The following is a 144179-nucleotide window of genomic DNA, read 5'->3' as shown; positions in this document are numbered from 1 at the left end:
GCAAATATGCCAACAGCCCAGTGCAGGTTGGTAATGGTAACAATCATTCACAAAACAAAGGGTTATTTGGAGCTGAAATACGATTGATGTCATTGTTTTCTAGGCTTTTGAAAATTAATGAAGAATAAGCTAATCAGCCTGCTCTGTCTTTATATTTATTGAAGAGAAATATGTCCAGTTGGGAAAAGATTCATGTGAGTGTGGGCATGTTGCTCAATGGAGTAAGGGACTGAGTGACAACAGGCATGAAAAGGGCAGAGGTTCTCCATCTCTTTTTTTCTCCTCATTTTTCACTGGGCAGATATGTCCCAGGCATTGCAGCCCCTGAAGGCTGCCAGCAGAGTCCACGGGAATGATGTGGAATCTGCAGTAGAGGAAGGCAGGGTCAGGGACAACTTCTGCAAACTGAGCACCTGCAGCCCAGGGGAGCAGATCAGCTGCATCAAAGGGTGCTGAGGGAGCTGTCTGACATCATTCTAGAAAAAGATGTCATCTTTGAAAGGTCACTGCACTCAGGGGAAGTTCCTGATGACAGAACAAAAGGTCAACATCACACCCATCTTCAGAAGGAGCAAGCAGGATGACTCAAGTCAAATAGCCTCACCTAAATTCCTGGGCACATCATGGAGCAAATCCTCTGGGAAGCCATTTCTAGTCACACAAAAAGCAAGATGAAGGAGATCTAGCAAGGGCAAATCATGCCCAACCAATCCCACCAACTTCTGTGATGAACTGACGAGTGCCATGGACAATGGAAGAACAAAAAATGCTTTACATCTTGACTTCAGCAAGGCTGATACTGTTCAGTCTTTACTAGTACCTGAAGACACTCAGACTCCTTGCAGGTAATACCAGACAATATGCAGGGGCACAGGCTGCAGTTCAGAGGGACCTGGACAAGCTGAAGGAATTGTACTGATAGGAACCTGATGAGGACTAAGGCAAAGTCCTGTACCTGTGACAGAATAGCTCCAGGCAGCAATAAGGGGTGGGGCTCAAGCATGTGGAAAAGCTTGGCAGAAAAGGACTGGGGCACCCTGATGGACAATATGCTGAATGCAGATTGGCAGTGTCCCTTTGCAGCAAAGAAGGCCAACTGAACTCTCTTGGCAAGAATTATTACTGTTTCTGCAAGTCAAAATGTTTGCCTCTATTTGCCCTTGTGAAACTGCACCTGGAGCAGGGCATGTAGTTTTAGGCTGCTCAGTACCACAAAGACATGGACATGCTGGGGCGATCCCAGTGGAGGGCCAGAAGGATGACCAGGACACCAATGCCCAGGATGCACAAAAAGAGGCTGCCTGAGCTGGGTTTGTTCAGTTTTCAGAACAGAAGGCTTAGGTGGACCTTACTGTTGCCTGTAACTAGCTCAGGAAAGGGAATAAGAAAGACAGAGGAAGCCTCACTTCAGAGGTGGACAGGTACAAAATAAGAAGTAAGAGAAGTCACTTGAAGCTCAGTTGAATCAGAAATTCTGATCACATAAAAGGAGGAAACTTTTTACCACAGGCTGATCAAACACTGGTTTCCCAGAAGATTTTCAAAAACCAGGCTGGATAAGCCCTGAGCAACTGGCCTGGTTTTGAGCCAAGAACTGGATTAGATGAACTCTAGAGTTTGCTTCTAACCTGCACCACTCTGTGGTTCTATTTTAGGAAAAGACAGGGACAGATGACTTTGCTCCCTGGGGATGTCCATTTCTTTTTCATTGAATATAAATGGAGATGAAGCTGACGAGGTTAGGCATTCACTACCCACATTTAGATAGGGTCAGTTAGAAGAGAGAAATATTACTTTTAGAACAGAAAACTTCACTAAAATTGAGACTCTGTAGAGCACTATTGTTCAGTAAAGTACATACTGCTAGATATGTTTACCCTTGAAAAAGTTCCTAGTTGAAGGTTTCCAGGCTTTAACTCTTAGTTACACTCAAGTTAGGAGAATTCAGTGGTGGCATGGGCTTACAAAACCAGATACGTGTTTGAAAAATATAATAGATTATTATATACTTTATATGTTCATATAAAATCCACAATATAGAGAAACATACATCCTTAGTTGTGGGTTTCAAACAATTTGAGTAGTATAAAACAATTTTCTAGACAGTTCTAAGTGTCACCCTTAAAAACCAGGAATACCATCTAACATTACTAGATTCCAGTTTGAATAAGAAAGGATCATATTAGATACAGGACACTTAAATAAGAAAATATCTATTCTGAAATTTTCTTTCCTCACTTTTTCCCCAAAGTCTAATTTTATAGCTTTCTTTATCTGTTGTACATCAGTCTCCCTTTCTCCAAAGTATCCTGCAGGGAGGCTGACCGGGAAAGGGCTGTGGGAAAGTTGCAAGTAAGCGTGATTAAAACAGACTGCTACTATTTTAGTTTAGTTGGTAAATTGAATTATTTTTTCTAATTTAAATATATATTCAGGTTTGATCTGGGGAAGAAAGCAGAATTTTTGTCTACCAACACTGCAGTTTAGACTTGAAGACTTACTGCCTTCTACTGGTGTCCATTACTGTCCACTGACTGTAGATAACTTCCTGAAGAACTTTTCTCATTATTCAAGCATTTCATTTCAGCTGAGTGCTTAAAGTGAGGTTGTGTAAACCAAGCCCTACGAGTTTATGTGGCAGTGAATTGTGATTTTCAGTTATGCAGTTGTGCAATGGGGCCATTTTATTGGATTTCCTTTGTTGTTATTTTTAAAAGGAGCATCAGAGGGGATATTGGGTCACACTCTTAATATTTAATGACCTTATTCCTACTTGATAGGGGCAAATTCCAAAGAATTACTCTTACCTATTGCATCCTTCTGTGAAGCATGAAGCATTTCTTGTATGTTTTCTGGGAACAAAATCTGGAAAAAAAAAATCCCAGGCTCATCCACAGAGAGGATATTAAAACTAGTTCATTTCTGAGCAGCAAAGGGCAACAGAGAATGGCATGGGATTATCTGAACATCTGATTTCTACAACAACCACACCTCAAAACTGAGAAATTGAGCACCTACTTTAAAACTGTGTTTATTTATTCATCAAATGAGTCTGGTTTTGGATAAGAATGACCCATGTGTATATCTGTATTACATTTCCTGTAAATGGTAATACTTACATGGAAACTGGAATACTTCTGAGACTTTTAAAAGATGTGCTATATTTTGCTTTGAATATCTAATTTGGCCCATTTCCCAGACCACTAAACACTCTCTAGACTTGGGTACCATTTTCTCCATAATGTCTCCCTGCATTTCCTGACACCAGCTAGAATGTGGAATTGAATTATCAATAAAGCTACAAATCACTTGCAATGTACTTAACCGCCATCTGTCCCAAATAATTTAGTATTCCAAATATAACTTAAATAGAAAGAGATTCTTACAGTACTTCCAGAGTAGTTCTGCAGACTTTGCATCTTGTCCTGATATTTTTATCTGTTAGAACTGTTTTTATTTGATAGTATTTTGCAAGTGAAGTTCAGTTAGTTCAGAGGAAACTTGCGGTACACATGTAAGGAACCGAAGCAAAAATTATATCATAATTTTATATTTTTCAAACAAACTCAGTCTACATAAATCACAGACCTTTGGATGCAGCAAATCAGCACAGCACTACTGCAATCTGCTTTATCAGCAGCTGGTCTCTGGCATGGGTAAAGCCTTTCTTGTTGAATTAATAGCACTTCTCCTTGTCATCTCCCTCCCAGACAGTCATTCTCAAGAGCACTGGTTATGGCTGCTCAAATATTTTATGACTAGAGAAGTAGATTAATAATGATAGGCCAACAGTAATGATATTTCTTTTATGTCTTTCTTTTTTTTTTTTGTTGCAAGGAACAGGTGGACTCAGGTCCCAGCCCCATATTTCATCAACTCTGTCATTTCAAGTAGAAAAAAGGCAACTTTTAATCAAACACCAGGATTATGCAGGTTGGGAAATAGAAAAAAGCCTTCTAGTGGGATTACTTTGTAAATACTGGAATAGATTTTCTGTAGGAATTAGAGCCTCTTTAGTAGATGTGCATAATAATAGGAAAGATAAACTCTGCAGGAGCAACAGAGCTATACTGCATCTTACCTCTAGACAGGATAATGCACAATGTGATGTCTTAGATCTTTACAGACTTATTTTCCTGATTCATTAATACTTACAATTATGCTTCAGTGTATGTGAATACCACATCTCTTTCCTACGTGCCATGTCAAAACATTTGTTCCATTTACATCTCCTTCTCTGACATTGCATAAATTTATTAATTCATTAATTTATTTATTTTATAATTCCTTTCAAACTGGCCAAAATGCTGTTCTCATTTAACCAGAATTAAAGACATGTTACAAAGCACCAAATTATCAGATGCCAGAGAGCAGCCCAAACTGAAGTTCACAGCTAGCTGTGTATGTGGTCACAGATACTGTACCAGTGAATGTGAATGACTCAGCCTCCCTCTGGGGGATTATATGCAGGAATCACTGCACAATTCTGGATATTTTAATACTAGAAAAAGGCAGTGGAAAGATGGACATGTGGGAAAAAGAACCAACATAAAAATAATTGAACAGCTGGGGGGTTTGACTTATGAAGAGACATTAAAGAAATGATGCTTGATTGCACAATGTTCAAAAGCCATATGTTAAACATTTCAAGTACCTGAAGAGTGTAAACAGCAAACAAGGGAATAATTAACTAGACTACAACAAGAAGGTGTAACTAAAAATACAGAAAATAAATATATTAGGGGAAATTTTTAACAATGAGCTTTGTTAATTACAGATAAGTATCTGAAGAAAAGCAGCAGGAGTCTCATTTTTCCTTGTAACTGGACAAATCACTGAAAAAAAATTAAATATCTATTTGGGGCTTGTTGGCAAAAGAGCTTGACAGCTATTATTGTTTGATAATATCTTCCTTTGTGGTATTTATAAATCAAAATGCAAAACACAAGTGGTCACTCAATGAATTGAAATAGCCACTTACCTCAGTTAACCCTACTTTCCCAAAATGTCAGAGCAAACAAAATAACACCCTTATGCAAACTATACTCATGAACACTTCCTGAAGGTATTTTCTGTCAGATATTTTTCAAAATAATAAAACCAATAACACTGCACATTTAAAATAAACCAACAAACAAAATTGTTCCTACACAATTGTTTAAGACACAAAGTTGGAACCATTACCAGAAAACCAGCATCTTCTGCATTTGTAATCCAGAATTCAGGGAGTCTTCTTTTCTTCTGCAGCTTCAGAAATGTTCTCTTGTACTTCTCCTTTGCTACTCAGCCCATCTGTTGTAAGAAGAAAAGTTTGTTCCTTGTCAAAATGCTGGAATTCCCATTTATTTGCAAAAGAGGAACTTGATATTCCCACTCCTCTTACACAAAGCCATATCATTATTTACTAATTCCCTCTTAGTCCTGCTTCTGTGTTTTAAATATGGATTAGAAGGTGCAAAAGATAAAAATGTACTCTAGGTGAACTGCAGGGAAAATTCGTCTCAAAAAAAAAAATCTGCTTTGGAAATAATTAGACTCAAGCTCAGCCAAATAAAGGTCATAAGAAACAGAATGGGTTGGAAGGAACCGTTTGGGTTGGAAGGGACATTTGAAGGTCATCTAGCTCCAACTCCTCTGCAATAAGCTGGGAAACCTTTACTAGAACCAGGTTGCTCAGAGCTCCATCCAGCCTGGCCTTGAAAATATTCAGGGTTAGAGCAAGTACCAGTAACTCTGGGCAACTTCTTCCAGTGCATCACTGCTCTCACTGTAAAAAAAAAATCTTCCTTATAGCTAGTCTAAATTGACCCTTGTTCAATTTAAAGCAATTGTGCCTTGTGCTATTATAACAGGCCCTTGTAAACAGTCCCTCTCCAGCTCTATTGTAAGCCCCCTTTAGGTACTGGAAGGGGCTATAAGGTCTCCCCAAAGAGAAGGGAGATCAAAGGTCATACAGAAGTCTTTTGAGAGATTGACTTCCATGCTTCCATGCTTCTGATTGTAATAGCATGAATTATAACATCTGTATTGTCTCACCCTTCACATGAGACTGAAAATAGAATAAAAGTTTTTTAAATGCCTCTCAGCTGCCCCATCTCTGGGTCAAAAAAGACCTTAATCTGACAACAATCCACTACTCAACAATGCAGGAAAAGAGATTATACCAAGAGCTGTCTCATTTGAGAAAATTAAATTCCAGTAGTAAACAAGTGCCTCTTCAGCTAGGAACCAGGATCCACAGCCAAAAGAGGGAACAAGCCAAAGGAACTTTGCTGACATGCTGGTACAGCCTAGAGTACACAGAGCTTCAGCTAAGGGGGACAGACACCAAAATGCAAAATGGTTTTTTTTTTTTCCTGGAAATCCACCAAAACTACTCATGGAAATCCACCAAAAACATTGGCAGAGCAATTAGTAAACAAAGGAGCAAACAGGTGGAAATCCATGACTGAGAAAGAGAATCCATTCTGCCAAGCTGGTATCACAGCCATGACCTGCTGGCTCCAGCTCTCTGCAAGGTTTAATGCCCACATCCTTAAAACCAGTTAGTGCATTTAACAGAGGTCAGTGGAAATGAAGCACCTACATAATGGTTAGTCACCTAAATATCTTTGCAGATCCAGGTCTTATTTCAGCAAAGGGCACAATAGGGCACTATTTGTCATGGAACTTGAGATTCACCACATTACCAGTGACAGAAATGTCTAAAGGTCCTAAGCTGAGCAGCTTTCTTTGGAAATGACCATGTGTACAGCAGCAGCTACTTTTCTGAGCAAATGTGCACATTTACACTTGGTTCCCAGGGAAACAGTTACAAGAGCACTGAAATATGGAAAGAGTTTTGCTGTGTCAGGTGTTTTCATAATAGAAAGTTTGTCTGTAAACACAGTCCTCCAAGAAGAAAATAAAAAGGAAAAAAAAAGAAAAAAATGAAGAAAATATGACTCAAGGAAAAAAAGCATCCAGGGCAGAAGAGAAAGTAAGCTGACAGCCCTGTGAACCCAAAACACCCCCAAAGAAGATGTGTCTGCCAGCAGAGCCAGCCACAGCGTCAGCCAAAGAACTCAGCCACAAAGCCAGACACAGCTGCTGGAAAAACACATTCCAGGTCCTACACACTGCTGCCAAGTCCACCCCACAATTATAGCCATGGATTTTGGAGAACCCAGAGGAAGAAGGTGAAAAGGAATAGGATCAACACGGCCTACAGGGAGAAGAGGCAGTGCCAAGGCAACGCAAGAATTACTGGTTTGTCCAATTTTACTTTGTTCTTGCCCTACTTTAATGGAGAGTCTAGCTACGGACTTTCAAAGTTTAAAGGAGACTTTGTCATTTTTGGCAACAAATCCAGCTTTCATAGCAAACATGATAATGGCCTTACATTACGTGGACTTATGGCCCAATGGATTCCAAAGTGTTTTACAAACTTCAGCTGATATATGGCCAGTGTATACAGGGACCTCTTCATCCACCACTGAAATGTGCTCAGCCTCTAAGACAACCTGTCACAAATGCCTAGCAAAGCACAGAAGCTCTTCACAGTATTTAAGGCCAGGATATGGTGAATGCTTTGTGCTACTGAATTTGAACAGGAAGGAGGAATATAATTATGTGAGCAGATATTCAGTTGCACTCGCACTCCTTCTGCTCTACACCTGCTCTTAAACTCTTACTACAGTGCCTTTAAGTGTCACAGTTTGATGACCTTTCTTTTCCAAAGTCTCTTTGGGTAATGTTGGATTCAGCTACATAGCTGGATTCTCCGTCCATTCTGACTGGTGTATCTACTGGGCTCACAGTGGGTGGCTGGAGTGCTTGCCTCTCCACTGGGCTGGAGTGGTTACCCCTCTACATATGTGTCCCAGTACAGTTCCCAGCCAGATTCAACTTCTTCTGGGACAGAAATATATAAAGGCCAACAAAATTCTGGGTGAAGCCTTGTAGATCTCTTCCCCTTTGGTTATTTACTGCACAGTGGTAATTTACCATATATGATGCTTTCTTTCATTTCATAAGCACTGATGTATTTTAACTCTCTCTTCCAAAAAAAAAGCAAAACAAACAAAAAATCAACCCAAACCACCATTTCACAAGCAGCACAAAGTTTTTCAGGCCCAATGTCTACCTGTCAACATGAACATTCATCTTAGCCACAATTTGATTCCTTCCCCTAATTCTATAACAAAATGATAATTTTTACTCTAAATCTCTATGAAGCATGTAGATCTTGTGGCCTTTCCAAAGTAAAGATAATGACAAATTATTTAATCCTGTAAAAAAAAGCTTTGTATAGCTAAGCAGATTTGTACGACATCTAGAATGTTTGATGAATTTTGAAACGTGACAAAATATGTAATGCAGATTTTCAGACACAAAAACAACAAATCACAGATATTCTAAATAAAATAAAATCAAGCACACTTTTAAACTTTACCGCCAAGACAGGGGTATAGACACTTATTTCTCTTCAAGGGATGTTAGGGAAAAAATATTTCTAATTCCATTTGTTTTCAACTTTCTTTTTCTTCTCTCATAAAGTATTTTCTCTGGTAAAAGGGCTGATTTTTACACCTGTCACGCACACTACATCTAAATCTGGCCCATCCAGTGCCACCATGGACTCATGTCAGGATAATCATTGTAAGAACATCAAACTCTGATTTTTTTATTTTTAGGTTTTGAAAACAGATGGTATTTTCCAAAGGTAAAATATTTCTGGTCATGTGTGAGAAAGAAATATTAGCTGTCATTGACTGAAAATTTCATCCTAATACTGAGCAGATGGTCCCACCCCTTTCAGTTCACCTGAGTGTGTCACACAGTCCTACATTGTGCATCCAAGAACAGACTCAGGCCTTCTTCATATGGTATATGTACTATCACTTCACAATGACCAGGTAGGAAATCTGTAACAGTCTACAAGAGGTGATAAAAATATGACAAAATTGACTACATTTGCCTCAGGAAACTTCTTCAAATCATGTGCATGCTAGCCTTGGAAAACTGCTTTCAGAAGCTCATACACATTAGAGGACCTGAAATATAACTATTTATTATACCTCAAAACTCTGCCATTACACATCTAGTAAAAACAAGCAGATGTAAAAGTCAAGCCTGCCAATCTCAAGCTGGGTTGTATCTCAATGTTCTTATTTTCCTTATAAAGCTTCTTATACCCAAAAAGTGAGGACAATGTGCTAGATCTGGATCCCACGGTCTGACTTCACAGGTCTTTAACTCACACCCAGTTACTCCTGTGCTGGGCTCAGCAGGTTGAGCTTGGCTGACTCCTGCAAATGCAGCACACCCGTCAGGCACCGGGGCTCTGGTTTGATTTGCAGATATCCAGAGATGGAGACACCAACATTCCCCACAGTGGTATTTTCCAAAGGTTAGTCTTTTCCCTGTTAAAACTTGTGTCTCATTTCCAATATGATTTTGTCTGGCTTCAGTTTCAGGCTATTGGTTTTCACTATTCCTTGGGCAAATAAACCTGTTCATAATCATATACATAGATATACAGCTCCTATCCTGCTTGCTCTGCAGCTCCCAGAGACCTGAACAGATGGAAAAGGCAGACTGGGTCGTGTGTTAAAAAGGGGAAAGCCCAGCTAGGGAAAATACTGCACTTAAGAAAGTTGTTTTGTTGCCTTTTTTTTTTTTTTTTTTTTAAAAAAGACAACAGCACCCACAAAGACTTGCAGCATTTTGAGACCACAGTCTTTTGTTGAACTTCTCACCACCAGCTCCTTGCTAGAGAGCTGTCTCCACAGAATCCCTCCCCACAGCAGCTAGTGATGAAAATACTTTTCCTGCTCCAATTTTTCTTGATGGGGGACCCAAATTTATTCCTCGGTTTGCCACATTTCAAAGGGAATTGTACAATGCCAATCTCTTCCAGTGCTTCTTTGTTGGACTGCTACTCTTAGCTGAGGTGGCTGCAGAAAATCACACCAGCAATTTAATGAGGAATTCAGAGAAGTTAAAAGGCCTTTCCATTGGTGTTTAAATCTCACACAAACACCAGGCTGCAGCTGTAGCCTTTGCTGCTTATGGATAAATGTATTATTTTAGAACATGGCCAAGACCTCCTTCTAGGAGGTCCTGCAGGAGTGGAGCCAACAAGTGATTATGAAAGGCAGCCTAAAGAACATTTGACACTGCTTTCTGCCTACGCTTAACAAGCACCTCGTAGTTCGGGCTGCAGTTTGCACGATTTTGGCTTTTAGAAAATATGAAACACCTTAGTAGATGGATTTTACGTCTAGGAGATTCCATCTGAGGCACTGAACCCACCCAGTTTTATTACTTTCAAAAGGTTGGGAAAAGCTTCAAAGTCGCATCTGACAACTTCATGAACTTATTCTAAAAAAATATCTGGAACTTTGGCATCCATGCACTTTTTTAAAAAATAAACACATACAAAAAAAATCTACACTTCAAATAAATCTCACTAGACTTATTTTCTTAAGCTAAAATCAATGAATTTGTTCATTATTATGTATTTCATTTCCTTTGAATAAATAAGCCTTTGTTTACTACCTTTTGAAATACTACTCAGTATGTCACTCAGGCCTAGTCTGCCTTGTGATCCAGTGACTGGGATGGGACAACCAGCTGGCGACTGAGAACATTTGAGTGAAATAAAAGCAAAGAGCAGAGGCTGCAGACTGAGCAGAGTTACAAAGGTGAAGAGAAGGGCATCATCCATTTCTGGGAGAGAAGCTGGGAGCACTGTTAGAGCAAACTTCTGAGGACTGCATATGTATTTCCTCCCTCTCCTTGTCTTTTCTAATTATTTTAATAATTCACACTGGGCTTGACCCACAAAGAGACTCAGGTAAATGATGACAATCTTATATAGTGCATGATCATTAGTGTCAATTCCACAGCACTGAACAGCCACTGGTGCTCTCCACAATCTGCTCAGGGCTATCAGGCAGGTGAAGATAGGACTGAGAATTGGGACCACACTGGAAAACTAACAGAAAATGCTACAGAGAAGAAGCATGCACATTTGGGATTTTAATTTCAGGTAAAATAGTGTAGAGCCTTAAAAGACTTCATTAGAGCTCAGCTCTGGTCTCCCCCAAGTAACACTCACTTACTCGGACACAAAGACACCTATCAAGTTACATGAAATTTGCATTTATTTATACAGAGCACCCAAGCTCCAAAAGGAAGATTGAAAACTGCCTCTTACAATGTTAAGTTGGTCAATATTCTTTTCCTTCAAAACTCTTCAGAGAGAAGAACTCACCTAGGTTTCCCACTCTTTAGCAGAGTTATTTGTCCTCGGTTATCTGTCCTGACCACGCTAGTTTGTGCTGGAGGTGTCCATCAGAGGACCACGGCCAAATCTGAGTATGCCCAAGTGATGGAGGTGGTGTACCCAGATAAGAAAGGCAGGGAGTTTGCTAATTTTGACCACTGCAACTGCAGGTACTCTGCTGATGTGCTGTCTTATCAACTGCTTTTAAATATCTTGTAGTTGTTTGCGAAGGTGTTTTCTGCAGCATTGCCTGCTGCTCATGACTTTAGCCCAGAGGGACGAAATTGAAGGAATAGGAAGGAAACAAAAGTCTTTTGCAACATCTGACCTTGGCATGTCAGAAAAGCAGGTGTTCATCCACAGGATGAGATCAATAGAACTATGGGGGCAAGGGACAAAAGAGAAAGAGCAAGCAGAGGAAGGCAGTACAAAGTAATAAGAAAAGGGAAAAAGTGAACAAATGACAAAAGGATCATGACAAATTTCCACATAAGCCTGAATTCAAAATGAGAAAAGAAGAAATTAGAAGCTCCAAATGAGAAAAGAGGAAATTAGAAGCTCCAAATGAGAAAAAAAGAAATCAGAAGCTCCCTTTGAGACCATTAAGGAAGACAGAGTCTGGACAAGCAATCTCATATAGGAGAGGCAAGGCTAGACTTGGGCAGTCCTTCAGTATTTAATTAGGAATGGAGCAGGCTGGGTCTACCCAAGAAGGAGCTCAGAGGCTAAAAAAAAGAATGGAGGACAACATATACCAAGGAATCGTGTAGGGTTACTAGCCCACTATTCAGAGATTTGAGCCTGGCAGCTCAGACATCAAATGACTGAAACACTTCAAAGAGATGCACAAGAGAGCAAGGGAGGACTATTACTAAGCAGAACTCCAGAGTGAGAAAAGTCAGCAGGCCAGACAATGATGTGAGGAAAGAGCTCAACCTCACCCACACAATAAAGAAAGAAGTAACATCACATTTTGTTGGGCCAGTCAGCTTTCCAGCATTCCAACCCTTCTCGTCCTCTGGAATGTGGTATCAGAAAATATGACTAATTCAAGAATTTCAGATAGAGAGCAATTGCAGTTGGCACTGCTGCATTTCTAAAAATATGAGTTATTAAACCAAAAGTGCACAAAGTCTCAACAAAGTCGCTATCCTACTCTACCTTCAAAATTAATTGTTATTAATTGTTATTAATTGTTACCTGCAGGAACCAGACAGTGATTTCCACCATCATACTCCAAAGCCTGCGGTTTTCTAGGCCTAGCTTAATTATCCCAGTTAGTCTAGGAACAGGATGGCTCTGGACTGTTTTAAATCCTAGTTCTTGAATTCAAATATGAGATTCAGCAATTTACCATCACATTGCTTGAGCTTTCACCCTTCTACTCTGCTACCCCTGGATGTGTAACTTAACATATTACAGCTGAAAATAAACTAAAATCATTGATAGACTGTGGCAGTAAAATTAGAAGTATCTGAGCATGTCTTGCAAGAAAAGGTGAATAACATATGAAGCAAGTTAGGACAAGTATGCTTGAAGATTCTCAGTTGAGGTGCTAAGACCTCATTTATTTATTCAACAGTTCACAACTAGTTGCTGGCTTACCTTGTTTTCTCTTCTTTATTTACTTTTTCCATTTGATGTGGAATATGAGGACAGGTACTCTTTTCAAGTTTGGAGGGGAGGATGAAAGTGTTGTTTAGCTAAAATGTTCTGTCCTTTTTGTTCATGTACATAATGCCTAAAGCAGGACTGTAATGGAAATTATGGTTAAAGTGTTTTCTAGAGGAAAAGGTCAGTCTAAGCAAGAAAGAAGGATGATCTCATATTTCTGACAGCTCAGATACAAGCATATCTTAGCACCAATAAGTTATGTCATCTGTTAAATTCACATAAGCAGAATGCTAATGTAGATTTTGCACTGTTATGACAAGGCTGTAGGGAACAGGGGTAAATATTCCATATGAAATAGCTATCTATACAGGGTTACTTGTATCTATTATTATCTTTAAATAAATCAACTGAGAGTTAAGGCCCATAGTTTTTTGTTCTGTCTTCAGAGACCTAAGCTGTGCCACATTAAAAAACATAGAAAGCATAAATTTATATTTGGCCAGAATAACACAGAAAGCCATACCTTAGTATCTTACTCACTGAGATACCGTCCATCCTGACCTTGGCTGTAGCTCCATATTTTACACACTATTACTGTCATAGTAACAGACAGAGCCAACAATAATTTGCTTATACAATTTACAATACATTGTCTCCCAGCCACACTGAGGTCTCTTTAACCATCAGCAGATGTGTTGCTTGCATTAGCTGTATTTGAACAAAGCAGAATCTATTCATCCCTTAAGTCCCTATGGCTGGTTGGCTGTGTTTTGAGCTTAGTGCATAGCTAATTTGGTGTTCATACCACTGTAAGTAATCACAGCACAGCTGAGGAGGTCCAGAAGTTCTAGCCCACAACCTGCTGACTAAATTTCATGTGTTTCTCCCCTTGCTGGCATCTGAATTTAAGGACTCCATGCTCAGAAAGGTTAATTGGCTATTAATACTGTAGATGTTCTGTGACGTTCAGTTCTTAAACTTCTTTCTACGTGAATAATGTCTAAAGCTTCTTTCACCATTACCTTAAAATATTAAATGTCACTTATTAAATTCTCAGTATTCATGCTTCATAATTGAGCCACAAAATCCTGTAGAAAAATCTATATATTCACATTAATAATCCTGAAAAATAAACTAATGCAAAGAAGAAAAACACCACCACTGTTTTCCCACATAAAAGACAGAAGGGCTGTGGTTTTTTTAATGCATAGGTATGGACCTACTTCTGTAAGCAAAGGCACTAAAGAAAGAAAAAAGCAGCTCCCCCCCTAAAAAAGCAAGTCTTTTGTTCCAAATTTGGGTTCCTGATACAGCAACACAATTGTATCTAGCACAGTGCAATAAAGAATGCAGCTATAATTAAATTTTTTTCTGGATATAAAGTCATTCTGACTGGTGAAAACAGGTTGATCCTACCTTGATTAAGATCAGCAAATAACGTAAACTAGTTGTCCCTGAACTCAAATTCGTTTGGACAGAAAAGCTGTGTGGTTTCAAGGATCAGTAGGGTGGGAGCTATGACTACTGTTTTTAACAGCAGAAGTAGACAAAGAATTGCCTTCCCAGAAGGTTCTCCAGAAAAATTTTGGTTCCTATTAAAGGAATAAGAAGGAAAGAGAAACAGTTCAGAAAACTGCAATATATTTTACCTTTTTTTGTTAATTTTTGCTCTTTTACTCTTCAGAATTAGAAGACAAGGAATAAGGCAAGTCTGAAATGGATGGGGCTGACTCAAGCAATCTGTGTATTCCTCTGCTTACTTACCCCTTCTTCTATCAGTATTTCCTCACACATTTATCCCAGCATACAGCCTTTTCTTTTTAATACATTTATCCCATCATTTATTTCCCTTCCTGGTATCCAGAATAGCCATCTTTGACATCTGGCTATTAAACCTACCATTATAGCACAACGTAAAACATGGAGTTTGTAAAGCTTGTTGCTTATTTTGATGGTGTGGCTCCACAGCCCAAAGATTTTGCTTTTAAGCCTGACATATCCAGTCTGCAAGGGATTCATACAGCTGTAGAGATGTTCTTATGCCTGCTAGAAAATGAGAAATTTAGGTTCAGAATTTCCCCTTCTTCTTGCTGCCTCCACAGGAGATAGTATTTCTCTAATCTGATCCCCAGCTGCTTTATTGGACCCTTGAGTCCATTGCCAGATAATACATAACCCCAAACAGCCTTAAGTTTGCTGGAAGTTCCTGAAGGATCTGGATGCAGGAATACTGCAATTCAGAAAAAGGCAGCTTTATACTTCCTCCCCTGGGCGTCCTTTTTGCTCTTTGGACATAATAGAGCATCCGGACTTCATATTTCACTTCTTTCTCTCTGCTTCTCTTTCTGGAATGCCAGTGTACATCAGGCCTCATGTCTAAAAAATCTAGGTGAATTTGCTATAAAGTTAGATGTTGGTCTAATTACAGCAGCCTGGATGTTTAATCCTTCTGCTGCTTCTTTCTGAAAAATCACAATGCCTGAACTGTCAAGCACTGGCAGCATTTCTTTAGGATCTTTTGTTCTTATATAATATTATTCATCTTAGCTGAGATGATTATGAAATGGAGGAACCTTATTCCTTTTCCTAAGATGGTTTTGCTTAGTTCAAATACGTCTCCAAATTTTCTGAACTTCAGGGTAGTAATTGTCATCGAAATAGATAATTCTGTTCTTATACAGCTCTTCATTGTTCTTCCCAGCTGCCTGTAAAAAATTATAGCTGAGTTTGATAATTCTGGAACAGAAAACAATGTATCTTGAGGGGTTTTGTGCTTCTGCCCTTTAAGATCTTTACATAAGACTATCAAAATGCAAGGATTGTCTAAGTGACAGAGACAACATTCCCACATTTTAGTTATTTTCTGTGTTTTTAGGAATGCCATAAATCCTGTCATTGCTTCTCCTTTGAGCTGTTTCCTAAATCACCACATTTTACTCTTTGGAGCCTGTTCTGTTTTACCAGGAAAAATGAGATGTGCGTTCCCTGCACAAGGTTAATCGATAAAATCTTTACAGTCTCTTCTCATCTGGCCAGCCTCACTTTAATTTCAGTAACAGTGCTGTCAACTCACTCAGAGAGGCAGTTTAAGCTTTCTGAAGCCTTTGTACTTCATTTCCCCATTCTTTTACTCTTTATTGCCAAGTCTTTTGAATGTACCATCCAAGTTTCTGATAGCCAATAGTTTTCACAAAACCCAAGCTCTTCAAGTCGTGTTACCTCATGAAAATCTGAATTTTTGAGAGTATCTGTTAACCCTCAAAGGTGTGGAAGATTACTCGGAAAACATGTTGTAATGTACGGGAAATATTGAAAAAACAGGGTACAAATATCTACAAATGTGTACTGTTTCTAAAAGTTCTTCTTTTCTTCTTAATCATGTGATTTTTGAGGCCTGATTCATGATTTTCAAATGCCTGAGACTGGCGGTGATATTTTTTACCAAGAGCAGAGTAAATTTTGGTTTTGGCCAGCTGAGTACCTCAGGACAGTTCTGGACAAGAGTCACTCTGTATCTCACCACTTAGACCATTTTCACCAGCAGTTGATTAATACCATACTTCACCTTCCTTTCCAGTGGAAAAGACTCCTACCAGTGTTTCAAGTCCTTTTACATCAACTTTTTCACCATCTAAGTGTTGGAATGGATAAAGTGTGGCAGGCAACATTTATTTTAAAGACATATTTTCCAACACCAGTCACATTTACACATTCATCTCTGCAGCTTATATACACAGAGATATGTCAGAAGACTGGGTGATCAGACACAAGAGCAGCAATGAATGCTCAAGGACTGTCAGGATCTGGTTTTGCCAGACTGTTTGGTGCTTGTGCCAAATACTCCACCACAGACTGAGAGTTGATGGAACTGAATGTTTTGGAGAACATTCTGGAAAGCTGCCAACATTACCGTTAAAATTTAAAAAAGCATGAAATATTGTATTTAATTTTATGATTTTATATTTATTCAGGATAAGCTTTATGACTGAAATAGATTTTTTTAATTGGCAATTTCACTGTACCTTATTTTTTCAGATCCATCTGTCAGAAAAAATAAAAGGAACATGAACTGAAACAGTGCACAGAACTCAAGCAAGGTACCTGGGTTGTTCAAAATTTGTAATATTAATGTACTAAAAATATCTACTCTTTTTCCAGTCGCTCATTGTAGTATTTGAGAACCTGAGATTTTATATTCATAGCATTCTAGTTTTTAATTAAGGAAATTAGGAATAAGATTAAATTATGGCCATTAAAAACAAGGAAACAAGAATAGTGAAAAACAGTTAAACATAATTCAAAGTGAATCTTCCTTCTATCATGGCCTAAAGATTACTGCATAGGCAACAAACTCGAGCTTTTTTTAAATAAAAATTACCCTAGACAGACCTGACAGGAAAGCTGGGAGCTGAGTTGTTAAATACTGAAAGTAGTGCAAACTACTTTCAAACATGAAAGCACAAAAAGGCCTCTTGGGCAAATCTGTAAAATATATTTAAAAATACTACCTGAGGAGATCTGGGAATCACTGAAGAAATTTAAAAGCTAACTTAGGCTGGTTTATACTGTAAATTTAGGTGGGTCTATATCTCTGGATAATGGGAAGAAGGGTTCAAATACACATGGCAGCTTCCACTGCAAAGAGCCACCACATGGCTACCAAAGGGCCATCAAATGCAGGGAGCAAGAGCCACAACTGAAACAAGCAGGATGTGGCTGCAATCTGCAAACTCATGCAGGAGCAAAAGAAATTTCACATTCTGCATCATCACACACCTAAATTTTTATTACAATTAATAATTGTTATTCCTATAGTTATAGATTCCATCTTTAAAAAGAAGGAGTTTTTTTCTCCAAAATATTCCTTTTAGAGATATTTTAAATTAAAACAAGTGAAGATTCTTCTTTAAATAAATAACAAATTTTAAGGAGATTAGAACTATAATGTGTTTTAAAACCTACCAGTTTGGTGTGTTAAATAACCAATACATAATACAAGAATAGATCTTTTTCTGTTCCCAGTTGTCTAGAAGTAATGTCAAAAATGTTTCTAAACAGCAGGATTAAAACACTGCACATTACTTTTTATGCTGCTAGCAGCTGTACTATCCTCTGCAAACTTAGCTTTTCCAAATTATTAGAGCTACATATTACAAAATCATGGTTTGTTTACTTTTCTATCTAATACCTTTAATTTGCACTCTGAATAGAAGTGCTTTAGGTTCCAACTCAAATAACAGTAGGTTTTGAAGTTGTAGCCACAAGCGCTTTAATCATGTGCTATATGGAACAAGTTCTAAATATTAAGGAGAATATGAGCTCCACCAGCTAAATAAAAGGCTGGGATCCAGCAATACTTCTCTGCAAACACAAACTGAATATCACTCTCTGTGTGACCTTGAGCAAGCTACTTGATCTTTTTGTGCCTTGACAAGACAATTATTAAAACTTGGACTTCTCTGACTAACAGATGTTTCTGTACATCAGCATAGAGAATACTAGAGTAAACACATTACTGAAAACATTCATGAAAATAAAACGATGTGGAACCAAATTTCTTTCATTCCCTGTGATTTGCATCTTCATAATTCTTACTGCACTCACTGACAAAGCCACTTAAGCCATGAGATCACTTGTTTTCCAACAAATTAAGTCCCACTACTTGCCAATCATTCTGCTTCAGAGGTCAACGAAGATAAAGTCCTTCTCTTCCTTGCACAGATCCTTAAGACCATCAGAATTACATCTATTTGCAAGAAGTGCTCACAAAGCTAACAAGTTCCAAATGTTTCCTTTTCTTAAATGCATGTTTGTTTCAAATCACATGGTTTTAATCTGCACAAACTGCCCATTTCTTATTTATCTCGAGTATATGCTGTCCAAGAGATAGCATAACTAATACAAGTTGGAAAATACTTTTTTCTTGCTATCACACAAACTGTTGAGCGAGACAAAAAACCATTATCTTCTCATGATCAAATTGTGAAGTCCATAGCATCACTTAGTAAAATACTAGTTGCAGAGAGTATCATTAGCAGAGCTGATTACTTAAAATAGGCCTAGCCATAATTAACACTAAATACATCATGGTAAAAAGTTTCAGTGCCTTGGAGTCACAGTCACATTTACCTAATCCGTGTAGGCTCATTACATGCTATCCCAAGGTGATCATTCAAAGGTTAAGTCCTTATTCAAAGCTCATCCTAAATTCTAGATGTATTTAAGAGAGGGAGGGAAATGCTTCTGACGGTGGTACATCCCACCCTCGACCAGCTGACTAAAGTCACCTGTCTCAGTGTAGAGACAGTCTAGACAAAACTCCTAGTTGAGTTATCAGGTTGAACACCTAAATTCAGGTGAGAAAAATGCCAGCCAAATGCGGGACAGTCTTCTTAACGATGCCGAGCAAAGAATGTAAAATTAACCAAGGTAAATAAGTCTGTTAGATAGCAAAATACTTCTAGGTCTCTACTTCTTTTATGTGTAATGTTTTGCCATTCTTGCTTAGGAGGAAGACCTTTGAAGCATCTTAAAACCATTTGGGTTTTGGATTTTTTAAATTTATATTCAGATGAATATACACTTTATGCAAATAGAGACATAATATGCTTCAACATGTGTCCAACGGTTCTACTGTAAAAAGAACAGTGTTGAAAGAGACAATGCATAAAGCAGGGTGGGGAAAACATTAAAATTCAGACACAGAAGAAGCACTAGTCCATAATTAGTCTGAAGTCTGATGGATTCAGATTATTGCTATTCAGGCTAATGTAAAAGAAAAACCCATTAGATGTTGGAGATTCAAGATGGTTCCCTGAAACTTGCTCTTCCAGTAGATATCATTATAGATTTTGGGCATTTTTTTTTTCATAGCATTGATAAGCTTTTATCACAGGGCAGTTAAAATACCAATGTTTAAACAGGGGGTTGGTTTGGAGAGTTTTGAGGGGATCTTTTTTGCTTTGCTTAATATAAAAACATCCAATAAAAATTATTACTTCAATTTAGGGTTATTATATGTGAATCCATATTTTCCCAAGGATACAAGCTTGTTAAACAACCTTTCTAAGGTTGTTTAATAGTTAGGGTTTGAAAAATGAATTCAGGTATATAATAAAATAGGGATTTACCTCTCTCTGGTGTCTCAGACTGATTCCAGAAGGTCATCCAACAACAGCAATGATGTTGCATGTCATATATGCATCTTGTCATATCACAGCAAGAACCTATTTCATAACAAAAAGAATAATTTTGGCAAGGAAACAAAAGAGATTCATAGGACATGTCAGCCGGTGCTCACGTGCTCTAGTGGTATCCATTCTTCCAACAAATTCATGGGGACTAGAACTAGCTGCAGAGCTGGGAAGGAAAAATAAAAGGGTAATTTAAAAGAATCTGTGAGCAACATTGATGGAATTATGCTGCCCATTTCAGTCTGGTATGAACTCTTATGAGGTTTCTTCCAGACAAGTGGAAATTTCTTTTCTTTGCCACTTTTATCGAAATAGCTCCAGAAATTTGCACTTAACTCTAGCTGCAATTTCATGAGTTTTCTCTCCATTCTTATCTAATTCTTAGAGACATTGAAAATCTAACAATGCCAAGTGCTTGAAAGATGTCTTCACAAGACAGTTTCCAGCACATAACATTGTCAAGGCTCTTGCCCATTTCCATGCAGTGAATGAAATACTGACATATAAAGATATTAATCCAAGAAGCATTTTTTCACTTCTAGGTTAAAAGAGCCTCACAACAAAACCCTGTGGTATCTCAATATCACACAGGCAGTTGTCATTACAACTGGCTCTGTCCAGCTTTCTTTACTGTGATCAGAGTTTGATATGAAACCTGAAGCCTTTTACTATACCTCTCAAGAAAAGAGAAGAAAAAAGACAAAACAGCCAAAAACCTGACTTATGTTTCCCAAAGCTGTAAATGCAAAGTAATGCTAGTTAGCAGGTTTCTAATGAGCTTTATGAGTAATTAATCAGTTTCTTCTGGGACAAAACAAACCTTCAGACATCAATTATGCTGTTAACCAGGGGAAGAGTTAGGTTTTGAGGGATTTTTCTAAGACAGTAAGAGTAGAAAACCATATGGACTCTTCCTATGGATTGCCTTCACCTTGGAAGTTAAACATACACTTCTCTCCCGTGCAGAGAAGTCCCAGCTTAAAAGTAACATTTTTTTTCCTTTGAGAGCCCCACTGCAAGGCAACTTCATCAAGTCTCCTGCACTGTCACCTCCTGGCCCTGGCTAAGCATTCCCCCCCAGGTCTGCAGGAGGAGGATATATGACAGCAAGGCTCACAGCAAATTCAGGGGTGATGTGCATCCCCTCTTTCACTCCTTTTTTTGAGTTGAACTTGGCACACCAGGAAGCTCCCACGATTTCCCTGAGCACTCAGTGTCCCCCACCCTATCCCTTAGCAATCTCTTTCCCAACCTTTATGCCATGTCATTTCAGCTTTCATCAGTCCTCTTCCTGGCTTAATTCCTCTGTTTCCTTCTTCTTGGCCTCCTCCCATTTGGTAAAGACTTGGTTAGGACTGAACATTAGTCCTAAAAGGAAAAGGGCAAAATAACCACAATCTAGGGGTAAAATAACCACAATCTAGTGGTTACAGATGCTCTCCTACCTTTCAGTCTGAATGTATCTGCATCATTTTGCAGCCCTGTGCCTTCCTTCCAGAGTTAGGTAAGACTGAGTAGATCTCAACTGTGTTTATTCTTATTGCCCTAACCCACAAAATACATCTACAAATTATTTACATCCCTTATCAACCTTCATCAACCAGGTCAAATATAGATTATTTTTAGTCTGCCCTCCTGAAGCAGGCTTCTTCTTCCACCCTTCTCTGCACCTGTTTCAATTTGAATAATTTTTGTGTTTTTAACATGAGCAGATAAAAATGTATGAGAATTCAGCTAAGGTCATATTGGCACCACACAAAAAAAAAAATCCTCTTTTGTTTAATGCTTCTGCTAGCAATATTCTGCTTGAGATTTATATTTACTTTTTTCCCAGCTGTGCCACATCCTTGGCTCAGTCAGAAACTTTTGTCTTTCCCTGCTTTCAACTGCAGCTTCCTGCTTCACATAAAATTTAAGAGAAGCTATGGCAATGAATTGAAATGTGTTTAATAATGTCTTGCTTCACTTAATTTAGTCACAATGAAGATTAAATGTTATTTATAGTGCTATTTTACTTGTTTAGACTAGAAGAATTTCTTATTCTTGAAATTCTAATAACTCAAAAATTATACCAACAATTATAAACCAAAGGCAGGGTGAAGAGCAGGCATCTGTGCTGGTCTGGGACTGCAGTTCCAGAAGCTTCAGCTTTGCTACTGTCAGCTTCAAAGCCTGACTACAGTTTCAAAGATGTCATCATCTTGCTGTAAAAATTAAGGCTATTTTAAGAGGTTCCTCAGCTGTTTATAGGAATTCAGCTCTCAGCACAGTCTACTCAAGAGGTGGGAGCACATGTTTGAGGACATCTCTGGGCTTCTCAGATGTGCATTGGACTTTCCCCAGTGCATGTTCAGTATCCTGTAAAGCCTGAGACTTATCATGGAAATTAGCAATGAGTTGAGCACCAAAAGCCACAATCATGCTAAACTAACCCTGGTTGAAACACGAGGTTCTTTGCTTTTTCATATTCCTTGAAAAGGTCATGGCAAAATGACAGATTTACAGATCACATAATCTTTCTCCAGCTGTTTCTGAAGCCATGTCTCCTCCCATCTTGGATGTGGCCAGTCAAGCCAGCATTGTTGCTGTGAAGCATTAGTAGATCAACAAACCCAGGAATCAAGGCCTTTCATAGATTATGATGCCAGATGGATTATCCTTTGTAACAGATAAAATTCCTCAAATCTATTTATCTCACAGCTGAAGTAGCTTTATCAGTGCTGTTTAACTTTTCCAAAAAATGCATAATTTCCTGTATTATTTTAATGGCAAAGTGTTATTTACTTTGGTGATTGCTGGAGTGTGTGCACATTAGGAAGCTGGCCTTCCAGGCCATGCTCTCAATTTTGCTTTTATTTTCCTTCAATGATTTTTCACTGAATAAAACAAAAGAGCCCTGGGAGCATGATCTGAAATCCCAATTCTGCCGTTGGCGCAAGAAAAGTAAAGAACTAGTCAGGCTCCCTTCTACCTCCTGCTCTCCCCCTCCTACTTCTCAACTGAGTGTTTTTAGCACTAGCCCATCATGCAAGAGGCAGATGACAGCATGTCAGATGAGGAAGGTTGCTTCCCTGACCAGATAAAGTATCAGAATGCCTAGAATTTGAATATTAGAACAGCGTTAAGTGGGAAATAAACTCCTCTCTTGAGTGAGAAACAGATTCAAGACTAGACACGAGCGACTAAATGAAAGTGTTCAGGCTGTCTGGGTTGGTGTCCAATAAATCTGCTTTCCTATGGGGCTGTCATGTAAAAAAGTAGGTAGATTGGATGACCACTTGGACTGTTCCAGAATATTTCTGCCTTTTATCACTCCACTGCAAGGGTTAATATGATATGGGCTGTAATGAACTGGCCAGCTCCTGACATGAACAGAATCTGATTGATTATATGCATAGTACACTAACTCTCTGCAGATGATAATGGCCATTCATGTATCATGCATTCAGCAATCACCAACATCTTTAATACAGATGTAAACCTTTGTATTGATGCCAGTTATGCTACAATGAAGAGAGAAAGAATGTCAGAGAACATTCATTTTATTTCAAAGGGTCACTCCCAGCAGTGCAGCATGCCATTTTCTGCTGCCGTTGTTTCTCAGAAACATAATTCCCAGGAATGTACTGTTCCTAGTTTCAGAAGTAAGGACACAATTAAACAGAGAAATACTGCAAACAGATAAAATCCATTGCAGCACAGCTCTCATCCTTTATGCAACAGCATGACAATGCAATGGCGTTTGTGACAAGATGTCCAAGGGGAGAGGGTGACCACTGTTCCCTGCTGGACCATTTAGGATGAGCTGGACACTAAATAAATTCCAGTAGGTTTTTCTTATCTTCAGTTCACAAGAGGTATTTGCAAGTACAATGTCACAGTGTTTTCAGAATAACCTTGAATCCTCCTGGAATCAATGAGAGACACGGGCAGATACCACAAAACAAATCTGCAAAAGAATAACTCAAGGAGAAACTTGTGCAGGGAATGGAAATGAGGTGCACGAGGAAAAGGGGATAACATGCAAAAGAATGGTGATACCACATAAAAACTTGCACAACAGACGAGACAGGCAAGGAACAGACAGCAGGAAAACATGGGATGGGTCATAATAGAAACCTGAAATTGCCAGGACAAGTAAGTTGAGCTGAAAAGAAAGGCGAGATAAATAATAATATCAAAGGATATGTTTCTTTGCAATATAAGCTGAGATGAGTCCTCCTGGGTGCAACTACTACATCATACTGCTAAATCCTAGCTCTGTGTTGAACACAGGCAGGGCTGGAGATGGTGCCCCCAGACCTTGGCTGGGTGTCACCCTGTTTTGCTTTACACTCAGCTCTTCTCTCTCTTGTGCAAGCACAAGCACTGAGGCAGCAACGCACCAAAGAGCTCACCTGAATGAGAAGTAAGAAGGAAAACACAGCCATTCCTCAGCTGCATCAGTTTTCTGATCAAATTCAGTAGGAGCTGTTGCAAATGGTTCTGTCAGCATAAGACAGGAGTCAGCAGACAGAGACTGGCATGAAGAACGAGTGTTCATGGAATGGGGCATGGACACATGCAATGAATTACACCCTTGACATTCGCTCCTTCTGCTTCATATCTGAAAGAGGGCTTGTATGCCTGAAATCTTGTCTGTGTTATTTTATCAGTTAGTCTAGTAAAAACAATAACAGAGAAGGGTCAGAATTAAGATTTGGAGCAAAACCAGCTCTAGTTTGTAAGTAAAATAGTTGCTTCCTTGAATAATTAGATTCACAAAGTTAGCTCTGCTTTGCTTGACTGGTTCAGTACACTATAAAGCCAAGTTTTGCAGCAGTTGGAATTAAATCACAGCAATGGGATTGGTCAGAAAACAGATTATAAAGAGGAGTAGCTTAAAGGGCAAAGTCCCAAAGAGTTAAGTGTTCTTTGAGGAATATTTCCATTCCCTAATGTAGATGGGTGTAACTCTCAGGCTTGAAGTCATTGATAGGAGTGGCTGCTTGCATCAGGTGCATAAGTATGGCTCCTGAGAGGCCAAAATGTCCCTCAACACCAAATTAGATAAATGGGAGGTTTGTTTTCTCTTTCACTCTCTGAGTGGTACTTCTTGCTTACTTCTTCTTCCTCTCTACCCTCCAGCAAACGTGTAAGTCACTTTTCACATCAAAATGTTCAACAGGATTGCTTCTCCTTTTCAAGACAAGTTTAACCTATCTGATGTTCCATACCAAAAACATGACAGATATTCAGCAAATCTACATTTGCCCACACTGTATTTAGGCAATATTTTGACAGAGGTCATTTGACACTGGAACAAATGAGATTGTGTTAGGTGTCTCTACTATATGAAGGAGGAGAAAATATTTAGCACCATTATTTTGTAGGTATGTAATTCTGAGAGACCTATGTATTCTGATAATTAATAATCATATGTCCAGAAGACAAAACAGTCTGCAATTCAGTTTATTCAGCAGTTTTTGATGTATTAAGACACTAAGAAAAAAAGGGAAGCGAAAAAGAGTTCTATGCGCTGGAAAAGAACAGCCTAGGACACCAGAGAGACAAAGGAATGCAAGTCCACTTAATATATAATCAATTCACCTCAGTTTAGAATGAGGTGAATTGATCTCACTTCCTCCCATGCAATAAAAAGTATGCAAACAGAGAAGTGTACCTGATGAAAGTATATAAGAAATGTCAAATATTCCACAGATGCAAGCCAGGAACTCAATTTAATTGGCAAAGTACAATCAATAGAGAAAATAGATCTAAGGACTTACTGTACTTCTCTTTTTGTATAGCTAATTCCCACGTATGTTAATGCCCTGCAAAAATTATTTGGCCTCAACATATTGCCAAAAAAAATCAGTTAGAATTAACTATTTCATTCTGAAGGTGTAATTTTAGGAGACTATGGTTCAGCATTTCAACCACTCAGCAAAAGCATTTAACATCAATTATTTTGTCTGATTTTTTTTCTGGAGGAGATTACCGAAACTAGGATCTGTCTCTTTCTTTCTTTCTTTCTTTCTTTCTTTCTTTCTTTCTTTCTTTCTTTCTTTCTTTCTTTCTTCCTTCCTTCCTTCCTTCCTTCCTTCCTTCCTTCCTTCCTTCCTTCCTTCCTTCCTTCCTTCCTTCCTTCCTTTCTACTATGAGAGTTTCAGACCTCTGTTTCCTCCCAGGAAAGTGTCCCATTTCTGGCATGGATTCAGTCACCTGTAGGTCTGCCCAGACTCTCAGCCCTTCCACTCAAGCAGAGACATATAGAACCTTCCTACAGCCACAAATTCACCCAGAAATAGCTGAACATGGCCACCAGGAAGATGAATAGCTCCTACATATAAGATAACAGTGTTGGTGAACTTCTCTTTTTCTCCTCCAGAATAAATAACGCAGAAACTGATGGCAATACTTCCCCAGATGATGATGATCAAATCATAGAATCATAGAATAGTTTGGGTAAGAAGGGATGATTAAAAAATCATCTAGTTCCTGCTTTGTGCAGGAACACATTCCTCTCGACAGTTTGCTCAAATCCCCATCCAACCTAACCTTGAACACTGTCAGGGATGGGGCATCCACAACTTCTCTGTGTAATCTGTTCCAGTGCCTCACCACTCTCATAGTAAAAGAATTTCTTCCTAATATCTAATCTAAACCTACCCTGTTTCAGCTTAAAGCCATTTTCCCTTGTCACTACAAGCCCTCCTAGAAAGTCCCTCTCCAGCTTTCTTGCCACTCCCTTTTATGAACCGGAAGGTGCTAGGTCTCCCCTGAGCTTCCCTTCTCCAGGCTGAACAATCCCAGCTCTCTCAGCCTGTTTTTCATAGGAGAGGTTCTCCAGTCCTCTGATCATCTTTATAGTCCTCCCCTGGACTTGCTCCAGCAGGTCCACATCCCTCTGATGCTGGCGCCCCAGAGCTGGATGCAGCACCCTGAGTGGGGTCTCACAAGAGCAGAGCCGAGGGGCAGAATCACCTCCCTCAATCTGCTGGTCACACTCCCTTTGACTCAGCCCAGGACGTGGTTGGTTGTCTGGGCTGTGAGGGCATGTTGTGGGTCATGTTGAGTGTCTTATCAACCATCACACCCAAAGCCTTCTCCTCGGGGCTGCTCTCAATCCATTCTTCACCCAGTCTAGGTTTGTGCTTGGGATTGCTCTGGCCCAGGGGCAGGATCTTGCATTGGCTCTGTTGAACTTCATGATGTTCTCTCAGACCCATCTCTCAAGCCTCTCCAGGTCCCTCTGGATAACATCCCTTCCCTCCAGTGTGTTGACTGCTCCTTGTAGCTTGGTACCATCAGCAAACCTGCTGAGGATGCAGTCAGTACCACTGTCCCTGTCACTGACAAAGATGTTTAACAGTCCCCATCCCAACACCAGCCCTTGAGGGACACACCAGTCTTTAAGAATGACCATCTAACCAATTATTTATCCACTGAGTAGTTCATCCATAACATCATGTTTCTGCAGTTTAGAAACACAGATTTTGTAGGATGAACAACTAAAATAGGGAAAGATTTGTGTATCCTTAGTTCTCTGCTTATCTTGATTTTGAGTGACTAGCTGAGATGCAGAAATCCAGAACAACTTCAAAATAAGATGTAAACCCCCTCAGAGCTTAGGATTCCAGCCAGAAGCAGATTTCCTTGCGGGTCACAGTTATTTTTTAGTGTCAATCCTGCTGTCCCCAAAACAGTGAGTAGATGAGGTCTCTAACATTATAGTGTTTGTTACAGAAGTTTGTTCTCCTGCTCTGTCATATCTCACAAGAGGTATTGGAGAGGTCTCTTGCCTACAGCAGGATTTATTGAGCCTCTCTTGTAGATCATTTTCAGAGTTACATGCCAAAACTGCAAGTCCAAATAGAGCCTATGAGCAACAGTATGATATCCTACTATAAGAGTCATCCTCACCACCACAACTTTCTTGGCTAAAAGGAAGGAAGAAGTACCCACAAACAAATGGGACATACAAGAGAATTTAGGACTGATCTCCAAAACTACAGGATGTCCTTCTTCTTGATGTCCCCAAATTACATCTCCCCTGAAGCCCTTCAAAATTCACTTCTGGACCACCACTAAACACCACAGGATGAACTGCATGAGCAGCTCGACACCTACCTGAGGCCTGAACCTTCTTCAGAACCACAAACCAGGCACGCTGTTAATCTCTCCTGAGACGCTCAATCCAGCAAGTGCTTGAAGGAACATGCAAAAGGCAGTGGAGGCTGCCATACTTTTCCAAAGCAGCTCAGTTTAACCCATACTGGATTCACTCCTTTTCTTGCTGCTAGCTATAGAGACCTACCCTTCCCTTTCACCAGCAATTTGACCTCTTGGAAAGTGAATTTAGCTCACTAAACTAAACAAACAAAACAAAACAAATCAAGAAAAAGTGAATACTTTTCACCACTTTAGTGTGCTAATGGATCAGACACATCCCAGGGATGACAGAAGGGAGACAAATGGAGTGTGTGTCCAGGAACAGGCCCGGCCCTTTCACCAGCAGCAAGTTCGCGGGCTGAATCAGCTGCCTCATGAAGCCTCACCCACAGGAGAGGATAAAGCCTGCTGGAGAGGCCAGATACTCTGAAGAGGACTGGGAGAGATAGAACGAGACCTTTTCTAGTCCAGCTGCAGTGCTGGCCCAAGCTGCTAGAAAATCAGGGCTAGGTAAGTCTTCTCAGAGGAGAGTTGTGACACACTCTGGCTTGAAGTTCGATCACACATCAGCTCCAAATGGAAGGAGAGGCAGGAAGGGCGAGGGAGGCTGTCAAAGCCTATCAGTCCCTGGAGCAGGGGTACTGCTGGACTGGTCGTGCCTTTGAAAGGGTAGTGCTACGGTTGGCTGTGAGCACAAAAAATGATGTGTCCTCCAATAAGAAAATAAGGACCAATCGCAACAAAGTTTACCACAGCGACTGAGGACATAAAGGCCTGAGCTGAAATAAAAGCCAATCTAACACAGCAAAATTGGACCACATGTAACATTTTCTGGTCAGTATATACAATTGAGAAACATCAGAGAGCGAGAAGTCTGGGTTGACAAAGCAAGTAAATAATTTGTCAAAGAGAAGAACCTGCCCCGTGTTACATCCATGTATGGATATAATTGACCACATTTCATCTTAGGAGAAAAGAAAAGTTGTGGCCAACTTCAAAGGGAACTGAACAAAAGTATTCTAATGATTAATGAATTAGCATCGTTGAAGTAAACGAGCTATTCTGAATGCCTGCCCAGAGGCAGTCATGGGAAAGTTTCCAGAACTATTGTCATTTTTCCTGGAACTCATTGACTTTAAGGACTCCACAGCTGCAAGAATTGTGTGAGCATTTCAAGACTGTCATTTTCACCACTGATTTTCTGAAAAATTCTTCCTGAACTGATTTTTATTGGTTTCAGCTGGGGAATCCATTGCACCCAGCCAGGAAATGCCACATGCCTCCTAAGCTACTGCTCTATTCTTCTTGCACTGATGCTATCAGAGACTCAAATTCACTGCAGGGAGAATGCTGGGGGCCAAATTTGCCCTCTGATGTATGCACACAGCTCCCATAGAGCTAATGCAGAATTTTTTCGCCTTTGATGCCTCTTATAAAGAAGCCTGGAAGTATTGCATTAGAACAGGGAGTTCACACTATTGGTGGTCCCCATTGTCATTAACACAGTGGCGTTCCAGTGAAAAACACAGAACAACTCTTTTGTTTGTTTGTTTTATAAGCAGATCTTCCAGGGTGGGATCTGGCTTGCTCAAATCCTGCCAAAGATGAAACTTCAGCCTTTAAAATCCACATAAACCAGGAGTGATCCATTCTGGCTTCTTTTGAGAACTGTCTAACCTTTTAGGCACTCAAATAAATCAGGCACTCTCCTCCTCTGCCTGAAAACTCTACAGGCAACTAATTCACAGCTCCATGCTCAGCAAGGCCAACTGAGCACACTCCCAAAAGGAGTTAGGAAGGGTATCTCACTCCTGTTCCCACTCTTATTCCCAGCAACACCAAGCCATCCCTTCTGTTGCGCTAACTGTGATGCTCACGGGACCCTTGCTGTGGCAGTTTAACTCACTGCACAGCAGAAAATCATCCACTTCTTTGCAGGGCTTGTTTTCTGCTACTACACTGAGCTGGATCAGCTCCCAGAGGGTCTCAGTCCCACAGACAGCCTTATGTGGTTGCACATGCAGACAGGAAGTGTGAAGGAGACCACTTTGACAGCATTTTTGGCTCATGAAACTGGTTGCTCGATTGCCAGTTCATGTTCAGAAGGTCCATTTCTGGGGAGAGAGGAACTCTAAGTCATCTGCTGCAACTTGCAATCAGGAAACTACCCCAGATCTACCCCTACTCTCAGCAAAATCTGCATAACTAAGTAAGGCCAAGACTACAGCTACTGTGAATCACTGACTCTTGAAAAAACTACATCAGGCAAATTTGTTCAGTTGACTTGGCTTTTCTTTGATACAGTTTGGACTTTTTCTATGAAGTCGAATAAAGACAGACAAATTAGAGCAAATCGTTAAAGTGAATTAAATACATATAAACATAATTTCACATTGAAGGAAACATAAGTGAAGACATGTAACTTGGAGCAGAACTGAAATCCACGCCCACCAGCTGCAGCCGGTTCACCTCCTCCTTCCCGCATGAGCACACACCCCGGGTGTGCTGCTCAGTGGAACTGCTCTGGTCCTCTGTCCAGACTCCCAGCTTCAGCACAGCTTTGATCACAGCTCCTTCCTGAATGCATTCTTTTGCGCTGGAGCAGCCATGTGAGGGGCCTGGATGGGACTGAGTGCTGAGAGCCGCAACAGAAACTCATTTAGTTTGATGTGACAAAACTGCTCCTCAGACAAATGCTCCGTGGTGGTCCTGTGGTAGGAACATGTGTAGAAGGCCTTGCTGAAGTAATAATACTGAAGTAATTTCATGCCTCCACCCACTTCCAGGCCTTGAAAATTTGTCATCCTCAACTGGTATAAATGGATGCAGCTTCTCTGAATTCAGTGAAGCCATGGTAATTTACTGAGATTTACTGAGGGTCTGGTCTTCACAGTCTTCCAGTAAACTACCATAATCAGCTTTATTCTGAGTCCTATTTATAAATAAAAGCTTGTTCTTCATAAGTTCAACCTTTCTCAAGTCACAAAATGCTCAATTTTTCTAGCTTCTGATTAGAGAATAGACTAAATGTATGTATAAGTATCTAAATACTTAACCTCCCATTTCACAAAACTAAGGACCAAGTTCTGTAGGAGACATCCTATAAAAGAATTCTTTCCCAGGTCTACAAAGATGCTTCAGATGAATCCAATATCCTAAGATTACGAAGAAGAAATGTTAACATCTACAGCAAGTAAATCAATGTGTGAACTTTTACAATACCTTCTGAAGCAGTTATTTGCATGCCTGTATTCAAGTTCTTATGAGCTCATTTGTTAAGCAACTCCATCACTTGCATAACTGCCATCAGTAACATACAGACACATGTCATTTTGGCAGTCTACTGAATCACTGACACCATTTATCCAGCAATTTTTCAAGCACATAGATGGTCTAGATTCCCAGGACTGCCAGTGGTACAAAAGGAAGAGGATACAGCAGAGACTCCTCTGCCGTCAAAAGAAAGCAGCTATTAATCCATCAGGAGTCTTGTGCAGAAGGACTCACAAATGAGCTTAGACCAGATTTGGGTGCAACAGAAAAAGTTCCAGAGAGCTAGATGTGACACATAGGCTGAAATTGCAAATAGTTTTGCCTCTCTGCAAGGATGAGCCAATACAATCCCCTATCTTGCTTGAAAATCTGGTGTTTGAACAACTATCTGAAATTCCAAAATCAATGCAGAATGTTAAAACTGTTAAGCTCTTTAAGTCTGATGGAATGCATTCAGTGGGGCCAGTTCTCTAGTAACTGGATATGAACTGAAATTCATTGAAACTATGGTCTCTTCCAGTCCAAGCCATTCTGTGATTCTATGAAACACTCTTTAACAGCTATTTTATTTAATGAAGTACAATCACAACCAGGTTTTACATTTTCCTAAGGTCAATGGAAAAAATTAGAGCATTAGATAATTTCATTGCCTGCTTAGAACGCAACATTTCACACTGGAGCAGGATGGAAATCACATAGATGACTGCCAGGCATGCAAGTTTGTTCTTACAAGATCTCTCAGACCCAAACTAATTTTAGAATAAAGAAAAACTCTACTTCAAACTACCCTGCAGTGCAAAAGTTCCAGTGACAAACTTCTACTCTCTTCTTTTATGTTTCATATACTCTTTCAAATACTTCTCTACTCCACTGTCAAGTTCTGTTAGCATCACCACACTAAGAGACTGGAAACAAACCACAAGAAAACCTGTCTTGCTAAAATAAACCTGATTTTTCTTTTCATGTGAGATGACTAACTAGCACTAAAAAACTAGCCTTTTACTTTAGTTTAGTGAAGAGGCTTGCCAGAACTGCAAAATTTTGGATAGAAACTTGGATTTAAATTTTGTTTTTCAAATTTCTGCTTATACTTTCAAAATCAAATGGATTTAGGCTTGTGTTTTCACCTCTTCTGCAAGTTTTTTCCTCAGTGACCCACCATTTCACTATCTTTCCTCAGAACCTAAGCTTCCTGTTAACAAAGAACAATATATTTGCACACTGGCTTACTAACACAATGAGCATAGTTTTAAACCAGAACTGCTGAACACTTAAACTTGAAGTTCTCAGGGAATGGTTAAATGAGGGCAGCCACAGGAGGGGCTTAAAATAATTAAAGGTAAATTAGCACTGCAGTTATAGAGGCTAAAGGACAATGGTGGGCAAGGAACCATCTCTTTTCCATGAACCAATTAAGGGGAAAAGATTGTTGAGCCCAAGGTCTTACTGCAATATTTCATTAGCAGTGGATGATATACAGAACTGCCTTATTTAGAGAAGGTTACAGTTTGTTCAGTGGAAAGGAAAAATCTGACATACGAATCATGCATACACTTTCTCTGAAGTCCAAACAGAGAGAGACGTGCTGCTTTAAGATCTATGGACAATATTAAAAGGGCTAGAAGACTATTGGGACTGTCTTGGATTAGAGCACAGCATAATATCACATTGGGAAACTCACACGGCAAAGCTTGTGACAGTTGCCACAAAAATTACCTCAAGTGCATAATTTGGTGTTCTGAATTTCTCAAAATTTAGCTGAAAAAAAGGAATATTACAAGGCCTGTTCAAGTTGGCCAAATATTCAAACACTTTTATAGTCAGTGAACAGAGATAAATATTTGACAAGAACTATTAATCCTAGTCAGATATTCTAAATGGAGTCAAACAACCTTGGGAGTGCTCCTACCCACTATCTGAAGAGACAAGCCTGGACATCTGGTCTAGATATCCAGTGTCTAGATGTGTAGGATGCATGACCTGACTCCCTCCCAGTAAGTTCTTGAAATGTATCTGTCCTGGAGCAAAAAGGACAGTACTTGCCTGGACTCCACTCTAAGGAATAGGGAGGGATGGGGTGGAAAGTGGAAGTGGGTTTGTGACTGTGGATTTTTGGAAGACAAAGTGGCAAAGAGCAAAAAGGACAATGGAATTTAGGAAAACAGCTATCAAGGAATGCCATTTTAACAGGTTAGGGGGAAAAAAAGGAGTCCAGTTCTTTAAAAGAGCAGCAATGAGGGCATTGTCAAAAAGCAGTAATTCTTCCAATCCATGTCTCACTGTCAGATGGTGGCACAGCACTTCACAAAAGATGCCAGTCTCTTGTGGGGAGTCTGAAGAAGGTGTCTAGAAATACAAGGAAAATTAGGAATTTCTGAAGGAACTCAGAATATTTAAGTCTAGGGGGGAAAAAATCCAGACTGATTTATAAAATTGTGATAATACTCTAAAGATAGAGTAGTGCAACATGAAGGAGATTAACCAGTAAGCATGAACATGTCTGATTTTGAATTGGTCAAAAATGCTCTGAACTTACAGCAAAAAAGGTTTAGGTTGACATTAGAGACTTCTTTCTGTAGCAAGACTAGTGAGGTGGTGCAGTGGAAACTCAACAGTCCCAATCTATTAACAGAATTTTATGAACAACTTTCATCAGTGCCTCCAATAAATGTAGATAATTGCCTTGGAGTAAGCAGTGGAGTAGATGAGCTCAGTCATTTCCTAAAGCAGACTCCAGTAAAGCTAATTTTAGCCTAAACATGCTAATTCCTCTTGGCTCTCTCCACAGTTAGTCGAGAGCAGCTCCTACAGATGTAGATACAGAACAGAACTCTCCCCACTGGTCTAACAAGAATAGCCCCGATATTTCCCCAAAGCTAAGTACACCCATCCTGCTCCCCTCCCTCCGCTACTGCCACAAATAGTTTTGTGCTCCTTTCAATACACTCACAGTCTTCTCTCCCTGATATTTTCAAATACCAGACCTCAGCCTGTGAAACCCAAAAAGACTCCCATTCCTTCTCACTGTTATCCTTGTTCCTTATTTCTCAGTTTTGAAGATGCATAATTTATCAAGAATTCTTACAAAACCAATCAGACTGACAGGGTTGTGTATGAGAAATGCCTCGGTCTGAGTTACAGTCAGGTCTGCTTTTCAGGAAGTGCAACTGCGATGTCACAAGTGTCCTTTGTCTCAGGTTTTTTTTAATCAACACTAATTAATCAGCAGATATTGGTGCTTTCTGGAATATTCCCTTAGGTTGGAAAAGTAGTCACAAGTCAGCAATCATTCTTAAATACTTGAACGAGAAAAAAGTGACCTCTTTGCCTTCCAAGAAAACTTCATAGCGCCTTCAAAATTAACTATAGTTTAGTAGGGCATATTGCCCAATAGTGAACACAAAACAGAAACATAATCCCTGACAGACAGAGGTCAACAGCAACAACAGGCTCACAGTCACTCTCAGGTTTCTGCCAGGGGTAGGGTTCAACTTCCACTGTACAGGTTATGTGCAGGTTCAGTGACCACAGAACATGCCCTTGAGCCACCCTCTTTCCTCAGGATAAGCTGGCTGCAGAGTGCTCCACCCAGTCCTGTCCTGTGCAGATGCTTCAGTCTGCATTGCATGGGCAGGACTGACAAGCGACACTGATCATTCAGGGTGACACCACAGCCACTGCCTCAATCTCAGAGGCACATACGCAACCCCTGCTCTGTGCTTCCTTTAGGAACAAGGCAAAAAAACCCTTAGTGGCCAAAAGCATTTTATTAATTGCTTTTGCTTGCCAAGAAACACTTGGGAACACCTAGTTCAAACCCTCAGTTCAGAAATCAAGATTATAGCTAAAGCCTCATGAGATAAAGCATAGTACAAGGTAATCCAGACACATGCAGGTTTCAAAATTATTAGAAGAGTAAACACTTAAATCTCAAGTACTGCTCAGCCCTAAACATTATGGTCTGCTAACCCCAGTGTAATTCAGCTGCAGATCCTCTCTATCACTTGCTTCTGTCTTATAAGCTACCATACTGGGAGTCCCTGGGCGAGTGACAGCAGATGATGTGGCAAGACAAGGCCACAGCCCGCTATTGGCACAGGCAGCATAGCCTCAGCAGTGAATGCACCTAATTCACCCTTACATTCCCACTAGCCAGCTGCAGGATAAGAAGGGCTGTGGATAACTGCTGGGGGCTGTAACAATAGAACCGTAGAATCGTTAGACCTCCACGATCATGAAGTCCAGCCTTTGGCTGAACACCCTCTTGTCAATGAAACCACAGCACTAAATGCCATGTTCAGCCATTTCTTGAGCACTTCCAGGGATGGTGAAGCACTTTCAGGTGATGGCTGTTTCTCCACCACTTCCCTGGGCAGCCAATGCACTGCGTGTGACAGCACTTTCCACAAAGAAACTCATCCTGGTGTCAAAACTAATGGTTTGGAAGGAAGCAAAAATTATGTTTACACTGTCAAAAAGGTCCATAAGTCACAGATTCTTCCTTAGGAGATACTAAGCAGTATGAAGCCAAAGCAGACCCCTGGGCTGAAGTGTTGTTGGCAGGAGAGACTTGAGGCTTGGCAGAAGAACCCAGCTATTCAAGAAATGCAAAGGGAGTAGAGTGAATGAACAGCTACAAACTCATTCACATAAGAACATTGAATCTGAATTAGATACCATGAAAAGGTAAAACCACATTATCTGTTGACAATCAGACAATCCTACTTGGTCATGAGGGTAAAAAAGCCTGAAAATGACAGAGAGAGCACATGCATTGCTCTCTGTGAAAACCAGAATGAGAGACACAAGTGATAGTTTGCTTAAAGTAACCAGACAGTGGTCAGAGAGAAAGAACTTGCTAAGAGAGAAAAGCAGAGCATCACTTGGTGAGAAGGTACCGTCAATGGCCATTTCTGTAATTGAGTACTAAGGCTCAAATAAGGAAGAGGTCAAGATGCAAGAGATTAATTAAAAGGTCCCTCTAGCTGCACCCCCAGGAAAAGGGAGACTGTTCGGGAAAAGAGAGCAATCAGTAAATAGGTACAAAACTTACTAAGAAAAGTAAATAAAAATATCATTCAGGAAATATCATTCAACAGACACACTAGGTTTATTTTTCAGCTCATTGAATTGAACTCACTTAAACAAGTTTGTGATAAATATTAAGACCCACGCTGCCTAAGAAAAGCAACAATGTATTAACATAAGCCATGCCAACTGAATACTGAATGCACCATAGGAATGCTATTGAATAAGAATGAATAAGAAATATTGAATGCCTGGAGATTATTATCTTGATGATGCCTCTATTATTCATGTCATAACCAGAGCTCAGCACTCCTACAGAGTAGCCCTGCATAGCTTACAGCAAACTCCTGTTTCTTTTCTATTCCTAATGGTGAAGTTTTGTCGTGAGGTTTTAAAAAGGTTTGCCGGTAAAGGACAGAAGATCGGTCTTGGTGAGGAGCATGATCGGTCATTGACTCTTCTGACAAATATTCATCATATTTATGATTTTAAAACAAAATTTCTTTGAAGCATTTTCAGGCATTGCTTTACAGTTTTCCACACATAAATTTTGGATACAAATAGCAGGAGATTCAAACACTCTGCTGGCATTTCCAGTAGTCCATAGTCATCAAACTGGCTGCTGTACAGCACTAGCAACACCACCTGCAATTTAAGATGCATACGCAAATAGTCAAGGGTGTAAAAATAGGCTGTCAGCTTTCCTGAATGTGAATGCTAAAGAGCAAAGTGTTGCAGTCCCTTTTCTTAGGTGATTCAGATTTATAATGAACAAATTTCTTATGAATCCTCAGCAAGTATGCAGACAACTGAGTGTTAGCCAAAGATCCAGCACAAAGGTAGGTTGAAACACAGGAAGAGAGGTGTAATAGTAGCAATATATAATTTATTCCAGTATCCCAGTTACACTTGTATCTGCTTTCATCTCCACCCAGATATTTTCCTGCACCCTATAAAGAAATGTCAAGCACATTCCTAATCTGGTGTTGAGTGTAATCCGACATTTGGAAAAGTTTGGTAACTAGAAGGTGAGGTCACATACACCCCTGAGAGAATCTGGATACTTCAAAGGATGAAGTTACCAAGCAAGCAGAAATTATTTTTGCAACTTGCACCACAATACTAAGATTACATCTTTCTCTGTTATTACTGGATGGAAAACAATCCTTATTCAAACACTATTCTTCAAAGACAGCCAGAGGTTCTAGGCAGATAGCAGGGCCCTTTCACTTAAAAAAACACGAAAAATTATTTTTAAATACTGATTACATTTCTAAAAGAGGAGGAGGAAAGGTTCTCCATAAAATACCCCAAATAATGAGCAACATAGGAGAGTGGGAATGGCTGTGTATGATGGCAGAGTAGCCCAGCTTTCAGTGGGATCACAAAAGTTCCAGTAGATCTCCTGGTTCCCCTGTCCCTGGCTGTGCCAGAGCAGCAACAGTGCTGTGGTCCTCACCTCTGACCCACCAGATTGCAGCTGTCCTTTCCCTGTATGCAGACTCCTGTAGCCCCCTGACATGGGGGCTTCTCGTCCCTCAGTTTTCAGTCTGACCAGTACATTTCATATACACCTCATGCTCTTCCTCACCAGGGCCTCACAGCACCATGGGCATTCCTCAGGCCCTTTTCCATCACAAGCCAGCTCCACATATACTCCCTCAGCCTTTTTTACCTTTCCCCGTCTACCAGCCTTTGTGAAAGATCCCCATCCCACTTGATGAGAGTAAATCACTAAGTCATCACCATTTCTAGCCTATCTTTTACTAGAGATCAGATCACCTCCCCCTGCTGTTCCACAGCTTCATTTCCATTCCTGTCTTCCCTGCTCACAATTTCTTTTGTACAGCACACAGATTCAAACCTCATTTTTACCATCTGGAAGACAAGACAGCATGCTTTGAAGAGTTCCCCTCCACCATATTTAATCCAAATCCTTTAGCCTTGTGGGGATGAGTTGGTTTTGTCAGTAATTTGAGTAATAAGAGCACAAACACAATTGCTAACTGAGCCAAGCTGTTTCTGAGCTTTCCTCAGTAAAATTCCTGCCCTAAATCACAGCTCCCTGTGTTTTAAGAAATAATTGCTCTCCCAACTCCATCTGTCTTACAACCAGAATGGAGTCAGTGTCTTTTACCTGACTCCAAATAAGCAAGAGAGATGGAGGAGCCAGAAATTTAGCTAACAAGGGGGATTGAGAAGATCAGCAGTGCCAGCTTGCTACAAAAGTTCTAATAAATGAGAACAGTCTAATTAATAATGGCCTTTTTAATTTTTCTTTCAGTTCTATTTAGTAGATGAGAAATTCTTTTCAAGAAAGATATTCCTAGTTTCTGGTTTGGTATTGGACCCCCTAGCTAATATTTTTCTTTAAACTCTGTGGCCTATTTGTCTTCATTCCTGAAGACCTCTTTTGCTTTTTTTCAAAGCCCATGAAAGCTCTTATTAAGCGTTCATCAGAACACACACATCAGTTCTTGTGTGCTGCCTTCTAGCAGAATGCTTTTAATTGAAAGGAAAACCCGGCCTCCTGCTAGGTTTGGGTGGGCTGCAATTAGTTCCATACTAGTTAGTTTTTCCAAAAAGTCATATAACTCTTCTACACAGGCATTCCCACTCTGGACCAGCTGCAAACAATATGCTGAGTCAGAAAAAAAAAAAAATTGGGGGGTGGGGGAAAGCAACAGAAGGAATTTTTCATTGAATTAAGAATCCATTCTGTCCTCAAATCTTATAAAATATGTGTTGTATTCCATCTGCCTTGGAAGATACCCACTCTGATCATGACAGTTCCTGGCACTCGCATGGGACCTGTGTGCCTGCAGTGATGCTGCAAATTCCCTCACTGCATGGAGGCTTTGGACTCCATCAGCCAGGGACAACACCTTACAAGCTAATGGAGTGGCCCTGTGTGGGAGCAAGATACAAATGTCCCCTTTTGCCTGAACCACGCTGCTCAGTGGGGAAAAAAAAAAAAAAGTGTCTTCCTTATTTGCAAGGAAATCAAAATCCACTGCCCGACTAGTAAGTTGCAGTGACTGAAGCCAGGAGAAAAGTGTGCCGAACATCTGAATTTTGGCAAATTCAGATGCAAATGAAAGTTGGAGGAAACCTTTTTCAGGGTACTCTGGTTTATTTGAAGCTAACAAAGCATGAAATGGTCTTAGCAGTTTGTTATTTTTTGATGTAATATGAGGATCCAGAATCTCTTGACAAGTGGAGTAGGAGCTCGAGTTTCAGTTCGTTGATTGGTGGTTTTCTGGATTTGTCCAAGAAATGTATTCAAACAGCATGTGCAGCAGAAACCGTTGTAGTCATGAATGCTCGATGGCAAACATCTGAAAGTGGACATCAGATAATGAAAACAACAGTCAAGTAAATAATCATTTTCATTTCCAAAGACAACTGTTAGAATTGGGATATGTTTTATCTTTTCACACCACCAAGGTGCATGCTAGGATTTTTCTGTGTTTCAACAGAAAACCATGAGTTGCAGGCACATTCAGAGCCTTTACTAGACCTAAGAAACACTTATGTTAAGACCCATTAATTTTGTGGAGTTTCACATCCATGGCTTGGATCAACACAGTTGGTCCTCTAACACAACAACTACTGCATAAAAATTCAAAATAATCACCCCGCCAATATTTAGCTTATTTTTTCACAAGCTTCTCTTGGTAGTAGTAAAAGACATCAGGTAAATGTTGCATTGTTAACTATAAGTAAAAGGAATATGTCACATTTTATTTCACACGGGAAGTGAAAAAAGGGATCTTTATTTAAACTTTTTCCTTTAAAGTTGCAGTGACTTACTATGAAAAACATGATTTAGTATAAAAAAAAAACTTTTGGAGGCATTTGCTTTAGGAAATTGAAAATTTCCAGTGGAAATTAAGTAACACCATAAAAAAAAGGGCATTAACAAAACAGTATTTTTGGTAAGGAAATCTTCTGCACTAAATACTGTGGCCAAGAGTAATTACAATTTATCCAAAAGCCTGAGAGAGCTACAATGGATTTTTGGAACCTTTTAAATATCCCACCTAGTGCAGTAATAATGTTGCACAGTGAGAGTGTGAAAAGATTATAGTGAAAGGTTTGTATCCCAGCAGCACCTGAATATAAACAACATGTTTGTTTAACTGACAACAGCTTTTTCCATACATGATTTTAAATTTGCAGAAAACTATAAATAGATAGCACTTTCACTGAAAGCATTAAATTAACCAACTGGGTACTTGACTTCGTAATGTGGAGCAATGTGGAGTGATAATGAACACCATGTGTGTGTGATAATGGGGGCTGTAGAAAATAGATCTGGCCAGCTGAGTGAAAAGGAAATGCTAAAAAGGAAAAAATCTGAAGTCCAAGCCAAAACAAGTGACCTAGTGGAGCAAGTAAAGGTTTGTATTTGGGGCAGGCTAGAGGCCTGAGAGAGATCAGCAATTCAGCAGGGTATTTTTAAGCATATGCTCAAGGCCCTCCTTATTCAGCAGGAAACTTAAGCATATGCTCAGAGGTTAAGCATCAGCTAAAGTCTCATTGATGTCAATGGGTCTTAAACACATGCCTAGAGATACATATGTGCTGAAGTGCTTTTACAAATAAGAATGGACTGGGGATCAGGGCCTCAGTCCCCTGATATTCCATAGCAGGCTAACCCTGCAACCTCCTGGCTTTCCAAATTCTTCGGAGTAGATCTCATTTATTATACACACAGGACCAGACTTTAGCGTTAAGAACTTGCATTACTGCACATAACTGCCATTGGCTCTTTGGTACCAAAATAAATAGGAAAGTACAGATACATTTATAAAACACCATTAATTTCTACTGCAATGTGTCCAAAGAATTCTCTGAATGATACCAGCGAAAGCATAAAATTAGCAGAAAGGCAACTTTTGAGCAGGTCATTTAGTCTTTCCAATAATGATGCAAGAAAATTTCCACAATAATGTATTTAAAGATAAAACTGAATCTTAACTGGAAACTGACTTTGAGTAATTTATTTTGAAAGAGCACATGGTGCTCTTAATTTTAGTGCAACCAATGGATCTGTATTTCCTTATGACCTTCTGTGCTTGATTAGTCACAGATAAGCCCACTTATCCACCACAGAGCTGACTGGACATCACTGCAACAACAAAATAGTCACTCTGGCAATTCAACTTCATGTAGGCAAACTGCAAAGCATTAATCTGCCATGATACAAATTTAGAAATCCACAACAATTATTCTCTGAATCCCAGATGGCACGTTAACGTTCTGAAAAAGGTGTCCAAAATTTTTAGGTAAGTTATGTCAGACTCAAGTATGGCTTGTCCTTCTTTAAAACTGCATGAAAATATACCATAAAGTGTCATGGGGAATTCTATGGTCAGGTTACTAATAATATTGAATATTTTTTCCATGAAGTTAGTACAGAATTTGAAATTATCAGTGGAAATCCTTCCTGTGCATTTCAGTGAACCTGAACAACCACTTGGTCTTTGCGTTTTGTAACTCTCCGAGGACAAATATGCGGCAGAGGAAATTGCAATAAAGATGCACTGCAGGGCCAGTTGAGAACTACTTCAGATGGATTCTGTAAATGATGGCCCATTTTAAAACACCCTTAATGCAACAGGGGCAAACTGGGGTGCATTTGAGTATCAGGACACTGCCAGAGTACTGCTGTGTGCAAGCACTGCATTGCTTTTCTCTAGTGATGCCACAGAAATGATTATGGCAAAAAGCTGACTTCAAACCAACTAACCAACCAACCAAACAAACAAAGATAACTTCCATAAAATTTATGAAGAAAATCTATTGTTTACATGTGTGTTTTCCTTCTGTCAGAGGACTCATGTCTTTAACTGGAGAGCATTACAGTTTGGCATTTCCTGCAAATGCACTGAGGAAAAGCCACAGCAATATAGTATTCCTTCCATAGAAGTTAATGCTTAAGGACTCACAGAAGTGGCTAATGTTCAATTTCTGGTTAACATTTGATTACTTTCTTGCTTTGTTTTTCCAGATGAAGACAACTTGGTGAAAGCGTTCCCACATTCCTCTTTGCACTTCTGCTATGACAAAACTTAGCTGATGTAGGCAAATTCAAGTTCCAAAAGCATATATCTTAGTCCAATTTTGTTGCAAGTTTCTGCCTCTTTATTAACTAGGGAAGAGCACCTCTTCCTTCTTGCCCAAGAAAGCTGCTGGTTATCATTCCCATCCCTCCAGTCGGTCGAGTAACACATGATGCTAGCCTAGTATAAATAGGAAACAGGTTCCTATGGAATCTGAAATACTGTTTGTACATCCTACCACTGACCACAGCGGAACAATGGTGTGCCAATGACAGAGAAAAAAAATAGCTCTATTTGCTTGCTCTTTCTGTGCCTCTGTCTGAAGTATACCTAACTCCAAAGCTATTATTTATAGTTATGAGGTGACAGCTGAGAGCTAGCAGTTTGCTGAGTGAAAAAATGTTTGCATTTATCCTTTCTAGAGATATCCTATATATGCACACACATGCATGTGCAGCAGCTATTCATACATACTGGATAGGGAGAAATACCTAATCAACTGCAGTGCTTCTTCAGTGCTATGAAAGAAAAGTAAAGAAAAGTTCTTTATTTTGGGTGAATTAAGTGGCAGAACTTCATTTTTTATGATTATTCAAAATGAAGATAATTTTAATCAAAGCCTACAGCTTCACTGGCATTGTTTAAAACACTGAGAAGCAGTGTTGTAAATTTTCTGTGAACAGTTCTGGGTATCAATTTTATTTTAAAATCACCTCTTCGGTGTTGCAATATGTGGTAACTTGCAAATATGGTTTTTTTTATGTCAATCTTGGGCAAAAGGGTTGGACAGGATAGACATTAGGAGGAATTTCCTCACAGAAAGGATTGTCAAGCATTGCAACAGGCTGCGCAGGGAGGTGATGGAGTCCCCATCCCTGGAATTTTCTAAGAAAAGACTGGACGTAGCACTTAGTTCCATGGTCTAGTTGACATGGGGCTGCTTGGCCAAATATTGGACTCAATGACCTCAGAGGTCTTTTCCAACCTAATCAGAGGTTTTTTACAACCTATTTGATTCTGTGATTTTGTGAAAAAAATTTACATTGTTCACACAATCACCAAAATGCTGACTTCCATTCTAACTTCCGCAGTCACAATTTGATGTTGTGACCCCTTTTTGGCCACCTGAAGCTGTGAAGAAGGGTTTAGCTTCATCATCTCCATAGCTTGCCTTCAAGAAGCTCCAGACTTCCCATAGCTGCTTCCACATCAGGCTCTACAAGAACAGCATCCTTCATATTTCTGTAAAGGGCACGTCCTCCAGGCTTCTGGCCACCTTGGTAGCCCTCCACCTGCCCCTCCCCAGCATCTCTACACTCCCAATGTTTCCGCCAACCTCACACATCCCTTCTGTAGTTATGACAAATAGGATGAGCTCAGCTTCATCAGGATTGTTTGGAAGGCTGTCACTGAACAAGCTCTCTGTTCTGCTTGGGATTTATGGTACAGCCTTTGACAGGCCCAGCTAAGGCAATTTAAGACACCAGTGCCCCAGGCTGTGCCTTTTCCCAATTCCAGAGGTGACCACCCCTAGCTCGGAAATGGCAGAAAATGTTGTGCCCCAGCAGCCCTCTTCTGTTAGCTCTGCTCTGGGGACAGCACAGGGTGGCAGATCATGAGGTCTGTAATGGCTGCTATCACCGCACCTAAATCCCTCACAGGTCATTTCCAGGTGTACTTTACCTATGAATTTCAAACAATGTCTTTAATCCTGGATCATTTTTCTCCATGAATGGGTCATTTCAAGGAAATATAAAAAACAGTTCTATGATCAGATGCAGTCTAAGTCTTATGACCGCTGCCCTTGATTTAAGAGGAGCAGAAATCCCCTGCACAACTCTTTCCAGAAGAAAAGCATTTAATAAATCTTGTGAAAGTGTGAGATAAATATGGGGGGAAAGGAGACACTGATAAGAGAAATACTTTCAAAATAGACAGCAACAACAGACAGTTTAAAGTAATATTCTAGCCAAGTAATTACAACAGCTCTCTGTCATAATGTCCCAAGGAGGAAAAAAGTCAAAAACAAATAGGCAGTAATCTGCTAGTCTGAACCACAGAAAATCTGTTGTCCTGTCCTTCTAAGGGAAGGTTAGAACTTATGTCAAAATATGAGGTCTGTGTTTTTCTAATCACACAGAACATGCAGTCTACATCAGTTCTTGGCCCCCTGACTGCATGGATTATGGTGGATACTCCCCTTCTCAAGAGCAGTGCAACTGACTTTGGCCTCTCCTTCAGCAGTTCAGCTGCATACTTCCCTCCTTCAGGTGGGAGAAACAACTACTGAACAGAAGAACTACATTCTAATAGCTGTGATTTCACTCAAATCTCAGTTTTCAGCATGTCAGGACATTCTGTCCATGTTGCCTACAGAGCAAAGCTAAGTCCACTTCCCTATTCCTTTAGCTATCTCCCTGCTCAGTGCCTTGTTTATGGTCTCTGGGCTGCTTTCCAGAAGCCATCAAAGCTGCCTGGCTCTCCCCACATGCTAGGAAGAGGGGATGAGGTAGGATTTAGGTTATCTGACCATGGCCTGAAGCAGAGAGCCCAAGTATCCCACCAGCAGGTGACAATTGCTTGGCTCTCCTCACCTTAGCCATCATGCATGCTTGATCCAGGCCAAATCCCACCCAGCCCAGGGGCTATCCATTCCTACATGCTTCCAGTCAGCTTTTGGGAGCTCAGTGTATACACACACATGCTCCTCAGGCAGCTCCCTGTGAGTGTGCCAGGCCATTAAAAATGTTTCTTGTTCCCAGCTCGGAAATATTTGACTGGTTGAAGAGAAATTTACTTTTGGCATGTACTCCCAACCCACACTTTGTTTTCATATTCTTTGCTATCAGTAAAGACATTTTAATATGCCACAAAAAAAGCTCTGGATGAATTTGCTCAGTTAAAAGTATTTCTGAATCTACACCATAAACAGAAATAGAGCTGACTCAACAGCAACACTTCCTAAAAGCCCAGAACTCAACAGCAAGTTACATACAGGAAACATAGTCATAAAAAGCAAACTCTAATTTCATATTGGGTATTTCTGTCATCTATGAGAGACACAGTAATAAGTAAACAGACCTCCGTCATGTCATTTTCTCAACGCCTTAGGATGCAAATTAGTTCTAGAGAAGTATTGAGCCTATTATGACAATATGAAGCAGACATCTTTCCCTTTTGCACTCCAGGAAACTTGAAAACCACCTCTGAAGATGCCTACATATACTTGCTCTCCAGCCATCAACTGACACAGAACAGCAGTGGCAAAGGCCAGCAAATTCTCTCCAGAACTGTCCCAGAGACACATGGATGGGATGGGATATGGGATTTTGAGTCAAGCTAGATGTCAGCTCAATTTGCACCATCAGAGCAGCATGGAGCAATTTCAACACTGAAACCAGCGGATCAGCCGTGTGAGCAATGCCTGCTCTGTCAGACCCCTCTATGAAGTCTGGACATGGGTACAAAGGGAACCAGGTATAACCAATCGCATGAAGCTGCATATTCTCAAGGAATAAACCTTCTAACATCCTGGGAGGCTGAGGCTGAAGGTAAAAAAACAAAGTTTGACAGGTTCTTCCCCCCCCTTTTATGCCTGTCTTAGGATTAGAGGTGTCACTGCATAACCCCTTTCTCAATGGACAGGGAAAAAGAAAACTTCTGGTAGTTGATTTGTTGTTTTTGTGAACATGTTCTAAACTCGTGAAATTGCTTTTAAGAAACAGAAACTGTTTTCAAGCTTTTGCTTTGCAAGGAGAAAAAAGTGCTCCCCTTCAAAGAGAAGATAGAAGTGCATTTAAAAAAAAAAAAAAAAAAAAGAGATGCATACTTTAGGAATGTATGTTTCTCACAGGAAAAAAATGGACACTCATACAAAAGGACATGTAAGGCAAAATTCACAGGGGTATAAGATCATAATAAAGGAAACATTAAAGCTTACCAAACTTTTCTGCTAATCTCACAGCTAACCTGTCTGACTCCTCTCACACACAACCAGACAAGCTGCTCCCAGGTGAATGTCAGTAAGAACAGACACCACTACAGCACGCTCAGTATCCTGACCCAGACTAACACTCTTACATGGACACTAAGGACATTGCTAAAGAAACACAGGCCCTATTGTTAATCATTGCTTTTAGCAAACTTCTCTCACAGCCTGAGCTAAGCACCATATTAAATTGTGAAGAAATCACTAGAACTACTATGCTGCAAGTGACTTTTAAATCAAGTGCATCAGTTATATGATATTTAGCACTGTGCTGTAAAGGGTGGTAAATGGAGGTGTCATAAATATCTGACTTTATCATCTGTTGACTCATAATCCAGATGCCAATGGGATATAAATCATGTAAAGCATGTTTCCAGATTAGGAAAGTCTGGCTGTTCACTATTGTTCTAGCAAACCACATTATTTCTTTGTAGGATCAGGAGTGCCCTCTGATGGATAGCAGCTATTACTGGGAAGTAAGAGTTGACTGGAAAGTGACACATCCTAAATTGTGTATGCAATATAAGATATTCTCACTTCCTGCACTATGCATTTACAGTCTTCTGTATGCTTAACTACTATAACAACCTTTTTTTTTCTTGGAAAGAACTTTTTGCATATTTCTCTTTCCATTTCCATTATTTGTATTAGTATTAAGAATGCAATCAGGGCACTGCATATGCATACATCAAGTTGCAAAATAAATAAACTGAAAGAAATTTAAGACATAAACTACAAAATTTATGTAAGAAGCTCTAAGAAAGGTCTTGAAAGGCTCTGACAAATTCAGGCACCTGAAAATTAAAATATTCAGCTGAATATAAAAAATATATAACTGGGGAAACAGGTAAACTCTCTTAAGTGCTTATGTGCATGTAAGAGCCCAAGAGCTAGTATGTATTTTTCTAGCTCTGTAAGGTCTATAACCTAATAAAACATGTCAACTCTCTCTGCAAACTTTGCCTCATTTACATCCTTAGCCAATCACAAAAAAGCTGTGAGAAAACAGGAAATATTTTTTTACTCCCTCATCTGTTACTTTACCTGCGTGTCAGGTACTGAGCATCTTCAGGCTGCTTGTAATTTTAAATTTTATCACCTCTCATATCAACTGTCCTTTCCAAACTGATTTGGAAGCTGGAGAAGAGTCACAGACTTGAAGCTTTTTGTGAAGATGACTGTGCCCAGTACCTAGTAACCTCTCTCCCTTCCACTGGCATAGCAGGACTGGAGCTAACGCCTTCGGTGAAACAAAATCCCCTCAAACCAGTTTCAAACACACACTCCCTATTCTATACCAAAAAAAATACAAATGCAAATTTGAAATATCCAAGCCCTTACCATACTCATGAACAGCACCTTAGGGTTAACAGCAATTAATACTAATACTGACCACTCAAGACCCTTTAAGAAGGCAAAATACTAAGAATTGCACATTATTTAATAAGTTACAAATGCACACACGCACAAGTTTCAGAGCAAAACCCATCTCCTTAGACGTGCAAAGGATGATGGGTGGCATTCCTTGGGTGGCCAAGGAATATAGCAGGGGAACAGGGAGCTGTGTGCATTTCCTCCATGTCTCCATCACTGCTGCTGATGCAGAAAGGCAGCAGCCTTTTTTCCCTAGGTCTGTTGTACTCTGTTGACAGAGACCCACACGAGCTCTGCTCTCTGACTGTTACTTTATTTTATTGTTATTGTTAAGATCTAAACTAAATGTAATTTTTTGATTTTCCCTCTGATGAGCAAAGCAGGAGGAGATAACAGCTTGAATGAAAGAGACCAGCAGAAAGTTTTTTTGTGACAGATTTTACTCGAGTTTTACACATTCTATAGAATCCTAAATACTCTGAAACAGCCAACACCTGGATACTATGATTGTAGCGTCCCCTTTCCACAAGGAATTTCAGCCAGCCGAGACTCAGACTGGGATTACCCAGACACTGCCCTGGATGGGGGATGAGGCATCTTCTCAGCGCACCCGTCTGGGAGAGCTCCCATGTGGAGCTCAGCAGCCCGGCCGGCCCCAGAGGAGCTGGCAGCGCCTCCAGGCTCCTGAGGGTTCTCCCTCGCCAGCGAAGGGCGTTCCTACCGCTCGGTCTGAGGAAGGCCTGCTCAAGCCCTTGTCCCTGAGAGGTTTCTACACCTCGGAGGAGATGCTCTGGGGCGAGAGCGGGAGGAGGCAGGCGCCCTGCTCGGGCCGTGCGGAACCCGAGGGGGGAGAGGGGCTCGGTCCCGGCCCCTCCTGAAGGCACCGGCCCCTCAAGGAGGGCGCAGCAATCCCCCGCTAGCCACGGGGAAGGGGAAACCTGCTGTGTCCCCTCAGCTGCCCGCGGCCCCCAGTAAGCCACATGGCGCCTAACAGAGCCTCACGCAATCGCTGCCGACGGTCATCCCGTCCCAAGGCTCCAGCCTCCGCCGCGATCACCCCTGGCTGCGAGAAGGAGGCAGCGGGGCGAAGACCGAGCCCCTGCAGCTGGGAGCCGGCAGAGCCACGGCCTTTCCCAGCCGGAGGTGGGCCCGCCCGCCGCTGCCAGCATCCCCACGGCGATGGGTGAGCAGGGTGCGCAAGGTGAGCAGGAAGGGCCGCAGGAAGGGCCGCGATCCCGGGCACCGCCGCGCATCCACCCGGTGTGCCTCAGGAACGCAGGGCCGCGGGTGCCCGCAGCGCTCGGAGCCGCTCCCAGGCCGTTTTCCGCCCCGGCAGAAAAACGGCCTGGGAAATCGTTTGGACTTTAAGCTAATTTATGCTGAATTGGTGGAAGAGTGGTAAAGTCGAAATGAAACATCCTTTCCACTTTTTAGTGGGCCCGTTTAATTTTATATTCACAATCGTGAAAATATCTAAAGCGGTGCCTTTTGGCTGGTTTTAGAGCAGGATTTTCGTTTTTATGCTATAACCTTTCCCGCACATTACCACCGCCACCCCCACCACCCTTTTGAAGATGCTGAGGGGTCGGCGCCGAGCCTCGAGGCCGTGCCGCGTCCTTGGCACCTCACGGAGCTTGATCCAAGCCCATCTGAGTCCAGATCCAGCCTTCTTGCCTAAATACTCCTCCATGTTAATTTTGTATTTTCTTGCATTTTCCCATGTGGCGTTGGGGAAGGTCGGGGAGCACAAGTCTTATGAGGAGCAGCTGAAAGAGCTGTGGATGTTTACCCTGGAAAAGAGGAAGCTCAGAGGTGACCTTATTACTCTCTACAGCTCCCTAAAAGAACGGTATAGCCAGATGGGGGTCAGCTTCTTCTCCCAGGCAGCCAGCTGCAGGACAAGAGGACATAGCCTAAAACTGCACCAGGGGAGGTTTAGGTTGGACATTAGGAGGAACTCTTCACAGAAAGGATGATTAGACATTGGAATGGGATGCCCAGTGAGGTAGTGCAGTCACAATCCTTGGAGGCAGTAAAGGAAAGACCAGATGTGGTGCTTAGTGCCACAGTGTAGTTGACAAGGTGGTGTTCAGTCATGGGTTGGACTTGATGATCTCAAAGATCTTTTCCAACATAAGTGATTCTGTGATTTCGTTGCTGTCACCCACAGGCCTGCTGTGATCTGTGAACTTGGTGGGTAACTTGCACATTCCAGGCAAGTGGCATTATAGCTCTGCAGGAAAGATTTGTAGCAGAAAACCGAGTCTTGGCATCACAAATACCATGAGATCCCAGTTCTCTTCTGAAATCCCAGTGTCTCCAGTACCTAGATGTAGCAGTGTGCAATACCTGGCTGTTACTGTTTAGCTATGGCAGTACCATCTACAAAATAAAATCTGTTTTCAAAATGTGAAATGGGTGGTAAAAAAAATTGGACTAAGGGAAAATACTCATAGTTTTCTAAGAGGAACTAAGCCGTATAGGAGTAGCTCAGAAACAGCAGCTGGCTTATGAGTATGCAAAATAATGTGGTAAAAGAAGATGGCTACTGGGTCCTTCCTGTGTTCAGAGTCCTTGGTGAAGTGCTTATGTTATGAACAGTGTCAGAAGGAAAGTACCTGAGCTGGAGCAGGAGAAAAGAGTTACAGGTTTTTGAGGTTGTCCTTCAGTGAAAACAATATAGTTTGAAATTGTCCTGGGTTTCTGTAGAGTAAAATACTGCCTTTTGTGGCTGCATAGCACTGGAGAAGCAAAATTACTGCATTTGTACTCTTAAGTGATCATGGTATTATCAGTTAAGTAGTATGACACCATTCCTGTGTGAGCACATGGTTTAAATTTATTCTCCGGAGTTTGACTGGACTTACTCTTTATAGATCCTGCATACCTGTTTCTGCCATAAATAAGGAGTCAGAAGTGCAGTATTGTACTTTTCATTTTACTTGTCATTCCTCTGATCTGAAATCTTCTTTTGATTTGCTGACAATTCAGGGCAATCATGATTTAAACACAATAGATATGAGAAAGGCAAAATTAAAAGCAGTCCAGAAACAGAACCCTATGGACCAAAAGGCAGAGAATTCCCTAGTCACTGGGATGGATGGACTTTAATTTGTCAATAATTCATCAGTGTTATGGAGAAGTATCAATAATAAAATTATATTAAAATACCAGTCTTGTTGCTTTATGGACAAATCGACCTAGCCAGTCCAACACCTTGAGTGAGGGGAGACTGACATGCAGACCATGGTCTATACATCTTTACCCTTCAGGCATGCTGAGGTGATGGCAAGATCAAAGAGGCTTTTGAAATGCCAAGTTCTGAGAAAGGAAATTGGGAAATATAACTCCAGAGTTAGCTGGAGGGGGCAGGGATGAGGGTCATGTTAGAAGGTGTTAACCACTGTAGAGAGAAGAGAGACTCTTATCCCAGATGGTGCAGACATTTCATTGTTGAAATACAACTGTGACTAGCGCATGTTATAAGGTAATGAAATCTGTCACAACTGGAACATCAAAAGTGGTCACAGGCTATAAAGGAATGGTGTTTGTGGGAGCAGTAGGGGCAAGAAATGTCGGACACTGGAGGCTGTGTCTCTGAGATGCTGTAGTCAGGAGGATCAGAAAGGAGAGGAAGGAAGAGATTGTCTTGCTGACAGCTGCCCGAGGATAGGAGCTGAGGACAAGTAAGATATTGCTTCCTTTGTAATGAATCCAAGATGTACCTCCATAGCCTGACATTTACTGAGTAAACTGAGTTAGTTGCTCACTCAGACAAGTCCTTTCAGTCCACTCTGATTTTCCTACACATTCTTAGTACATTCTGTTTTAATTAGACCAGTTGAGTCCTTGATTGTTTGCAAATTTCATGCAGACCTTTCCTTAGCGGTGCTTCTAAAGAAGAGGAACTACAGAAAGATGCCTGGAGCCTATCATAGTTGGGATGTTTGGTCAAAGGGGCTTGGACTATGGAGAATTCTCACAGGAGATGACACTTGCAGACTGGGGACTGACAAACACAAAGGAAACACCTGGATGGTCGGATGTCTTTTTATCTTCCTCTGATTTTATTATGGCTTAGAATTTGAGAATAATGGAAGCTGAATCAGAAAGAGGGCTGTCAGTCAGCTTTCATGAGAATTGATGCTTCAAAGTAGAAATGTATCGAAAAGTGCAAACTAATTGCAGGAAAATAGGGGAGAGCAGACTAAAAAGTGCAAGTGGCAGAACTAGACACTTCCAGCAGAGTGCAGCATCACCCTGGACGAGCTGTGCATGAGCATGAAGCATGCAATTGAGAACTGCTTGCCTACCGATAAAAGATAAAATAGTAGGTATCTGTTGCAAATAAATCTCTCAGAAAACTAATTGCACCTTTCAGTTTTTGACTTTTGAGTAATACTTAGATGCTCTTAAATGATTGACTGTGTGTGATAAGTGTGTTGGGGATGGAAAGTAGGAGAAAGGGTCTGGGACTGGAATTGGAAGTGGGCGCCAGGAAGATCCCGGCAAGACACATGGGGAGGAGTGGAGAGTCAGCCAAAGAAATAATGAGTTGACTGGTAGCCTGGTGATAGGCAGGACATTGGAAATAAATGAACTCATGGAACTGACAGAGCAAAGAATGAAATTAGAGGAAGTACAGGCAAAGAGAACAGGATTAGTACCTGGAGCCAGAGACAGGAAATAGAAAAGCATACTGGAAGAGATGAGACAGGTGGGATCAAAGAGAGAAGGAATAAGCAGAAAGGATATTCAGTTAATCAGTAAAGCCCATCTCTCTACAGAGGCCTTGGGATGCATATGTGGAGCTATACTGCTTCCTGTGAGTCTCTGTGAAACCCCATGTCTGACATAATATGATATTGACCTATCAAGGATGAAAACATGTTCTTGCTGTCTCTCCTTTTGAAAAAAGTCACCAGGAAGAGGTCAATACTGTGGATTTAGAGGTCCCAAACCAACTCTGGTATCATGGAGATAGTAAGATGCCGCCACATGATAGAACTTATGATTTTTTGTTCTCATTTTCTTTTTTAAAAAAATATGACATTGCAGACAAAATTATTTTTTAAAACCCTCTTAAGTTTGCAGAGTCAAATCTGAAAAAGTCAGGCAGAGGAGTCAGAGGATTTTACCCAATCCTCTGTGAAAAGGCATTCTGATAGGTCCTTGAAGCGCGTGGCCACCTGGGTCTTTTTCCACTGGAATTCTCTTTCATTTTCTGTATGGAAAAAGCTTGTTTTGTACAGTGAAGGAGGGTGGCTTCCCTTCCTTTATACCTCTTTTGCTGCAGAAATACAAGGGACATAAGACATGGAGAGAAGTTTATAGAGAAGGACAATGACATGGTAAGAGTCACTGGACAAAACCTAAAGAACAGCTCTTCAGTGCCATAGCACCTTCCTAGGTTTGTGATATCTGGGAATTCACTTAGTGAAACTAGCAAAGTTTTTGTTTTCTTCTGCTTTTTTCAGCTCAGTTTTGTTTTCTAAGTGGTGATCATGTCATAGGGTGCTTGGCTTGAGGATCAGTGCTGTACAGTGTGTAGGACTACCAAAGGCTACAGCTGAAGCAGTACCATGCTTGAGACAAGGACTACACCCATTTGAGTACTCTGGAAAGCCAGGTATCAGGAGGCTGAAGTTGGGGAAGGTGCCAATTCTAATCTTAATTTCTGTGCATCATAAATTCCTGATTTATAAAATTGTCATGATGATATCACTGCATTACCCCAGAGAAGCAATCTAGAAATTAAATAACATTTTGGTAACACTGAGGGTACAGCAGTGAGGGATAGTCCATCTTGCACATGAATCAGAGGTGCAATTGAAAAGCATATTTTATGATCTTCTAATTAAAACCTGATCATAACACACACGGAGTGAAGTGAAATTAATATTGTGTGGCCAGCATGGGATTCATCTGACCTAGTTTTAGTCATCTAGAATTGCTCCCGTCAGCAGGGATTTTATTCCAAAGGAGGTGTCTGTGACAGGCAGGGCACTTGTCTCTCTGTGTCTACTTGCTAGCTGCTTTCTCAAAATTTATTTAAGAACTAGGTATTTTGCTTCATGGCTTAAAAATTACTGTGCTTTTTCACATTGTTTGTGAAAACCAATGTGTTTTATTAATGGCATGTGCAAAATACACAACTACATCCAGTCAGTCAAGAAGAGACACAGCTATCTGGTGAATTTGATTTCCAAAATTTATTTTCTGACCAAACAATAAAACAGTAAGTAAAACCCAACTTTGATCTCAAAAGTTGTTTTATTTTAGATTCCTACATTATCTTTTCCAGACCCTTTTTTTTCTACCTGATACTTTTCCCTAGACAGTTTTTTGTTTAGCAGCCATTTCAATGTACTCTGAATCTGGACTGTAAACTCTGGGCTAGGGTCTCTTTTTTATGTGCTGTCTGTGTAACACCTAACATCTGAGACACCTCTTGGGTTTGAAACTAAGCACTTCCATAGAACAGGTAATAAATACTCATAATTCCAGTATCATAATGATTTCAGTCAAGCAGAAGTGAAGCAGCATTGGTCAGAGATCCATGGCTGAATCTTGCACTGCATCCAGGAGATCTAAAGAGTACTGGTGAAATTTCTACAGTGAACCATTACATGCAGGTGCCATAGGAATGGAAACAGAGACTGAGGAAGTTAAATCAGCTTTCAGTAGCAGCACAGGGTTCAACCAACCACACATGGTTGCTGTTCTATTCTCAGGGAAGAAGTAGTGACTATCCCATAGCAGCTGGAAGGGATGCTATGAGTCACTGGTACCTTCCCACTCAAATCTACTCCAGTGTGGAAAGGAAGGGGCATTTTTCTAGAGTTTTTTTTGCACATTTCTGACTAGCCAAACTGCCTGAGAAATTTCATTATAGAACTCCCCCAAAAAAATTAGGGGCAACAGACGCTCTCCTTTCCCTATCTCCCCAGTCATATGCACAGAGTAGTGAATTATCCTCAAGGAAAGCAAACTACCTTCTCATTTTATTAAATTAAAATCACTGTACTGGAGATAAAGCACTAGATATTACATCAGTTAGTGCCACAATGCTAACAGCAATTAGTGATATCAGCAGAAACTGATGCACAGAAAATTTCACATGAATCTCAGGGAGAACTTCTTTACCGTGCAGGTGACTGAGCACTGGAACAGATTGCCCAGAGAGGATGTAGAATCCCCCTCACTGGTATTTGAGATCCATCTGGATGCAATCCTGTGCTTGAGCAGGGAAGTTGCACCAAATGAACCACTGTGGTTCCTTCCAGCATGCCCCATTTTGTGATATTGAGAAAGGTAAAAAATACAGCTGCATCAAAAGGAACTGAGTCTGTTTGGACTAAACGTTGCAATGAAAAGTCATACTTCTAAGACACAGAAGGGAGAGACAGTAGATGAGGATCCCCACTTCACCAGGATGGAAGTGAGAATGATGTCCAAAGGATTTACTGAGGGAAAGAACAGTGTGGAGGATTGTCTTGTTTTATAAGACATGCCTATGAACCCATTACCAGAGGCGTGAGAGTGTGCCCAATGAGAGCATGCTCTTGTTCAGCCCTGGAAAAGCAATGTCAGCATGTCTCAGAGATTATGTAAGCCCGGGCAAAATGAAGCCATGCTTGGATGTGATGAGCTATTAGAGAAGCCAAGGACATATTTTATGTCCCTGATAGCCTTCTGAAGTTGCTGAGACAGTTCATTGCTCTGGGGTCTCACTCAGTTCAAACTCCCTCTGTCACACAGCTAGAAGGATAGCCTATGTGATGTCTGAAGACTGAAGTCTGGTTATTCCTGTAATACCTCCAAGGAAAGAAATGCTGTGAATCACCATTCCTTACAGTTTAGTAGATTGCTGAGCCACACCACCCTGGAATCTTTGTGGTAGAGCATGAGAAATTCCACCTATGTGGGACATTTACCCAGCTGGCTGGCAGGCTCTGTGACAGTTCTTAGTTGTCTTAGAGCCAGTCTCTGAAGAGAGGATTCTTCTGGCCTCACTGCTCTGAGTTTCTCATTCAGTACAGCTGATTTGCCCTGTCTTGGCCCATTCCAGAACATTTGGAAACCAAGTATTTTGTAATATCTAATGTGAGCTGCTAGGAATTGCAACAGAAACATCAGGAAGGAATATAGTGACAAAACAAGCCTTTTACTGGGAAGCCCTTTGTGGACACTGTAGAAATTTCTTCTAGCAACATTTGAACCCTAAAGTCAAGATATATAAATTAGCCTTCATTCCATGCTGGCCTCCAGAGTAAGACCAAGAATTTGTTTCCCATCCACTTCTGCTGAGTGACCTAGAAGAACAATACAGAGCAACCTACTCCTAGAGGGAAACAACAAAGGAGAGGTAATAGCCATGGTCTCTCAAGGTACTGCTAGTTGGCTGTGGAGGTCACCAACCAGGGTTTGCAACATTTGCCTGTGCCAGAACTAGTCCTGTGTGAGAGGTTCAGAGATGGTTAAAGAAACTGCAGAAGAGCATTTATGAGCTATATGCCTGTTCTGAATATGAAGACTGATCTCCACTGTCCTGGGATGTGCCACTGACATTCTGGAGGAAGTCTTAACCACTTCTTACCAAGGAGCAGAGGGGAAGGAAGAAAGGAGTCAACTGCATCACACGTTAGGCCCTTTTCTCTTTAGCTCTCTCTCTTTCTCATAGACTTGCTAGACAGACACTCTCTGATGCTCTCTTGTCTTCTCCCACTTCAGTTCCAGCAGTCTCAGGTTTATTTCTGTATATTTTCATGATGTTACTCTTTTCTTTAAAGCATCAGTGATAGGCTGGAGAGGCAGTGATAGGAGCAGATGGATTAGGTATCCAGTGACATCTTGTTTTAGTAGCACATCCCTTGGCTCAGATACCCTTATTTTGGTCATCCCAGCATGATTCTGGAGTAGGCCATTTTAGCATAAAGCTAGTCCCACACATTTTCCTCTTATTGCCTGAATTAATATCCAAGAAGCTATTTTCCAGGATAAAAACTGTCACCGATGTGTTTTATGAAAAATCCTTTCCTTAGGATTTTTTTCCTCCTGAGAAGCTGAGAGGCCTCAGGAACAAAATGTAAACAATGATTATCTGCTGCTGTGGAATGCAACAGGTGGATCTGTGATTGGTTTCATGTAGTTGTTTCTAATTAATGGCCAATCACAGTCCAGCTGTCCAGACTGTCTCGGTCAGAGACAAGCCTTTGTTATTAATTCCTTTTCTATTCTTAGCTAGCCTTCTGATGAAATCCTTTCTTCTATTCTTTTAGTATAATTTTAATATAATATATATAATAAAATAGTAAGTCAAGCCTTCTGAACATGGAGTCAACTTTCTCATCTCTTCCCTCATCCTGGGACCCCTGCGAACACCGTCACAAAAAAAAGCATCAAAGAGCCCTTCCCACAGTAAAATGATACCTACTTATGCATCGATCACCTTGTAAATGGATGTCATGTGAGATGGGACCTTCATGGCATCAGAAGGAGCAGCTTCCTAACAGAGTCATCACGAACGGCCAAGGCCAGCAGACACAGGGGGCAGGGTGACCCCCCCAACAGCATCCACCCTGTTCCATGAGGTGCAGGGTCAATTCAGGACAGCTCAGGCTGTTTCTTCAGCACTCTGCCCAGCCAGACTAAAGCACGCGTGTTCCAGGCATGGAGAGCTCTGTGGAATTTGGGGTAGGGCTGTGCTGTACAGGCCAAAGACAATAATGTGTATACAAGTCCTTTTTGCTTCCTTTGGGGTTTTGCTGTCTCTCTGTTTGCACACAGCTGTGGTGGGCAGAACCAGCATCTGTTTAGAAATGGTGTGGCTGTGGACAGGGATTGATGGGGAGAGGAAACAAGGCCAGACAGATGCCAACGAGATAAATGGTGTTGGTGCACACAAACATCCAGAAGCAGAGCGATTGGCCAGAGTTATCTTTGTTTCTCACACAGATGACTTCCTAGCAGATTTGAGACACTTGGTAATGATGGTGTTGCTATTTGTCTAGCAGATTAGGGCCACTGGATGAGGATGAAGGGGGTGTAACTAAGCTCAGGATCGGTATTTACTTTCAACATATTGTGAGCCATTCAAACTCACCAGCTCAGCAGAGACCTAGTCTAGGGAATGCACCCCAATCCATCAGGCCTGCCATGGCGTTAGACACTCGGTTGCCCAAAAACAGCCAGCCAGACACCCAGACCTCTGCCATATGAGGCTGGCAGGTATGACACAAGACCCTCCTTACTAGAGGGAAACCCGGAGAGCGCCAAGCTAAACCAGCACCTTTATTTGAGTGATGAATCCCAGCTGGTGTGTCTATTTTAGTGTGACCAGATCCCTCTCTAACTGCCCATGACTGTCCCAACCAGATTTTCTCTGGCCACACTGAAAGTTTAAGTGAACTAGAGCACATATAGTCACCTCCTTGTGGACACCTGAATGTGTCCTGGCTTTGAACTGAATCCCAGCCAGGCTGCCAGCAGGGGCCAGCTGAGGAAGAAAGCATAGCCAAAGAGGATGTGAAAAGGAGGGCAGGAAGCATTAGCTCCAGATTTTCCTAGCATGAAGCTCATGCCATTAAGAATTGCCCTGTGATGGGGTGGGCAGTGTACAGTGCTGTCACCAGGGCAATAACAAGATACCACAGAGCTGCTTCAATTCAAGTCACGTCTGGGAGCACGGGGACAGCAGAGCATAGCCATCATGGAAGAAAATACAGATTCATTCACTTTCCAGCCATCTGAGGAAACAAACAAACCAAATGAGTCCAGATTCCATTCTATGGACTTCGGGTCCCCAGGAAACAGGGGCATGACATCATCCAGCAGAAAGGAGACAGCAGCTCGTTCAGCTTCTCTAGTGCTGTAAGAAACCACCACCTCTCTGCACAGTGGGGGAGCTCATGTTTTTCAGGGAAAAAGTAACCTGTCAGTCACTACTTACAGTGTGCGATTGTCTAGAAGTTTCAAGGAAGTGTACAGAGGTGACATGAAAAATTTCTTCCTCCAGATAATTTTGTTGTTTAATAGTGGAAGAAGATGTGGACTCGCACTGTGAGTGCATGAATCAAAGGAGCAGGTGGGATCCCCAGTCAGTCTGATATTCCCAAGAGATGGTCACCCCATGCTGTACCCCTAACAAGCTGTTTATTTAAGGCATTGGCAGATTTTCCCCTCGCCGTGCATTTGCCAAGCCACAACTAAGAGCTTTCCATTTAGCCACGGAAGGAAAATCTTGAAAGCAATTCATGAGTCTACACTAAAACCACTAGAGCTATAATTAAATCAACTCTTAAAGTAGTGTAACTATTTTTATGGCTGAAATAGCAGTTTTTATTTTAAGCATTATTGGAGAAAGAGGAGAAGAGAGGTAAACATTTCCATGTGAAAGCTTGGAAACTCAGAGTACTAAACATTCACCAAGGCTTCCTGTGAGCACTGGAGTTTGTCCTTTCCCTGCTGGCTGGATTTTCATCCCGTTTGACCTCCAGCAGCCAGCTGAAAGCCCTTCTCCAAACCGACAGCAGCTGTCTTAGGGTGAAGGACATCGGTGGAACAGCGGAGACTGGGACGTGCGCGGAAGCGGGACAGTGCCCGGAACTCGGAGAGCCCTGAGGACGGGCGGACAGCGAGTGAGCAGCGAGGCGCGACGAGGCGCAGCGGGCAGCCCGGGCGGCCGCACCGAGCGCTCCTCGCACACTCCCAGTAGACGCGGAGCACCTGCGGCCGCCGCAGCCCGTGCCTGGCGGCGGGGCGGTCACCGCCGGAGGCGCGCTGCCTCCTCGGTGTCTCCGGAGGCTCGCCCGCTCCCCGCCCTCGCCGCTGCCCAGCCCTCCTCCCCGGCCTCAGCCAGCCGGTGCTCGGAGCGGCGGAGCGGCGCTCAGCCCCCGCGGGATGGCGGGGCTGTGCCTGTGCCTGTGGCTGTGCACGGCGGCGGCGGCGGCGGCGGAGCTGCGGCTGACCCTGCTGCACACCAACGACGTGCACGGGCGGGTGGAGGCGCAGGGCGCGGGCCCGCGGAGCTGCGCGGCCGGGGCGCCGGGATGCTTCGGCGGCGTGGCGCGGAGAGCGGCGCGGGTGGCGGCGGAGCGGGCCGCGCACCGCAACGTGCTGCTGCTGGACGCCGGGGACCAGTACCAGGGCACTGTGTGGTTCTCCCGCTTCAAGGGCCGGGAGGCGGTCCACTTCATGAACCTCCTGCGCTACGATGCCATGGTAAAGCGGGCCGGGGGACAGCGAGAGGCGCGGTGGGGTCTTCCCCTCCCTCTCTCCCCTTGGGTGCCGGGTCTATTCGTGCCTTTCCTCGCCCGATGCCGGTTTTTCGCTTTGCCGCCTCCTCCAGTGCATAAAGTTGCATCAGAAAAGGCTGTAGGTAATGCTAAAATCGTGGCCAAAGGCAGGTGGGAGGCAGGCGAGGAGAAGGGAAGTGATTTGTTGGGTAGTGGGCTCCCGGCCGAATTAAGTCGTGAGCTGGCAGCCCCACGGGTAGCCAGAAACCGGGAGATAATGACAAGGCTACCAGAGTGATGCAATGGAGCTCTCCTTGGCAGATGCGGGCAAGGAACTGGACGGGCTCTGTTGGAGAGGGGTTGGCAAGCCATGGAAATGACCCCAGCAAAAGCCAGGCGAAGGGTCTGGTCTGGAACAGGGGAGTTAACTCTGCCTGAGGCTCGCAGCCTGTCCTGCTTTGGTCCTGAGGGAGGGCACTGGTGGCACAGGTTGGCAGTGCTGTTTCAAAGGGTGGAGGGTTTTAGTTTTCATCAATCCCATCCTGTTTATGTCCAGTCCCCTCAGAGCTGTGGTGATGACAGGGTATATAAGGGGCTGTATACAAACAGCCCAGAGATCAAAACAGCGCCTTAGTGAGGAAGGTCTCTGAGACCGTGCTAATCGCTCGCTTTTACTCTGCTTCTTTTGGTCATGCAAGTGCTGAGAGGAAGGTAGAATTTGTGGCTGAGACTGGGGGATGTCACTCCATATCCTTAAATCTTTTGTCTCAGAGCAGTGCTTATTTTGCTTGTGTACAACTCCGGAAAGGAGAGAGATTAAAGTCATGTTTGAGCATGTCTGCTGTTATGAGAGTGACTGGATCTTTATTTCATCCCAACTGTCAGCTTGAGAGGAAAATCTTCTGGGCATATCATATTCTCTGTCTTCTTCTTTTTTGCTTTGTCTGGAAAGGACGGTGCTTTCCTTTCCAGGTGAAAATGGCTTCGCCTCTGTATTCCTTCTGCCTCAGGATAGCTGTGGAAGGGAAAGTCATGCCCCGGTGCACTTTCTTAGGCTAAGCACCAGACAGACAGGTCTGTGAGGGATACTGCTCCCTGTTCACGTCCCCCAGTGAACGGTTTTCTAATCGTGATACTAACATTAACAGGGTCTTTCCTCTGAATGATGATGGAGAGGAGTGTATGCATTCAGGACTCATCCTCACTGAGAGCTGGGGAGAACCATGGGATTCTGCAGTGCAAGAAATAGCTTGAGGTGGTTTTCCTAAGGCTTTCTTCGTAAGGCTTTCTGCTGTCTGTCATTTTTCAGTCTTGCGCTTGCTGGTATAACTGGTTCATGGGCAGCCTGCGAGCCTGTACAGTTCCTGATTATATCACAAGAAGAAATTTTTGCAGGCAGCGTTGAAGTATTGTTTAGGTTTTGTTTAGTTCCTACATAACTTTTAGAAAAGTTATGTAGGAACAATCTGGTTTTGGAGATAGCAAAAATTTTTCATCAAAATAAGCTTTAAAAATAAACCCACCCCATACCAGATATCCGGAGGCTTGTGCTAGATGTGAATGCCTTAGGCGAAGTAGTCAACCACTTGTTCTCTGTGGAGGTGCTGCTTATTACAATTTGAATAGAAGGTGACAGGATAGATGCTAAACGTTCTGTAGCTTCTCGCTCTTTCTCGGCTGCCAAAGACCCTAAAGAATAGATGCCCAGTGTCGGGCAGTGCTGCAGCATCTGTTTCTATTCTTCTGTCTGTGGACCTTGGGGTGCCGTGCAGTGGGGATGGTGGCTGGCTGGGGACACAGGGAGCAAGGTAAGAGCCGCACTGAGAAGGGTGAGCTAGTGTTTCTTTAAGCAGAATTTGGGAAACCACATCCCTGACAGTAGGGGTGGGGATTACTGAAAGTTTAGAAGTGAGCTACAGGACTAGGATTACAAACAGAATGAAGGAGGAAGCATGAGTCATTAAAGTTGTTACAGCATGCGAGTAGGAGCAATAGGAGGATTTAGGACAGCCTGGAAGCATTAGTGGTTATCTCCACAAAGAGGAGAAATTTCCTTTTTTAAGTTAACCTTTTTCTCATTTATACCTTTCACCTCCAATCTGTTTTCTCCTGTTTCGTTTCCTCCCAAAAATTTCATGGCACCAGCCTTTTTTTCTGGTGTAACTAAGACTAAAATCCAATATAATTCCTCAAAGGCAGTAATTGGAGAGGTGATACAAGTCTTCTAGCTTTACTTTTAAGTTTCATCCTTCTGTTAATTTGTCTCCTGATTTTTGAAATATTTTTATAGTTGCTGCTTGTTCAAAACAGGATTATATAATCACATGTTGTGTGCCTGAATATTTCTGTATATTCCCCTTTGTGACTTGCACTTATGCTGGCCAATGGATTCAGTTTTGGTTAAGGAATATTGCACAGGTGCAGAGTGCCAGGAGGTCTGGGTTTAAGGGCAGTTAGGTAGAGTATAGCTACCCAAAATGGTCCACATCTTCCTCCTCAGAGGAGAAGCAGTGTCAAAAGTAAAACTGTATTTTTAGCCACAGCTAATTTTTCGTTAACAACTTAGTAACCAACCACCCACACTATGGGAAAAGTTTTGATTAAAGCTAGTGTCCTAATGGACATGAAATAATCCAAATGCACGACAACAAAGCCAAGAGAAACAATATTTCCTAACTGGTTGGTCGGGTTAGGATTTTGGGGTTTTTTTCTTCCAACAAGCTGGTGGCAGTTATATCCCATTCAATTTCTTAATTCATTTGCAGCCTTTTTTTTGCTGGGGTTTAATTGCGTATTTAGGAGGAACAGAAGGCATGCGCACTAGCCAAAAGGAAAGAGCTTTTGACCATTTCTATACACTCTACCAGTCCATAGATATCTTTTCAGAACATCCAGACAGCATCAAGATGAATGTCTTTTTTTTCTCTCTCTCTTTATTAGTATTTTTTTTACAGCAAATTAGATTGCACTTAGAATACAGTTAGAAATGGAACATAATTGGAGTGCACTGTGTCTTCCCAAGTCGGGATTTTTTTAAAGATAGTTCTTGGTTCTTTTGGAAAAGTGCTGCGGCAGCACACAATTTGGCTCCTTCCCAGGGGTGTGAGCAGTGTTCTCACCAGTGTCAGCAGGAACAAGCTGATTTCCAATGCAAGTTACTGCTGATATCCTGAAATTTCCACCTAGCGTTGACTACCTGCCTGTGAGGATAAAAGGAGCCAGGAATCTTTGTCTGTCAGAAAAGAAAGACACTGCCAACCAATTGATTGAAATACTGAGCTCCCAGACCTGTGGTGGCTTAAGGTGCTCCCTGGTTTGGAACATGATCAGGGTTAATGTAATCAGGGTTGATACAGCCATTTGCAGATTAAAAGCTGGGGCAAGAACAGCTGGGTGTGTGGGTTGTTTAAGTAGAACAGAATGATACATAAGCCTTCTGAGATGATGAATGCAGCTTTACTCACTTAATTTCAGAATGAAATTTTGAAACACTTTTGCCTGGAAGAGTTGGCCCATTGGCTTTGATACCTTCTACGTGCTTTGCTCCAGCTGCAACCTGAAACCTCTTATAGATTTATTATTTACCAGGTTATACAATTGTAGTGTTTCTGTGGCTACATCTTTTCCTTGCCTAACACCTAAATATGTTACAAAGTCCTTAAGTGTATAGTCCTTGCTTCTGCAAAATGCCATCTATGGAAGTTTTGCTGGCTTATCACCAAATTCACTGGCACAGGCATGTGGCAACTTAGGCTGAGCATGAAAAAGGGGCAGGTAGGAGAAATTTCCCTCAAGGCAAGTCCCTTTCTGAACCAAAAGTTCTCATCTGGGTGGTATTGCCTTGCTAATAAATAAACAGGACTGCTTGTTTCGTGTGGCAGTGTTGACACTTTGCTGTGCTCAGTGCACATCCACCTGTGTGCGCACACACACTGTGCATTGGCTCTGAGGCCTCTCCCTCACTGATAAACATTACATCTTCCATAGGCAAGTAATGATATTGATGGTGGATAGGAAATTCTTTTTTCTTGTTGCATGGTAAAGCACAGAAGAACCTTTACTAAGTGCAACATAAGTATGTTTTAAAAACTGTAGTCCAAGCACAAAGCTCTTAAAATTTTCTTAAAGAAAATGCTAAATATCAACGACAATATTTGTTTTCTTCAGTATTTAAGCAACGTATTTTCCATACACAAAATATATGTTTGCCTTTGTGGTTATTGTTAATCCTCTTTTTTAGAGCTAAAGGATGTAAAACGAATGGGTTTTGATCTGATACACTGTCACAAACAGATAGGTTTTGGATTTTGAGATCTGTGTCATGTATCTGTATCACATTATCTGTACTTCACATCTGTATCCATGTAAGAGAGTCTGAAAAACAGAAACCTACATCTAAAAAGAAAAATAACCCAACCACTTCTTTGTTCATGAGAAACAGGAATGTGTTAGTTTAGACAAGTTAGAGTTTTCTTTCATAGAACGTAGACTTTGTTTTCTCAAACATACCATGTATATAACTTATGAGACTATTTACACCAAATAGTTGAGGTAGGGTCTTATATTTTCTTCTTGTTTTTTGCAGGCTTTGGGTAACCATGAGTTTGATGAAGGTGTGAGTGGATTATTGGATCCTCTTCTTAAAAATGCAAATTTTACAGTCCTGAGTGCAAATATTAAAGGGAAAACTCCATTAGCAAATGAAATGATGAAATATGTTCATCCTTTAAAAATAGTTCGTTTTGACTCAGAGTCAGTTGGAATTGTTGGCTACACTACAAAGGAAACTTCTTTTCTTTCACAGCCAGGTATGTTTTCTTTATTATGTAAGTTTATGTCCTTTGTTTCTATTTTGCTATTTGCCTGCTTTTTTAAATCCAAAGATGAATGTTTGCAGCAGAAAAGTAGGAAGTCTGTTGTTTTATCAGTATTTACTTGTATTACTCAACTTTGCCTGATTTTTAACCTTAAAAAGGCTTGCCAACATTAAAACCCTCTTTTATACAGACCTGGACCATATCTATGAATATCAGAAAGTCACTGAGGTTGCAGGAGAACTCAGGGGTTGTTGGGATTTTTATTCTTGCTTGGGTTTTTAAAGTTATATTCCGTGATATTTTACAGTTATTTATCCATTTAACTGAAAGTTAAAACATGAATACAACTTGTCTCTAGCATGAAGTGTGACATTTCTCTGCGTGTGGAAATTTTTTTCTTGGATGCCTCCATGCCCCAAAAAAGAAGAGGTTCATACTTGTTTTTGAAGCAAAAGTTGCCCAATATGTTTTTAGCCTCTCAAAATATTTGCAGAAGTTTGACTATAGGAGGAACACCCATTCAGCTTTTACCACAATTGCTTCATTCATGAGTAAAATTAGAATTGATGAGGAAAAAGACTTCTCAATTTCTGACTTTTTTTTCCAGCATTTCAAGGGGTTTGGTTTGATGAGGGGTTTGTTTGGGTTTGGTTTTTTAGTAAAATAAAGTGGTCTACTGGAATGAGAAACACATTTAAATCAGCTGTAGGAGATATGAGTCACTGCCGGCTCAGAGTTCAGCCTACATGTAACAAAAACAGTTTCTTCCCTGGGTTTTGCAGTTAGGGATACTCTTAACACTGCTTTGAAACACTTTCACATTGAAAAGGGACTTCATTATTTAATATATTATTTCTCTTTCTATTGCTTAGTAATACAGAAATAGTGTATTGTTTTCCTGAAAAAAAATGAATATTCAATACTTTGAGGAAGTATTAGAATATAAAAGTATTCCTTCTGTGCTTTTTAATTCTAATGCTGTATGTTTAACCTGTCAAGAAATGGGCATCTGAGGTCTGAATAGACTTATTGATCTCACTTCTATTTTTTAGTGATGTGGTATTGGGTTCCTGTCTTTTTGTCCCCCAGCAAAAAAGAAAATGAATCAGGTTTTTGTGTAGACAATAGAATTTTACCTGTGTCTGAGGGCATGAGGGTAGGTATCATCAGACGTCATGCTAGGTTTGAATAGTGACAGCCAATACTGTCCTCCATTAGGGAGTAGTAAAATCTGCTGCTGCTCTTCCTTCAAACACCTGTGTCGGGGCAGTGAGATCATCAAAGTAACCATCGTGCAAATAAATACACTAGGTGAAAATCCAGATAGTGCTGGAATGATTCTGTGAAGCATTTGAATACATTTCCAAAATGTATCCAAAAGTTAGCAATTTTGATTCAGACATCATAACCAATGCCTCAGTATGCTGAGATACTGTAAGAGACTGCAGCTAGATAAAAAAGCAGAGGTAAAAGGGTAGTCCTGTTAGCTCCATAGATGGAGCTGAAGCATCCCTAAGGAAGTATATCCCACAGTGTAACTGAGCAAAAGGCAGAGGAAATTCTAACAGCAATATTTATAGTGATCAGAGTTTTTCTAGTTTTCTGCTTTGCCTTTTTGGTGTGTGGAGGAACATTTAGAAGCTTTGAAAATGTGAACTCGGGACACATTAATATACCTCAGTGACTACATCTTGCCCATGACCTAGCAATCCTTCAGACTGGTAAAATCATGGCAGATATGGGTCAGTGGCTAAATAATTATCAGTCTGGTTCCTTATATTCAACTGATAAGGGACCTTGCTAATTTTGAATTCAGCATCTTGCTAATCTCTACACATTTCTTCCTGATGATTCTGTTTTCTCTGCCTCTGTGTGCTTTGGCATGCTCTACACTCCTAGGGGTTTAATTGCATATTTAGGAGAAACAGAAAGCATGTGCTCTAGCCAAAAGGAAAGAGCTTTTGACCATTTCAATATACTCTAGGCAAACAGGAAACTTGAGAATGCTGAAAGGTGAATTCCTGCATTACTGCCTTTTGTGGAAGCATTTTGTGAGTGTGAATTCTCCTGTTGTTAAATCTCCATAACTTCCACCCAGCTATGAAATTACAACTTGTACTTTTCATAGTCTGCTTAAAAAAAGGTTATCAAAAGACTTGAACAGAATATGAAGTCCTTAAATCTCAGTGTTTGCATTGGGAGGGACCATCTAATTTCTGCTGAAGGTACTGTTAATGCCACTGTTTGGAAACCATAGGGATGGGAAACACATTTATAGATTCCAACCAATTGGCAGTTTTTCTGGAGTTCTCTGTTTTGCTATGTACAACTATCTCAGTTGAGCGCCCAGCAGGTTTTTCCATGTCCTGAAAGAGCAGCTCTTAACTTGGCACACAGACACAGTTACCTGTGTATTTACTTTCTAGTATTTAATGGTTCCAGCCCACTTGCTTTAGTTCTGTAATGTTGTTTGGTCCACTGTATTTTGTTGTATAAGGTGTAAATGCCAGCCTACTTACTCTGTAGTAACCTTACAGGCAGCAAAATATTTACTTAAACTATCAACCTGGCAGAGTTTGCAAATGTGGAATTTTAAATTGCATTTATTCCACTTTATTTTGGCTATCTTGCATAATATTTTTAACAGGCAGATGGTTCTTCTCCCTTGTTCTATTGTAACAGTTTGGCTGTTTTTTTCTGAAACTCTGTCTCACCTAAAAAGAGAAGAGGACGCCAAATCAGCTTAAAACCTTGAAAGAGAAGTGGAATACTGACATGAGCAATAAGTTAGTAATTTTGATTCAGATTGTTTTGAAAAATTCCCAGATGAGTGCTGAGCAACATACTGCTTTTTGCCTGTTTTCTTAGAGAATTGAACACTGTGTAGTTGCTATTATAGTTCCCCATTGTATAACTTTCAAACCTGCTGGCCCTTTTCATCTCAACTACATCAAATACTCTGATGACTAGGATGCAAAGCTGTGTGCAGTGCCATGGCTAGGCCATGGAGAAGGGCTGAAAGAAGCCCCTGCAGCCCCAGGCAGAATTCCCTTTCTGAGTGCAAGGCAGACAATGGGAGATCAGTGGGTGGGTGGATTGGCAGTGGGATGACCCACCCAAGCTCTGCTGTCTGTCTGTCCTGACATGACAGTCCTGGGAGAGGGATGGGCTTACCTGCATGGGATGGTCCTTGTTCTTTCCCTCCTGATGTGAGTGGGTTTGTTTTGATACCTTTTATCTACAACTGCCTGAAAGAAGGGTGTAACAAAGTGGGGAACAGTGTCCTTCTCCTAAGTAACAAGTGACAAGCCAAGAGGAAATGCCCTCAGAGTTTTTCCAGGGGAGGTTCACATTGGATTTTTGGAAAAAATTCTTCTTGGAAAGGGTTGTCAAGCACTGGAACAGACTGCCCAGGGAATTGCTGGAGTCACCATCCCTGGAGGTGTAGATGTGGCACTTAGGAACACAGTTTAGTGGTGGATTTGGCAGTGCTAGATTAATGGGTCAACTCTATGATCTTAGAGGCATTTTCCAGCCTAAAGGATTCTATGATTCTGTGGGTTGAAGACTAATAATAGCATGTCTTCAAAGCAGAAGGCACATTTGTAGGCTGCAGTGATGTAGAGGGATGACAGAGCTGGTGCTGATGAGGACAGTTTTTTTGTCATGGACCACCTGGCTACTGACCATGGAAGAAGTTAGCCCACAGCCACCTGCATGCTGGCACAGCTTGTCAGCAGCTCGTTCCTGCTCTTTGTTTCAAGAGCTCAGCTCTCTTTGCAGAACTGGTCCCCACACCAGTGGGGTGCAGCTGGTCCATGGTGGAGGGAGGAGTACGTGAAGAGCCTGCACTCAGGGATCAGGTCTTGCACTTCCCTTTCTGCCAACAGCTCTGCATCAGGTCCAGGTGCTGTCAAAGGCAAGGATGTGCAAAGAGGGGCTGAAGCCAGTGGCTTCCTTAACTGTGGAGAAGAAGGCTAAGAGGGAACCAAATGCAAGTCTTCCACTGGTGTAAGGGGATTTTTTAGAGAAGAGAGGGACAGAGACTTCCCAGAGGGGAAGAGAAAGGACAAGGAACAATAAGCTCAAGCAGTAACAGTGGGAATTATGGTGGGACTTAAGGAAAAAATTTGTCATGGTAAGCATGGTTAAACTATTAAATATGTTGCCTAGAGAAACTGGAATTTCAGCCAGCTCAAACTAGACCCTGAGCATCCTCATTTGGCTTTCAGTTCCTGCTTTGATGGGTTTTGGACTACATGGCTCCTGGAGGTCTCTTCCAACCTCAATTAACTTCTGACTCTTTGATTCTGAGAAGAGGTCCGCAGGAAGAAAATGTGGGGATGCACTGCACAATTCACTCTGCAATGTGCAGTACAAAGATTCCCTCGGGCACTAAAAGAACTATTGAATGGGTGTGGTGCTGAACCAATTTATGTAACCCTCTTTTATCTCTTCCATTGTAGCAACTTCCTCCTCATTTCCTGAAACATTTTGCAGTGGACTGTGAATTTGTTTCACTCCTCCCTTTGTTGTTAAATAATGTAAATATTTTTACTTTAAAGGCATTTTTTGAAATTATTTGAGCAAACAATTCTGCAGGAAGGAGAGGAATTAAGTAGAGGAGGAATTGGTAGAAAAGTCACTTGGTTGTCTTCTTTTCTTCACCAGAAAGTCTAAGTTCACAGTTGGTTGAACCTGTCCTTAAACTCTACTCTTAAAACTTTGTCAGGGAAATTATCCTCTTGCATAGGAAGTCCTTTTGTGCAACCCAAACCATTGTGCCCAGGATAAAAACGCCTGTTATTCTAGTGTTCATGTAATTGTTTGTCACATTAGAGTAATTTCAGCAGCCACAGAAAACTTGCAGAAAAACTGTTGTTTTCCCAACATCCTTGTCCAGAAAAGGTTTCCCCTTTCCAGACTTTCCATTCCTTACGCTGTTGTTTCAGGATGGTAGCTCAGACATGTGCTCTGCTGTATTGGCATTACTGAGACTGGTTCACGTTAGGTGAGATTGTTTGTATGAAAAGGCAATTCAGATTTTAATGAATTCAGACTTTGAAGAAGCAGCTGTTTAAAGCCTTGAGCAGGGGGGGGATAAAGGAAAGAACAAGATGAGCGTGTAGTAAAAAGGGAGATTTTAACTTGAGAGAAGATAGATGATCTCAAAGAAATACAGTAGGGGAAAAGAACCCTTTGTAATAGAATAAAATTGTTTATATGCAAACACTGGCACATTTAGTTTCCTTTCTCTAGTTAAATAATAAAAGGCATTAAATTTTTCATCCTGCTATTGATGCCACTGAATTTTTTACAGAGTTATAACTTTTTTTAGTCTAGGCTATTGCATACAGCTTGTTGCAGAAATGTTGTATTAGTCTAAGCACACAGGTGCTCCTGAGGGACTGAAAAACATTGGCTCAGATCAAAAGCTTGAACCAGCTAAGGATATTTGAAAGTCACTGCCATTCAAAATCCTTTTAATTATACAAACTAGTATCTGACGTCAACTACTCTATTTCAAACTAGCAATTAAGGTACTTTGTAAGTAAATTCTTTTCGTTTATTTTCTTTTTTTAAGGGGATGATGTAACCTTTGAAGATGAAATTGAAGCCTTGCAACTGCAAGTGAATAAACTTACTGCTATGGGAGTGAACAAAATAATTGCACTAGGACATTCTGGTTTTACCATGGACAAAAATATTGCTCAAAAAGTGAAAGGAGTGGATGTTGTGGTTGGAGGACATACAAACACATTTCTCTATACAGGTATTTTACTTCTTACTAAAATGTTGCTTCTGAAGCTAAGCTGAAACTGTTTGTCTTTAAACTTGGAGAACTTTCACCAATATAGTTTACTGCTGGCTGCACTCAGCCAGGTTCATAGCTGGTACATGTCCATGGAAGAAACCAATTCAAAACAGCCTGTGCACACCAAGTACCACAACTCACTGAGAGCTTCCATAATGCTGTGGATGTTCAAGGTGACCTATGCAAAGTGGGGAAGAGGAACAAAGGCTGTAATACCCATAAATTACTGCTAAACATGCTGTACTTCTTTCAAGCTCACACCTATAAAAGAGTAAATTAGTTGCCTACTTTTAAACATGCGTGTGACTTAACCAGAAAAATCAATCATAGAAGACTTCAAAACTGCTACTGGTGTTGATTTTCTCCGTAATTTGATTCCATATTCATAGGTCTTCATTTAGTCTGCCATTAAAATACTTTCCCCAAGATTCATCTGTTTTTTTTCAATACCTATTTTGATTTCTGACTTTATTCTTCTTTTCTCTAGAGGCAGATGTCATTGGAGAGATAATCATTGCTGATCTGTTTTCTCCTGCAGTAATGCTATTTTAGGCAACACCTACCATCAGCTGCTTCCCCAATGCTGTTACCTTCCCCAGAGAGCTAGGACACAAGTCAAAGAGAGGCTGTTTTATTGTTCTGTTTGATTGATTTTTTTTTAAATTCTTTAAATTTAGCAGAAAATTTAATAACTGGTTGAGACTATAATGGGAATTTTTTGTAGTGTTTAGAAAAGTTTCCTATGTGCCCTAGTCACAGGGATAGCATTATGTACCCTACCCTAGGAACTTGACCACTTAAAAGGTTTGTACTGTCATCCTCTCCTCTCCTTATTCATCTCTTCTCTGTTTCTCATGCCTTTTTTGTCTTATCTGGACTCTCACCTTTTGTTATCTCACTTGTTAAAAAGAAACAAATGCATGCCACAGTTACACATTGAGCAGATCAGAATATCTCTTGAATTTGGCCTCAGGCAATAACTTTGATGACTAATCTGGAGGCACAAAGCATTTACACACCTACCTACAAGTCAGAGCTCACAAACACTTTGCATGGGGGTGCAGCAGAGAAGTAGCCAAAGTGGAAGAAGCAACAGGATGGACCATCCCAATACCATGTGTCTAAGAGTGACCAAGGGGGATGATGGAGGGTACTGGATGAGCATGTGGAGACACTTTACTCAGATCTGCCCATGTTTCCCACCAGATTGCAGCTCAGGGACTCCCCAAGCCAGAAGTGGTATCTTAATATTTGCTGGCTCCATGGCTCCATCTCCTCTTGACTACCTTCAACTTCCACAGCAGCCTGTAGCAGGGCCTTCCAACACTGACCTGCACTGGCCACAGGGACCTTGGTCTTGTCTTGGGGTGCAGCCTGCAATTTTACTGAATTGTTTTTGAGATGGGAAAAACAAGGATGGATTCCATAGCCAAAGTGTGCAGTATTCCTTGTGGATTTACACAGTGGAATCCATATTCTCTTGCACAGTCTTGTTGGCCAATGCCTGTAGAGAGTTTGTGCCTCATCGTGGTAGCCACAGTAGTCAAAATACCTTTTTGGGTGTGATCCAAAGAGACACCACATGTCACGATTTGGAACCATGATGTGAAGTGCTGCAGGAGCTGAGACATCTGAGTTCATATCCTGTCTAGATCTGCAGGAGTTTGCAAGCACACCTCTGGTCATCCCAGAGAGTAGCCTGCTGTCAGACTAGACTATGTCAAGCTGTTCCACCCCTCCCCATTTGAAGCTGTCCAGGATTCACAAGGCCAGAGAGAGCACACTGCAGGAGACTCTGCAGCCCTCAGGTTAAAAATCTCAGCTAGGAATGAGTTGGCCCCTTTTACAAGCTCTCTCCTGATTTGATAAAACAAAACTGTCTTACTTTTTTTATTAATACTGGCAAAGTGAGAAAAATAAACAAAGTAATGTCTGGGGGAGATAAACCAAAAGTATCTATTTTGTCAAAACACAATTTTTGACAGAATGTGGTCTGAACATATAATTTTTGTCCCAAGTGCTGTGAAACACTTGCTCACCCATTCAGGAGCATCGTGAGTGCAGTTGTGAACCATGCCCTGCTGAGTCAAAGCCACCAGTCAGCATTCCCAGAGGAACAGCCGCATCTGTGGAGGTGATTTCACTGCAGAGTAAAACATCTGATTTCAAATGTCTTTCTGCATGTCTCGATGCTTATATTAAGCTTATAAGCTCTTATTTAAATCAAGAGGTGTAATCAATAACTGGCAGCAGAATCCGGGAGAATGTTCCATCTCAGTCGAAGTGGAGATGTATGAGCTGTGCAGCCTGTTCTGTCATGGAGGTTTAGAGACATACTGCCCATGGAGACATCTCCACAGAGAAATCTTAATGTAAGGGTTTCATCTTGGATTAGTCCAACTTGTCTCTAAGATGTTTGCCAACCTCCAGTTTATGCACAGGTTATAAGGCAAATATCGCCCTGACTTGTTCAGGTGTGCATTTGGTTTGTAGAACTGATTCAACCAGCAGTGGTAGTTTTGTGTTAGAGCAGTTAAATTTCTGGTTTTCATCAGAACTGATGTTATGAAAATGTAGTGTGTTGGCTAAAACAGGGTAAGAAATAGGAAAGTGTTACATGTTCTTCAGTCACCCAGTATGAATTTCTGCATTTGTAATGAAGCAGCATCTCATGCCTTGATTGAGCATGAGTCCTAGTGCTGCGTTTGTTGGGGTAAGATGCACTGAATAGTCTTTGCATTTCAGAAGGAACACATCTATCTTACAAGGGAAAGATGTCATAGTGCTAATTAATCCTGAAAGGAAGCATCAGAATCAGAAAGTATCTTGTTAGAAAACAAGAAATGAGTAAGACTCTGGACAAGCACTTAACTACACACAGCTGATATAAATTGTAATAATGCCTAGAAAGAATAGCTTTATCTTTGTAATGCTCTGTTCATCTGAGGGCTAAAGAAGAACAAGAAAAAAAAACTTATTCCTTTTTCAGTTCAGAAAACCCCAAAGCCACTTTTGCGTGCATAACTCCTGGAGAGTCCTCATTAGCTACAGGATTTCTTTCATTCTTCCCTAAATAAATGAATAGTTACGTGGCACTCCAAGGAACCAACTCTGTTGGCCTGGCTGAAAGTAGAAAATCTAGTTCTGTGGTAAGTTTGGCTCAGTTTGTTGCAGCTCCTCTCCCTGGAGAAATAGGAGGGATTAAAGGGATATGAATTGTATTAGAGTTCTAGCAGGAATATTTATCATGCTGCTTATCCTAGGATTGATATTAAGTAAACTGTAAATGGAAGGAAACAAGTTGTTCTGTGAACAGTGGAAGTGAAGAGGCTGCTTTCCTTGGGATCCACGTCCTCTGCACCTGCTCCCCCTGCCCCTGCCTTGCCAGCAGCCCAGAGCTCACCAACACACTGGTGGGAAATGCCACCACCTTTGGGACTGGAATAAGGAGCAGGCTCTGAGGGAGCTCTGTCACACAGCACGTGATGGCTCTTGGAGCTACCCAGCCTTGGTCTGACAGTGGGGCAGAAATAATGACAGGAATAACAGCAGGGACAGATACTACTCAGCTAATGTTGTCAATACTCAGATAATGTCAAGAAGACATGGAGAAGCCTGGTACCCTTGAGGCAAGAGCTGTGCTGTGCAGTTCCAGTTTCCTTTGCTGCTTTCTGGCCTGTGTGGTTTCTAAATCCTGTGGCCAATTGAGCTATCTCTTTTTTTCTGCCAGTGCCTCACCTTAATCTGTTTCCAAGTCCTATCCCTAGGCATCTTTCAGACTTTTGAGGTTAACAGGAGTTTTAAATCCATGACCAAACAACTTTAATGCTAATAAAGGTTGGGTTTGCAGAGGGTTTACAGGCTGTCTGAAATTTTGGAGGCTGTTTGGTATAGTGAAAAAAAAAAAAAATCATCTGGCTCTATGTACAAATACACAGAACTACTTGTAGGTATTCTGTTTGCCTATTAACAGTAAAATGCATTTGACTTTTTCAGACCAAGAAGTCTGATGTATGTTTTACTTCAATTCTTATTTTCTGTGTGATGCAGAATAATGTAGTATGAAGACTCAACAGTAAAATTTCATCCAGTGGCTGGTATATTTGCATTACTGAGGGGTTTAGATTGCAATAATTGGAAAGAAAAGTTGTTTTGTTGCTGTTGCAATGTGATGTCGTGGCAGAGTGTGCTGTCATAAGTTCAAAAAACACTGTGGTATTTATTTGAGTTCTTGTCCTGAAAACAACATTGTCTCTTGTGAGATAACTCAACAATCAAATGTCTGCATGTTGTCCAGTACAGCCATGGCTGTTTCTATCCTGGCTGGCTTTGTTAAGGCTGAGAAACATTTGAAATGTCACTGTAGTAACTCCTTGAAGGTCACATGGGCTGAAGACCCACTTTTCCCACTTGTTCTGTGCAGGCACCCCACCCTCCACTGAAGTGCCAGCTGGCCCATATCCATTCATGGTTGACTCAGATGATGGGAGGAAGGTGCCAGTTGTACAAGCTTACGCTTACGGAAAATATCTTGGTTACTTGAATGTTACATTTGACAAGGAAGGAAATGTAGTTGAAGCTGTTGGAAACCCCATTCTGCTGGACAGCAGCATTCCTGAAGGTATGTGGACTAGGAGTTTGAGTTTGCCTGCAGCACTCTCCTACAAACCAAGTCTTGTCATGTTAAATACAATGTCGAAATAAAAATTCAGCTTTTTTTCTGAGCTTGCCCATCCTCTTATGTGTAAGGTTCAGCCTATGTAGCAGTTGAATATGCATGCATTCAGAGTGTGTTTTTATCTACTTAAAATCCCTGAAAGTCCTTTTGTAAGAGCTCAGGTGATACAATACCTTACCACTTTGTAGAACCTGTTTTTGCTAGTCCTGTAATTGTGATTCAAAAGATTATGAGGACTAATTTACAGTTTTGCCAGAGGCTGGGCTCTTCAGAGCAGAGTTTAGAGCAATATAGGAAAGTGGAAATGTTCCAGGAAAAACTTGAAGTACCCTGCCAAGTGCTCTGCCAAAGTGCAAATACAATATACAAACTCATGAGTTCTTGCATGTAGTACTAACTGTGTTAAAAGTTTTAACTCTGAATCACTTAAAGAAGTGGGAGGAGGAGAATCTCTCTGTCACTCTTTGTTTGTAACTCTGAGCTCTATTAACTGTTTTTTTGTCAGCTCTGCAGTTACCCTGGTTTTCTAATCTGTTTCTTCTCCAGTGTTTGCTGTATGAAGTTCTGAGCTTTTATCAGACTTTCTAGGTTCTATCTGAGTATTTATAAAACAAATAGTTTAAAAATTATTTGTTAATAGATATTGGCTGTGTTATTCTCAGTGACCTATTAATGTAGTGAGACGATGAAACTTTACATTCTCCCTCTGAAGTCAGTAAAACTTAAAATTCAGATACACTGGTGATATAATTTTATAAATGTTGTTCTTGCTGACAGGTGTGAGGAAATTGATTAAAACTAGTAGCTGATATAAAATTGTTGTAACATCTGTCTACATATACAAGTATCTTAGTTTTTTTCTGAAATAATTAAATTTTCACTCGAGAGACAGATGTGCATAAAGAATTCATTTCTATAAAGTGTTTATTCCCTGAAATTGACATTTGAGCCATTTTTCCCTTTAGCACAACATTAAAGGGAGGATATTACAAACAGGAAAAAAATGCATTAAAGACCAATCTCACTTGTATTTTTAAAATTCTCTCACCTGTCAAGGTAAGTACTAGAAACCCCATCAGTCAGAGCTTAGAACAGGACTGGGCAAAAGCAGAGAGAAGGTAACCTTGCTGTAGCACAGAACTGGCTTATTCCCTTGATTGTCCTGTCCTGCCTTCTCCCCTTACATGCTTTTTTTTTGAAGTGAATATAGTTGCCATGTTGCTTGAGAAGTTTTTAGGGAAAGTGTAACCTTTTAGAATCTTGAACACCTTTTTCTTTTCCTAAGGTTTGTATTCACTGAAGTGTCATTAATATGAGACATGTATGATGCTTATTTTACACTTTTATATTACTTTACAGATGAGCACATTAAGGAAGAAGTGGAAAAATGGAGAGAAAACCTGGGGAATTATTCTGAAGAGGTTGGAAAAACTAGTGTTTACTTGAATGGTACAAGCCAAGCATGCCGTTTCCAAGAATGTAACATGGGAAATTTGCTTTGTGATGCTATGGTAAGATGTTTTCACCACTACAGTCGGCAATTACATCTAAGGGTTACTCCAGAGCTGTCCAGATCCAAACTCCAGAGCTATCCAGATCCAAACTATCAGCACATGGGCTCTGTGCCTGCTTTTCTACAGTGCAATATCCAGCGTGTCCCTAGAAAGACCTGGCAGAAGCAAGGCTGTAAGGAATGCTGCTGTAGAGAGTAAGCAGCAGTTAATTCTTTGTGCATAGCCCCATAGAGAGAACAGCTTTTTCACAGATGGTTTTGAGGCTGGTTTTGGAGGGACGTGGCTGTCTGATCTAAGAGCCCAGCAAGGAGGAGAGCTCAGCTCCCCTGGCCCTCTCCTGCTGCTGGCCCCTGCTCACAGCACTCACCCTCCGTCCTCTCATTACTCACTGGGCTTTGCCGTCACTTCAGTGCACTGGCACAGAAAACAAATCTGGGTATTTTTCTGCCAAGCTTCTGACAAGAATTGTCCCCCTTAAGAGCCCAAAAGGTGCCAGCCGAAGCAAGGAAGGGGTGGGAAAGGCCATGAACCCTGCTGGGCACAGAACACCCCGGACCAGAAGGAGCCACCAGCCCCTGCTGTGTTCTGACAGGCACTACTAGGCTTTAACAGTCACCTAACTCCAGAAAAGTCTTTTTACAAGAGGTCACTTCCAGTTTTTAAACTTCCTGAGTTTGACTGTTTTACTGCCCTGAAGCAACACCATTTCATTTAAGTGTTTCAGGGAAAAAAAATGCTAATGTAAATGTTTCCAGAAAATGAACTTTCCCATAAAGGGAAAGTTAAGGGACAATTAATAATCAGGACCTTTGACCTAGATGTGTCCCCAAAGCTATTTATGTAGTCCATGGTATTGCTCTTATTATAGTCCTCAAAATAATTCTCTAGTTCATGAGCTGATTTTCAAATCAGACCGATGTTTGGGAATTCTGCATACAGTTCTCCTAGAACTGGAGCATCTTGCTTTTTTTCTTCTGCTAGATTTTTTAATATCTTTATTTGCAAAAATGCGAACAAATGCTTAGGCACTTTTCAAGCTTAAAAAAAGTAACCCTGTAATCTTTCAGAAAATCTTGTAGATTTTCTTGCGATACATTTTTTCTTAGGGGGTCAAATTCTGTTTTAGTTCAATCAATGTCCCTAGACAATCAGCTGCAGTCATCAGAAGATACATAAATTTCTCTGCATGTTGCCTTACCAGTTCTGTACTTGGTTTCCTGTCTGCTGTCATGTGGTCAGATGTATAAAGGTAAAAAATTGAGCGGCCTAATCCACAAGATTTAATATTTAGAGTTGTCCTGAGAAGTGGAGAGAATAAGAATTGCAGAGGACTGATGGAATATTTGTGCTGGGTCAAAACTGAGGTCCATTTAGTTCAGTGATGCATCTCAACCAGTAACCCAGAATCTCGGAATAGAAAGGTTGACAGGACTAGATGGCATTTTACAAAGGACTTTAAAGGGAGGACCTTAAAGGGACCCAGAGGTGAAAAGACTCTGCAATTGGTAACAGCACTGTGTGAGCCCCTCTTTTAAGCTGCCTCAGCTCAGGGCTGGGAAGTTGCAATCCTTTGATTGAGTTACAAACCTAAGCATGGATCTGGCCTCAGGGCATGACTTTGATGACTAAGCTGGAGGCACAAAGCATTTACACAGCTGCAAGTCAGAGGTCACAAACTCTTCACATAGGGGCGCAGCAGAGGAGTGACCCACCCGGAACACATGACAGGATCATTTGTCCCAAAGTTTTGTCTCCAAGAATGACAGAGGGGATAGTAGGGGACAAGCATACTCCTGGACAAGCCTGTGGAGCTGCTGTGCTCAGATCTGCCTGTGTCCCCCGCCAGTTTACAGCTCAGGCATTCCCAAGGCAGAAGTGGTCTCTTGACATTTACTGGCTCAACTGGAACATGTGAGGAGAGCAAGAAACAACAGCAGGGAGAGAGAGAGGGAGAAGGGGAGGGAGACGGGAGATTAGTTCCTGCGGAGTGGCTCCACAGCCCTTTGCCTGCCTCCAGCCTTCCCAGCAGCTGGTGGCAGGGTGTTCCACGAGGGACCTGCACATCCTGCAGAGACCTTGCTCTTGTCAGTGCCTAGCTTGCTGCTGCCCACTGCCTGCATAACTGCTGGGGCTCAAGTGGTCCTTGCTCTGGAGCACTTGCTTCCTATCCACCATCACACCACTCATGATTTTATAGCCTTCTTGAATATTTCCTTCTGATCTCTTTACCTGGTCATGTCTAGGTCAGACATTCCAAGTCTACATCACCATTCTACATTCAGAAGTTTTTTGTGTCTTTGGCCATCCTCGTCACCCCTCTCTGAATCTTTTAGGTTTTTTATCAATTCTTGAAATGAGAAAAGACACAAATTCCTACCCAGCCTCCACATGCCCTTCTTAATTTCATGGACTTCTGTCATGTGCTTCCTGTACTTCTGTCTGTAAGAATGAAGAGTTATGACCATAGTCACTCCTGTATGGAAACCAGTCCATCCTTTCTATTTTCCTAGGTCATTTCAGCCTTTTCCCATTGTACTCAGTTATTTCTGAGGATTAACACTGGAGGCTTATCATCCTGATGCAACTGGGCAAATACCTGGTCTCCGTTTTCTTTACTATTATGGATGTCACAAGCAAATCCTGTCCTTGCATTTTGTCAGAGCCTCACCACTGAACTGCAGGGGACACACTGCTGTGCAGAGTAGACTTTCTGATTTAGTATGCCTATTTCCTGTTCTTCCACTAGAAGAACTAGAAGGTTCTATATATTTCTAGTTACCCAAGACCATTCCAAATATTAAAAACCAACCACAGAGAAGCTGAAAAAACTTAATTCCCTGCAAAAAGTAATTTATTTATATGCTAATATATTAATTTATTAAATTAATTAATTTAATTTTCTTAAATTAATTTTATTAAATAATTTATTAAATTAATATATTAATTTATTATTAGTTTATTATTTCCCTAAGAGATTTTAATGAGCAACAGTATTTAAGGTCCTCTTCACCTCTCAGTTCCCCAAATATGCTTGAATCATTTGTCTTTATCACAGTCACTGAAATAAAAAATCACTTTTCCTTTGTTCAGCTGGCCTGCCTTGGCCATGCCATAGACACACAGACTGGGGCAGAGCCTCAGAGTTCATTACAGTAAAGGGTAAATATTTTTCATGTTAATAATTTTAAAAGGCAAAATACTTCTTTGGGTTTTTTAGTAACTTAGTATTTTACAACATGGCTGAAGATGTCAAAAAAAAAATCAAAACCTTTCTGTCTTTTTTTATCTCAGATTGTATTTGGTGTAAATTTCCAGAGCCTATAGGAAGTGAAGATAAAATCTGTTTAAACATTTTCCTTTGGTAGCTTTCTGAGAATATTGGGCACCCAGATAAGAAGAAATGGAACCACGTTTCCATGTGCATCCTGAACGGAGGTGGGATACGGTCACCCATTGATGAGCAGAGCACTAATGGTAGGTAAAATTACCAGCTGAATGGCAACTTCATCAGATAGAAGGAATCAAGCAAGTTATGTCAGCCTAAGCACAGTGATAGGTATGGGCTTGTTCTGATGGGTTTGCACAGTGTTTAGATGTCATTTCAAACTTTCGCAGACGGTTTGTCCATCATTTGAGCACATCTGCACTCAGGCTGATGTTGACAGAAGTCTCTAGCATTGTTTGTACACAATGCTTTTTACAATTTCCCTCTCTCCTTGCTGCCTTGGAACAAAGGAAGCTCTCCTGCTGTACAGGGTCATCTGGTATGGTCGCTGTGAGCCTTCTGTAGTCTGCTGTAGAGTAAGTAAATTCTGGGGTTTCTAAGGTTTTAGTTTTTATTTTCCTGATACCATGTAAATGCAACATGAAAACAAACAGATTTCTCAGTTTAGCTAAGTCTTTCTGTAGGAGTATGTGAACAAATCTTAACAGGAAAAAGTGCCTGACGGAGTATGAATAGCTGTGCTTCATCTTAGATTGGTGCCTTGTCATGTATTTTAGTAGCTCTGTTCTAATAGCAATACATGCAGTTACACCAAACTCTGATTTATTGGTCTTGATACTTGCTGGTTCTTTGGGAACCTGCAAAAAATATGTGAATCTCACCCCTACAAGCCCTCATTTTCTTAAACTGTATTTGCCATGTTCCTTGTCAAAAACATGATGTTAAACAATCCTAAAATAATTCTGTAAACAACAGGAAAAAGAAACACCCCCCCTCCCAGTAACAAAAAAAAAAAACCAAAAAAAGAAGTGAACAAAGTCTCTTTCCCCCAGGTAGCATTACTGTGGAAGATTTGCTGTCTGTTCTGCCATTTGGAGGTCGTTTTGATATGGTCACATTAAAAGGCTCCACACTGAAAGAAGCTTTTGAGCACAGTGTGAGGAGATATGGAATAGGAAGTGGAGAGCTGCTGCAGGTTGGAGGTATATTTTCTTCTTTCCTCTTCTCAGTTTTCCAAAACAGCCATCCCTCCTGTTGGCCTTTTTACATCTGGAAGCCTTTTTTTAAGAATGGAATGTCAAGCTGGCCATACATCCTTGCCCGTGCCTCTCACATGCCAGCCAGCAGCCGCTGTTTATCCCATGTGTGTTTAATTGAGCCACTGCAGCACACAGCCCATCGCTGCTCCCTTCAGCAGAGACAGTGCTCCTGAGCTTCCCAAACCCATAATGGCATCAGTTTAACACTGCAATTAACCAGGGGAAAATAGAATTTAATATAGCTGTAACACAGAAATAGCTACAACAAGCTCGTTTTTAGTTCCTAACTGGCAGCCTACCTGAAACGCCAAACTGCATAGCTGTGCTGAATTTCAGTTTATCAAAATCATTTTGTGCAATTCTCTAATGATTGATGACAGTTTTAGAATTCATCCAACTGGGCTATGGAATTGCTCCAGTGAATTTCTGAATATTTTATGGATGAACACTTAATATAAAAAATCTACTCATATCTTTAATTGCAGCTCTCTATATGTTTATCCAGATGTGTATTAGGCTACAGTCATGTCTATTCGTGGTCTCTTTGTGATTTAGTGCAGATTTTATTGTTTAGTTAGCAGAAGAGCTGAACTTCAAGGGCATTCCCTCCCTCCAAGTCTCCCATCCCATACACCCTGACAATGTGATCTCTCACACGCCACAGACACAACCTGTGTCTCACACTTTCACCAGTAAGTTCCCATGTTCTTAGGTACCTCTAAGGTAAAACAAGAACAAGCTCTGCTTGCTTGCTCTCCACAGAAAAAGAAGAAAAACAGTAGCTCTGGAAAGTGTTTAGGATGAAGATGCAGAGCAGGAAGAGTGCCAGGGTTGGAAGAGCCTCAGTGCTTTGAACGACCTTTAGTGGCTTCCTCATCTGCAGATTCTTGGCAGGGCTGCTCTGGGGGTCTGGCTTTCCCCTGGCCTTGATCAAGAAGGCTCACAATGAGAAATTTTTCTTCTACTACAGTGAGGAGACACTGCGGTGTACAGCCCTGGTCTGGCTTTCCTTTTTCAGGACACTGCCTATTATCCAGAATAGCTACCAAGTTAAGTTGGCTGTCTGGCCTTATAAAGAGTCATTTCAGCCAACAGGCCAGGGAAATGAGAAAGCATGTGACTACAGAAATAAGGGAAGGTGATTTTATCTTGCAGCAGTACAATCCCATGACCAGTAATTTCCTTTTGTAGAGTAGTGATGAGAACAGACATCAGATAAGTAAATGAGGTGGGACAGTGCTTCAGCCATTCTTATTTCTCTGGAATATTCTTGTATAGAAGTTGAGTAAGTGTGCAAAGAACACGGGGCATTAACTGGTGCAATTCAGAACAATACAACTCTCAGTCACAGAAAGTAATGCAGAGAACCAGCTGAAGATGAGGGAGAATGCTGCTTCTGGCCCTCTGTGTTCAACATGCCCTGCACTAAGTGGCAGTCAATGTGTATTTTTGTAGGCATCCACGTGGTCTATGATCTCTCCAGAGCCCCAGGAAGCAGAGTTGTTAGCTTAGAAGTGCTTTGCACAGCCTGCCGAGTCCCAGCCTATGTCCCACTCCAGATGGATGGAATATACAATGTGACTCTGCCATCCTATATGTTATTTGGAGGAGATGGTTACACTATGCTGAAAGACAAAAATCTGGGCTACAGTAAAGGTAAGGGGGGTACAGTCCAGGTAAGTATGGGCACTAACAAGGTAGCAGACAAACAACTCCCCAAAATGAAAAGATTTTTCTACAGTACAAGCCTCAGACTTTTTGCCTATACTCAGTGATTAAATTTGCTTCTACTCTGACAGTTCTGGCTTGCTAGATTTGGTTGTGGACAGCAACTCCGTTAATTTTTCAGTTAAAACCACAAAAGTTTCAAAGAGAAACATTATCAATTCAGCAGTGCTCAGAGAGCAGTCCTGAAGTTGTGGTAAACCAGAAAAGCAGCAAAGAATACGGAGAGTACATCTTACACTGCCTTGCACTTGTACTCATTACTGAACAATGCACCAAAAAGGTGCTATTTTCTATAGACCTTAAATTTCCACTGTATAGAAGTATTTAGAAAGACACAATCATCACCTCCACTGTTAAACAACATGCAGCTCAGGTGAACAACAGAGGGTGAGGGGAAAGATGCCAACCTGCTTGAAGGGAATTAGCCTGCCCAGCCAAAACCAGGGACCCCCAGGAGCTCTGCAGGCAGGAGAAAGCAGGGTGCCACAGACATGACACCACAGAGGTGGAAGAGAGGTGTTTTATAATGCTTAAGGTCCTCTATAAGGCTTTTTTTAAACAAGGCTTAAGGTCCTCTAAAGCTGCATGCAAAGTGTTAGAATGTCTGTGTTTGTACAATTGGTATTGCCCATCCTTTAGGATGAAGGGAAACTTGAAAAAAAAATTGAGATTAAAATCCATTATTTCTGAAAACACAAAAGGGGTGTAGTGCTGTATTTTTTAAAAAATGTCTCATAAGAGCCCATCTACATTTTTGCAGAACTTTAATTTTGTATTTTAATTTTGCAGAACTTTTAATTTTGTTCCGCTTGTTCATGGTGAAAGAATGCTTTTACCTCAAAAATTTTCCTTCTGGATCTTTGTTAAAGGCTAATTTCTTGTTTCTACAGGTGTTTAAATTTAAAGTTGATTCTCACAGGTACAACTGGTGTTTTAAATCAAGTTCAGCAAAACTTGATCTAAAACATCAGCCCTACTCATGAGACTGAGAAAGATCTCTAGGAATAGTTAAAGGGAACAACCTGTAAGGTTCTGGTAAAGTCTTTCAGTACAACAGTAGGGTAAAACTGTTCTTAAGATGGAGGGCTACCCTTTAGTATTTTAAGAGCTTGGATCAGAAGGGGTTCATTGCATGGTTGGCAAAAGTGACTGAAAAGGCTCTCCCCTGAAGTAGATCTCCCACGTAACACCTTGTGCTTGTGTGCACACAAGCAGTGCCAAGACTAGAAACTTCTAAAAAAAGTAAATTTGATAAAGTATAAGCAATAGCTTTGCCAGGTCTACAGCCCTATACCCCAAACAGGTGGGAGACTATCACAATCTATCTGAAGTGGAAAATACCATTGTAACAAATTCAAAACAAAACAAGCCAGACAAAACAAAAATAATTTGAGTGTGCAGTGTGTGTGTTTGTAAAATACAAGTTGCTACCAAAAATTCTGGTTACAAACCACCACAGGTGATGTGTGCTGATTCAGAATGGCAAATCATAGAAAACAATTTGATTCTTGAGCTAAAACTGGAATGTAGGCAAGTTCTTACATTTTGGTGAAGAGCTTGGCAGATGCAGAGAAGTTTTGTGTTTGTTTCTTCAGGTGAACCTGACGTTGAAGTTGTTTCCCGCTACCTCCAGAGAATGAAGAGAGTCTACCCAGCAGTTGAAGGTCGAGTAAAATTTTCTTCTGGAAGTCTTATTGAAGCAAGTCTCACCTTGATCTCTGTATTGTTGACTGTAACATTCTTGCACACTTGATTTTTTGTTTGGAGGAATACAGGAGGAGAGATGATACTGAGGAAGCTGTAAGAGACCTGTTCTCTTCTGTTACACCTGACAATGAATGAGCAGTGAGGTTGCTGCATGTGGGCAGTGAGCAGCCCCCTGCCTTGTCTTTAACCTGGTGGTGCCACTGGAGCACTGTGTGCAGAGCAAGGGGGCAGAATCCACAACTTTCCTTGGTCAGAATCAGCAGGTACCTGAAATTGAGGACTCAAAAGCAGAGTTCCAGTGAATACTTACTGCTCAATCATAAAACAGTGACAGACTGAAATGGGGTATTATAAATTGTCAAATTCTTTGAGCTGCTTTATACAGTGAGTTATGAACCTGATTCCAGACATAAACAAGCTTCTAGAAATGGATTATTATAGATATATATGCCTTTCTTTGATCTCCACTCAGGGTTAAGGTATTCAATCTAATATCTCTCCTTTGCTTCCAGTCATATTTACCATACCTACACGAATGCCTGAAAGAGCTGGATTAAACACTGTGCCATTAAAATCATGAGGTTTATTAATTATGCAATTTTAAAAAGTTTTACTTTTACTACTGAAAAAGAAATATCACACTTTTATTTTCCATTAATAAAGGATGCAATGAAAGCTTGACTTGACTTTGACCAATTTTAACAATTTGAGTATTCTTCACTCTTAAATATGACCAGTTTGGGGACTGTATCTAGAGTGAGAACACAATCTGTGACTGTATTTCATATAAATATGCTCACTTTTAAACTTCTTCCAAAGAACAAAGCACACAGGACTGCTGCCGGTTACTCTGTATTAGCAACATTCCAAGAAAATGCCAGATACAGGCATTGATTCCTGCAGCACTTCTGGCATCCTTTGGAAATAGTCAGGTAATGGGGCATTTTACAGCATAACCTGGCTTTATGATAACTGTGATTATGTCTCTTCTATGGGAAGGCTTTGTTTAAAAAAATAGTTGTAAGAAATCAAATTAAATGCTAAATGTACATTGCTGATGCTTTATCAAGAAATGACTGCTTGTAAACAAGGATAAAAATATTATTTTTCCAAGATTACTGGGAATTTTGACATCAACATGTTTGGGTTGTTTAATGCTGTTTTAAATTGATTGTTTTGAATAAACTTGCTACGTCTGTAATGGAAAGCTCATTACAGTCTTTTTCAACACTGAAGCTACTTGCCTCTTCCACCCATTGCACTTGTACATTTCAACAAAGTGCATTAAGATAAACATTCAGGATGCTGGAATTTAAAGACCCCATTCACTTCCACACCCATTCAAGGGCTGTGCCTGAAAGGCTCTGGACCACAGAGCTGTATTAGGTAGGGGGTGTAGAACAGGGAGAAAAACAACACCTGACCTTGTCACACTGCCAGTTATGCCCTGGCATTGATCATTTGTCACTTCTACTCCCTAAGCTGTTAATTCACAGAATGGTCTTCCTTCATCAACATCAAATTAGTAACAGAGAGGGCACTGACAGAGCTGTGCCTCCACATAGGGATTTTGAGAGTGGCAACAACTGCTTTGGCAGACCCAGAAAGGAGAGAAGTAACACTGTTACCTTCCTTTGACAAACAGAAGGGAAAGGTCTGCAACAGTAATACAGATGAATTATACTGACAAAGAACAGCAATGCTGCATTAGATTGATGTGTTTGTAAAAAAGGAGAAAACGGGTGTTTGAAAAGAAAAATTAAGGAACACCTAAGAAAGCATCTCTGTATTGTTCTGCACGTAAAACTTGTTATAAACCCACACATAAAAGTCCTTTCCAAAATGTCTTTTATAAAGGCTGGGCTAACAAATTAAGACTTACAGAGAAAAATCTTCCACACATTTTTATATGAATGAATTCTTATAAAATGTTGTGAACAGATTCACATCCTCTTTTCTAAGCCTGTAAAGAGGATGTCAGAAAAAAACCACAAAGCCAGATAAGAAACTGCAGAAAAAAATCTTTTCACATCCGTTATTATTTTAAGAAGGCTTTAGATTTGAAGGTCAGGTGTTAAAAAGACTGAATTACAAATGTGATTTCCCATGCCCACAGAAACATGAAGGCTAAAGACAATTCTGAGATTGAATCTATTGGATATAATTAACTAATCATACACCTTTGTTTGGAGAAAAAAAAAGAATTTGTTAAGACACTTTAAAATAACTTAATGGGAGCATTCTACAACTTCTTCCAAACAATTTTTCTACATATACTTTCAGGAAGACATCCAGTAATTGCTCTTTTAGCAAAGCATAAGTTGGCTGACTGCCCAGCTGTCTTTTTTGATGTCATACTGTAACCTCATTCACTGAAAGATTTTGGTAAAATAATTAGACTTTTACTGGTAATAGCTAAAACAGATTTTAAATTAAAAGTACAAATATTTTATTTACTTGCAATTGGTATTAAATTTTAATATCTTTATTGCATAAAGGTATTTTTTGAACTTAAATTTTATGTTATTTACAACAAAATATACAAGGCAATGTTAAAATGTCACATGTCCATTACAACAGTACACAGCAGATCCTACTGGGTGTCCACTCACATCCAACTTGACACAGAGCTTGCTTCCTTTGGACCCTGTTAAACAGGAAAGGGGGGAAATTTACTTATTAAGTTTGAAAATGTTTATTTACATAGAAATGACTGAACTGAGCTGCAATGATTAATGGTATCTGAAAACATCCACTTGAAACCAGACTTAAGAGAATGGAAGGCTATTGGGTTTTAATATAATTTCTCAAAATAGTTGTTTTCTTTTTTCTCTAGAAGTTCCCACCTCCCCCATGACTAACTGCTAAATACAGTTTGCTTAACACAGCAATTTTCTGCTCTGGAAATAGTCCTGGAGAGATATTTTTTCAACTGGACTTCTTTCCTTACTCTGCCCAGAAAGCTTTTTCCCTTTCAGCTGTCCCTTTTCCTTGTATCCTGTCTGACAAGACTCCCAAGGGACTGGCTGTACACTGTCTCACTAGAGGAGATTTTCAGCTCTTGGAGCTGGCTGACTTACACATGCTGCCACCAGACACAGCAGACACCGAGCGATCCAGCGCATATCCGCACCGGTACGTGCGGCAGGAAATGCCTTCAAGATACCAATCTCAAGAGTGGGAAGCAGACTGACATCCCCACTAAGGAACATCTTCCCATTTCTCCCATCACTGTTTTCCCTGCCAAAGGAGTAGTGCTCAAAACAAAACTTCTGGGATGCCCAGTTTCCCCTTTACAAGCTGACTGGCCGGAAACATTTTTCCATTCTTCAGTGTAACTACAAAAACATTTTGGTAGGAAGCAACTCAAAAAGGACCAGTGGATGCTGAACAGAGAGAACAGGCATTGAACTGATTCCCCCCAAAACATACGTGCATGGACAGTTAAGTAAGAACCAGTCATTACTTTTAAACTTCCCCACTGCAGTTGTTAGGAAGAAACAATTCTCTTTCCAAGTGGCCACACAGTGCAGTGATTTTGGGAAAATGTTTTCAGGGCTCTGGATGAAAATCACTGCCATCCCTCTACCCATACCCTCTCCACCTTTCATTTCCCCTCTCAGTCCCGGTACACTGACAAGCAGGTTCCACTGCCAAACATCACTGACCAAGCACTTTGTACAACTCAGTACAAGTTCCCAGCTGAAGTATTTTTCCTCCTTTCCCCTACTGAAATCAGGGCCGGAGATTCCCTTGCTCTGTCCCCATCAGCTTCAGTCACAGGGGACAGGGGGAGCCATCCCTCACTCATGCCATTTCACCAGGAGCAAAGGTGGCACTAGAGGTCCCTCCTCAGCAGGTGGTTATGAAACACTGCAGAGAAGCTGGGCAATGTCATGGTTAAGCAGGAAAAAAGGATAGATTAAGATGCAGAAAACATGATCTTGATTTACCTTGAATAATCTTTCTCTTGGTTTGTTTTTGTAGAAAAAATATTTTTTCCCATTAAATGTACACAGCTATGAAACCACAGCATGGCTGGGGTTGGAAGGTGCCTCTGGAGGTCATCTAATCTAGACCTCAAGCAGGGCCTCCTAGAGATGCTCAGGACCATGTCCAGACAGCTTCTAAATATCGCCAAGGATGAGCATCCCACAGCATCCCTGGGCAACCTGTGACAGTGCTTGGTCAACCTCACAGTGAAGAAGTGTTTCTTGATGTTCAGAGGGAATCTTTGGTGTTTCAGTTTGTGCCTGGTGCCACTGGTCCTGTTTGTGGGCACCACTGGCTCTATCTTCTTTGTACCTCCCCTCAGGTATTTACAGACAACAATAAGACCCTCTGAGCCTTTTTCTCTAACCTGAACAGTACCTGCTCTCTAGCCTCTTCTCACAGGAAATAAGCTCCAGTTCCTTCATCATCCTCATGGCTCTCCACCAGATTCATTCCAGTATGTCCATGCCTATCTTGTACTGGGAAGCCCAGACCTAGACATAGCACTCCAGGTGTGGCCTCACCGCTACTGAGCAGAGGGGCAGCATCACCTCCCTCAACCTGCTGGCAACACTGCTCCTGTGGCAGCCCAGGATATCATCAGCCCTTTCAGCTGGCTGGCCCCCAGCCCAAACCCAGCACCTGGGGCTGTTCTTCCCCAGGAACAGGTCTTTGCACTTCCCTTTCTTGAAGTTCATGAGGTTCCTGCCAGTCTATTTCTCCAGCCTGTTAAGGTCCCTTGGGAAGGTAGCATGGCCCCCTGGTGTATCAGCCACTCCTCCCAGTTTTGTGTCATCATCAGGCTTTGCACTCTGTCCCATCACCCAGATCATTAATGAAGAAGTTAAACAGGACTGGAGCCACAGCTGACCCCTTGGATAACTCCATGTTACTGGTCTGCCTCCAACTAGACTTCATTCCATTGATCACCACCCTCTGGGCCTGACTGGTGCTTTAAAGTCTATTTAAATGCCACTCATTTTTTCCACAATCAACTGAAGAAAGACCAGTGTTCCAATAAATATATATAATTAGCTGCTGAGATACAAAACCAGTTCAGCTGAGTAAAACAGCAGGGCTAAGTCAGGTCTTTTTTTCTGCACTCAAGTTCCCAGGCTACTTCCTTGTTCCCTTGGTCAGCTGTCTGAGCATTGGCTTGAGGAGGGCAGCTACAGAGCTGAAGCACAAAGTAGGGCAGACTTGCTGAGCCAGCCTCATTTCACTGAAAAAAATGCAAGTGTCCTGGCTTGTTCCAAGATCTTGTACTTGTTTCTGTTTGTCATGCAAAACAAATCACTGCTGGCACTCTGCAGTTGTCAGGCACAGGGTTCATGCAACGAACTTTTATTGTTAGTGAGGGGGTTTTTAAAATTTGTTTGGGGTTTTGTTTTTTACTAGCTAACTAGCAGGTACTTCCTGTTTGCCTTGAAGACCAAACTGTGAAATTACTATGTAAAAATCTGTCAAGATTTGATATACACAAGAACAAGCATCAAACAGATCCCAAACCTAATGATATGCATTTATACAGACATTTCTCTTGGGCAAATTCCTTCTCTTTTATCTGGATAGCTGAAGTTAACATTGCAGCGACCAAACTAGAGGTAAGAAATCCTCCTGCCAGATATTCTCAAGAAAAATACTGCAGCTTGGTCTGAGCTTTGCATGCAGAATTCCCTTCCTAAATTGAAAAATGCATAAAATAGAGTGGAGACAAATCAATCAAAGAAGAAAGGCACAGGGATCCCGACTGCTGGTTGATCTGTCCAAGTCTCCTGAAAGACAACTCAGACTTGCTTCATGCTAAACAAATGGGCTTGAGCTGATTTGGAAAGAGCCAATTAGCCAAAATGTAAGTAATCCAGATTTCAATTATTTCAACATATTGGAAAACATATTTTCCCCAAAATTTAGAATTAATATTTGTAATAGAGAACAAGGGCAAAAATGCACCAGTGATCAGACTCAGTAGCAGCTTGAAGAATTCTGCAGTTCTCAAATGGAGTTAGCACATACCTTACTCAGCTCTGGAAAGAGCTCTTGAATCCCAATGTCCAGCAGAACATAAGTTAACTAAAAGAAAATACAGAAAATTAGGGACACTCCAAGGAAAAACTACTGCTTTTTATTCTTAATTCTGAGTAAGAGCCCACTCCTCTGCTATACCAAACATTCACTTTAGGAACTCCTGTGCCAGAAGGCAAGTTTATCACACGTTATGAGTTACCTGTTTGTTGAGCACTGGCTGCTGCAGTCCATCAAAGAGAAGCCTGATGCCTTCATATTTAGCCTCTTCCCCAATGCACTTGCCTATTAAATCTAGACCAAATTCCAAAAACAAATACACAAGTCATGAGGAAGTACTGCAAAGCAGCTATATGATGCAGTTATAGAACTTGATTAATTAACAAGAAAAAAACTGTTTAAATTTGAGTTCAATTTTTTTCTGTCTCAAATGGTAAATGGAAAAAAACCCCAAACTTCTGGGTTCATCCTTTTCTCCTCCTTTACCTTCAGGGCTCCACACCTAAATAATTACTACACTTTCTGTAATATTTGTGATATTGTTTTGTTCTAATGCACTGTTTAATAAACCACAAGTGGATTTTTAAAAATTACTTTTAATTAAATGGGCCCCTCTTTCCTAGTTTATACAGTGCAAGGATCCATATGTACCTTCCAGCTTAATGATGTGCCTTTTTTTAACACAGTTTTCATCTGGATAAATTACAAACCATAGGAACATTCAAAAGATGAGAAATTACAGTACTAAGTAAATGTGGAAAGGTCTTGATTTCCATCACCATGTCTTTATTAAATAATCACTATGTTACAACCTTAGTCAGCAACACTTAAATTAACAAAACTGAACGGTTGGGTTTTTATACTTGGTATTCCAGTAAATTCAAATTTCAGCAGCCCAAGTATTATTTGATTTGAAAGACAGAGTGACTGTATTTAGGTTAAATATCTGCTTGAACAATTAACCACACTCATACAGGCAGTCATGGAATACAGAACCTGGAATGTATCTCATCATTTCCTCAAAAGTCTGCTTTGCTCGTTTCTGTTTGTCCTGCAGAGAGCGAGGCTCAGTGTTCTCACAGAACACGGCATCTGCAGAGAAGACACATTGAACAAAAATGTATCTTTAGGCAGCTACAAACACATCACTGACACAGAAATGTATTTTGGATTGTGGCTTCAAAACTGAACTTCTTCTCTGTATTGTGCTGATTAGAAGGGAATTCTAGTCTTGTCACACCATACTTTTTGCTTACATTAGCCCAATCAAATCCACAATACCCCTCCTGTTTGAAGGACAATCATCTTTTCACAATTTGTTTCCATTCTTCTCAAAGTTTAAAGAATTCTCTTTAAAGTTTGGATCAATTCCATTTTAGGTTAGTTATGATCTCCTTGATCACAATTTCCCTTATGCTCTCAAAACTATAAGCAGTATTTACACCTTGTGCTAAAACACTGTCTGGAACTGTCTAAACCTTCAACTTTACTTATGAATGAGAAAGCAAGGATTGCTATTCATCTAATAAAATATAGAAATAATAAGCCCTCAGTTTTGGTTTTAGGCTCTGCTTTTTTGCCTTTCACAAGCTTCATTTCTGGTTTGGTAAGGACAGAGCTGTCCTGAATCCAGAGTTTTGGCCAGATGCATTGTTTGGATCAGACTCCAGCCATGCAGTATTCTACAGTTGTGAGGTAATTAAAAATTTTTTTAGTCGCCCTCCTTTTCCCTCATTTGAAGGTCAGGAACACTCAAGCCCTCTCAAGAGCTGACCACAACAAAGGGAAACAAAATATTAACAATTAAAAACTGATGTAGTACACAAGTGAAGTAACTTGATAACTTCATGAAACACCTGCATTGATACACTAAATCACTTTATTCTGTTTTTCTTGTTTTTTGCATGGCCATTTGCAAGCAAATTACTATTCATAATACTTTCTGTAATCATCACTGACAGACAACATAGGTGGCTCAATATCTTTCCACAACAAGCTCTGAAGTTAGTCCAGGCCCACTTGATTTTTAATACTCCACCCGTGTCAGTCAGCATTGCAAAGTTTAGCACTCGGAAACTTCACTCAAGGGATTTCAAACACCAGACCAAAGCAGTATTTTTTCATCAAAGATGAAAACTGACCTCTCAGCAGTGTTATGAGAGAAACCAACCGGTGCTCCTCAAATAGCTGCTCTAACTTGTTGTGCAAGTAATAGTCTGTGTATAGCTCCAACGTGTTTTTGAAGAGAATTCTTCCTCCCATCAAGAGATGATGCAGCCAGTCAGGAATGCGGAAAACTACCCTACCTGCAAAGTCACAGCAACACCTATGAGTAGTAATACATATGAGGGTCTCCTACTATTCATGATAAAAGAATCATTTATTCAAAAGAAAAAAAAAAAAAGATTGCAACCAATGAAAGAATATTTCAGTTTTGTTAGGGCAGCACTGAAAATATCAGTATTCTCCACAGTGCTTATCAAATACTTCCTTTACTATTTCTATTAATTTAACAATTCCAGTTCCCAGAGTCTACCAGCAACCTAGGTAGACCTGAGAAAAGGGATGAGACCTACTCTCATAAACTCATACTACTTAGATGCAGAAAGATGGAGACATAAAAAAAGCAACTAAGCAACAATGAATGATAAATGACATTTTAGCACCACAATAAAGTCTTCTAAGGAATAACCATGTCACTAAGTTGTACATTAGCTTGAAAGTGTTGAGTTATATATAACTGCTACAATAGGATTTCATATCTTACCAGAGACTGTGACTTCATATTTGTCATGAAGTATATGAATAATTAAGAGAAACCTCTTCTTACCAACATACATTAAGTAGTCATAGACTCCTTCTACAGTCATCATTTCCAGGAAGTAGTTCTGATTTTGTCGTCTTTCTGTATTCTCAGACCGGTTTGCATTGTTCTTGAATAGATCATTAAAAAGCTAAAAACAGAAACATAAGACTGAAACACTGCATCCAAAGGCAAAGGATAGCCATCAGTTCTTTGGATTGGTTTCTTTTTATAGAAGCAGCTTCTTTCCAGAGCTTTCAAAGAACTGATCGGGGTGTTGATTTGTTTCATTGTTTCTGGTTTTGTTTTTTCAAATCCTCCACTTTCCAATAAAGAGCTCATCACATGCTGCCAAGATACACAACAACCAAAATACCTGGGTTCACAACAGATCAGCACTGGGACATTAATTCATAAGCTTTTCTGCTCCTACTACCTTCTTCCAGTGTAAACAATTGTATGATTGTATGCATCTAGATATTTGTCATAGGCTCTGATTTCCTTGATGCACCCTCTTCTGAAAAAGAGGGGCTAAGACAATACAGGGTTTGTCGGGCTTAAATCACAAGGGAAGCCTACAACATCAAAGCACTCCTAAAAGTTCCTGTTGGCTTCCACTTTGAAATAAATACAATGGTTTCTAGACCAAATATACAAGTTTTTTACATAGAGAAATACCTTTTTTCCCAGTTTAATTATTTATAATAAAATCTTCATGAACGAACATTTAGGTTTCTTTCCACTTATCTCATTCCTCAATTACATTCCTTTAGAGTCTTCTATTCTCCTATACCATCACCTTCCTCCCTGACCCCTTTACTTCCTTGCCTTTGGGTCCTTCTGAAAATATATTCTAATTCTTGCAAAACTCCAAGAGGCTCTTCCCTGCACACCAAAAAGGGTCCCAAACCACCTAGGTAGCAGTCCTTGCCTCCCCTGCCCCCCAGTCTGTGAATCCTAAGAGAGGGAAATGAAAAATCAGGATCTAAATCCTGATGCTTTCCATGTTTAATATCTAGCAATCCCTACCAACAGTTTATTTTAAATTAACTTACCCCCAAAATAGTTAATCTAGATATAAAATAGGATTTATACAAGATACTCTGTATTATGAAAAGAAAGTTCAAAAGTTTATGCCAAGGCTCTAAAAAACATCTGAGAACTAATGAGAACATCTGAACTAATCTAAACATCTGAGAAGCAAATGCAACATAATCATAGAATTTTCAAGGCTGAGGTGAATGCCAGAGAGGTTTTTTTACCACTCCCAAAATAACAAAGTTCCAAGGAACAGGAAGTAATTTGCTTATATATGGTTCACTTTCTGTACTGCAATTCTCCCCAAAATAAATAAAGCCAAAACCATGCAAATCACAACACCACACAAGGCTTTAAACAGAATGCTTTGCACTCTCAGGAAAAATTACATCAGGATATCCGGCAAGAGTCAGGTTTTTGACCTGTACTCCTTCAGGTCCTCTCTTTTGTTAAGTGCTGAGCTGCTGGTATTACCTTCACAAGGTTCACTCAAACTAAATAACACCAACTGATTACATAATTTATATAGAAGGGCAAATATGGCTAATGCACTGGTGGATGACCAGTGTCCAGGAATGTAACAAAACTAAAAATAACACATAATTATTCACACCTACTTATGGAAGCATCCCTGGTAGGTTACTTAAAAAACTCCATATAAACTGAAGTCTACATCCTCCATAATTCTGAAACCAGAACAGCAGAAACACCTTAGCTGTAGTACTGTAACTTAAACGAGAGCTTCCTTTATTTTTTACATACACCTCACAACTTGACAAAGGTGATGCAAACTGAGCCAACTCAAAGCAGCCCATTGTGCAATGCAGACATAGGTTCAGTGTCTGGAGGCCAAGCTAAATCATTAACAGCAATCTGGCAGGTAACCTATAAAAAAATCAAAGATGAAGGCCAGCTTAGGGCAAAGCTTCTTGACTTTCAAGTGCTCCTTCCTCTTTCACCCCAAACCAGAAGCAGCATCATCTGAAAGCTGACTGTCCCTCCATACATGGATTATCTGTGCTGCACCTTAAACAGTAATGGTTCCTTGATCAGAGGCCCACTCTGAAAGCATTTCAGAATGCAATCTACAATGCACTGCAGCAGCCACAATACAAAGTGGCATTAGACCTCTACTTCTATCTTTTACACTCTCCAGTATCTTGGCAGGGAAGAAATTCAAGTGAAAAACACACAGCTGGTTATCCAGCACACAAGTTGAGCTTATATTCACAATTCAGATAAGCACAGGATTTTGCTTTAGATGTTTCTGTGCATATTAATATTTGAGACTAAGACCACAAACCTCAACACTGTCATCATTTGTATCTTTAAGATTAAACAGTAATTATGATTATAACCATTAAATATTCTTTAAAGGTTTACAATGAGGAAATTCCATGAATTAGTATTTATTAATAATGGTAGTCAAGCTCTTGAAGTCAGTGAAAGATAAAAGGCCTGTATTAAGTAAAAAGACCAAAGTAATCCCTTGTACAATAGGCTACCATGCCTTATTGGGAAAAGCAAGCAAAGGAAGCATGAATGCTCATATAAAGTGCCTCACAGAAAAAAAAAATAAAGTTACTCAATGGTGAGTGCATATGCAAACATACACCCATACATTCCAACACAGGTGTGAACTGTACAAAAACAATACCATGACTATGAACAATATCTACAGCCAGAGGCATAAACCTCTCTCTTGTTCTTCCTGCTCATTTAAAAAGTACAGAGGATACCAAAATAATAAGAAGATTTTATGCAGTGTCTGAATCATATCAGTCAGTGTAAGTGACCATGTCTTCCTCCAAGTAGCTACTCAAAAACATTTATTATACTGCTGGTGTTCCAAAAACAGCTTTTACTGCTGTTGGCAGGCCATCACAAGCCAGCAGAACAATGCCTTTGTTGGCATATTTTGCAAAGTCTGCATCAGCTGAGAACTCCTGACCTAATATAGCAAGTCTGACAGAAGTATGTTCAGAAGATGATCAAGCTGCTTACAGACCTTCAGAACAGAAACAAGGCCAGAAATCCTGCTAGTGCCCCTAGGAGGGAAAAGCAGAGTTTTTTGTTCATTTGTTTTTTTTTTTTAATCAGGCAGGTTGGCAACTCTTACTTCTAGTGGATCTGATACAGAATGAAATCCAATTGTTCCTGGTTATATTGGGGTTGACTACCCACTTTCATCGTGCATTTTTAAATAGAAAGTTTTCCACCAATATTTAGACCACACAGACATACACACGCCCCAGGAACATTCAAAAGGAAGGAGCATGCAGATGATCTGTCAGAGCATTAGGCACATTTCTGACTGGGCCTGCCCAGACAGACCTTCAGGCATTCCTTATTCAGCCCGCTGAGGAAGAGGGAGCCTGCAGGTTCCCCACTCCTGCAGCACCAGGAACGTGCATTGTAATCTCAGCACAGGCCAACATGCTGAAACTGAAATAAACAGACCTCTGCCAGAAAAGACACATGAGAACACAGTGGCAATACAAGCATAAGCTGGAAATCTACCCCCATTTACCAAAAAACTGAAGAACTCTCTTGCTCTGAGATAACACATTCTTCTCCCAAATGGGCACTCAGGAAGTGCTAATCTTTCGTCTCTTTGGCTGCCTGCCAGATCCCCACAGACTCCATACAGACAGCTCACACTGTCCTGAACAGACATTGGCACTCAGCTCCTTCACCAGAACTGAGGTGCCTCGCTGCTGCACAGCAGTTATTGCACAGAATCACAGAATGGACTGGCTTGGAAGGGACCTCTAAGATCATCTCCAACCCTCTGCCATGGGCAGGAACACCTCAACTAGACCAGGCTGCCCAGAGCTCCATCCAGTCTGGCACTAAATACTTCCAGGAATGAGGAATCCACAACCTCCATGAGCAATCTGTTCAAGCACCTCACCACCCTCACAGTTACACATTTTTTCCTAATATCTAATCTAAACCTACTCTCAGTTCCATTTCCCCTTGTCTGGTCAATAAATGCTCCTACAGTCTCACTCCATCCTCCTTGTAGGCTTCCCTCAGGAACTGGTAGGCTACACATCTGCACAAAGATGACATCTCTCACAACAGAAGTGAAAGTGCAGAACTTGAAGATAGCTCAAGTCTATGCCACACATATCTGGGGAGCAGGAAAGTGTGTCACTTCAGTCCACCTGTGGTCTGGCCTTTGGACTGAACACCCTCACTGTCTGCATTCCTAGACAGCATTTTCAAGCTTGCCTTCATCTGAAATAATTTTAGTTAATGAGCTCTAAGACAGCTCCCTAGTATGAGAGAAAATGCATGGTCAGTTTTCCCCACTTCTAAAATGGGAAAGGAACATGACTTATTGTACCTTCTTGTTATTTTCAGAAGTGGGACTCAGAATGGTAAGTTCTGGCCTGCTTGGTTTAGGCTTGGGAGATTCACAGGAGTTGATAAAATTCATGATGAATGGCTCCAAATGCTGACCTTTCTGAAAAAAGATATGAGTGACCTGTCACTTGCATAATTATAGGAAAGTGAAAACAAAAACAACAAAAAACCCAAGAATTTTCAAACAAAATTATGATTAGCCTGTAACTCAGTAAGATCATAAAATTAGCTAATGAAGTTAAGATATTGGCAACATGAAATACTTGCTCACCTCTTTCATCAGCTTTCCTGGAACAGATTTTATGATTTTACCTACAATTAGAGAAAAAGAAACAAACAAACATTTTCTGTTATCACTGTCTGATTTGAAAGACATTTTGCTCTGCTAGATTTTATGTACTCATTGTCTAGTAGTCATTTCAAAATACAGTAATTTTTAAAAATCTGCCTTTTTTTTTATTTGGCACAAAACCCTATGAAAACAGTTTTGCACATAACCTAGCAAAGCTTGTAACCTAGCGATTATTACTCTTCAAGAAAATATACTTAGAAATATACAGATTATTAATCTGAATACTTTTTAAAAAGCCCACAATAAATTACTGTAGTTCTACCTCTTAACTCTTCTAGAGTTTAACCATAAATAGTAGTTCTAACACTGTAACAACAGTACTGCTCCAACACTAGTACAGGCAAAATTCCTTGTATTTAATTACTCCTAGAATCATAAACATTTATTACAGAAGAAATCAAGACAACTCAGATTCTCCTCTTCCTGTGGAAAAATCAGCATATGTGGAGAGATTCTGGGGGAAACCAGCCTCAAAAACCCTGGTGAGTAGAATTTTCTAAACTGGACAGGTTACGGCTGTGGCCTTAAAGATCAGCTCTTGTGTCCTGATAAGGCTATGAGGATATGGCACAGGAACTTTGAATGCTGAAAAATGCAAGTGTCTAGGACTAGTTTTATTTTAAGTACTACAGTTACAGTAACATTTTTCTTATCTACATGTCATTAAATATGGAATTTCTATCAGAAAGTATGTACAGTGATCAAATGATAATAATAAAAACCTCTCATCCTCACAAAAAGCCCTACCAAAATGCCAAGACTTGTTATAATGCTGTTTATGGAAGTGAAGCATGGTCTCAGATAGGAAATGCATTTCAGTACCACCATAATTATAAGCTTTGAAAAGGATGTACAGCTGGATCTAGAAGGGAGACCTGAAACAAAACCAAAACCTTTTGACTGAAGGCTGAGAACAGAAATCTCACTCAACAACTCATGAAGCAGACCAAGAGAAGGGCTGCCCCAGCAGGACCACACTGTGAGACCAGGAGCTGCAGAAATGCAGCGGCGCAGCTCAGACACGGCTCCCTGGGGCCACAGCCACAAATGGCACAAGACATGGAGACAGAACGGCCATGAGGTTGACCTGACCAGCTCAGGCCCACTATTCTGAGACAGCTATATGGCAGCCAAGTCACACTACAGTCAACTTTTTTGATTTATTATGAACTACTGTCATTAGACATTAGAACTTCTCAATTTCTACTTGACCTGTCTGTATCACACACAGAGATTCTATTAAGTAGCTCATGTTAGAAAAGATCAAAACAGCAGGTAGTACTAGAAATATCAAATACTGGAGTTTTCAGAATAAAAAAATTAGAGGAGTTTAATCAATTAACATCCAAAGGTAATTTTATAAGTGTTCATGCCATCTCATCTGCAAATAATGACAGACATGCAGATTTGACTTGTGACAATACTGTAAATTTTCTTGAACTATGCAATTTATTAAGAGAAACCTTATCTTGCTTGTTGACACAAAAATCAAAAGCCACTTAAGCAATTTTTTCCAAAATTTCAAAATGTCTTTTTTCTTCAAGGAAGAAGTATCAGCATGTCTTCCTTGCTGAGCTATAATTTTAGGGGCTGTGAAGAAGCAGAGTTCTTATTTCATACATCCACAAGAGTTTATCTATTCATTATTACTGTCAATTACAGAACCACAGAATTCAATCACAGCATCCACAGCATTCCTATTTGTCAGCATAAACAAGTAGCATATTACATACCAAGATTCACATCAGGCAACATTTTATCAAGAAACTGAGTCTCTCCTCCATTAGGGGACAGGAAGTCAGCTAAAAGCTGGCTGTTACTTAGTTCTGGATGTTGCAGAAGTTTCTTTGAAACAAAAGGAACAAAGGAGGTATAAGTACTTTAAAACTAACCTTAAAAAATCAATTTCTGTATAGTAAAAAGATATTCAAAGAGTATTATACTGTCACAGATATGGTCTGTGATTTCACAGATATTTGCACAAGATTTCTGTTTTGAGTCATGTGTAACTTTAACATTGCCCACTTCAATCCTTTCTGTAACTACAAAGTTACTTGGAAAGAAACAAAAAAACCCCATATATTCTTTTATTAGTTTTATATCGTTAGTTTTATAATATTCTTTGCTCCAAATGTTTGTTTGATACCTGCAGATATTCCTGAAACTCCTCTCGCTTGGATTTTAAGAACTCATAGTTCTTGGGGCCAATGATTCTCTTTGAGGGAAGCTGAGCATCAGGAAATGTACCTAGTAAAGATACCAAGGAGTTTAAATTATTCTTGTAGGGCAGTAAACACTGATTTTATTATTTTAAATTTAATCTAAGTAATGAATAATAATCACAGCAGGGGGAAAATGGCTTTCCAAATGACAGAGAACGTACCATGAAATTCCGTAAGTTTTGATTCAAGCACATAGAATTCAAGATACCTCCTGTAGACAGACCAGTGTTCAGGTTCATGTCCAACTGGTGAAAAAAAAAAGTTAAAAATAAACCAGGTTTTATGGCACCTGGGAGACAAATTAGCAACAGCAAACATATGCTGATTATCATAAGAAAAACCTCAATGACATTAGTCCCATTCTGTAGTAACATAAACCTCAAGGTACTTTTAATGTTACAGTAAAATGCATAATTGGTAGACAGATACGGTACTAGCAAGGAAATTATCATTTATGGGATCACTACAATCTAAACAATGGAGTCCTGCATAACTTCAACATGATGGCTGACTACATTAGATCTATTTTCCAACGTTGAACCAAATGACTTACAGAAATAGTACTTGTTGAATATAGTCCTTTGCACCACCAAATTGAATGCTGACGATTCTTAATCCTATCACTAAAGACATCACTAAATGCTTCTTAAATACTTTCTACTTATTGTGGAAGTATTCGCCTCACTAAGACAAATCCCAGCAGCCTTGGGATGATGCTGTTTTCCACCCACTCCATATGGATGTACTGCTATCCAGATACTGGTAAACTAACTGCACGCCACAATGGTTCCTAATAAGCAAAACATTTTCATTTCCTAAGAACTAATTTAAAGGTTATATAAAAAATTACTTGTTGTTCATTATTCCAAACTTCAGAATGGGTGAAAAAAAATATAACAGGTGTTTATTAATATGAATTTTAAGATAAGTATTTTTGGAAAGACAACATTTCAAACTTTGGCAAGAAGTCTAAATAGAACTGATTCATGCTGAGGAGTAAGTTCTCAACTTGCAAATGCTAATGTGATCATTTATCTCTCAAACTCATTTCCTCAGAACGTTCAAATTATTTTGAAATCAGAACAACACATATACAAAACACACTTGCAAGAGCCAACAGAATATATCACATCAGAATATTCTGAGTTTACTTTCCAGTGACACTATTGATCTGAAACATTGCATACCTGCCCTTCTATCATTTCTCTCTACATCAATGCAGAATACAGGAATTCTTTCCTTTCTGTCTTTTCTTTCCAAGGAGGGATCATCAAAAAAATCAACGTATGGGATGCTGATTTTCCACGCAGCAAGGTTGCGGGGTGTGTTTGGGGTGGTAACAGCCTCCTCAGGAGAATCATCTTCCATCACCATAACACCTTCTTCAATCTGCAGGGATCCAGAGATTTCCAGTTCTAATTTAATTGGTACAGTCTACCTCTGCTTCAAAACAATTCCCTCCTCTTCCCTTTTTCAAAATTTCCATTTGTTCCCCCAGCTGTGGTTCAGGTAACAATATCCCGTGCAGCAAATTCTACCACTGGCTCTATTCATGACTGTTTAGCATGGAAGAAAAGCATTAACTGAGGGAGACATCCAAGACAAATGAGAAAGGACTACTGGCTCCTGATCTATAGAGAGAATGCTGCATCACAGACCAACTTGACAGCAATTTCTACACTATGCTATTTATGGTTTTAAGGTCTTGTGGCAGGCTGCAGATGAAGAGCCATGCACAGTCTTGTGCATACCTTACTACCCAGGACTGGAGAAAAAGTCATTGCTCATAAAAATATCTGACACTGCTAACTTTTGGTATTTCTCTGTACAAAACCATAAGCTCAGAAGCACAGAAACTGGGAATCTGACCTAGGCTTGTGAATGAATACAGGGAGGATAAGGCAATTTAATCAGAAGCCAGCACGTGAAAACTGTGTAGTGAAGAAAGCAGAAATTTAATTACAATAAACTATTGATTAAATGAATTATTTAATGAATAATGAAATTTCTCTGCTCAGAAATGAGCAAAGGAGAAAAAAAAAAATCAAAGCCCAACAAAGACTACAAGTAAAATTTAATGGCTTTACTCACAAAATCATCTTCTCCTTCATTTAAGTTATAGTTAGGCAACATAGCTCCTTCCATTGCAGAACTCTTGAATACACCTTTTATTTTGTTCCCTATTTTGCTGATTCCAAATGATTCTCCTCTCTTTTGTGTGGTCCTAGGATTATAGAAGCCATAGTTCACAACACAAGGCCTATCATTACGCAGCTGCTCATTAGGCCATTGCACAGCATTTGCAGATAAGAGAAACAACTCTATAAACAGGTATCCAACATATTTACAGTTCCACTTATTTAAAATTCATTTATGGTATATCTGTTCTCTGATCAACCAGCAGATATTCTTGACTACATCTGAGACACAGGATTCCCATATGCTTAACCACAAGTAAACTCTTAAAATAGTATCCTAGCAATTCATGACACAGAATAAACAATTAGCTAAGTAAAACAACTGTGTTTTGACAGCAGAAACTGGGGTATTGCTACAAGCATGCACATCAAGTAGGTCATTAACTTTGTCCTTTTCCTTGTACTTGAATTTAAATATTTATCCTTCTACCAAGTGTAGATGCATTTTTTAAATGGAATTTTACAAGCACATATCATTCAAGATAGATCTCAGTTTTTAAGCAGTAGAGACAGATAAAAGGAATGTGCAAGGAGCAAGACTAAGCATGAGAGAAAACAGATGCAACTGAGGAATCCTGGTTTGAAGAGCCAGTCTGACCGAAAGATGAAGCATTTTTAAAGTCTCACCACTTACAACAAAGTGTCCAAAAGCGAAAAAAACAGGTATAGGACTAAAAAAAAATACTTGGGCAGCAAGCAATCTCCTCACTGAGAGAACAGATTTTTTATTATTCTTATGCCCTTACACAAGTCCTAACACTGAAGATTATTTCTTGCATAGAAATGCTGGAAATTTTGGAAAGAAAAATGTTTCTGTTGAATGTAGAATCAGCCTGAGCTTCCTTATGGTGGTTCAATATATACAGTTGAGAGACAAGTTAAAAAATCAATACAGTGAACTTCAGAATCAAATATTCAAAACCAATTTATAGACTGCTACTAGATGTACAGCTAGTACTTTGGAGGACAAAAAATCCTGTTTCTTTTTCCTTTAAAACAAGCAACTATTGACTTCTGGAAGGGATTACAAAGAGAACTGCAGCAATCAGCAGGTAAAGCATTTTCCTCATTCATAAAACCATGCAGACAACACCAGCTGCTGACTCCAAGCATGCACGTGCATGTCTCTAATAACCTTCCTGTTTATAATCTTACACAGATTGTGTACATGACTGAAGTTGTGTAAATAACCCACTGTTTTTCCATTTTTTTTTGCTTTTTCTATCTCATCTAATCATCAGCTATCTGGCACCATCTATCTTAATTATCTCGCCTATGCAATGACAAGGTTGCTTGGCTGCTTGCAGTCTAAATCCATATTTGAACAATTTTACTCCATTCTTGAACAACTTCTACTACGTGTTACTGTGCTGATCTGAGCTGTTTCACATAGGGGACCTTACCTGAATCTTGTTCAAGTGCACTGGGCTAAAAACCACAAACCTCAATCAGACAAAACTAGCTTTTCTGGAAGGCTGGTATTTCTCTGGCTTAACCTTGAAGGGAGATTTCATAATTCCTCAGAAATCTAGTGGAGTTCTCAAGAGCTTGAGCAAAAACATTGATTTGCACAAGGTCAGTGATTTGATAGGAGCACTCCAGTCAAAGCAGTTCTTCCCCACACTGAGCATGCTGCAGGTGAAAGCTTCATTCACCTGTGCCTGTAGTGAGCTGTATGCAGCCAGAACTCAACCTGGCAGCCAGGAACCAACCCTTCCAGCCCCAGCACAGAGCCCAAAGATTACACCACATGAATAAAAAGCAATCACTGAACTGGACAAGTATCAAGTAACAAACTAGGATGGGAATCTTCACAGGAAGTGACAAATTCAGAACAAACACCAGTGAATGACAGGGTACACAGACACTCCTCCACAATATATGGAGAGAACACAGGACTGGTTTGGCAAAAATCCTTGATCACAAATCACATTCGATGAGCATGGAAAAGAAATGTGTGGATTTTAGCAAAGATGGATGGACTGACAACAGGACGACTTGACGTTTCAAAGAAGTGGAGCAATAAAAAATAATACACAAAAGGTATCACGATGAAAATCTAATAGATTCAGTGGCTAAGCAGAAATAGAAGAAAGACCTTGAGACTAGGTAGAAGGAAAGATGGGACTAAGATAGGGGCAGTTTCAAGACACAAAGGACCAAAGATGACAGAAGGTAGCCAGTTTAGAACAGAGACAAGATCTTTGTTAAGACCTGTCAACAAATATACATACATCCAAAACTTGATGGAAAAATAACTCACTCCCTCTAGTGCTAATCCATATAACAGCATTATTAGACCATCATTCTATAGTTGCTTTCTCAGGAGGGCCCTCTGTGCAGAGTCTACAGGCTACAACATTCCTGAAGAATGATGTGACAACAAGAGCTTGGAACACTTTTTTTTTTTCCAAACATTCCAAAAGTAATACATACCTAACACTAAAAAAAATTACAATTATTGCTTACTCTATAAAAGGGAATTGCAGACTGAAGAAGTCCACTCTGCACTGTGGCATTCTTCAGTCATGGATGGTTGCAAAATCATTTTCCCACAGGATGCCTGCCTCATTCAGTGCACTGAACACATCTTGGCAGGTGATGAGCTAGGGCTGTGCAGCTGAAGAATGATGCTGTGAGCTCTCTGGGTCAAGAAGGACCAGACCAGTTGTATATATTAGACAAGTCATAGTACCATTTCCTGTGGCTGACTCAACTACCTACACACAGTTAGGAGGAATGCTGCACTTGAAAATCAATGAGCTGCACTTATAACTCAAGAACTCCTTATTGCTCAACAATCAAGCAAGTTATAGCTCAACATGCTGAACTCGCACATAAAATATAAAAGCATCTAATAATTTTTCAGGTTAAGAATCAAGGTTAAGTTGAAAAATTTCCCCTCAAGACTAATATGAGCAAACTATGTCATACTTATTCTCTGTTAAATTCTAAGGAAAAGTCCATGAGGAAAAGATTATTTTCTGAGTTTGGATACCATGTATTTAAAGAGGCATAAATAATGAGAAAACAAACCACTGGACAGCTACTATGGCATTGATGAGTGGTCACATACTACCTACAGCAAATTATTAAAAATAGCATATGTTGTCATCAAACCTGTAACAGTCACAAGACAAGCTGCAGAGAGAACTAATCTGGGCAACTGTTGGGTTTGAGTGCTTAAAATCATAAAATGGTTATATCTGCAAGTGATGTTAGACAACAATCACTCCAGATACAGCTTGCAAGATAAAACAAGCACCTAAGTGGATAACAATATGACATGGAGTAAAAGAAATTTTGGAGCAGCTACCAGTCACAAGTAAAAAAAAAAAATGTTTCAAGCTCTAGAAATGTATTTCAAAACAAATGACAACAGACAGCAAAGTGTAAATGTACAGCAAACAATATTAATGTAATGCAAACATGTGAAATTAGTAATTAAGCAATTTCTAAACACATGTGAAAAGGATATGGGGAGTAAAGCTTTTTGTGAGGAGAAATGCACCTCAGACCAGAGAAGACATTCATGTCTTTTACAAATAAAATGAACAGTTAATTACTGTTATAAAGGCTGTGTGATGAAGTCATGAGAGATGCAGCATAGCTAACACACAACATTTATTGAGTGTTAGATAGACTTACCGTAAGTCATCCAAACTCAGGCTACTTCTGCAACAACAGGCAAATAAATTACCTCAGAGCCCAGCAGGAAATCAAAATAAAACAAAACTAAAACAACAAAAGAACCCAAACCAAACAAAATCTGACTGACCTATCCCAACAAAATTGAACAGGCTTTGCCCACCACCATGGGTTAAGAGAAGAGGTAGTACAATTAGGAGTTCCTGACCTAGAATCCCAAGAAAGTGAAATGTGAACAGTATCTACTCATCTCATCACCACAAGCCTGGCCTTTGAATTTGAAACACCAGTTATTGAAACTTTCAGGAGATTCAGCACAAGCAACCACAAATTAATAGAGAACAATTCTTATTCTTAGAGTTAGCTGTAGTGCCAAAGAGGCAGCTAACTTTTCCTCTTACCTATATTCAGAGGAATCAAGTTAATTTGGCCAATACAATGAAAAGGCTGTGGCCTCACTTTGTGTAATAATACATGCTCTCTTCCCCTCTGTATTAGTATAGTATATACATATATAATACATCTATTAGGTATAATAAGAGCCACTATTAAAAGTTAAAATTTATAATATTTGTATCTCACAGACTTTAAGAACTGTCACACATTTTTGACATTCTACATAACCTGGTACACAGAACCAATGCCTGAGACATCAACCCAGTAATTCCAATCAAGAAGTTTTAATGAATTAACAATAAACATTGTCACCACACACAGGATTTTAATTCATTGGAGCTACTGAACTCTGGACAAACTAACATGAGATAAAAACATTTAAAATTTTAGATTTTGTTTTACAGAAGGATCTGATTGTAAGACATCTTATACTGCCTTTGGCTGTGTAAACTGTGAAACCGGAAATATAACCTAGCAGATTAGAAATGATGATGACGATTACATTGCACAGAACTTTTCACAGACTTAATTCCATGGGTTTTCCTCCTAACCACTCCCTGAAATTGTTAGAATCTTTTCTAAGTGATCCTTTAACTTAAAAAAATATTTAATTTCACTGCTATTTTAATATGAGAGTCCAGGGCATCTCTATTTCTATTAGTAGTTCTCGTAAAATCGAGACAGATATACAGAAATCCAGAAATCTGGGAATTCATACTACATGACAGCTTTTCTTTCTTTGTTAAGACTTTCAACAGAGACTACATTTAAGTAAAGTAGTAATGTATTATAAATACAAAAATGTGAGAGAGGGAGAGGGAATTCTTGTTGTCTCTTCCATACTACCCAAATTAAGCTGACAGAACTAGAACTCAAAACACCAGTTATCATAGGCCACACACATTAAATATTAGGTTAAAAACATCAGTTACAGAGGTAAAACTCATGACAACCACAGTTAGTTATCAAGCTGTCCGAATACCCTCAATGTGACTTCTTTACACTCCTGAAACCCTTGGCACTGCCCATCTACTGCCTTTGCAGTTTTCACTGCACATTATTTGTCCTGTCTGCAAAAAGCTATGATTGTTCTGTACAGTTCAAAGAAGTGATTCAAACCAAAAATTACACAGATGTCACTTCTTCCTACTTTTCCACCTATATTTTCTACAAACTGTAATTTTCTTGTCTTGCAATAAGGGAAATGTTTCAACACATTACCCTCATGCACATTCCACTGGGATTTCATACCTGCTTCTTGATCTGATTTTTTAACCAGTAGTACCTAAGGAAAACACACAGAGAACCTATAGCAAAGCACATCAAAAATATGGGAAACAAAACTCATCTCTTTGTATGTAATTACTTTCAAGTGGAACTATGCTAGAATAAGAAGGCAGGACAAATTATATGGAATAACATCTGGAATAATTGTGTGAGAAACTTTGATTTTCCCCCACCCTCTCGCAAGTGACTGTACATAATTCTGCACAGGGAAATTCCAAAGCAACAGGCAAACTACTTGCAAGATAGGACCTCTGTTTCATGGCAATAATCACTGAGGCACCACTTCTGGAACACACAGTATCTTGTACTGTAAATCACCATATACACTGAGAGCATTCAAATTGTTCTAAAATGTAAACCAGATACATTTTCAGTAAAGCTATGGATACTGTTTGAGAATATGCTGCAACAGCCGCCAAACAAAATTTATTTTGTAACCAGAGATGCATTTCAAAAACAATGCATTTCAGGCAGCAATGGCCTGTAACTTCCCCCTTTCTGTTTTTAAAAGCCAAGCAGCAAAGAGGTGACCTACATGTTTTCGTATTTTAACTAGATTTAAGAAGAGTATGACAGAATACTTCAAACCCCTGACATGAATAATTTGGGGGAAGAAACCAGAAGGCAGATTTAAAGGTCTAGGTGAAACCCCGGAGCCATCCTCAACAGAAGGTGAAGTGTCTTTAAGGTCACCCTACAAGGAGCACTATGTAGAAAAGGAATGCAGTTTGGGCTAGCTGCCTTCATCCCATGCCTCTTTGTTAAGACACAGAAGCTTGCCACCACCACTATGAGACAGCACTACACCAAAGCTCCAGTCCTGGACCTACAAAAACTATAAAGACTACATAAAAGATGTCACCCACGGAGACACAATGAAGAGAACAATCATGCTATTTTTGAAGAACAGGAGCAGGGAAGAAAGATATGTGCTGGTAATACGAATCTCACAGTAGGCAGTGAAACAGGAGTTTACTGCCAGGTGTAACTCTAATGAAAGCAGAAAAGGTTAAATGAATGAGTGTTACTCCTCTAGAAGAGGACAAGCATTAGTATTTTCCAGAGTACCATGGATCTTACTTCATATCAAGAAAGAAAGCCTATCCAAATTAAAGATTGTCTCACTGATGTTTTCCTTCTTTTGGCCAGGCCATAAGAGAAATTCTGTTGGGCTAGTCCACGACTGTCAGAGCCACCCAACATAAAGTGAAACACAAGAAATTTTGAGACCTCAACGTTTATCAACCCAGCCCAAGCCCACAGTGGAAGATCACCCATCCCCACCACAGGAGAGGCTCTTCTCCACAGGCTGTAAGGAGCCTGAAGGGGGTCTGGACCATAAGTAAGGAGCCTGAAGGAGGTCTGGACTATAAGAATATGGCCCAAGCCCAGAAACAAGGCTTCTGATGCTGCATTTCTGCAATGGAGTGGGGGACAGAAAACATATTTGATCTAGGAGAAGTGGCAAACCTTCCACGTCACAGTAAGAGGAGATTGCCATCAAATAATCAGGCTGGTTTGGCATAGGGTACACTGTAACTATCCCTGTAACATCTGAAATGCAAGAAGACACAGCTTGGCACCACTAAAATGGTATTACTTATACCCAGTCAATTAAATCACTTTATTTTCACATAATCTTATTCTCACTGCTTATTTTTTTCCCTTCCCTCTTCTCAAATGTTGAGGTCTAAATCACATTCTAAATTCTTGAATGTAAAATACTTCAAGAGAAGAGACATCTTGCATAATACTGCTTGCATCTTTAGCACGTAATTTGTCCATTTAAAAACAAAAAAGTAGAGCTAAAAATTAGTCAAATTAATATCAGGCAATAACAAAATTCTTACAGTTTAATATTTTGATGTTTTAATTTAAAAATCAAAGAAGACCACGTAAAAGTTCTACCATACCTACCTGTTGAACTTAGAATTGCGGGTTGGTGACTCTGCTCCTCTTAAAAGGTGTCTGAAGTACTGTAGCAGACAAATAAGGTACCAAAGGAAACACTGGATTAACTGAGGTAAAGGCTACTGTGCAAAAACATTGCAAAATTCAGGAAATGAGAACTGAAGGAAAAGCCAAACTGACGATAATCTAGCAGTTAGAATTTTAATCTGGAAAAGGACAGACCATACAATAATCAATACATGAGACTAGGACTACTTACTTAACCTTACATAATCATCGGATTAAAACCACAAAACAGAAATAAAAATTAAGCACCAAAATCCACGTCTTCTCTTTGTTAAAAAAATCAAGCATTTGAAGCATTATAGCTCCCATGTGAGAGATGACCATTTTTGAGAAATGTTCTTTTTATTAATGCCAAGTAAGGCAAGTACCCGCTCCCAGGACAAATCAGTATGTTCTGTCTCAAATAAATGCAGGAAGCTTAACACACCACCTGACTTACAAACACGAGCTTCTGAAAGGAACATGAATTCAGACTCACCCCTGTGATTAAAATGTGTCCTACTAGAAGGCCTTAGGCAGATACAGCCAATCCAATGTGGGGAATTCTTAAGGTGGCATTTAGAACCCAATCACACAACAATCTTAAATACCTTGTAAATTGCATTAAGAGATCTTCTTGAAAACAAGCACCAGACTTTAAGCTGCAGGAATGCATAATGCTGAAAAAACCTAAATACAACTTTTGTATCTTTAAACACCAATACATTCTTAAAAGTAAATAAGGAGATTGAGTTCTACATCCATCAGGCATATTACTTTTGCACCAAATTTGCAATCATAAAGATGGGGTGGAGAGGATTTTGTAATAGCTGTGATATACACAAATTGTTATATCAAAAACATGACATTTTCCTTTTATTCTGTGATGATGTGTTGGACTAGAATGAATTTTATTTTCCTACTGAGAATGGTCCAGCTCTAGAATGTCAACTGAAGTGGAAAATGAAGCCATATTTTTCAGTTCCACATATACAGGACTGTTGTATTTTTTAGGATACACTATTTACAATCTCACTTTTAAGACAACTCTTCCAATCTTTCATGCTTACCTCATCACTGTGACAGAACATGGGAGTAAAAACATTCTCGAGCAGAGACAGGACATGCTCATAAGCTTCAAAAAGACACCGCATAGTTTGTAGTTTCACAACATCCTTATATGGACCTTCAGCAACTATTAAAAATATTTAAGTATTAATAGAGAGATATACACACAGGCATATAAAGTTCAAGTTTTCTCCTGGTCAGCGTTTGTGATTATTTTGCTAGTTACTCCAAGTTTTATAAACAAAAAACATAAATAAATTGACAAAAAATTATTAAGCACAATATAGCATGGGAATAACTTTTAAAATTGGCAAAAAAAAAAGTTTGATGCTACTCAGCAAAATTTCTTTTCACTTTATTAGAGAATGCCGTTTAAATTCCAATGTACATTATTCCTTTCAAATTCCAACTTACTTCTCTGAATCTCTTCCACAATGAAAGGGTCAAATCTAATCTTATCAATGCTTTCATCCAAACAGTAGGTTTTATAAATTTTCTGTACTTCATCATGAAGAGACATCTTTTCAGTATCAGATAGTTCTGGTCTCAAAATTCGGTCATTGAATTCCTCTGAGAAATAAAGGAAAGAAAAAAGCATTTCTTGATCAACTTGGCACACACATAACATCTTGAAGCACCCTATAACATCAACTCATTTTCCAGTAGGTAAGTAATTTGCAAAACTTCAAAATTAAAAGAAACATAAGACATCTCAAAATCCGAGGTAATAAGACAGCTGCCTTCTTATTAACTATAATTCAGATCTGCTCATAAAGTTATTACTAAAAATATATTGCAATTAGAAGAAATTATTCTTTATCACAGTAAGGATAAATTCATGAGGTTGTTCCTGGCATATGAATGATTTTTTCTTCCTAAATTATCCAAATGCAAATTGCAGTGTTCCATTAGAATGATTTTCATATCATCAAGTAACATCAGCACATGTCTGTAATCTTACCCACAGCCAGGCAGAACTGCAGCACATGGACAGCCCCTTCCTGTTTCAGGAAGTTCATAAACCGAAATAAAAGGTCCTGCTGATCTCTGATCTCCTTTAGCTCCAGTTTCAGTACCTGAGTAGGTTAAAAATGCAGTCAGCCAACTTTCAGACTTTCAGTCAGTACATAAATAACGCATAGAGCTGTAGAACAAAATCAGCAGGTAAAGTAAAACACTTATTCAAAAGAGGAAAGGAAGTAAATGTTGCCTTTGCTTACAGATGGTTTTTTATTTCTTGGCTCGGCAAATTTCTGAAGGAATGGAACCAATGAAGAAGTAGGCTCAGTTGCTATCTCAGGCTGCAGAAAAAAATGACAACTGGGTAAGAAAGCTTCTTTCATGGGTGATCAAAATGCCACTGTTCTAACTTTGTCAGTACTCACTGGACTATCATCAATGAAGATCAGCAGTAAATGGTTGACAGTATCCTGCAAGAAACACAACACAACAAATAAAATTATTATTAAAGAAACTCAACAAAATAGATTAAAATAATTTCAATGCTATGTTTTACCCAAGTTTAAACATAAGTATATTAATACTTTTAAGAAACCAAAGCCTGGCAATACACGTTTGAGAACCGACCTTCAATTGTCTCAAGTTTTTACAAGTCAGGGAATTTCTGAAGAGACCTGCACAGAAATATTCTTTACCCAGTGGAAGAAAGGCCTCCAAAGTATTTTTACTCTAAGTGCCGATCTAATGAACAAGTAATACTTCCACACTACAGTACTTACTGTTTGCAGCCAGGCGATACCTGCATAAGCACTGCCATTCTGCCTATTAAAATACATGCACATATGAAAACAAGGATGGCAGTGTTGGAGCTTCAGAAATAAATGCCCCCTAATTTGCAGAATTGAGGGAAAAAAGTTGATTTCAATACAGCTGCAAAAAAAGCTCGTTACTTAAAACTGCTATAAAGATCCACAGGGCTACAGTTCAAGTAATCAAGCCCTTTTTAAATGTAGCAATAGCAACTTGTAGATGTTTACACTAGCACAGCATCCTCCCATTTGACAGGAGATGTAATACGAAAAATACATTCTTAAGGGACCACACCAATACTGTTATTTTAGTCAGTTCAGTGAGTTAACTCATATGAACAAACAAAACAATTGGCCACGAGATTTAGTTTTATCTAGTCAAATGCACAGCAAGTAAGTCATTGCACATCATTTGCTTTACCATAATATGCTCAGTAGGTAAACAATAATTTTTAATAAATTAAGATTATTCTTGTGCTCCAAAGTCTTACAGGGTCAGCTAAGAAATCCATTGAGGGAAGGAAAACTGAACCAGGGAGAATCTCTCTAATGAGAAGGGCCAGGGATCTGAAAAGAAAATAGAAGAAAGAAAATAAAAATCCAAAGCAATATTAGATTACATAAATTTCTAAGTGAAGTCTCCAATTCTGTCATAAACTACTGGGAAATATTTTAGGATTTAATAATACCATAAGCATGCTATTTTAAAGACAAATCCAAAAAAATCATAAAAAAGGGGTAAGAAAGAATATGACTGTGAAGTTCATTCTTTCACTTTCCAAAACGATTGTACTACATAACACAATTTTAAAAATTTAAAAAACACAATTCTAAGTAATTTATATACCTGCACTCTGTTGACTTTGGGGGCAAAATATAAGGAAAAAGAAGTTCAGTAAGTTTTCTTAAGTAGTGAAGTTCATCTCTTCGGTTTCTCAAAGCAACATGCAGTTCTGGTCCATATTCTTCTAAAGCAGCTTGCTGCAAAAATTCCGCATTTTTTACTGAAAGTAAAAAACAGGAGTGCAGAGTTGTTTCAGCTTTTTCTTACTGGTAAACAAAAGGCAATTGTTTTTTGTTTGAGCTAAAAAGTTAATATTTGTAGTACACATACAACTGCCAAAGGGATAAAATGCTGAAGCTTTACAAAAGAATCTTGGCTTAGACTTTGAAGCTATGCTATGTAAAAATAAAACCTCACACTGAAATAAGAATTCCTTCACCAAACAACTGCGGTTTGCATGGTATCCAGAATGCTTTCTCATTTATAATAAAAACTTTTATTTACATATTCAATTTTATATATATATACATACAAAAATAAATAAACAAACAAACAAAAAAAAAAAACTGCATCGTGCAAAGTCTGCCTCCAATTGCCTTTTTCCTGACCTTCCTCATGATCTCCCATTTTTTTGGTCTACAACACAATTTGAATTCAACGTAAACTTTTACTCAATCCTGTAGTATCTGTTTCCTGCTTAGAACACTTAAAAACAAACGTGAAGGAACACACATTTTAAACACAGGGTGAATCAAGCCAAAGCCTGCAGGAGGATCTGCTAGAGTACTCCCTCTTAAATTACGGTGGAATTGAAAGAATACCTCTTTATCAGATTAAAAACTATAGATATTAATTAGAAGCAACAATGTTACATTTCTTCAGATCACTTCAAAGGCAAGAACTGAGCTGCTATAAATCACACCTAGCTGAACTAGCAATGTGGCACAGCCTCATGCCAACACCACCACCAGGCATACTGAGGTATGTAATATATTCCTCAGCTACTCTCAAAGCTAAAGCTTTTTCCCAGCGTATGAGAGAAGTCTGCTGGTTTGGCCTTCACAGCCAAAACCCATGAGTGGTATCAGCTGACAGAGGGGATGCAGGAATATATATCACTTGATAAATCTGCCTAGCTGGTGTCACTAAAAGCAGAGAGAAGGAATGCACCTTCTAGAGAGGACCGGTAATGAATTGTGGAGGTGTCTGTGCAAATAGGAATTACTAAGAGAGGAAAGGGTAACAAGAGCAGGAGAAAAGGAAATACCTCCTAAAAGCAATCCTCTTGAAAAGGATTTAGAAAATAAGGAGAAAAGGCTAGGCTCAACTAGCAACTAAAGCAGGGTCTGAAAGCTGCCTCTGAACCACGTATTATGGTGGCTGCTTTAGCAATCTTTACTAGAAAGTGCTACTAAAAGTAATTTTCAGTTGCTACTTCACATATCTACCCTTAGGAAACAAGTTTTTTTTTTAAACACTGAGAAAAAATGGCTATATTTTCAATGCTGTACATTTAAAATACAGTTCTTTACCACTAAAGAAAAGTGTTTCCAACTCCTTGGTAGAAATCAAAGGAAACCCAAAATTTGGCGTAAATAGCACTGCAAGATTATCTACTATCTTGAAATTGCTGTTGTGCCATGAAAGACATCCAAGGCGATTACACTATGTCTCATTACTCATCTTAATCAGTAACACCACTCAAAGGGCCAATGGCATGTATTTATGGATATCAAGCAGACATTTGGAGGGAAAGAAGAAAAGTTCATGACTCCAGTTAAAGTAAACATCAACACTTAACAACTGAATGAAACCACATTTAGTAGATACAGCACTGTGGAACACAGCCAGTGAAAAAAAAAATAACAACAGCAAGTGCTTCCAAGCACTTCTTCTATGTGCAGTTATAAATATAATTTTTACATTAGGGTTGTGAAGATACTCTTATCTTGGATAACAAATATGTTTTTGCTCAAAGTCTCTCCATGGCTTTTCAACACATTACAACTTCACTAATGCATATTTGAAATCATTCTATCTATAAGAGCCATGCACAGATGTACAAATCCTTTCATCTATAACTGCTCATCTGGAATATAAAGGAAAAACTTCAAGAAGCATTCCTAAATTATTTTGATTGCTCTAAACAGACAAAAACCCATATTCCTGTTCACCCCTGTACAGACAGAGAAATTTAGTATTTTTATTGTGAGGCAATAAAAATCAAAACAGAGAATACAAATATGTACTGTAACTTTTTCCCTATTTGCCTTCGCAACCACAAGAAGAAAAATGCAAAAGGATTTCATTTTTAAAAACAGAGGCCATAAACATAAAAAGACAAAGTAATATAATCTCAAACATGCATAAAAGAATATTCATAGTTGGCCTTTGAAACTGACAACATATTAAGTCTTGACATTATTACCTTTTTGCCTAGCCTTGGCTATTACTTCAATGTGTTTCATTGCTGCCTTGAGCATCTTCTTCGTTACAACCGTTGGAATGTCCACCTAAAAAATAATTTCAAAATCAAACCAAAACTGTTATATTTCCCCCCTCCCCAAAATTTATTACAGACAACCATCAAATGCAGTAATTTGCTTATATGTTCTGGTTTGAACCATAAAATGAACCATTAAGAAATAATCCAAAATTTTCTAGGTGAGCTGACAGTGTCCTCATTCTTCTGCCAAGGTATATAAAAACACACAGAACTAAATGCCATAAACAGCACAGTTAACACATTTATTGCTAACTCATTCCCATTATGATTTTTTCATTGCAATAAATACAGCAAGGCAGTGTGACTTTCAAGTCACAGTGTAAAAAGCCCAGTTCTATGGGACGATTTGACCACCAACAAGTTAACTATGCTCTGCTTCTAACATCTGCCTTAACACTCGGCAGTCGTGTCCACAAGGACTAAAACCAAAGAGAAACCTTCCTACGCATAGGCAGAAAAAATGTCACCCCTCAGGTGATGGCTGAACCAAAAGAGAATTTGGGTTACAGAGTCAAAAGACCATTAGTCCAAAACCAAAACCATATGATCATAAGCCAAACAAAAAACATGTATGATTTAATCAAGGATTGTATTAGGGTCCTGCATTTCTATTTTCTTTGTTGGCTAAAAAAATGGAAGGAGAACAATTCAGGCACAAATGACTTTGGGTTGTCCTAGCCCTGCTCCAAAGAAGCTCAGATCATGGTGCTCAGGACTGTATCCAAGGTGGTGCTGCAAACCTCCTGAGTCGAACACAGTCGCCTCCTCCAACCCCAATCATCTTGGCGGCCCTCTGGTTGAACCTGCTCCACTTTTTTGTAAAGAAGAGCCCAAACTGGATTAGTATCCTAGATGCCATCCAAAGAGCATCCAGTGAAGGCAAATAATCACTTTCCCTGATTTTCTCTGCTCCTGTCACTACAGCCCAGGATGCTGTTGGCGTTTTAAGCTGCCACTGATGGCTCGTACTCAGCTCAGAGCCTACTATGGGCCCGGGTCGTTTGCAGCAAGCACACCTTCCCCCTAAAGCCAGTCAGTCCCCAGCCTGTACAGTTTCAAGGGATTCTTTATCACCTGCAGAAGTTTTCACAGAAACCCATCTAGCAAGTGATTTACACTTTGCAAACTCTTTATTTTAAACAAGAGACATCTCAGAGATGCAAAAACATACACCTGTAAATGTTAAAAATCTAAGAATTCCAAACAAATTTCTTTCCCAATGGAGGAATCCCTCCTTGATACAGCATCTTGCCAGACAAGTAAAGAGACAATGCAATTGCAAAGGCCACCAGAGCCAAGAGAAAAGTTGGTGTCTTTTATTCAATTGTACAAGGAGAATATTACATATTCCTGCACACTCCCCTGTAACACTTGAGGTGCACAGCTATGACCTGACCTGACCAGCCCTGACAAGCCAGTACAATTGACTGGAGCTGCATAAAAGTAAGGTCAGCTCCTGTTTACAAGCACAAAAGGACAAGCTTCTGCTTGTCAATGGAAATTCCTGTCTTTTGTGCCTCACATTCCAACAGTATTTTCTAGAAATTAAGAATTTCCTATGGCATATAAGGATAGGGCAGTGCTTCTTTCTGCAGAGGTAACTCAAAGAGCACAGCCAAGGAAATGGTTATCAACACTGCAGTAGGCACTGTGAACTTCTGTCAAAAACTTCAGTCAGATACAGGGTTATCTATACCATACCATACAAAAGTGTGATATAACCCTTCCCTTTTCCCTCAAAATCCATAACCAATCCAGCAATGTCCACAGCAAGGAAAATCCAGATTTAAAATATTTCAGCATACATATTAGAGTTGACTGGCCTGAAGTGCTTCTAACTTAATTCAACAATCATGCTTTGACCTAGGCAGCTTTAAACAGAAAAAAAAAGCATTGTGTTCATTAAAGCCATTTGTAATTTTAAGTCTCAATTCAAAAGTAAAATATTCTTTGGCAAAAAAATTTATAAAGATATAATCTAAAAAAATGAAAAAAAAGCCTGTGTTTTCTTATACAATTCTTCCTCAATTTAAACATTTTATCTCTATTAGCTAGAACTATTGCTTTCAAGCATTAAATAATAAATTCAAAACAGAGTACGGCTGCTTGGCAAAGGTATACAACTATTTTATTTTTCAACTAAGGATGATGAATTTCTCCTCAACATATGCATTTCTGTGATGAACTTTATTTTGTAGGTCCCCTGACAGTGCTTAATACTGGCACATGTCTTGTGTGTTTGTTGCACATAGTGCCTATCCAGAGAACTGAAGATACAACATTTAAATCCTCGCTGTCAAAGGCAGAGATGGTAAATTAGCACTCTACTTCAAGATGCTGTAGCTCACTTGAGATATCCCAATCAATGCCTTATTTCAATACAGGAGACATGGTCACTTTCTGAGTCAACAATGGATCCATGAACAATGCAACTAACACCAGCAAGGATTACAACTCCAAATTAAATTTTAAGACCTTGTTCTAGATTTTCACTTTGAAGCTTTACTCCACTTTCACATCTCCCTACAATGTCTGTGCTACATGGATTTCCTAATCTTCCCCCAAGTTCTTTTCAAAAAGCAACATGCCTGATTTAGAGTAAACAAGAAAGTCATCTGGATTTGATAAGTCATGTTAATAAGTCATGACAGGGTACATGTACAACTTGTGGCTCAGAAAAAATTGCTGTTAGTAAAGAGAGGGGAAAATGACACATATTTATGGTAGTGGCTCCAACAGAGAGGCCAGCACTGACTAATTCTGGAAATTGAGTTAGCAACCCTTTCTGCTTAGAACAGCCAAATAGTTGGAAGCAGTTCCTGTGAAACAAGCTTGAAGCACTTTACCAAGAAATAGCTGTGCTGCTAAAAAGAGAGCACATACAAAAAAAGTATATGCTAACAGATTAAAGACATCAAATAAAAAGTATGTGCTAATAGATTAAACACAGCAAATAAAAACTTCTAATCTTTAGCACTCAAAATGCTCCTGAAGAACTGCATTAAAGTAAGAGCCTCATCTGTTTTAATCCTTACAGTAATGTGGTCACCTAATGGCAGTCTATTCTTTACAGACAATGTAAGGGCCTTGTTTGCATTTTAAGAAGACAAGCAAGCAGAAGCTATAACACTAGCAGAAGCTAGTGCATTTCCTAGTAGATTTTTTCAGTAATTCTCAAAATGGTTTCCATTTGGATTAAGTCACCAAAATACAGCTAAAAGATCACAAGGTTTTAATAATGCCTTGCACTGGTGTAATAAATATATCCATTTTCAAGAACTGGGGAAAGGTTTGAGTCACAAGGGATTTTCACAGATCACTTATTCCAATCCCTTGCCACAGCAGGGACATCTTTCACTAGAACAGGTTGCCCAAAGCCATATCCAACACAATGCTGAACACTATCAACGATGAGTTTTCACAGATGGTTTACAATTAGGAAGGAGATAAGTTCCAGAAAGATGGGGTAGATACCACAAAGAACTAACTCAGATGGTTAGAAACAACCTACACTGTAAGGCTAACTTTGGAATCCCAATTAAAAAAAAAATAAATTAAGAACTCACAAGAGATGGATATCAATAAATTCTGATGGCAAACCAAGACTAATACCTTTAAGTCACCTTACCTTGTGAATTCTCCGAACTAAGACAGATGCAAAAAACCTTAGTGTCCCTCTCAGTTCATCCACTGAGGACTCATCATCAGTAATATTTCTGCAGCGTTTCAAAGCATGGCATATGAGAAAACAGAATAAAATAAATTTCTATTAATCCAACCACAATACATTTGGCACTATTAAAAGCATAAGAATAAGAACGTTCAACAATGATACTTCAGCTGGAATGAAGGGAAATGAAAGCTACCAGAAAGCCAGCAGCCTTCTGTCTGAGGAAAATACACAGCATTCCCACAATGTCTGTTACACAACAGAAAAACATCAGGAAATTGCAATGTATACCAATTCCTGTTCTCATATACAATCTGCATGATTTTGACTGAGTAAAATCTAACCTAGTTTCTACAAATGGAAACACATCCTAACTCAATGGTGTAAAGGAAATTGAAATTACTTAAGGTGACATCTGCTTGGAAGCAAAGAAGAATTTAAATAGATTTCCAAATCGCTACGTCAAAATATCATCCAAACTTTTAACCTGGCTTGCCAGTTTCCATCCACTGCAATAAAATATGTTCAGTGAAAACTCACAGTAAAAATAATTAAATGTGATTCAGAAAGAAAAATACCTAACTCCACGACTTTTTTTGAAAACTGAATGAAAACAGGAAATACATGAAGTCTTAGGTGAAGAAACTGCATCTAAACTGAGTGGAAAATGATCACGATACCAGCATTCCACAAAATGCAAGTGAAACCCAAAAATCTATCAGTTATTAATATGAACTGTAGAGCATGACTAATATATTGGTAAAACTGAAGTATAACAGCTGAATAATGACAAAACAAAGGAAGTTGCATCCAGTTTTAACTAATGATCATATGCAAGAGCCATCACACTTTTTGGTCATAAATTAGTGTAGTAAGTAGAAATATTACTTGTGTTATAAAAGAATACTACAAGCAAGAACAGGACATTTAAAAATAATTTTTAAAATTATGCAAAAAACATTTTATATTATTCAGTATCCAACTTTTAAAGCACTTTTAGCCTGGGTAATGGAACATTCCAAGGCATGTTGATGATAAACAATCAGGTACATATACTAGAGATATCAGTGACCTGAGAGTCAAAGTATGTAAGAGATTGCATGAGAGAAGAAAACACCTCAAAGAAAGCAGCCTGGCACAAGAAACACAATTATCCTCCAACAGCTAATGACATGCAGATAAGAACACTGTAGGGGAAAGTTTGGTTTAAGTTTGGTTTAGGATCAGCAGCTGACATTTCATAAGCAATATGGTTAGAAAATACCCACATTGTCAAAGGGATTAGCATTGCCAAGGGGTTAGCAAACAGCCTGTATTACAGTATTACTAGCATTTGACAGACTAGAAGATACATGAAGTAATTTGGACCAAGAAGTTGTTATTTTATTGACAGCTGGATAACTAGTATCTTGGCTAGCTCACTAGGACACGACCTTATGCCACATATTCTCACAACAGATTTGCAAAGACATTCTTTTAATCACCAGCAGACTGAAGACTGGCGAAAAAACATCATGAACCTGTAAAATGTCAAATCTCCAGTGACTCGGGAAAGTCCAAATAGCCCTCTTGGAAACACTTTAAAAGCTGGCTGTGTTTTCCCAGAACTTTAGGAATATTAATTGTAAACAGTTACAGAGTCTAACCTCTCAAGAGAGATACACCCAAATGCTACAGCACGCAAAGCCTTACAGGATCCACTGATAAATGAAAATCATATACAAATAACAAAGTGATATTTTTCCTCTGTGTGTCAATTATTCTTACAAAACTTGGCTAACTCATTTCAAAAAGATGTAGAAAGTAAGTCACAAGCTAATAAAAATGTAAAGCTATGGTTTGTAACTCAACAAAAATTCTGATTCTTTCTTGCATTACTTGCATTTAAAAAGAACTTTCATTTGAAATAGAAACAGCTCCACATGTGAAAATACTGTTTAGTCACCATCAAAGAAAAATGTTTTCATAGAAATGTATCACAAAAAATGTGGTAATTACTGAATTCTGTCCTAATCTGAGAGAACTGGAGTTGCAGTAAAATCAATGACCAAAAATATTTAGTAAGCAAGAGTGACCCATTCAAACATTAAACTCTATTTAAAGTAAGGTTGGTATAAGCAAGATATTATAGAGTTTTGCTGTACAGCATAAGCAATAGACTTAGACCTGTGTTTTGTAGCTCTGCAAACTTGGGATTACTTACAACTATGTTCTAGTCTTCTCATACAGTTGAAAAAAAAGATCTTAATATAACCAGCATAAGTACTTTGAAAAATAAAAAACAAGAATGCACATAGGTATAATGATCTGTTTCAGGAGAGTTCACTGGATTTTAAGCACATTCCCTCATTCCCCTAAAGTGGTCCAAATTTAGGACCTGCTTAAATTTTAACCTGCTAATAAAAAATTAGAAATTCTTACACAGTTTATTAATGAAACAAGCATAAACCAGCTTTTATATGCTTATAGCACTTTTATTCCTAAGAAAACAAATCCATTATTTTGTTTTGCAACACACCCTGTAAACATTACACTTCCCTGGCTTCTGACTGAGATACATCCTGGTAACACTTAAGTCCAAGAAAGCATCAGTTGGGACAGCACATAAAACAAAAAAACAAGGCTTTTTTTAAAATAAATAAATATTAATTAAAAAAAGAGGTAGCTTCTGTGCAAAATCCATTGACGTGAAAGGCAGAGCAGCTAGCCCAAGGAATTATGCCCAAACTTTTCTGTGCAAAGGAACGTAGCCAAGTTTTTTAGCAGCCTATCTGTCAAGTATGAATTGCCTGCTAGTGCTCATCCAGCCATGCTGCTAAATAAGGAGAGCATGGAGCAAAGGCTCTGGGAAGAATTAACCTGAGTTAGGTTTATTTGCTCAGAAAACAAACATGTCCTGGATGCACGAATCCTCTCTCTCAGGTCATGGGAGCTTTGCCAACAGTGCAAGTACAACTAGAGTAGGAAAAATCAGAGCTGACATGCTCTACAAGCCAGCTCTCAAACTATGGCACACAGACACATTTCAGGTCTGCCTGCACAACCCCTGCTCGGTACACCTGAATTCTAGACTAAATACGGTCAGATCTGACATTACTACTGTTAAACTGAAACCAGTAAGCCTTTCAGGAGCAAGCTGTTTCCTACTGAATTGCTTGGACATCACAGCACTCACTGCAGATCACTGAACTCCCAGTATTTCACGTTCACTTGAACCTGAAATCTAACAGCCTTCAGGTTGTTAGAGTTCATCAGCATGGTGCAAATTCATGGAACTAGCTCAAATCTGGAGATGCAGCCATGCAGAACTTAAGACAGGGCAGGAACACTACACTGCTCAGCAGAGGGCAAGATGGAGCAGAATGTAGGCTGGTTGCCTTCATACAAAGTGTATTTTATACTGCATTTCTAACTGTGCATTTTATATATATATAGTGAATTATTATCCCCACCAGATGATGTATTCCAGACTTCCACTGCCTTGGGTGTCAGAGAGATAAGTAATTGGTGGAAGCCAAGTTTTCTTGTCAGCCCATAACAAAGACATTAAAGACACTTTCCACCAGCCAAGAAAAAACTGTTTTCCAATCATGCAGTATAGGAGATGGTTGCCTTACATCTGTTACTTTATCAACAACTCAACAGAACATGCTCTACTTTTCTGTATTTGTAAGTTTAAAACCTCGAGGTTTCCAACTTGCATTCACGACACATGGTGCTAAAGCTCCCTCTGCCGTTTGCATCAGCAGTGAAGTTTTACTCTTCAGTATATTCAACACACAAAGTTAGAGGTGAGACGTGCAGGAATTGGCCACAATCAAAACCCAAGAGGCAAAGAAGTCTGAACAGTAAATTTTGGGTCCAAGAGACAGAAAAAAATCCAAATGACACAGAGTAAAAATAAAAGAAAGCATACTTTCTTTTTCAATTTTAAGGACAAATTGAACTTTCCATTCAATGACAAAGTCAAATTCAGAATTAAGGCAAGATGTTGTTTTAACACATTAATGCCCGCATTATCAGTTAGAAATATTTTAACATCTTCTTACAAAGTATTGCAAAGCACTAACTAATATATAAAAGTACAAGGAAGAAAACCCAAAATAAATAAAAAAAAAAAACCACAGAAAAAATAATCAGCCATAGTCTTTTCTTTATTCACTATTTAATAGTTATTTACACAGTACTATTCTACTCAGCACAACAACCACTGATGCTCTTAAAAGTTGGAAATTTATGAGATGATCTCCAAGAAGCTGGCCATAGGTATTTGAAATACCTTTTCTTTAAAACCCTGCAAAGTTTTTTTGATTTTGATTTTTTTTTTTTTTTTAAGCAATGAGATAGATCAGTTTGCTTCTAATCTGGAAGTAAATTTCAGAAGTAGTGACAGGTTGAATTTTCACAGATTTTCATCAATCTGTATTTAGTTCCAAGTAAGAGTTACCACAAAATGAACATAAAAAAACAGACAATCTAAAAGTGGTTTTAGGATGAAATCTGAATTTCAGAACCACCTCTATTATAACTAAACTATTAAAAGATCTGTTCTACTCTGCTAAGAGACAATAAAACAATAATTTCTAGCACTCAAAAATATGCTTTATCTTTCACTAAGGAAACAGAAATGTTTATTTTCAGGTGTGAACTTCTTAAACAGGCTGACAAATATTTGTGATATTAAAAATAGTAACTTTTTAGGTAAAGCTCGTACCTGTACCATGGATAAATAAAGTTTTCCAGCACCAGCTCAAGCACCTGTGCAAAACAAAGACAACCATGTTACAAAATAAACAGATTACTACAAATCCCTGTTAGTAGAGTTAGTATCACAAACACCTTCCAAAACTCATAGGACATAATTTATACATGATAAAACATAAAAATGTATAAGTTGTGATCCTGTTGCTAGATCAACCGTTTTGCATCATAATCAGTACTCTGGGCAAGTAACATCAAAGTGATGGTTTCATCAGATATCAACAAGAAACGTTTGCCACAAGTACTATCAGTAACATAAAGCACAGTGCCATGGCCACTGTCAGGCAAACGCTACAAAAAATGTAATCTTGCCTTAAACAGCCCATCCCTAAATTTTCAGATCAGTCCCTGTTCTTTTCTGACATAGCATGGAGTGTCCCACAGGCACAGTTACATACTACACTTACACACACCTCCATCCTTTTTCACCCAAACCTCCCCCTTCAAGGTGGGACAGTCATTCCTGCATTCTCACCACTCTCAAAGAAAGCAAAAGAAGAGTCATAAATAGCAATTCATATGAAACTCAGCTGTAACGAGGAAGGAGATAGAAGGATGAAGTTTTCTTAAGATTCCTCTTCCTTCAGTATAGCCCCAAGATATCACCCACACTACCTTCTCCCACTGCAACCTATCCCTCAATTTGAATCAGGGTTTTAGAGATCAGTTTATCCCCAACAGCATCAATGCTGATGAGGGGAGTAAGAGAGAATACATGTTGCTATGTAAGGCTGCTCAGCCATGTTCTGCTGAAGGAAAGGTTTTTCAAAGCCACTGTGTACAAAGAAAAATGTGAAGTGTGTTAGAAAGCAAAGCTGAATGTAACAGCTGATATACAAGTGTCATTCATGAGAACAAGTGCTACTCTTCTTACAAGATCTGCTGCTGCACTCATTCACACAGTATGCACTGCAAGAATTCAAGACTTACTTAATTTATACTATCTTTAGGGCACTACATGCCTCTGCTCCTCATGATTATAAAAGCAATAAAAAACACACATGGCCTTTTTAATTCTTCTCAACCCTTCAGACCTGAGCAGCTCATGAATATTCTTTTTCTGTCTTCACTAATGAGAATATCATCTACTCAGATTGGATAAAATACTTTCTCTATCCCAGATGTTCTACTTCAGTGATTTTCCTCCCCTCTCTCTGAAGAGATGTGCTGCAGCTTGGGATAACATTAGATGACTGTGTTATGGACCACACAAAGTCATCAGTGTCTTTTCTCCTACCCTTATGTGCTACAGCAGTAATAGATCTCGAAACTGTAATACCATCATCGGTTAATGATGGATGGGTAAGCTAAATGTTTTATCATGTTGTCTTGTGTCATCCCCACCCCCCATGTCGTATTTCCATTTATAAGCAGGGTGGAAGGATGAGGGAAATGACAACAGATGCTTCAATTCCCAGTCTAGAAGAGATTAAGAAATCCCAGAGAACCTTCTATGGAAGTTAATCTTCAGACAATAGAAAGGAGACCTCATCCAGCTCCAGTCAGCAGTCACAGGCCATTGGCCTTAAAAGCAGTATATTAGACTAGTTAAACCAATTTCCCTGATGCCTTCCATAGCACTGCCACTACATGAGCCACCAGTTTACTCCACAGAAATCTCAGTCTCACAGGTATTGTGACACTATTTTTCTTCATGCAGTTTCTAACAAAATAAACCTCTTTCAAGGCTCAAAATGCACTCTTCAGAAGAAATGCCTTACAGAAAGCTTGCAAAAAAATCCATCTATCTATTGAAGGAGCCCTTTTCCTTCTTCCTCCACTTTTCCTCTGTGCCTCCCCATCAGGAGCAACAGCAGCAGAGCATCTTCTGTTTGGAGTGGAAAGTGCACTTGCAGAGCTTTCAAGCACAGAACCGTGTATTCAAAGGGATACAATTAACTCCTATTGAAACAGCTTTCTTCATTTATGACTACTATTTCTGAACTGAGAGTCTGTCTATCAACGTTTCCATGAATGTGCCACTACAAATTCAGTTCATTACATAACTTATTGGCCCTCTCTTCCTCTGTAGCCTTATAGAGGCCTCTGAAGGCACTAGAATTGTTTCCAACAGAGAGAGATCTGATCCTTACTGCTGCCTGAGCAAAACATAGTTCTGAGATTCATCTTCCCATGGTTATTAAATAAGCAAAGAAAGTAAAAAAAGGTACAAGACCTGATGACCCTTCCCACTCAAAAGTGAAAGACAAAGTCTCCTTCAGATTCATCCCATGTTGTAGTAACTGAGCCCCAGCTGAACCATTTTACAGACTTGTCAGTGTTTCTCTTCCACAGCCACATTGTAAGTGCAGGCTTTATGGTACTGCTTCCACAGAACATTGCAGACAATCTCACCAGGCAAAGACACAGAGACAGCATGCACAGAGACAGACAACTAACTCAAAGTGCACTTTTCACTGGAGTCCACTTACTGCTGGTCAAGATATCAGGAGAGACACGTTCTACAAGGACTCAGGTTACCTATATGGTCCTAATAAAATGTGTGGGCACAGAAAGCAGCCCCTGCTTGCAAATTAATTAAACACATGGCATGGCAGAGGCAGTTAGGTGTGATGCTCCGTTCTACTAAGGTGCTGAACAGAAGTTAAAGCAGAGCTACTGTGTGAAAAAATAGAAGCATTCAAGAAGTAAAAAGCCATTGACTGACTCTGGATTTCAAGACATGCAGTCCATACTGTTTTTCCTTCAACTCTATCACCATTCTAGACTGTATCAGTGTGATTCTGCTGGTCAGAAAAAAATTAGCTACATCATCCACTGCACTTTCATGAAGCACTGGGGAAGCAGGACATGTGTACCCACTTCCATTCTATCAACAACAAAAATATTATGCAGGCTCAGTTGCTCACACTTCACACACGCCAATGAAGTAGATGGGACACCTCAAAAAATGACAGCTAATGATAAGCCATTTCCTTGTCTGTAAAGTATTATCCTCCAGTTTTAAATACAAATGATAAGTCATTTCATTTAAAGCCTACCTATTTTTCAAGCATTGTTTTTTCAACCAGTAAAATAACTGGTTTTACTATGCGCGGGCAGCTTTGAATTGGAAAAAGATTACAAGTATAAAACCAAATGCAGCAGGAAGCAATATAAGGAGCAGCTGATAAAAAAAAAAAAAAAAAAAAAGGAGAAATTATTTTCTAGCATGCACTGCAACACTGCAAGCTAGTCAGTCTTTGCTGCTGAGACAAGCTTTTTGGGGACTGCCACACAACCGACCCCAACTGTCAGGAGGAGGAACTGTGCAGACAAAGGATGACTGAATCAGTAGCAGGTCAGAATTACCAGGCCCAATCAGAACAGAAAGGAGCAAGGATTTGATACATAAACCACAATAACAATTATAAAGCCTTAAAAGACAGCACAACCTGACAGCTGAGGCCACTTTATGGGGACAGAAGCCATTCCAATAAGAAAGCATACGGTCCATTGTGCTACAGCAAGAGTTCAGGTCTTGCAAAGTGCACATTCAGGCAATAACTGATTTCTTGTCAGGCATTTCTCTACTTCTTGCTTTTAGAAAACAAAAACAAACAAACAAAAAAAACCAAACAAAAAAAAAACCCTCTAGTCCAATAATTGAGTCAAAAACCTGAGAAGAATTAAATGAGATCAAAAGACAGCAGCACCTTGATCCAGTGAGACATTTTTTTCAGCATGCTGATAAAGAGTAGCTGAACAGCTTTCCACAGATTTGACTTGTAACCATCCCACACATAACAAAAATGAGATTGTAGAGAGAAAAATTAATTCATTACCAGAACAACAGCATTAAATTCTCCTTTATACCATCTGTAACACCTGGATTATACACAATGCAAAACTGACCAACTGATATGTCCTAATTCAAAAAGAAAGAAAACATTGAAGAAATGCAAAATGGATTAGAAACTGGAAACAAAATTATACTTAGGTCACTGCTTTATTTTTGTGCAGGATGCAGCCCAAATTATAAAATATTGATGAATGCATGGTTGAGAAGTTTAGTGTTCAACTAGAACAACAAACATAAACGCGGGGAGGAATGTACAGGCACAGGTTTTGTTATTCTTCTAAATCACGCACTGCAGCTGAATAGACTAAAACAAGACTGCAAAAAATTATAAATTTTCAAAGTGAGACAAGCTATCATCACAATCCAAGACAGAAAAATCCATACTTGTGAGGAAAACTTGAATTTCTTCTGATTTGAGTGTGTATTAAGTTATTCTGAAAAGTACTTGAAAAATACAAGCTTGAAGGCTATGCACCTGGTTCAAATTAAAAACATTTGAAAATGAGAATATTGCCAAAATTCTTCAAGCTCCAATAAAAGAACTAGAAAAATTAAAACATAATAAAAAAAATTCCAAAATTATTCCAAGTATTTGAAGAAACTGCTTTTTAGAAACAGACTGCACTCCTTTAGAATCTAATTAACCTTAATTCAATTCACACTTTATCAGCTTCTCTCTAATGTAAGACTAACCCACAAAAGAAAATAAGAGCAGTCTCTCCTTCCAACCTGAAGCAGGCTATCCAATTCCAGGCCAGCATGACACGCTGCATCCTCAGAGCAGGTGGCCAAGAGGAATATGGTGTGGGCAGAGCCTTGCTACCCTTTTCACCACTAGAGAAGAGCTGCAATGAGGAACCATGCAATGAAATTTCTCATCCCAAACAGTATCTGTCCAACACAGGTGAAAAAGGTGGCTCAGACTACTTGTTTGGGTCCATTGAGGAGGGTGACCCTGGCTCGCTGCTCTGGGAAGGTCCAGAACCCAGGCCTGGATCTTCCCTGCAGTTAAGCACACAAAGCAGGTAAAGGAATGAGAAGCATGGGCACGGATACACATGACCCACACCTCCAGTGCTAAATAAAGCAGGGCCTGGGACACATCACTGAAGTGAAAAGTAACAGCAAAGAAAAGGCCACTATTTTGGTAAAAGTGAAACTACAGCAATCACATAGAAAATGCCAAGGAGATAACTGTGGTATCTACTCATATCACTTGCAAAGAGAAACTACAAACAACCTTTTCAGCATCAAATTACCATTTAAGCCAAACAAGAAAATTTCCAGTTCTTCAACATCTACAACATCCTTGGTTAGACTGCCACAGCTGTTTGGTACCACAAATCCTAAAAATATTAAATGCATAGATGCATTTATTTTATATTCTATTATTAAAGCAAGAGTCTATTGAAATTCTATTCAGCAATAATGTCATTTCAGTACAGTTAAACTCGGTTTAAAAAAATAGTTTAAGTAACTTTAAAAGAATGTTTATTTCTGAAATCACAGAAGAAGTCACTTCACTCAACTAAAGGAAGTCAACAAGTTGTTACCTGTTCTTTTTTTAAAACATTCCTCCACTGTCCATGCCTTCCTCAAGGTTTTCGTTCTCCTCCCACTCCTTCAGTGGGCCATGCTTGGGACAATGTCTCACAGAGCTGAACTAAAGTGTTAGCTTATACCACAGACACACATGGCTCTGACTTCATACACCATGCTGTTAATTGCAAGAACTGACACACAAAAACTGATTCACTTCTGCCATGCCAGTTGTTCATCCTCTTTCCACAGATCCCCCAAAGCTGGAATTCTGAATAAATGGATATTAATCTACATATGTGCTTGTGTATTTTCCTAGCTTCAAAAAACACAAAGCTCATCTGTTTAGTTCTCAATACATTTCATCAATTACTAATCAAGGAAATAAACAAAAAACCAAGCCCAACAAAAAACAGCTATTCAAACAACTCTTTTTTTTTAAGAGATCAGAACAAAACAAAACTTCTGATTTACAGCCTTACTACTAAAGATACTTATGCTGTTCTTCTTTGAGTAAATTCAGCAATTTCTTTTTTAAGGCAGATTTTATTACAGTTTTGTCTGATGATTTTAAATAGACTCATGGAATGGTTTCGGTTGGAAGGGACCTTAAAGATCATCTAGTTCCCACACCCTGCCATGAGCAGGGACACCTTCCACTTGGCCAGGCTGCTCCATCCCACCTTGCCTCAAACACTTCCAGGGACAGGGCAACCAAAAGTTCTCTAAGTAACCTGTTCCAGCACCTCGCCATGCTCACAGTTAAGAACTTCTTCTTAATATCTAAACCTATTCTATCAGTTTGAATCCATTCCCTCACGCTCTTGTAATAGTCTTTTTCCATCTTTCTTGTAGGCTCCCTATCATCAAATTCTCATCTTCATTACAGAACTTTTGTAATTGGATCAAATCATCTTTTACCCTCAACTCCAAGAAACCAAGCAGGCTGAAATCCTTAATTTTTAATGACTCAGACATGCTTAATTTTAACTGATCTTTCCAATATTCTTCCCAATTTATGCAGACATTTTTTCTGTGTTCTAGGTGCACTGCTACACAAGCAGTCCATGTTTAAAAGCAGGCCATCTCGGCTCCCTGCTCCCAGCAAACACTCATTTGATTTGACTTTTACCTGAAGAAGTTAAAATACCTGCGGGATACACATGAACCATCTAGTGAACCAGAAGCAAAAGGTTTCAAAGACATGTAATAAAAACCCACAGAATTTGAATGTACTAAAGAAACAATGCACCAATACCTCTGAAAGTGATGCATCAACCTTGGAAGGCACTTTCAGATCCAGCCATGGCTGATAGTTTTCCAGAAGCAAAGTAGGTCTGTAGGAGAGCATGGAGAAGTTATGTAACAATGTGCAATTGACAGTTTCCTACTGTGATGTGTCAAATGGCAGCAGTACCAAGCTTAGGAGTGCCACATATGTAATTTACCTGTGCCTCTTGCATTTGACCTTGCCACATACTGCACAGCTGTGACCGTGGGGAAACAGCTCCGGCAATTCCAACTGCTAAGAGATTTAGACAATATCTAAATAAAAAATATCTAAAATATCTATTAATATAGCAACACATTTGTGAATTTCCTTTCACAGCATGCTGTTCCAGAGAACTGAATAAGGACAAACTTATTCTTCCAGCAGGACAAGGTAACAAAGCATGGCATCAGAAACAACTGAACCACAAAAGAAAAATCGCTTCTGCTGAAACAATGTGAGAGGACAGAGATACCCTTTCACATCTCCACTCACCTCCCTGTATATTAATCAGTCTAGTAACAGACCAGATGGTTTCTGCGCCTTACTCATAGCCTTGAACTATTGCGACTGTACCTTTTTAGCCCTATGAAATTTTACATTGAATTAAGTTAGAAAAGAGCAATTTGCTTTGGGAGTACTTTTCTCTTTGAAGTGCAGTACTGCCTAGAGAATTTTGATTGCAGTGTACACTGGCCTGTGAAAAGGAGGGCATCTTTAGAAAAGAACCAGCCCCCTTAAAGGAGCAAACAACAACCTAGTTTCTCCACTGCCTGCTACTCAAATGCTCAAAATGTACAATGAGAGAAGCAGGAAACAACATCCTTGGACACTCCAACAACCGGCTTTGCAGCCGTACGTGGATTTGACGGGCCTATGCAGAAACACGCGAAGAATTCAGTCTTAACCATCACCTATATGCCACAAAACACCTGTCACCAGGAGTGTATGAGCTGTACTGACGCACAATATTTCTGAAAGCAGCTAGGCTTAGGCAAGAATTGCTACTCCACACAGGTTCTTATCATATTTTTAAAAAGCACAAGACTCTTCACAGACATATTTACCTTGGGTTTATATTTTATTGTGAACAGAATATTGGGCAGGAGGGAGTCCGGTCCCAAAGAACAGTAGAAGGTGACGACCCCAGCCACGAACGACCAGAAGACCATCAAAACATGAAGATACCTTACAGACACACAGGAAGGAAAAGCCGCTGCGTGAGAAGGCGCAGCGCCGCCCGCGCCCGGCTCCCCGCCCGCCCGGTTACCGGTTGAGGAGGAGGGTGGCGGTGCCCAGCCCCAGGAGGAGGCAGCAGGAGAGCGGGTACTGCCGGCAGGTCTCCCGCAGCCCCTCGGCGCCCCGCAGCCGCCGCAGCAGCCGCCGCCCGGCCGCCCGCACCCCCCCCATGGCGGCCGCTGCCCGCGCCGGCCGGGCCGGAGGCGGGGCCGCTTCCGCTGCCGGCGCCCGCTGATGGCGGCGGAGGCCGCGACGGGCCCGCCTCAGGGGCCGCTGCTGCCGGGGCGGAGCGGGGCCGGGCGGGGACAGCGGCGGGGGAGGAGCGGCTGCCCGCCGAGCCGGGAGCGGCGTCCCTGCAGCCCCGCCGTGGCATTTGCAGCTGCGCTGTGTCACGTAGCGTGCTAAGCACTGTAAATAGAAGGGCTCTGATGACAGCAAGCGTACCTAGTTATAAATACTTGGGTTCTGGACAACAAGGGGGTCCCAGCGCCAAGCGGCCAGCAAGTGCTACGTCTGATTAAATGGTCTATATTTGGATGATGACTGAATTAAATCATTCAGCGACTGGGACACTGAAACTCTATAAACACCACTCAAAGCTTCATATATTGGCTGCAAAGAAAAGGAACAGGGCAGGAAATGTAATAAGATCCCACCTTAACATCAGTAAGTACACAAGATTACGACATTGCAAAGAGAGTTATTCTAGACTGTAGTTTATTGCTAGCGAGAATTTAAAGCCAACTTCACACAAATAACACCTTCAGCTGCACTGTAAGCCACAAGCTTTCACCCACTGGAGTGCTTTCAGCAGCTCTGTACTTACTCTGCCTTACGAAACCCGAGGCTCTGTTAATAAGACACTGCTGCTTGTGGCTGTATCAGTTCAATTGGCAAAATGAAACAATTTCTGGGAGCTCGCACCCATAAAGGGGCTTCTAAGTGGCAAGTATGAAGGAGACCTGCTCAGGGAGAGGTGCCTGCTTTCAGTTGTTTGGAGAAGTTGCTGTCGCCTTGTATGTCCTTTTGCACGAGCCCCATGCAGGCGCGTTGGGCGCACTGAAGAAGTGAGGGCACATGAAGTACTGAAATACATCTGTTCAGATGAGCCACGTTTACAAATCTTCACTGAGATCCCCCCTCAGCTACACTGTTAAGAAAATACTGGTATGTGGAGGGTGAGTCAGCATCTAGAAATCGAAATCCGAAAACAGCTCTCAGAATCTTTGCTCGGATGCTTTGTCAGTTTATGCAACACTTCCCTTGACCTCTCGAGTAGGTGAAATGCTGCAGCTCGACTTCAGTATGTTGACCTTTCTCAGAGTGCTTGGCAAAAGCCCAGGGTCAGCTTGAATTTCTTTAAGAGTCTCTGCACAGTATTATTTCATGTCAGTCCAGACTTTCTAGAAGAAAAAACCAAGGTGCATTCACATAGCAAATCTCCATACAGACTATTCAGAGGAAATCAATTTTCCTAAGATGCATTTTTTTGTTATCAGCTTACTTTATCCTCGGCTTTACTGCTGGTGATTTTTAGTCACTCATCTTGCAATGCTTTTAATAAGGAATAACTGCTAAAAATCTATAATTCTTACAATATTTTATGAAGATGCCACAGCGTAGCATATCTGTAACGCAGGAAGTGACTTGCACAGCAAACCAGCAGTAGCTTAAGTCAAACTTCTGCTTTCCTTTGCATTCTCTCCTTCAGGTAAAGTTTCTTCAATTTATAGCTTCATTGTTCAGAATTGTTTATTTACTGTAAAGTTGCCACATTCACATCTGGCACTAACTGTACCTCATTATCTTAGAAACTGTGCAATTTCCTTCACAGACTTTACATCTGCTGGGCAGACACAACAAACTGCTTTACCCCATCCTGCTGTGCTGGAGACAGCAGTGTTGGCATTGCCCATCACGCCCTGTCACTACAGACAGGCCCCTAGATTGTTCTGGTACACTGAAAGACTAAGCAGATGTTGTTTTGTTTTTCAACAAAATAAAACTATAGAAAAACAAAAGGGAGCTGCTGACATCAAGCTTTTCAAAATTCTTTGAGAAATAAGAACTTTATCCATTTCCTGGAAATAGCAAGATTTGAATAGCAAGGCCCTGAAGTAATGTGGCTAGGATTGGGTTATTCTGGGAAGATAGATCTTATTTTAGTATTTAAAATGTAAAAGGATCTTTCACTGATCATACAAGTCATCTTGTGGAGTCAGTTCTCCCTGGTTTGGGGTTTAGGGTATGTTTTCTTTGATGGCAGGAGAAGCTTGCCTATTCTAGCATCTAAGACATATATTAGAGCAGATTTTCAACAACCTGAAATATAAAACTTCAGTTCTTGGCTAAGTAACATCAGTTATTAGGCTGAGATTGTATTTACCAAAGTGCTTTTTTTTTTTTTACCTTAAAAATGCTTTTTTAAAATAACCCAGACAGTGAACTGTAATAAACAGATTCTCACCAGTTAATTGCATTTAATTTATTCTGCGAGTCTGCTTTTGCTCTTTTCAAGGCCTTACATAGTTCTATCTTTCAAGGATACAGTTGTCAAGGCTAATTTGCAATATCTAATCCTTCATATTTACTCAACAAGGAATTAATTTTCCTTTATAATTATTCCTCACAATAATTATTTGTTTGTTTTGTGGGCCCTTCCCAAGAAGCTTAAAAAGGCTTCATATTAACCTTTAACTACAACCATTTAGCAGAAAACTCTAGAGAACACTTATTTTTAATATTCAGCAAATAGCTAAGCTTAAGTAAAGAAGTGAAACTGAAGTTGGCCAGTCAGATCCCAAGAAAGGCAAGCATTAGTAGGCTCTTTATACTTGACTTTTTTAAATTCAAAATTTAAAGAACATCCACCAGCAGTTACTGGTTTCCACCTGAGATGATCCAGATGTATGCAACAACTGTAAGGTGAAAACTGCCCTTTAGCAGTACTTTCTGGTCTTTAAAGGAACACTGAAACTCCAGGGAAGTGACAGCTGACCATTTGCTGCATATTTCTGGTTTGGGTAGAATAATTACTAGCACTTTGAAAAGCAAAATTAGTTTTGCTGTTATAAGACAGTTATATTCATTTGCCTGTTAATAACTTAATAAACTGTTCATAGTCTAGATTTATGGCATTTGGAAGTCATATCCAATACCCACACCAACCCATGCTTGCCAGCTGTATGGAAATGTGTGCTACTTGTAATTGTAGGGTCTGGTATTTGCTTCCAGGATCACATGCTGACCCTCAGTATGACCAGATTAAAGCAAACTGGATGAGAAGGTGATACCCTGGGCCCAGAAGCACCTGCTCAATACAGCAGCAGGGACTTTGGGTTGCTGGATAAAATCCCTCACAAGTTTTCTTCTAGACGAATGGGAGAATTCAGCTGCTGCAGTAAGGAGCAAAATGGCAGGTGGGAGGGAGAAATGGTTTGAGAAAAGATGTGTGAAACATTTAGTAAAAGATCACTGGTCTTCACACTTGCAGGGAAGGACAGAGACAAGTTGTGTTATTTGTTTAGAAGCAGATTTAGAAAGCAATTGTAATTAGGGGAAAGGCTAAGAAGTTTCAATGGTAACACACCACTCATAATTAATCTTTTTTTTTTAAGACAATGTAAAATACAGTTCTGTTAGAAAACCTGAAATTACTTCCTAGGCTGTGTTTAGGACTAAAAATACCAGGCAGAATAAAGACTTGCAGGGCAAAAAAAGAAAGACAAGGAGACTGGAACAATGCTCTGCAAAACAGGGGGGTGCTGAGGAGCACAGAATGTGTTAGAATTTCACTGGGACAAGGTCCACTTGGGAAGAAGAAAGAAAGCTAAAACAAAAACAGGCAATGTACTAGAGTCAGTTTTGCCTCGAAGAACTTGTAACTCTCAAGGAGAAAGTAAAAAGATTCAGAAACAGACTGGTGTATAGAGCTTTTCTTCAAGTTGTTAACATGAAAAGAAGAAATTCTTTCACAGACAAGACACTGGCGAGAATTTAGAGATGAAAATAATTTGTTCGGTTGTAAACTACTATTTATGGGACATTAAAACAAAAAAGAAAATAGAGCAGTAAGCTGCAAGGTGTGTAAGTTGACTACAACACAGTAAGAAATAGAGGCCTGCAGGAATATGTGCAAAAAAGAGGAGAACCACATGTATACAGGTGCCAATGGAAATTTGTTAAAATAAATTAATATTATGATTTGTGGCAACATGTGTCAAAGCTGTACTCCATAGAAATTTTATCTTCATTCACCTGAGCAAAAAACAAAAAAGGTTTTTGGATATGCACCTTAAGTATTAGGTGAAGTTGGTCAATTGGCTGTATGTGTAAAGGAAATATCTGGAAAACCTAAATTCTTTGAAAAATGTAGGCTGATCAGGAAGGGATGAGGGAATGTCAAGAAGGATGTTGAGAATTTGTAAGAAAATGCTTGTGAAAGAACTAAGGAGCTGCACTCATGCAAACCGTTAAAACAATGGCAGAGCACATATATAAGAGCTCAGGCAAAATTAAAATTATTCTGTTGACTTACTGCAGGGATAAAGAAAACCTTGCCCTGGATACAAACTGTGAAAATAACTTTGTCAGGTCCTGAAGGGAATTCCTGCTTAGCAGCCATGGTCAGTGAGAAAAATTTTCAAGTAGGGAGTTCAAGGATGAACTTGAGCCAGAATCCCTTGTTTTCAGCTGAATTAAAAAGTGACAAGATAATCCTGTTAGATGATGTGTTTCTGTTAAATCATTACAAACTGTTGCAGCACCTACACCTCAGAACTATGGTGAGACCTGAAGAATTTAAAGCTAGTTAAGTTTTTCATCATGGATACATACTGGACTCATGGAACAACTGTGTTGGATCAGCTGGGAACATCCTGTTGATGATGGCTATCAGGGGATACATACCTAGAAAAAAGCTGTAAAAGCATGGCAAGAGTATAATATTAAGTTCCTGGAACTCTGATTCATAGTCTTGGGGATATCCTGAGAAAGAATTTATTTCCTAAGTTTCAAGTTGCTTTTGAAGAATGAGAGACTTTAACATCCATAAAAATCATGCAAGGAGTTGCACCCCTTGCACTTGTGTGAGTGAAGATACTCTCCAAACATTCATGTGTTTACTAGAGACGGTGAAAAAACCATTCCCTACTCAGCACAATTGCTGCTTATCATTTTACCAAAATACTTCCATCAAAATACTTCAGTCACCTAAGAAAACTGTCCTTTCCAAAATTAAGATTCCTGCTCCAGTGACTTGTCCTTCACATAAGAGCACTTTTGTACCTTTATCATCTTTGTTGTTCTCCCTTTCCTTTTCCAATTTTATTATTTCCTCTGTTGTGTAGCAGTGAGTTGGGACAGGCTGCAACATGAGGAACAAAGCTGTTAAGAAAATAGCATTCAAAATTGTTTTTATTAGACCTAGTGCTTTCTTAAATAGTTTGATTTTTTTTGCCCTGCTTCAAGAGTATTTTAACATTTTTGTCAGTGAAGATTTATGATCCTTTTTCCTCATTTGGATACAACTCTCATTTCTGATGGATTCATTTTTTCCACCTTAAAAGAAAAACAGTGAAAAAAATCACAACCTAAAGCCTTCATGTACTCAGGAAATTCTAATCAACAGGCGAAGTCGTTAAAAGTGGAAAAAAGACTAACTGCAACTACAGGTTGCTGTTGTAAGGCAGCTTAAATCCAAGAAAGCTTTCTGTGGATACTTAACATGACCATGTAAACCCAGACCCAGTGATGAGATCTGCAAGATCAGACTTCTTGTGGTGACTGGTGAGCTGGTATCCTGGAGCCCATTGCTTTTAGCTTCTGTGGACACAGCAGCAAATTCCTAGAGTGCTTTTGTCAGGTCAGAATTCCACAGCGGTATTTTTAGTTCAAGCAACCAGTTTCTCTGACAACATGAAGTATGTAAAAGCAGCATAGGTTAAAAGTTAAACAACATAAATTGTCACCTTGAAAAAGTTATTTTGCTTATGTGCTTACATCTTTCATCAGACACTTCATAGGAACTGTTACAGAACCAGCTGTATAACCAGGATATTGTTTTGTTTACCATTTGTTGGCTGAGGATGCATGGAATCAATCTGATATTTTCTTCCTTTTAAATGACATATTGGAAAAACTGAAGTATTTACAGAATGGTAAAAGAGATCATCATATAAATGTTACATTTTCCTAGCAAGAATATTGAATATATGACAAAAAGCAAAAAAAGTCTGATTCTGTGCAAACAGGCAGAATGCACAAGGTGATACTACAAGAGCCCCCAGGACAGAGGGCTGTTCCCCTCATATGTATGGATGAGTCCTAAGGCTTTTTGAAAACAGTTTTTTGGAGCACACGGGCAGCTTGCCCATGTCTTACATATTTTGTGGTATACTGGAGCATGCAGCTTCATGGTAGAGCACAACAACAAGAGGAATATGATTGTTTTAATGAGAGTTTGAGAAGTGGATCTCAGTACCATGCCCTCTGTAAGGCTTCCTTACACTCATAATTGATCAATCCTTACAGCTGATGAATGCTATCTATCAAAGAAGTACCTAAGTTTCTGGAGGTATCCCAAGCTTTTTTTGCCACCCAAGTTGCTGCTGTATCTGATACGAAAAAAGGCATGCATTATTACATAGCACTTCCCCTCTAGCACTGGCATTAAGAGTGCTTCTGCAGAAGCAGATGGTCCCTCTATGGGTCCACCAGCAGACAAGGAAAAGGCACAAACTGAAATCAAGAAGCAAGGACAATTTGAAAAACTTTGTTGAGTACTGCAAAACTCCACTGAAGTTTTGCTTCGCTTTTTATTTTGTTTTATTTAAGTAAACTAGCATTCTAGCTAGGAAAGGATTGGAGCTAATAAGTTCTGATACCATGTAGGGAATTATTATTACCACTCAGTATTTTTCTGAAAGTCAATAAATTGATTTGCAACTGAATTACTTGCTACTATGTAAGCTACCTAGCTTACCTTTGTACAAAAGAATCACAAAACAAACTGCTTAAAACACCAGGCAGTAAGTTTTTCCTCTTTCATAGATACATATTTTAAAGTATATATTAATAAAGGAACATTTCAATATGAAAATCAGTTTATTATCCTTTCTATCAAACTTTCTTCCCCTTAAGACACTGTGAATCTTCCAGTCCAATCTCAAGTTTGGACGTTTTCTGTAGGTAGAGTTTGTAGTATTTTCATCACCATCACCTCAGAAATTGCAAGTGAAGACTGAGATCTTTGGGATTTCAAGAGATGCTTAAACGTAGCTCCTAATGTAACAAAAAGAACTTGGCTGCTGTAAATAGACCTCAAGTTGGGGTCACTGCAGTTCAGATGCAAGAGATGAAGGATTTTTTTCCTGAAGAAAGTAGATTTTGCATCAGAAGATAATCAAAACAAAAAGGATTATCTAATATCATCCAGGTTCTTAGCAGACGATATAATGAGGATGAGTAGAAAATTCTCCACTTACCACCATTCAGCTTAGATGCCGTAAACTGTACATTAAGTACTAAGCTGTAATCGTAGAGTGGTGTTTTGTCCACATTCAGTGTGTTTCTGGGATAGATTATGATCAAGAAACTTGGGAATATCAGCCAGTGTCAAATTCTGGAAAGCCCATGTATCTGGTGTGTTCCTGGACCACTGCCCAGCTGTGTGCTCCCCTCTCCATTTTCCCCTTTAGCTGTTAGGGCTGGAGAAATCAAGCTACCTATGCAGGAATGACTAACTCTCCTTCCCCAAAGCCCAAAGGCAGAAAGAACAGAGAAAGGACCAAACTGAAATAATGTATTATCTGGAGGGGCAGCCTTGATAGTGAGAAGACATTAATTTAGTATATTTAGTGCAAGGTGTCTTAGTTCAAAGCTGCTCCCCTGACTTTCACCAAGAACTCAGACCAGGCACCTATCTCTGCAAGTTCTCAATTTCACGTTACTTCTACCTTCAGGTACATTCCTTTAACCCAGTCTTCAGAGATGCTGCTCACCATGCTCACGCCTGCAGAGAAAGTGACTTTTTCTGACTAAAAGCTCTCTATGAAAACAATCCTGTATATTCTCAGTACTAATGAACAACATACAAAGATTTATCCTCTTTTAACTCAGGAAGTAGAGACTGCAGTGGCAAATGACTTCCAAGTGTATTCTACCTTACCACATTCCTTCTTCAGCCTCCTCCTACCTTCTGATCTGATACAGGCCTTAGCTTTAGAAAAAAAATTCCTTTTGTTCATTAAGGAAGTGTAATTCCTTGAACTAAGACATGTAGCCTAGACTCAAGGAAACAGAACATCTTCAAAGAAAGTTCAGCAACCTTCATACTGGTTCTTAAGTCTTTGTCTCTTGGGGTCCCAGAGATATGCTTCCAAGCACATACTGTTAATTTTAAGTGCTTTCATTTCTGAACAGCAACCACCTTCAGTGTAGAATACACCTATTTGGGTTCCTTGCACTACCAGGTCTTTAATGAATTAATTATCAGCCACTTCTCCCTTGCAGGGTGCTGAGCTTGTATCGCACTTTTCAAGAACAAATGTGACTCTGTACAAGGCACTGGTGTACTTGGGAGCTCTTTGGGCCCATCCTGAATTCAAACACTGCAGAAACTGCTGAATTGGCATTGATTCACCCCAGCTTTACAAGTGAAACACCTATTCTCACTTTGTGCCCTGCATTGAGACATTCAAATCAAGACTTTAAATGCAAACTTTGCTAGGAACTTGGCATTTCCTCAAGCATCACTTAATTATGAGGCATCATCAGACCTTATTAAAAAGTTTTTCTCAACTACCCTACTTTTACCCACCCTCTAAGGGATTATTAAGAGCAGTGAATGGCAAATGTGTTATACCATTAAAAGGAGATGGAAGAATTCCTTACCTAAGTGGGGAAAGGTCTGCCTTTGGAATATGTGTGTCGGATATTCAAGGCTGGCTCTTACTTCCATCTAGACAAGGCCATTAGTTCACCACTTACAAACAGCAATTTTACAAATACAAGCTCTAGGACATCACTCATTTCTCTGAACAGGACATTTGAAATAGCAGCATTAGGCATATTAACAGAGTGATTTTTTTTTCCCACAGATTTCTATTTTGCTGTGTTCAAAACCTCCTCTCTTACAGAGATACAATTTTCTTTTCAAATATATGTCAAGATAAAGTGGCCCTGATGATTACAACAGCCAGGACTGGATATTCTTACCTTCTGACATATAATCCAAGGGCCCTGTCTGCTTTTGACCTGGTGTTTCCATGTGGCCAAGATCCATCACCTGACATTCCCCTCTCACCATGCTGTGGCTGCTACATGGTGCCTGGCTATAGAGTTTACATACCTTTCACAGGAAAAGGACAGACAGCTTAGAGGAAGGGAAGATTCTACAAAGCTGTAACACAGCTAAATGAAGTTGTTGTATGTTGTGGTTTGCCAGGTTATTTCCTTATTTTTTCTTTAATTCTAGATTAAAAACTTGCCAGTAGTGTAGTTCAGACAGATTTGGGGCTGTCTTTTGCCCACAGGGAGAGGACTTCTTTTTCAAAGTGTTTCATATCTTTCCCTTTTCTCAGGGAGCAAATAATATGCTTTGTTAAGAGCTATCCAAAATGGAGAGTATTTGTGATGTGCTCGGTCCTAGGCCAACCTTAAATACAAAGCAAACCCCTTGGTATTCCTCTGAGGAGGAACTCCCTGGTTGTCAACATTGCTTGAGAAAGAGCAGAGGTATTTACAGAAGACCTTCAATTTTTTCTTTTCACAGAGACACTTTTTGCCCTTCCAGATGTCTAAGTCATGAAGTCTGTTCTTTCTTAATGTGAACATTAACCACAATTTTAGTTCATTTGCAAAACCTGAGATCTCTCTACATTACTTTTACCATGTGGAAGAAAGGCAGGAATTCCAAGATTATCACATTAATCTCACCTGCCTATATCTAAGAATTCCACCTCTTCCTAAACATCTTTCAGGGTCAGAGGATATGGGTATGGGGGGGGGGGTGGGGGGGTGGTGTTTGTGTTTCGGTTCCTGTGGGGTGGTTTTGTCTCCCCCCACCCACCCATACCTAGCAGTATATGCATTTTTGCTAACTACAGGTATTCTAAGACTGACCCTCCCGTCAAACAGGTTCAGTCTTTCTCAACAGAGTCAAAAAATTATCTTGATTCTAAAATGCATGCCGTAATTATGGGCTCTAACTACACCCAGCCATCTAAACTTAAAACCAGAACTGCAAAGTTATTCTGTCTTTAACTGCATTAAGAATTTGAATCATACATGCTTTAATCTTCATGTATTAAAGAAGAAAAAGGCTGCTTCATAAGGATTTAGAAACTTGTAATACACACTATGCTGTCTTTTGTTCTTCCAGAGACTTAAAAAATTGGAGTTGATCATCATCAACTTGCAGCTGTACTAGTTATTATTGCAGCTGTTCTTTACTAGCTCCACAGTAAAACTACAGAAGCATTTTAGCACATTTCAATACCACATAATCTGCTTTAGCACAGGTCATCACTGAAGGTAGTTTGTGCACACCTTGTTGAGATGTGATCACTACCTGTTATATCTCAATACCACCTGTACCTGCATGGTGGGTACACCTTCATGCACCTCAAACTCCATTACACGCCGGCAGGCTTCACTTGCCAAAAAGCTTAATTAGCAACGTTTTTTCACTATTCATCTGTATACTGCACTTCACTCATCACTCAATGAAAGCAGTTACTGTTTAGAAATATTACACTTGAGGCAATAAACTGTGAATGCTTATAGACTGCCATTAAGAAAACAAAACTCTACTTGCTAGCAGAAACCTGTACTGATTTTAACAGTTAACCTAAGAAAAGACCAATGAGCTGAAATTAACTCCTAGTGTCTAAGACTTACTGATCAGTTCAGGACATATGAATATTAAGATCATTTTCTTGGACAGAAACATGGCCATCTGAACAAACCAAGCTTCATGTTAGTGTAATATTCAGCAAAAAAGCAAACTGCCATTTATTACACCATTCCCCTGTAAGGTCACTTCCATCAAACCTAAGCTGAAAACATCATACTAAATCCCGTGGATTTAAGATCTTACAGATCCCTTCTTAAATGGAAGATCAATCCCACTGGAGTTATCCCCATAATGAACTGGGGTTTTTTCCTGAGAGGTTGTGTTAATATTACAAGAAAATAGTGGAGCAAGGCACTGCTAATGCTTGAGGCCACCTAAGCCTTGTGATACCATTGGGTCTTCCAACGAGAGAAGTTAGGACCTGTCCCTTTGGGTCCAGGCCTAGTCTTCTGTTAGCATGAAACCCACACCATCTGCAAATTCTGACAGATTTTAACAACATATATGCCAGTTTTCTTCAAAGCAGCTTTTAGGCATCTCACTAATTCAAAACTAAGTGTAAATGACCACACTTCTGTAACTGTAGGTAACAAATACAAGACAGTTTCACTAGACTAGTTCAAGGCAGTTACACGATCACTTCCTGGCAAAAGACACATCAGTGATTGTTACTGAATGTTTG

At 40.0% G+C, this 144179-nt stretch overlaps 2 protein-coding genes across 6 annotated transcripts; one reads left to right on the top strand and one right to left on the bottom strand.

The window, feature by feature from the left end:
* The first annotated feature begins 59789 nt into the window (after nt 1-59789).
* On the top strand, nt 59790-86145 carry NT5E (5'-nucleotidase ecto). 2 transcript variants are annotated; one of them, XM_059842514.1, is made up of 9 exons: nt 59795-60186; nt 64786-65008; nt 70602-70790; nt 75256-75453; nt 76870-77021; nt 80390-80502; nt 81307-81452; nt 82965-83165; nt 84833-86145. In XM_059842514.1, the coding sequence occupies exons 1-9, from the start codon at nt 59866-59868 to the stop codon at nt 84988-84990; spliced, it is 1701 nt and encodes a 566-aa protein (XP_059698497.1). In that variant the 5' UTR covers nt 59795-59865; the 3' UTR covers nt 84991-86145. The 2 variants fall into 2 exon arrangements, with proteins under 2 accessions (XP_059698498.1, XP_059698497.1); XM_059842515.1 differs by lacking the exon at nt 81307-81452 and having other exon boundaries at nt 59790-60186; nt 80390-80498.
* Nucleotides 86146-87413: 1268 nt separating this feature from the next.
* On the bottom strand, nt 87414-132829 carry SNX14 (sorting nexin 14). Of its 4 annotated transcripts, none has more exons than XM_059842510.1 (29): nt 132674-132829; nt 132471-132591; nt 131582-131658; nt 131392-131470; nt 124746-124789; nt 119990-120077; nt 116284-116368; nt 113919-114075; nt 113563-113638; nt 112688-112732; nt 112523-112603; nt 112264-112378; nt 111717-111872; nt 111305-111429; nt 110196-110254; nt 106596-106622; nt 102841-102973; nt 101937-102138; nt 100911-100994; nt 100674-100774; nt 100261-100372; nt 98447-98487; nt 98156-98275; nt 93793-93916; nt 93104-93268; nt 91959-92054; nt 91165-91256; nt 90954-91010; nt 87414-87591 (listed from the first exon to the last, which is right to left on the bottom strand). In XM_059842510.1, the coding sequence occupies exons 1-29, from the start codon at nt 132811-132813 to the stop codon at nt 87553-87555; spliced, it is 2841 nt and encodes a 946-aa protein (XP_059698493.1). In that variant the 5' UTR covers nt 132814-132829; the 3' UTR covers nt 87414-87552. The 4 variants fall into 4 exon arrangements, with proteins under 4 accessions (XP_059698493.1, XP_059698494.1, XP_059698495.1 ...); XM_059842511.1 differs by having other exon boundaries at nt 131582-131655; XM_059842512.1 differs by lacking the exon at nt 106596-106622.
* Nucleotides 132830-144179: the final 11350 nt, after the last annotated feature.

The sequence above is a fragment of the Haemorhous mexicanus genome, chromosome 3, assembly GCF_027477595.1.
Source record: "Haemorhous mexicanus isolate bHaeMex1 chromosome 3, bHaeMex1.pri, whole genome shotgun sequence".
Lineage (NCBI taxonomy): Eukaryota > Metazoa > Chordata > Aves > Passeriformes > Fringillidae > Haemorhous > Haemorhous mexicanus.
Note: the sequence above shows the minus strand (reverse complement) of the source record. Positions and strands in the feature narration are given on the sequence as shown.

Excerpts from the sequence above, each read along its gene's own strand:
- NT5E (XM_059842514.1), top strand. The coding sequence starts at position 59,866 with ATGGCGGGGCTGTGCCTGTGCCTGTGGCTGTGCACGGCGGCGGCGGCG. Across the intron at positions 60,187-64,785 it reads TCCTGCGCTACGATGCCATG|GCTTTGGGTAACCATGAGTT; the intron begins GTAAAGCGGGCC and ends TGTTTTTTGCAG. Across the intron at positions 65,009-70,601 it reads TTCTTTTCTTTCACAGCCAG|GGGATGATGTAACCTTTGAA; the intron begins GTATGTTTTCTT and ends TCTTTTTTTAAG.
- SNX14 (XM_059842510.1), bottom strand. The coding sequence starts at position 132,813 with ATGGGGGGGGTGCGGGCGGCCGGGCGGCGGCTGCTGCGGCGGCTGCGG. Across the intron at positions 100,775-100,910 it reads AAAACTTACGGAATTTCATG|GTACATTTCCTGATGCTCAG; the intron begins GTACGTTCTCTG and ends TATCTTTACTAG. Across the intron at positions 91,011-91,164 it reads AGCCAGTGCTCAACAAACAG|TTAACTTATGTTCTGCTGGA; the intron begins GTAACTCATAAC and ends ATTTTCTTTTAG.